The following is a 144,179-nucleotide window of genomic DNA, read 5'->3' on the forward strand; positions in this document are numbered from 1 at the left end:
TTATTCTAGCATTTTGCTCAGCCTGGTTGACACTAACAAGTTTTCTTTGGAAGTTAAATTAGGTCAAATATGAAAATAAACCAAATTTCTTTACATTTACATTTTAATTTATTCATAATATCACTGATGATTTCAGAAAAATAAACCTTTTCCTATATTGGTATGATTTGAGCATAGGCTAATAATGAATATGGCTATTAAGATTGGAGGCCAAAACATTTTCTAAAAGTAAATAATACTAATATTATAAAAAACAGCCAACAGGAAAAGAGAATTTTGAAAAAAGAGATTCACATATTTACAGGTAATATTTTAGTTAATCTCTGATTCAATCTTGGGCACTAACATTGGGATTTTCCTCAGATCAATAGTTCAAAATTTTTTTATTGATGTTCAATTACAGTTGTCGCCCATTTTCCCCCATTAGTATCCCCTGCCCTGCCTACCCCCTCCCACATTCAATCCTCCCCACCGTTGTTTGTATTTTTTTAAATGGTATCATCATTCTCCTATTGTTTAGGCTTAAAATATTATAGATATATTTGTCTCCTTCCTTCTGCTTGCTACTGTCATTTAAGATAACAAATCCTGTGCATTCTATAAGCATTATTTCTTTCTTATTTTTCTTTTCTCAGCATTTCCATTTGCATGACCTGAATTTGTATCCTCATTTTCTCTGGTTAAAATGATAGTAATAGCCCCTTAATGATACCATTGCTTTTATTTTTATCTTTTAAGATTTATTTTAAACATATTTTTAAAAATATAGATTCAGGTTGAAACTCTCTAATATGTACTCATTCTAAAAATATTCATTGAGCTCCACTATGTGACAGGCACTTTTCCAGGTTCTTGGATTATAGCTGTAAATTTTCAGCAAGGTCTTTGCTCCCATAGAGTTTACATTCTAATAGGGAAAGGGAGACCATATCTTTAAAAAAAATAGTCAAATTAATGGAGAGTTAATTCTGAAAACTAACAAGTGCCATGAAGAGAATGAAACACGGATGTGAAAATTGACAAGGTGGGACAAGAGGAAAGTTTACTGTGAAGCTAAGAACGCTAAAACTAAAGGATCCTCAATGGCAAAGACCCTTTCCCAAGCCTTGGCGAGCACTACAATGGGTTCACAGGGCCATATTTACCAAAGTAAGATATTTTACCCAAGTTGATTAATGCTACTGTATCATTCCACTCAGATTCAAAAGAGGACCCCTAAAACTATTTATGTTTTAGAGTCAACCTTAGGTAGGGAACTAATTAGTCATATTGATCATAAATAGCCTTACTGAATGAGAACACAAGGACAAGAGAGAGTAACCATTTGAAGAAATTTTCCAGACAGAGAAAATAAGGAGGCAAAGGCCTTGGGCAGAATTGAGCTTGAACCAGCAGTGTGTGTGAAGCTGAGTCAGTGAGGTGGCGAACAGTGAGAAATGAGATAGGGAGGTGGCCAGTCACCCAGCCATGTAGGCTTTGCAGACATTAGAAGGAAGTGGGATTTTATTTCAACTGAATGTGAAGCTGATGAAAAGTTTTAATGGTGTTACACAATATAATTTAACGTTAAAGAAGCTTATTCGGCTTTTATGTGGGAGGAGATTGGCAAGGGGAAGAATGGGAGCAGGGAGATCAGTTAGCTTGCCAAGGCATGAGATTTGAGCTCCTTGGACTAGGTCAATAGCATTGAAGACAGAAGATAGTCAGGATACATTTTCAAGGAAAAGTAAGCAGGAATTTTCAATGTATTTGAAATGGAGATGAGGGAAAGAAAGGATTCAAAGAGAAGTCCTAGGTTTTTTGACCTAACAAGTAGGTAAACAATGGTACATACGATTAGTAAAAAGGAGCTTTTGGGAGTAGGTGGAATCAAAATCTCTTTTTCATGGTGCTGAGGTTGTGATTATTATTAGCTATTTGAGTAAGCATCAAGGAGGCAGTTAGATATCAAATTTGGAGGTCAATGGAGAGGCCAACCAAAAATATAGTTTGGAATCATTGGCATAAATGCGTTATTTAATGCCACAAAATTGGATAACATCACCCAGACAGAGTCTACTTAGATGGAATCCTTAAATCTCTCCAAAATCTGCATTATCTCCCAAAATGCATACTGTAATCTTTAGAATGAAACTTTCTTACTCTAAGTATTCTTGCATGTAAACAAAAACACCCTTCTGTTTGGTTCCTTTCCTTCTATAAACACCCAAATTCTATATATTTTTCAAGCTCTACATCAAGATTAAAAATTCCATTCTATATTAGTTTAGCTTGAGCTCCCATCCCAAAGCAAGTGCTACTGCTTGTGAATGTACCTAGGACTTTATAGGTATGCAAAAGTTCTATTTGTCGTTTTAATGACTTACAGTACTGTCATTTATTTCCTGATATTCTTTGCGTCTGGAGTACAGAGTCTATACCTTTTCATGGCTTAAAAGATCTGGTGTCCTTGCAATTAATAAGCAATCAGGGAAAATATCACCTTAACACTATTAGTCAATGAAATTAGTGAAAGTTCTTATTTAGCCTCAGATTTCTAGGTATTTGCTATTTTATAACTAGAGCCAATATAGAATTTTATCTATGCTCCTAATATTCCTTTAAGGTGATTATTTACTAAATACTCAGTTTATGTCTGGAAGAGATTTCTAGTCTTAAATATTTTATCTGCAGCCAGATATACTATATCATATAGTACAATAAACGATTCTTCCTTTTCTTAGTTTAAATATTTAGAAAGATCTGTGCATATACTAAGTTCTTGAAGTTTTTAAAAATCATGAATAGTGAGGTTTAATTTGTGGGTACAATTTGATGAGCTTTGATCTGCTTTCTGTACTATAGATTAGTTTTCTTCGAATAATGTCATATAAAAGGGAACTTGTAGTGTGCGTTCTTTAGTTTCTTGCTGCTTTTGCTCTACATAATATATTTAATATTCATCCATGTTCTGTATAGTAGTCAATTTTTCCTTTAGATAGTATGGCTGTATCACATATCTGTATATTTGTTACATATTTAGATTGTTTCTAAGTTTTGGCTTGTATTAATTTTTCATTGCTGTGTGGCACACTGCCCCAAATTTAGCAGCTTAAAACAATAGACATTTGAAGATGGTGGAGTAGGTAAATGTGGTACTCACATCCTCCCACAACCAGATCAAAGTTACAACTAAACTACAAAGCAACCATCATTCAGAAACATCAGAAACCTAGCTGGATGGAAGTCCTACAACTAGGGATTTAAAGAAAAAAAAAAAAAACACATCAAGATGGGTAAGAGGGGTGGAAATGCAGAATGAGCTGATCCCACACCCACTTGTGATGGATAAAAATCACAAGGAATATCTCAGCTGCAGAGGTTCCCCCCTGAGGAGCAAGGGGTTCCAGACCCATAACAGGCCTTTCAGTCCAAGATTCCAGTGTCAAGAAAAGAAGTCCCCATAACTTCTCACTGTGAAAGCCAGTGGAGATTGTGGTAAGACAGAGGGTTTCTGAAGTCCCAGGCAGTTCCTCTTAAATGGCTCCAGCACAAACTCATTCTGACTCACTTCCTCTGGGCTCTAACGCTGAGAGAGCAGCTCAAAAGGTGCCTGGGACATATGGGGAAGAACTGAATTTTTTGGCATTAGGGTGAGAGCTGGGGGACAGCTTTCTGCCAGACAAAAGTGCTGGCAGAGGCTCTTGTTCCTTTTCTGAGCCCTCTCCACAGAGCTGGCAGGCAGACGCCATATCTGAGTCTCCATCAGTCTAGTTCACAGTGCTCACCCTGCACTGCTGATTCTCTGAGACCCTGCCCCACCCAACTTTCAGGCCCACCCAAGCTATATCCAGCGGCTTTTCCATACTAACTACCTGTTTTGACTCACACTTCAGACTTTCCTAAAATCTCATGCAAGCAGAATCTGGCCTCAGTGTGCCCTGTACTTCTCACTAAGTACCCTGGCATTAGCAGCAGCTGGCCTTGGTTGACACCTTGGCTTCACCTGGGTACCTCAAAGCCCAGTACAAGTAGCAGTCATCTGCCCTTTTGTAGTTCATGTCGGGTGGCCCTGGGCAGAGCATAGGCAGTGACTGACTGACCTTGGCCTTCCCCTCCTGGGACATCCCAGAGCCAACACACACAGCAGACAGTTTCAGACTCATTGAAGCACCACCCAGTCACCTTCACAAACAACACACTTAAGGGCCTGACTCAGCTGGAACCAAGCCCTGCTGAAGTAAGTCCTGCTCTGTGGCATGGTGCCCTACATAGATTATCCTCCATGGTGGTTGGTGATTGCAGCTAGTCCTTGCAGCCAATCAGCCTGGGGTTAAATCTCTCCCACTGATGTCCCTACAGCAATCAAGGCTCAACTACAACAGGAGGGTGTACACAGCCCAAAGGGTGGGGGATGGGAAACCTGGAGTGCCCAGCTTGGGTGATCAGGAAAGCTGTGCCACTGGACCATACAGAACATGTACTGCATTAGGCCACTCTATGAAGTGTGGGAGATGTAGCAGCTCTACCTAATTCATAGAAGCAAACACAGGGAGGCTGCCAAAATGAGGAGACAGAGCAACATGTTCCAAATGAAGGAAAAAAATAAAAACAGAACACAACTCCTGAACAAGAATACAAAAAATGGAGACAAGTAATCTACTGGATGCAAAGTTCAAAGCACTGATTATAAGGATGCTCAATGAACTTAGTAAGAATTTCAACAGCCTAACAGAGGGCATTGAAACCATAACAAAGAATCAGTCACAAATGAAGGATACACTAACTAAAATGAAGAATAATTTACAGGGAATCAATAGTAGAGAAGATGGAGCTAGAACGAAATCAGTGATCTGTATTATAAGGAAACAAAAAACACCCAATCAGAACTGCAAAAAAGAAAAAAGAATCCAAAGAAATGAAAATAATATACAGAACTTCTGGCACAACTTCAGGAGTACCAACATTTGCATCATGGAGGTGCCAGAAGGAGAAGAGAGAGATAGCAAAAAATAAAATCTATTTGTGAAAATAATGACAGAAAACTTCCTTAACTTGGTGAAGGAAATAGACGTACAAATCCAGGAAGTTCAGAGAGTCCCAAACAAGATGAACCCAAAGAGGTCCACATCAAGATACATTATAGTTAGAATGTAAAAGGTTAAAGAAAAAGAAAAAAATTTAAAAACAGCAGGAGAAAAGCAGTTACTTACCTTCAAGAAAGCTCCCATAAGACTGTCAGCTGATTTCTCAACAGAAACTTTGTAGGCTAGAGGGACTGGCAAGAAATGTTCAAAGTGATGAAAAGCAAGGACCTAAAACCGAGATTACACTACTCAGCAAAGTGATCATTTAGAATCAAAGGACAGATTAAGAGCTTCCCAGACAAGAAAAAGCTAAACAAGTTCATCACCACCAAATCAATATTACATAAAATGTTAAAGGGTCTTTTAATAATAAGAAAAAAAAGATAAAAAATCTGAATAATATGGCAATAAGTACATGTTTATCAATGATCGAATCTAAAACACAAAATAAACAAACAGAAAAGAAAGAGGATAGACACTATTTTAAATGGAAACCTAGGGAGCATGGGCCTCAACGTCATCATTCTTGAAATTACATGTCAGCAAGTTCTTTTCACTATAATTGCTGTGTTGGAGGGTAACTGTGCTTTGTGATTTTCATCTATGGGAATTCAGCTAAAGTTGGTGTCTGTTTTCTATACTAAGAAAGAACAAAAAAGTAAATTTGATCATTGCAAACTTCCCCCCTTCCTCAAAAAAATAAACATTTTTTGTCTCACAGAATCTTTGGCTTAGGAGATTGGGTCTTCTGAAAGGTTGTTCAAGGTGTCAGCCAGGACTGGGTTCTTATATGGAGGCTAGACTGGGAAAGGAGTCTTATCTAAATTCAGTCAGGCTTTCAGCAGAATTCACTTCCTAGAGGCTGTAGAAGACATGTTGGTTTGCTTCTTAGAAGCCAGTAATGGAGAACTACACTTTCTGTAGAGAGTCTGTATCAAAAAGAAGTCTTTTTTTTTCCCCCCCTGCAAAAACCTTTATTGTTTCCATTTGGTCCAATACATGGGAGAAAGCTCCAGGTTGGTTAAAAGGATGCTTAGTGGTGTCAGGGTGGGGCTCAGGCTGAAGTCAGACACCAGGGGCATGCAGAGGGGCCCTTGAAGGCCTCTGGGCTCCACAGGCTTCTAGTCATGCTTGAAGGTGAGGTTTTTGAAGAGATACTCACCTTGCCCAGCCTTGGGCCCAGCCAGCCTGAGGAAGTTAGTCAGGTGGTCACTCATCTTCTTGATGAGTTTCACCTCCTCATTTAGAAAGTGGTTCACCAGGAAGTCATAGAGATGAGGTTCTATGTGGGTAGGACCCAGAGCATTCAGATCGAAAAGGGCCTGGTTCAGGTTTTTCTCCATGACCACAGTGACTTCCATGGTGTCCTGAGTTTTACTTCACTCATTTGAGGAAGGCTTCAGCATGTCATGGAAGCCACTGTGCTGGTTTTGCATTTGTTGCGAGATGCCTGGTACCCTTGAGCCTCTCCTCAGCCAACTCTCAAAAATAGGAACCCACAGAGAGGTAGGTATAGGAGGACACAGCTGCAGGCTGACCAGGCAGTTGATGGGGCCTCCACCAAGGTGGAATAATTCTGACGAATTTGGAAGCTCACAGTTGTCCGGCAATAAGGAATTAAAGGCAAACAACAGTTTTGGCTGGTCTCGGATGCTGAGGATTACTGAGGTGGAAAAGATGTTGGGGGGTGGTTGGAGGCTGGAAAAAGGGGCATCCCTGGATCTGTTTCATCCAAACAATGTTGAAGCAAGAAACAGATCTGCGGGACTGCTGAGCGCGCTGCTCAAAAAGGAGTCTTATATAGCAAAGTGGAATCACAAGCGTGATATGGCATCACTTTGCCATGTTCCTTTGGTTAGAAGAGAGTTTCAGGTCCCACCTATCCTCAAGAAAAAGGAATTACTCCAGGGTAGTGATTTTTAACTCTGGTGTGTGACAAGAATTTTTAAAACATGAAATACCTGACTATTTAATCAGGGGCACTGACTTCTTTTCCGGTAGATTGTCAAACAAAAAGATGACAACAGCCAATACAATGATACCCATCCAGTAGGAATGAATCAAAATTGTAACAATTTTTTGACAAATATATTTGTCATGGCAAGTATATAATATTTATTTTGGTGTGCCACAGAATTTTAGTAATTAGTTCATGTGTGCCATGAAAAAGGTTGGAAAATTTTTGCTCCATGCCATGAACACCAGAAAATGGGGATCACAAGGACCACCATAATCCTCCTCATGAGTGTTGTGAATAAATTTGCTATGAATGCATGTATATAAGATTTTGGGTGGACATACAAGGTCTGTCTGATAAAAGTCCAGCCATTGTTAACATAATGAAAATGGTTTGTGCAACATTGATGTAACCTGGCAGACAAAGAGAGTGGGCAGGAATGTGTATGTGTGAACAATGACAACTTCACTGTACTAGTCAGTAGGGGTGGTAGATGCTGTTGAGCATGTGTACTGCATGACTGTCACATTGGAAATAACTGAGCAAGTTGAGCAACGAACCTGCATCAAATTTTGCATTAAGCTTGAACTATCTTCTGTGGAAACTATTTGGATGATTCAGAAGGCTGAAGCTATGGGCAACTGGTGATTGGCAGCTACAACACACTTGCTCATGCATCATGTCTTATGCAGAGTTTTTTTGCAAAACATCAAGTCACGCAAGTAATTCAGCATGCTCACAGTCCAGATTTGGCGCCCTGCAACTTCTGGCTTTTCCCAAAATTAAAATCACCTTTGTAAGGGAAAAGAGATTTCAGACCATCAGTGAAATTCAGGAAAATACGATGGGGCAGGTGATGGTGTCTGGGAGAACTGTGTGATGTCCCAAAGTGCCTACTTTGAAGGGGACTGAGGTGTCATTTTATGTACAATGTATCTTGTATCTTCTTCAATAAATGTCTCTATTTTTCATATTACATGGCTGGATACCTTCTGGACAGACCTTGTATGTTTTTTGTTTCTTTGGATAAACACCTAAGAGTGGAAATGCTGGGATATGTGGTTAGAGTATATTTAACTTTTTAATAAACTGCCAAACTATTTTTGAGAGTAGTTTTGCTTTTCAAAATTCCTACCTACACATATAAGATTTCCAGTTGTTCCACATTTTTACCAACATCTTGCAATGTTGGTCCCTTTATTGTTAGCCTTCCTGTGGGCATTTAGTAGTCTCTCTCTCTCTCTCTCTCTCTCTTGCATTTTCTCAATAATTAATGATGTTGACCATTTTCTAATGTGATTATTGGCCATTCAGATATTCATTTTCTGAGTGTCTGTTCAAATTTTTGAGCCTTCTTTTTATTACGTTGTTTGCATTTACACATACTTGCTGCAAACCATATGTCAGAAAAATATACTGCGAATGTTTTCTTCCAGTCTGTTGTTTTCAAAGAGCAGAAGGTTTTAGTTTTGAAATATATTTTATCATTTTTTTCTTTTATATTCTTGGCTTTTTCTATTCTATTCAAGTTATCTTTGCCTATCCCAAGCTTACAAAAATTTTCTACTAAGTTTTCTTTTACAGGATTTATAGTTTTATCTATAGTCAATTTCAAAATAATTTATATGTAAGGTGTAAACTAAGAGTAAGTTTTATTTTTTCTATATAAATATCTAGTTGTTTCAACATATTGTTGAATAAGACTATTCTTTTCTTATTTAATTAGATTGGCTTCCTTGGCAAAAACTAATTGACCATATATACATGGGTCTCTTTATTTTGCTCCATTCATCTACCTATTTTTATGACAGCACAGCACCGCCTTGGTTACTGAAACTCTATAGTAAGTCTTAAAATCAAGTGTTCTAAGTTCTCTAACCTTGTTTTTCTTTTTCAAGCTACATTTTCTATTCTTGAAAATCCTTTTAATGGAAATAGACATTTTAGAATAATATTGTCAATTTTGCAAAAAAGCTGGCTTGGATTGTGATTGAGATTGTGATGAATATAGATCAATTTGAGAAGAATTGACATGCTAGCAATATTCAGTGTTCAGATCCATGAGCATGGTATATCTCTATTTATTTAGGTTTTCTTTAATTTCTCTTAGCACAGCTCTTTTTTTTCTTTGAACTTTTTTTTTTTTTGCTTTCGGATGCTCTTGTAAATGGTATTTTTGTTGAAATATTTGATTGTTCCTTGTTTGTATACACAATGAAATTGACTTTTATAAACTGTGTATTCTATTAACTTAATAACTCATATAAATTCTTGTAGCATTTTTATATTTCCCTTGAAAACTTGTTGTAATTTACCAGTGAAGCCATCTAGGTGTTGAATTTTATTTTTGAAGGGGAAGTTTTTAATACAAATGAATTTCTTAAATAGATATAGAAATTCTCAGATTTTATATTTCTTTTTAAATATATTTTGGTATGTATATCTTTTAAGATACTTGTTTATTTATGTAGTTTGCCATATTTATTGGTATAATATGGTTCAAAATATTCTCATATTATACTTTAATGTCTTTAGATTCTGGTGATGTCTTCTCATTATTCCTCATCTTGATAATTTTAGATTATTCTTATTTCAAAGAATTAGGTTTTAGAGTTATTTGTTTTCTATATTATCTGTCCATTTTCTTTTTTTGTTTCTCCTTCTTTATTATTGTATTCATTCTACTTAAGTTATAGATTCCTAAAGTTGAAGTATATATCATTGTTAGTGAACCTTTTTATTTTATTTATTTTTAAATATTTTATTGTTTATGCTATTATAGTCCCAATTTTTCCTTCTTCACCCCTGCCCCCAGAAAGGGGGACTCAGCCTGTCCCCCTTTCCATAGTCAACCCCCACACCATTGCCCATGTTCATGGGTAATTCATATATGTTCTTTGACTAATCCCTTCATCTTCTTTCAATCAGTCTCCACCTCCACTCTTGCCTCTTACAGCTGTCAGTCTCCTATGCCTTTGGTTTTATTTTAATCATTAGTTTATTTTGTTCATTAGATTTCACTTATAAGTGAAATCATATGGTATTTGTTTTTCACCAACTGGCTTATTTTACTTAGCGTAGTCTCCAGTTCCATTCATGTTGCCACAAAAGGTAGGAATTCCTTCTTTCTTTCTGCTGCATAGTATTCCACTGTGTAAATGTACCACAGTTTTTTTTATCCCCTCTTCTACTGATGGGCACTTAGGCTGTTTCCAACTCTTGGCTACTGTAAATACCACTGCTATGAACATAGGCATACATATATTTTTTTTAATTGGTGTTTTGGGATTCATAGGGTATATTCGCAGCAGTGGAGTCACTTGTCAAAAGGCAGTTCCTTTTTAATTTTTTTTTTGAGGAAATTCCATACTGTTTTCCACAGTGGCTGCACCAGTCTGCATTCCCACCAACAAGGGTTACCCTAGGGATACCTAGGGTTACCTTTTCTCCATATCCTTGCCAACTTGTTTTTTTGTTGTTGTTGTTTTATTAATGTTAGCCATTTTGGCAGGTGTGACTTATATATCATTGTGGTTTTAATTTGTATCTTTATGATGGCTAGTATGTTGAGCATTTTTAATATGTCTATGAGCTATCTGTATGTCCTCCTTGGAGAAGTGTCTATTCAGGTCTTTTGCCCATTTTTAAATTGGATTGTTTGTCTTCCTGGTGTTGATTCATATGAGTTCTTTATGTATTTTGAAAACTAAACCCTTGTCTGATGTATCATTGACAAATATGTTTTCTCATACAGTTGGTACCTTTTTCATTTTGATGATGGTTTCTGTAGCTGTGCAGAAGCTTTTTAATTTGATGTCATCCAATTTCTTTATTGTTTTCCTTTATTTCCCTTGCACTAGGACATATATGGGCAAAGAGATATTGCTACATGAGATATCTGAAATTTTACTGCCTATGTTTTCTCTTAGGATTTTTATCATAACTTATATTTAAGTCTTTTGTCCATTTGAGTTTATTCTGGTGTATGGTGTAAGTTGGTGGTCTAATTTCCCTTTTTTTTTTTGTATGTACCAGTCCTGTTCTCCCAACACCATTTATTGAAGAGACTGCTTTACTCCATTATATGCTCTTGCCTCCATTATCAAATATTAATTGGCCTATAGGTACTGGTTGATTTCTGGGCTCTCTATTGTGTTCCATTGATCTTTGTATCTGCTCTTATGTCAGTACCAGACTGTTTTGATTACAGTGACCTCGTGGTATAGTTTGATATGAGGTATTGTGATCCTGCTAACTTTGTTCTTCTTTCTCAAGATTGCTGAGGCTCTTTTTGATCTTTTTTAGTTTCATATAAATTTTTGGAATATTTGTTCTAGTTCTGTGAAATATGCCATTGGTTTACGGCATACAATTCCTTTGTAGGAATTGTGTTGATCTATAGATTGCTTTGGGTAGTATGGACATTTAATGATCTTGATTCTTCCAATCCATGAACATGGTATATGCTTCCACTTATTTGTATCTTCCTTAATTTCTTTCTTTAGTGTCCTATAGTTTTCTGAGCACAAGTATTTTACTTCCTTCATTAGACTTATTCCTAGGTACTTTATTTATATATTTTTTTGTTGCAATAGTAAATGGGATTGTTTTCCTAGTTTCTTTTTCTGATAGTTCATTACTGGTATATAAAAATTCCACTGATTTCTGAATATTGACTTTTTGTCCTGCTACTTTGCTGGATTCATTTATTAGGCTGAGGTTGGTTTTTTTTGGGGGGGGGGTGAAGCCTATAGGGTATTCTATGTATAGTATTGTGTTGTCTGCAAATAGTGACAGTTTTACTTCTTCCTTTTCAATTTGGATGCCTTTTATTCCTTCTTGACTGATTGTGTGGCTAGGACTTCAAATACTATTTTGAATAAGTGGGGTGAAAACAGACACCCCTATATTTGAAACTTTAAAAAATATAATATTATGGCCTAGCATATGATCGATCATAGTAAATGTTCTATGTAGATTTTGTATAATTCAGTTTTGGGTTAAAGTGTTCTTTTAAATGTCATTTAGGTCAAGTTAATTAGGTCTTCTAGAGCCATTATAATTTTCTATTTTCTTTCCTTCAATTACTGAGAAAAGAATGGTTAAATATCGAACTGTATTTGTGTCAGTTTTTTCTGTAACAATTTTGAAGCTCCATTATGAAGTATATACACATTCGAGATAGCTTTGTATCCTTGATGAATTATCCCTTTATCTTTATGAAATGTTCATCTTCATCCTTGGTAACTTTCCTTGTTCTGAAGTTTGTCAGATATTAATATAGCCACTCTAACTTTCTAATCATTTGTGTTTGCTGTATAACATGTTTTTCCATCTTTTAATTGTAACCTAATTGTCTTTACATGTAAAATGAGCTTCTTTCAGGTTGTATGTTGGATTTTACTTTGTTATCCCATTTGACATTTTTTCTTTTAATTTTTCCATTTGCAGTTAAAATTATTATCAATATGGTTTGATTTTAAATACTGTTTTTTTTCTATTTTTACTATTTGTTCTTTTTTCTCTTATTTCTTCTTCTTTCAAATGAGTATATTTTAAACATACTCATACTTTATATTCTCACTGTTAGTTTATTAGCTATCACTCCATTTTATTTCTTTAATCGCCATTTTTTCCATGTTTTATAATATGCCACTTTACTTTATTGCAATACTTTTAAAATATCATTACACCAATTTACATATAACAAAAACCTTACAGCAATATGCTTCCATTTCACCTCTACTGTCTTTTGTGCTTTACTTATTATATATTTTGCCTCTATATATGTTACAAACCCCACTACATATTAATTAAATTTTTAAGCAATTATCTTTTCAATAAGTTTAAAATTAGAACAAAATTAAAAAATAAATAAAAAAAGAAAATTAGAACAATTATTTTATATTTACCTACATATTTACCATTTCTGTCACTCTATACCTTTTTTGTAGATCTAAGTATCCCATGGTATCATTTTCTTTGTGTCTAAACAACTTCCTTTCACACTTTTTGTAATAAGGATCTGCTAGTGATAAATCTGTGCTTTTTTTGCTTTATATTTAAAAGATTTCTAGGTTAACAATTTGTTTCTTTCCACTCGGTATATCTTCTGAATTTCATATTTCTAGTGGAAAAATCTGCTGTATTGCTTGTATCTTTGTGGAATGTGCCTTTCCCTCCCCCCAATGGTTGCTTTTGAGTTTCTCTTTTGCATGCTTTTAAGTAATTTGATTATAATATACTTTTTTGGTTTATTTAGATTAGGGCTTATTGAATTTATTTCAACTGTAGAATTATAAATAATAAAATTATGAATGTTTTCAAACATAACTTCATCATTTTTTTCCTGTCTGCCCACTTGCTTTTTCTATTAGGATTCCATTCCAATTGCACAAATATTAGATTACTTGATATTGTTTTTAGAAGTCAGTATGATTTTGTCTTTTTTTAATAATTTTTTCTCACTGTGCTTCATTTTTGATGGTATTACTGTTATAATTACAAGTTCAGTGATCTTTTCTTTTGAAGTGCCTGATTTGCTATGAATTCCATCTAATAAATTTTTATTACAGATACTTTTTTATTTCTAATGTTCCATTTACTCCACAAGGTTTTGTTCTCATTAAGATGATCTTTTTATTAACTCTTTGATCATATTTATAATAGCATGTATAATATTAGGGTCCTGCTAATTCCATGATCTCTAACATTTCTGTATCTGTTTCTATTTTTGAATTTTTCTCCAAGGTATGAGTCACATTTTCTTGCTTCTTCAGATTCCTATTAATTTTTGATTGGATGCTGAACATTATATTGTATTTTTTGACTACTAGATTTTGTTAAACACCTTGAAAAGCTTTTTAATGTGTTTGAGCAAGCAGTTTGCTTGTCAATTAGTTCGATCATTTTGAGGCTAGCGCAGATTTAGGGGTGATGTTACTCTAGGTCTAGTTCTGTCCCAATACTATGGTTTGACTTTGTGGGGAGTCTCTATAGAATGTCCTACATACTTGATGTGGTCTGTACACTCTGAATGATGAAAACTTGAATGATTCCTGGGCTTGTGTGAGCTCTGGGAATTGTTTGGTTTACAGATTTTCAGTAATATTCTTTCACCAGATGTTGTTCTTTGTCCAGCATGATAGAATTTTCCTCTAAGATGCTCAGATTGGCAATCAGCCAAGGAGTCAAGTGAACACCATGCATAATTCTGGAGGTCTTTCTTTAAATAACTCCTGCCTCCTGAGTAATATGACCCATGAATTCCAGCCATGTTGACACTTAACTCCAAGCTCTGTCTTCTCCACTCAGCATTCTTTGCCTAGCTTCCCTACTTGTGCTACGGTTTTGGAAAATATATCTAGGTATAAAGCTTGGAAAATCAGAGCATTCACCTCATTTGTTTCCCTTCTCTTAGAGATCACAGTCTTGTCCTGCCTATTGTCTAATGAGTGAAAATAAGTGTTTCATTTATTTTGTTCAGTTTTTAAGTTGGTGATAGTAGAAAGGTATGTCTGGACCATGTTTCTCACTCATGGATAAAAGAAGAAAGTTTTCGATGCCTAAACTAATGTTTTTGAACTGAAGATTCTAATGATAGAATTTCTCTAAACCAGCAGATCTTAGTAGAGTATTTATCTAGTATGTGCCAGGTAGTGTGCTTGGCTATTATGTTTGTTATGTCCTTGGTCTTCTCAAGAATCTTATCATATATGTAGTATTCTTGCTCTGCTTTTATAGACTGAAAAAATGAGAGAAGTTAAGTAATTTTCCCAAGACCTCACAGCTAGTAAATAGCATAAGTGGCTTTCAGACTCAGGGCTGTCTGACACTACTGTGTGTTCTTAACACTTTTGTCATGATATAGTATGTTTGCCTTACTACCTTGGGTATGTCTTACAAGAAACAAAGAAAAGTTTGTGAATGATTTAGAATAAAGACAGCAAGATCGTACTCAAGATTATCTCTCTCTTACTCTCATTAATTTCTAAGATGGTATTTTTGGGGGGTCATGTAGGAATGATGTAATATTTAGGAGTCAGTGGTGGTTAGAAGGGAATTTTTCCTGCACATAAACCTCATCTTTCATGAGGGACCTTTAGAAAATGGTTGTAAACAACTATTGTAAACTGTAAATGTTGTGAATGATTAATAAGAAATTTATAGCTGAAGGAAAAAAAAGATGACAACACAAGACCAACCTAACAACAAAAGTTTCATGGTAGGGTGAAAATAAATTTGGGCAAGTTCTTATCTATTCAAGGAGGTACAAATTCACATGAGCTATATTTTTTCTGTCAGCAGGGAGAGAAATTTTCCTTTTCCTCTCTTAAAATTTCCTTCCTTACTTTTGAACATCAAAATCCTCATAGACATGAGATAGTCATTTTATAAGTTCCTTCTTAGAGGTCAAAATAAAACTTTTCTGTCTGTGGTTTTTAACTAGTAGGGAAGTGGCAGTAACCAGAAGTAGGAGTTTAACTATGGTAGTTCCCTTTATGTAACCATATTTTTCTAGTTTAACTGTATTAATAAAACCTTGCTGCAATAGTGCTGTGATGCTCAACAAACTTTGTTAAGACTCCATGCAATTTTCTAGAAGGGAAAGGGAAGTGGTAATCTCCTGTAGTTTTCATATAGGTAACCCACCAGGCCCTGGGCTGAGTCTAGTGAGAACTTTCAGAGACAGGACCACAGTTGAGAGATGTAAATGGAACTCAAGTGTTTTCCCAGCTGGAAGCTGTCTGTGTGCAGTCTGTGTCATGTGGCCCAGTGCAAGGTTTAAGTAAATGCTTCTGTCCTTCCAAGGTTTATCTGTGGTCACAATACACTACAAGTAAAATATAAATGGTATTGAGGTGCTTTGAAACGCACTGCACCTGGCTGTAGTCCTAGGAGCTAAATGAAAGAAAATGCCTAGGAGAGTACAAATTCTTCATTTTTGTTATATTTAACAGATTTTCTTTAAGACACTTGCCCTAATGGTGTTAATGGGCTCTAATGTACCCTTATCTTTACAAAGTCCTTTCACGTTTTTTAAAAAAGTAGACCCATTAAGGAAATTAAATGTGAGGGGGAGCTGGGGCAAAGGATCTGACAGCTTTGCCTGTCTCTCGTTTTTCATTGCTCCCTCTGGGCTTTCCTAAGTATTTTGTTCAAAAAGTAACGAGTGCAACTATCAAAATCCACTTTAGGGAGAACAAATACTTTGATTTTCAATTTCTCATATGAGAACTGGTTTGTGTAAGTTTTGTTGTGCTTTCTTATATTTATTTTAACATGTCCTTAATTATATATAAAATATTTTATGCGATCAGTTATATTATATAATTAATAATGTATTTAGATTAACATTAAGTGTTAATTACATATCGTGACATATAGAAATATATATATTTCTACCTCCAACTTTCTGTCGTGTACATTCTACATTTGCACTTTTTTCCCGTTTTGTGTTTTACACACACACACACACACACAGACACTCTTCTCCCCTTTTCTATAGAGCACAATTTTATAAGCCACCGTGAACAATTTGGGGGAAAAGACAGTTAGTGAGTTAATTAATTAAGTAAACAAAAGAGCTATATTAAATTACAGCCTAAGTAGGTAACACCCTCTCTTTAATAGCCCTCCTCTTTAATAGATCCATTAAGTGAAGCTCAGTGAGGGAAAGCAAAGAAGAAGAAAGGCCATACACATCCAAAGCAGAGCGCACTGATGAAAAGGGTAAAGGGCAAGCAAATTTTTATTTTAATGTTACTTAACCCTGTTAGTGCTCTAGAAAGGCAGAATGAGTTCAACAGAAGGAGGCATTCTGAAACCCTGCAGAGCTGACCACAGAATAGCTCTGAGGGAAGCAGGAAGACTTGCAAAGCTGAGATGCAGGCTGGAGGGGCCCTTAGCTTGGGAGGGTTAAGCAACTTTATCTGATCTTCAGCTCTTTTACTGAACAATTAATGACCTACAGTCTGAAGAAGTTAAAAGGCAAAAGTGAAGCCAGAGTTCCTCAAGACTCCAATTGGCATTAAGTGGCCAGGAAGAATTTAGAGGCCAGACAAAGCTGTTATTATGAGTCATTGGGGGGGAAGAAATTTTTAAGAAGGAAAAAGAAAAGCAAGAGTGGAAAACAGAATTTAGGAGCAAATTTGTGCTCAATTTTTAAGTAAACTAAACATCAGTCATTAAAATCTTTTTGCCTTTATTATTAAACTTGTTTGATAAAATTTCAATTGCAGAGTATTTTTAATGCTGTTAATGAAAGTGCTGATAAGTAACAGTGTCATTGAACAGTTTATAATCCTGGCAAAATAAAATATGATTATCAATTATTTTTTATTTAACTTCTCTTTTCAACCAACAGACATGTGACATTTATGGATTAAATTCTTTGCAAATGACGCGGGCTATAATTTTAGCAGAAAAAAAGAATCTTGCTTTATTTCCTTGCTATCTTATCAGAAAAATATTCTAAATATATGGGCTTAGTTAATAGGCCCTGTGAATTACCAAATTGCAAAAGATAAAAACTAGCGACTCTAGACATTAATGTTAGATCAAGATTATTGAGAGAAATTAAAGGTCTGAAGAAAACTTAGGATCATAAAATGCTTATCAGAATTTTATCTACCCATATTTTCGGTGAAATATGTGTTGAACTCATCTGAAAATTAACAGAAAAATTAACAGAAAAAAGTACCGATTGCCATACTATGGGGACGTTCACTACAGACTGGATACAAATGAGCTGGTGTAGACAAAGAGCCTGTATTTCTCTAGGGTCTAGGACGTTTAGGAATCTCCAAGAAAGACGAGTAGTGGCTTTGAGAGCCCTGTGTTCATCTTCCATCAGAACCCTAACCCTAATTATTAAATTCCTAACTGCAATCATCAGTAAACTAGATACGGAACATGGAGACTCTGCTTTCTGAGGGGGTCTTGGCTGTAAAAGTATGTAAGAAGGTACAGAGACAACAGAATTTTTAAAGGATAAACCAAGACATAAAATATACATGAAAAAATGTGCGTTTTAAGATGAGGAGAAGCCCAGCTCTGTAATCACAATGAGAAGGACCTGTCATAGTGGTTGGTACCTGGGACTGACATGCTAGGTGAAAATCGAAGATCTATATGCAATAGCGTGAAGTAACAGGCTTTGCTGAGATGCGTGGCGCAGAGCTCAGAAACACAAACTTGGAGCAAAGTAAACACAACATGTCATCATTTACCCCTAACTGTCCTTGCTTACCCTCTCATCTAAGCCCAATACTTGTTTCCCGAACCTGCTGCTTGATCATGCTTATATCAAGGATCTCCCTCACAGGGACCACCGGCTCTTGGATCTTATGGGCTTCCAGGGGAAAACCTGAGACAATACCTCATTGTCCCCATTCAGGCCCGGCACTCTACCCTAATTTTGTACTTACTAGAAGGAAATCAACAATTATGGTTGTTTTCATAACTTAAAACTTACACCTGGGAGTACCTGGGACAACTTTCCCTTGATAAGCCTCAACCATCTAAGCGAGGACTCCTAACCATCACACAATGAATGATTTTAAATTTTTCCTGGGGGGAAGATAAGATTAACAATTTGAGACTATTGTTTTTTTTATGTCACAGTATATTCAGTGTCGATGTTTCCCAGAAGACAATTTACTCATATTGTTAAATAATAAAACATAAATGCTTGCAAATTCCTCAGAAAGATATTTCTCTCCCTCTCCCTCCCCCCTCCTCTCTCTGAATCTAAATTATAGCTCCTTACTCTCTGTAAGATCATCTAAATTACTGAGTGTGATGTGAGTTATCTGGTGTCCCAGCTTGGCCCAAGGAGAATTAGCCCGCCTCTCTCTACCTCTCCTTGATGTATTTATTTGCATCAACTGAATTATTACAATACATTTAGATTCTCTCCAGTGAAGAGAAAAAGGGCATTTGGTGCCTCAGAGAAAATCATGACTAAAGGAAGAAGAGTTAGCATGAATAGTTAGATTCAGCCACACAGTCAGTAGTGGTTTCAGGTACAGGGTGACGGCCTTCACTTGAACCCCACATCATCTTGCTATCCTAATTACAAGAGTAGGAGGGAAGAAAATCCACTTTAAAAAGTTAAGAGAGCCCTGGCTGATGTGGCTCAGTGGATTGAGTGCAGGCTGTGAACCAAAGGGTTGCTGGTTCGATTCTCTGTCAGGGCACATGCTTGGGTTGTGGGCCAGGTCCACAGTGGGGGCCATGTGAGAGGCAACCACACATTGATATTTCTTTCCCTCTCATTCTCCCTCTCTTCCCCTGTCTCTAAAAATAAATAAATAAAACTTTTTAAAAAAGAGAGAACTTGAACAACTTGGATTCTAAGTCATCTTGCTAGGCTTTTTCTAAAAACAGAGAAAGAGGAGAGGTTCTTTGACTATTTTCAGTTAGGGTTGTCCTCAGCAAAGTGACTGTGACAGTAGCAGAGTCATTGGTGACAGTGGCCCATATGGAAGGATGTGGCCTGGGGGCATGATGGCAGCTGTGGATTATGAAACCCTGGAAGAAATATCAGCCATGCAGGTGGAATGATAGGGGCTAAACCGGAGGGAATTATGAAATGAAGGAAAGAAGGAATTTTATCTGCTTTGTTGAATCCTGTTTCCTCAGAAACCAGCATTGGGTCTTATTTAATTTCCAGTTCACTAAAGATAGGGAGATAAATGTGTATACAAGAAGAGGTGATGGAGTTGTGGTAAGGGAGGAACCTTCACAGTTGGTGTGGAAGAATAGCAGGAACAACGGCACAGACAGAGGAAATCAGGAAGGATGTTTCTCTAAACACTGGGACAAGTTGGGAAGGAAACCTAGAATCAGGAGGCACACCCCCCCATGCAGGAGGGACCATACAAGGAAGCCCCAGGTCTATCAGGAGGCAGGGGAGAGGCAGGGAAATGTGGGCAAGAGCCTTTATTGTCATTTCTGCAGAAAGGACTGGGTGAGGTGGGATAAACAGGTTTAGGACTAGCTAGTTTGAAAAATTTCTTTAGGTTGTGAGGCAAAGGAGCTGTTAGCATTTCTTTGCTGGCAGTTAACAGGGGCTGGTCTCTGCTGTGAGGGCTGCCTGCATTCCTTCTCATGCTTCCCATGTGGCTCTCCCATAAACAAGTCCTGTCCCTTATATGCTATGAATCTCTTTGACTTCTTTCGCCGCATCTCTTGAAGGGAACCAAAGTTTGCCACCCTTAAGCTGCAGTTTTGAGGTATTGATTTTAAGCTGTTTATTGAAGAACAAAACTCAGAAAGAACCTTTGACCTTCTCCCTTTTCCTGCCCAGGAGATTCAGATAGAAAAACCTGCTTCACAGAGGAAATCTTTGGATGCTTTCCTTAGCCTCACTTGAATTAAGGATGGCAAACAAGAGGGCTAGAGGCAGGGGCCTGTCAGCTAGACCCCCCCCTGTATCTCCTTGTTTCGGAGTTGCCTCCCAAGAATTTCCCTACCATGTGTGTTCCCCTCTTCCTCAACTATCCGGAAATCTCCCATTCTCACCTGAAATCTAATACTCCATCCTCCCCTTTCTCCTTTGTCCAAAAGTGTCATCTATATAAAGGTTGCTTTACTGTCTTTGAAATTTTCAGGCTTGTATGAATTCCCCATGTGCCTGTATTAAAATTTTGAATTTTTTCCTGTTAATCTGTTCCTGTTAATTTGATTATTGGCCCAGCAAAAAGAACTTTGAAAGTGGGAGGAAAAGTATTAATTTCTTTTTAGCCCCCCCCACACCCTTACTCGAGCCACAGAGAGTTGTCTGTTTTCAAGGACTCATGTGATTTTACGCAACCACAGATCAGTCCCACACACATAATTGGGGATCTCCCCCTATTTTAAAGGTCATAATTTTAATTACATCTGCAAAGTCTATTTTGCCATGTGACATCATAGTCAAAGTTTCCAGGGATTAGATCATGGACATCTTAGGGAGTCGTTTTGTTTACTGCTCACTGACATTTACTCTCACTCCCAGAGACCTTCCTGGGGCATCTGTGCCTCCTGCCCTGCACCTCTGTGTGTCTGGAGGACCTGGCCCTCGGAGGTCACACGCTTCTGCCAGGGGCCACAGCAAGATCCCCAGTCTACCTGATTGGAGTAAACAATCAGGAATGCTGAGCACTACCTGAAAGAATAATTTCAAATCATACAAAATGCAAAGATTAAAGCTTCACAGTAAAAAGGGGTAAAATGTATCTTGCATACGCTCTTACACTTATAGGAAAAATTTCCCACCTTCTGAAGGCATAGTGGGAGGCAGAGATTACTTTAGTATTTTCAGTTTTGAGGGGAAGGTTGAGAAGACAGTGTGTTCTGATAAGCTCCATAAATGATAGAAGGGAGGGAACCGTCAAGGGCAGGGAGAAAGCATTCCAGACATAGCTCAGTCCTGGGAATGCACAGATGAAAGTGTGACCTGCTTCCCTATCTGGGTGGGGGGACCCGGCAGGTGGGGGAGTCAGGGACCGTGCCAGCAAGTCCTGAGAAACCTGAACAGGACTGTGAATTCCAAGTTGAAGCACTCGGTCGTGATGCATCTAGGAGAATAAAATGCTACTTTAAGGTTTTTCAGGTGGAGTGTAAAATGATCAAAGCGGTAGAAAGAAAAGATAATTTGGGGTGAAATAGTTATGACTGACCTTCAGGAGAAATAAAATGGCCATGTTTTTACTAGGTTATTATTTTTATAAGTTGAAGCTGCATTAGAATAGACAAAATTGGGGAATTGAGGAAAACTAAATGTTAAAATCTCGAAAAGTTTTATAAGGAAGCTTAGCAATTATATAAGAAAGCTGGAGCAGTGAAAATAATTTTCCTCCAAGTCTTATCTAAACTGTTTTTGGCTCAAAACAATCTCTCCTGCTTCACTGGAATAGGATGTTCTGTGTTGCGAAGAGGATACATTACTAAGAATGAGATTATTAAGTATTTTCAGTGACATGTTCCAGAGTTCCAGATTACAACAATGGTGATGAAAACTTTCTGCTATACAACTTACTATAACTTCAGTTCAGATGTCATATACTTTTTAAAAATAGGTAGTGTATACCAAACCTCAAACCCCAAGTGTCAAAGAAAATGAGCTGCAAAGAATAGTAATAACTCACCTACAATGCTTACTATAATTCAAACGCCTCCTTGAGCAACTGAAGCATATAGTCCATTCAATTCTCACGGCAGACCTAAAGGATGGGTACCTTATAGACTTAGGGGTCCTTCACGTGGGTACAGAACAGATAATTGGTGACATTGGAACTTGAACTCTTGCTCTCTGACTTTACTGTCTGTGCCTATCTAAATCACAACCCCGGGGTCAGAAACTACGTCCTGTTGGCAAAATGAGCCTGCCACCTATTTTTGCCAATCAAGTTTTATTAGAAAACAGCCAGGCCTGTTTTTATATGCAGTGCCAATGGATGCTTTCACACCACCCAGCCTTGCTGAGTAGTGGTGGCAGAAAGGGTAGGCGTGGTCTGCAAGGTCTAACGTATTTAATGACTTGTCCTTTATCAAAAAAGTTCACTGGTTCCTGCACAAGACTCACTGTACAGTTGCTTTCCAGTAACTGAACTAGCGTTCGGCCTCAGGGTATAGTCTTCATTTCCATTAAAATAATTTACTTATTTCACTGGCTTTATCCTCTGAGAAAAATAATGACATGAGAATTCCACATATTAGTGAGTTTACGAAAAGATATTCAGCCTTCTTTTCTCCTTTTAGCCATCGCATCATTTGGGGGGATCAAAACTCTACCTGCCTGATTCTAGTTAGAAACATTTACCTTCTGCAGAGGAAGTATTAGTCGGGGATCTCCAGTGAAACAGAATGAATGGGATATATATTTGTAATGATGAGAAGTCCGTGATCTGCGGTCTGCATGCTGGAGACGAGGAGATATAGTTCCAGTCTGAGTCTACAGTCCTGAGAACCAGGAAAGCCAGGGGTCTAAGCTCCAGTGCAAGTGCAGGAAAAGCCCACCCATGTCTTGAAAACTGCCAGGCAGAGAGAATGAGTTCTCCCTTACCTTGACTTCTGTCTTAGTCAGGCCTTCAACAGATAGGATAAGGCCCAGCCAATGGAGAGGGCAGCCTGCTCTGTTCAGTCTGCCAAATCAAATGCTAATCTCTTCCATCTTCACAGACAAATCCAGAAAAATACTTAACCAAATAGCTGATATCATGTCCCAGACCAATTGACGCATACAATTAACCATCACAGGAGGAATTCTCCAATTTTTTAAATCTGAATTTAGGTCAAACTAGTTCTCTGAGGTTATTGCTACACTAATTATTTTACCACAGGAAGCAGAGCTCACAAGCATTTGCAGGACCCAGTACCGTGCCTTGGGCATGAATGTGTGTTGAGAAATCACAGGGTGCAAATCACTGGTGGTAAGAAGGACAGCAAGATTCAGATTCTGATCTTGGAGTTTATGGCCCAATAGCAGAGTACAGGGGTTTCACAAGACTGCACGTAGCCCACAGCGGGAGAGAAGACTAAGCAATGGGTGAAAGATAAAATGACAGGTGAGCAAGAACTAGATCATGAAAGAATGTAGCCAGACACTTGAACTTTTTGAAGCAATGGAAAGCCATGGCCTGAGAGTGCAATGATCGGATTTGTGCTATAGTAATAATTACCTGAATGAATTTGATTTGTTCTTTAATAGTAGACTTAAGGTATAGATTTAAGGTGTCCGAGACCATGTGCAAGACATAAACACTGAGGAGACTGCTGAGATAATATGGGGATAGTTGATGGTGACTATAAATGAGGATAAAAGAAGTTGATATTTCCAGAACTATTAAGAAGGTCAAAAATATACACTTTCTTATTAATATGTTATTGAGGTTACAATTGTGAATGATGAATTAGTTATTTTTTTATTCCAGCCAATTTTAATTTCATATTTGTAAAATAGAAACTTGACTTTAGATCCTTAGAATTCTCCCTCTGTAGAGCCTATAGAAATACATTAGCATATCTAATATTACCGTTAAGTTTCTTTAACATCTGTTGATATGCATTTGTATATACTATTGCTCATTCTTTCTTGACATGAACAGTAAAGTAAATGTCTTCTACTATAACCACAAAAGACCTATTGCATCAATTTTTCCAAAACCAAGCTATTTTAAAGAATACCCTTGGTGTTCTAGAAACCACCTGCTGAGGGAGATTAATTACTAATCATCTGGAACTCCTGGGATTCCATAGTGGAGGGGGGCGGTAAATGAAAATTCCTCCGGAGTGTCTTGAAAAGCTCCCAAATCACTGAAGTCATTTTGAGAGTGTCTTGCCCAGCTCTCTGTGCCGAAAGAAAGACATTTGCTCATTCCTGATTCCATGTCTGTGGATGCAACAATTAACAGCATCTCTCAGACACACTAAACTAAAGATATTTAACTAAAAATAAAATAATAAAGAGAGAACAAAACATCTTTATGAGGTAGTAAATTTCCATAAAATACATGTAATTAAAAATAACAGCCCTGGCTGGTGTAGCTCAGTGGACTGGGCACAGGCCTGTGAAACAAAGGGTCTTTGGTTTGATTCCCAGCCAGGGCACATGCCTGGGTTGTGGACCAGGTCCCCGGTGGTTCTCTCTCTCTCTTTCTCCTTCCCTTTCCCTCTCTCTAAAAATAAATAAATAAAATCTTAAAAGAAAATAACAGATCATTTCCCCAGACCTCTGTGAAGTGTTTGCAATCCATCAGCCCAGTTGTTTACAGGTATGATCCTTCTGTATTTGGAAAGTATTTTTGCTCTTTGATTGATCCACTCTTTGGAATCTTTACCTCCATCCACAATAATTAGGAATAAAGTGAAAGGGTTTCAGAGGTACTTTTTAAAAAATAGCAGCAAAAATTAACTTTTAAAAATATGAATTTTTAGCAGTCAATCAAAAGTAGTTTAAAACTACATTTTTATAAGTACATAATTGTGTAATTCTGGGTTTTGCTACCAGAAATTAGTACCAGAAGTCAGATGCTGTCACTCACTAATCAATTTTAATCAAGCACAGGAGAGGATGCTATTTAACATCAAAACCTGTACTCTCCCTAGATTTATATGCTTATTAGATTTTCATGAACTCAAGAGCAATTCAGAAACATTAAAATAGAAATGAATTTTATCAGCAAAAAGAAAAGACTAGGAGATATGATCTAGGAGGTTGAAAAAGTTCTGACACTTTTTCTGTATTCTTTCTTGCTCTATATTACATTAGCATATACTGTGAATCATTAAGATGAGAGAAAAAAAGAAAAAGAAGAGATACGTATTGAACTCTTATTTTGTAGCAAAGGCTCTTTTGAAATGCTTTGTATGTGTTATCTCAACCTGAGACACCACTAGAATGTAAGGTGCCTCAGGGCAGAGATAATTTTGCTGTTCTGTTCACTCTGTATCCCTAGCACTTAAAGTAACCCCTGCATGTAGTAGGCATTTGCCAAATACTGTTAAAGACAATAATCCTATGGAAAGGTACTATCTCCCCCATTTTGCAAATGGAGAAATAAAACTAAACCATGTAGACAGGCTAAACAAATCGTTGAAGCTTACAGAGTAGTGACTGAGAGGATCAAGGGTACGAGTTCTTCACCGTTGTTCATAGTCTCTCATCGATAAGCAAAACAATAATAAAAGTAAATGACCATAGTCATGGTCATAGAACTGTCAGCTTCATTATTTTCAGTCATAAGAATTCTTCTTACCTATGAGGGATGTGTTAATTAAAGCCTATCTTTCATCTTGTATTTTCATGTATTTATCTGACGGCGTTTTTATTTGGGCGAGGCGCACAGTCTTGCCCGAATGATATCAATGATGTGTATACTTCTTTCAGTAAGGTTGATAATTTTCAGTTTACTTTATAAGTGATGACTTTTTTCCAACCTTCTTCATCTTGAGGTATTTATGTCAGTTTGATTATTTTCAGTCACCATTTCCCTTAAGAGTTAAAACAAAAAGTCACTGGACACAACCAGGTTCATAAAGCTCCATCTTGAATAGCACAGTGTCCATGGCAAAGGGGCAGGTGGATCTTATTAAGCAAAACATGCGGGCTTCAATGCGGGCTTGAATCACGTTGACCCCACCTGCATGGCCCTCAGGCAGTGCTTCAGCATTTCACTACCAATGTGATACACAAGTCTCTTTGAAGATAGAATTGTTTCATTCTCAAAATGCAAAGAGCAACCATGTAAAAACTGGGAGGCAATTGCATTCAGTTGGACACCTCTCATTTTTTATTTTTATTTATATTACTGATGGCAGGTCTCACCTTTGATTTTCAACAGTTTATAAAAGAGATTGCACTTTCACAATGTCAGATGGATCAAAACATTGCTAGATTTTTGTCTGCAGCCCAACTATTCAGAGTAGTTCTGTGACTCATACAATGATTTTGACCACTCCAGGGACCTTATGTCTTCCTGGTCTGCATGGTGAACATCTGCCTTATTTTTGGCAAAGGGAGGGCTACTCATTGTTGAAACTTTTCCCTGTGTCTAGGGGGTTCCTTTCCTCTTTTAAGAAGAGCCTTATACCTTCCATTGAAGCTGAAACTTGCTTTTTCCAGCCTTACCAAGGCCCAACAAGTAGATTCACTTCTCTTGACATTGATAGGTAGGTAGAAAGAGGTAGAGACTGAAGAATCAAGTCATTTAAAGGTGGTGGCAGCTGCATCCAGTTTTCAGAGATACGGTGGCAGCCGTTTAGCTTCTGGCTGCATCTCTCTGACCAACAGCAGTAATGGTGTCTTTATTGCACTAGTTCTGAAGCATAATCTGAAATTGTTGCTGTGTAGCCATGGTTTTCAAGCACTGAGGGAGATAGTTTTTTGCACCAGAGACTGGCTATCTGACCTCCAAATTCATTTTCTTTTTTGTGTGTGCACAAAACTAGATTACCTTTGTCAGTATTAATCAAAGAGGGTGTGGCATGTGATGTCACCCTCTGGGTCTAGCCAAGGCATGTACGGGTCATGATGAGTGGCATTTCAAGTCCTGACACATTAAAAGAAACCAAAAAACCCACGAGTGATTTCCCTTTTTTACAATCAGCCAGATGAATGCAGAAGACATCGAGGTCCCTGGAGAATGTCAGAGGCACAAGATGAAAGAACCATTTAAACTTGATGATAGTAAAAAATAAACTTCTATTGTATTACTCCACAGGGATGTGGGGATTTACTTATTAATGCAGCTAGCATTATTTTAACTATCACCAAAAGTGGTGCCAGAAGTGAGATGCTGTCATATAAACCAAACCAAACCAAACCAAGCCAAAACAGAAATATGTCTTTGTTTTAGCTGTCAGATATCAAGTGCAAGAAAACTGAAACCAAACTGGACAGCTTGAGACCCATGTTAGGCAGTAGCAAAGCTTTGGTAAGGCCGTCATGTGGGGTAACTTGGAAGGCATATCACATGCCTACTGAGTCTATAGTTCTAAGGTAAAGGGTTACGAAATGTCAGAATAGTGTGGTGTGTGTTGGCTTTACTATGTTCTTAAGGTGCTGTTTTAAAAAAGGGAATCCAGATCCTAAAATAGCTGTCTGGTTTGCATGTAAAAATATGAAAAACTAGGGAGTTAAAAAATTTGGGGCCTTGAAAGTTTAGAAAAAACAGTTGCTTATAGATTTGGAGCAAGAAGGGAAAATCCAGAGAGAGATTTCAACAACGCTTCATTAAGATCCGCCCCCTGCGGCAAAGATCAGTCTAAAGGTGTGGTCTTCCCACCCAAGTTGAGATTTCAGAGAACCCCAGAGAGTCAGGCTTTAAGTTGAAAGAAAAAAATATAGGTGCACAGAAGCAATAAACAAATGAAGCTTGAGAATTACTTCTAGGAAAGAATTAGCTGGATTGTTGACACATGGAACTTCCTTGAGGCAAATAGATCAGAAGTATTTAAAAGAATTGTTGTGCTAAAGAAACCAGTAGCCAAAGCTCATACTTTTACATTTTATAGATGTTTTGAAATGATGCCTATCCTTATTATGTCTGATTCATACTTTCACTGTTTCATCTGATTGAAGGCATTTCCTAAAATTATCAGAAAAACAAAGGACTATAAATAACATCAATGATAACACTGCCTCTTGGAAAATTCACACTTAGGTACTTTTTTTGTATTTTTCTTTTTCTGTTTTTAAAAGATTTTATTTATTTATTTTAGACAGAGCAGAAGGGTGGGCAAAAGAGAGGGAGAGAAACATCAATGTGTGGTTGCTTCTCCTGCACCCCCTGCTGGGGACCTGACCTGGCCCTCAACCCAGGCATATGCCTTGACTGGGAATTGAACCTGTGACCCTTTGGTTTGCAGGCCTGCGCTCAATCTACTGAGCCACACCAGCCAGGGCATTCTTCTATTTTTCTCAATTAGCTTTTTGTCACTGAAGGACCAATCTTTCCTGGATAGGGACAGAAGTGTTCAAGCAGATGCGTGAGGGGCCCTCATCTTCCTCATGGCGATTCTGGGCAAACAGACCATGACAACTCAAAGTTTCACTCAAAACTTCCTAGACCCATCCTGTTGAATGTTTAGACTCAGTGAAAAATTTAAGAACATTCAAGAACTGGACACGTTGCCATGCGCCTCTTGTGTATTTTAATATTTAAAATTATGTTTACCAATAAACTCAGCAGGAAAATTTTAATGTTAACCCAGGACAGAAAAAAGGCACAAGGACTTTAAAAGCCACTGGTCTATGTTTTTTTTCCAATGGTAAGAACGAGTGCCTCTTTGAGTTGAGTAGGAGAAACATCTGCTGACAATTTGTGCCGGTGATAATATGGCGGCCCTGAAGTATTTCACACTTACTCAAACAACACAGTGCTTTTATCTCTCTAAGTAACCAGTGTGTGTCCTGTTGAGCAGTTACTTTGAAAGTAGTCTCTGTTCTCCTGATAGCCTTGTGTTCTCCTCTACTTCAGTGTAATTAATATGCTCAATATAAATAGCTTAACCTTCAAAAAGATTTGCCTGCCTTGCAAGCGCTACATTTTCAATTACACACTAAATTAGGCACATGATTGAACATGAACACTAACATTTTCCAACAGGTGGTGAATAAGCGATTTCCATTCATCAGCTCAGCAACAACACTCTGGCCAAATTGTTGCTCTGTTTCAGAATTCTTCTAATACACCAAGAGTTTTCAACCAATTAAAAAAATCATTTCTTTCATGGAAAGATTTAGGAGAATGAAGTGTGTAATTCTAGTCCGAGATTACAGAGCAGAGCCAGGATTAGTGTTTCCATATGTGAAGCTAAGATATAAACGAAATTTTGTATGTGCCATGAAAATGTATCACACTAAATCCCTCTGAGTAAATTTACATTGGATTTCTGCTGGTTGGAGATAATTAAGGCTTAACGGTTTTTGAAAAGGTGCTATAATGCTTGATTTCTCTTTCAAACATCAGATTCTTGAGTATTACTTTGGTATATAAGTAAATGCAAAAATGATCTATTTTAAACATTAATTATATTTGCAGTCGCTCTTTGCATTGCTTATCACACTCTCCTATAAAGAAAGCAAAGTGAAACTACTAAATTCCAGAAGGTACCAGGATGGAGTTGATGGAGGCCGATGACGATAACTGAGACACAGTTTCTCAGGATTCTGGGATTTGTTAACCTGCTTTCATAAATAGCCTTCATGACAAGATCATATCTGGCCAAGCTGAAAAACTTAAATTCATCAGGTGCAAGTATCTTCCTAATAGTCATCAAATAATTTTGGAGGAGTGTCCTATAGAACAAAACATTTTCACCAATTATATGTGAAAGCACTATATAATCAAGCCGGTGTACTATGCTATTCAGGGCAGTATATTGCCAGTGGAGAGCAAAGTTTCTGGCAAATCTAGTTATATTTCACTAGGCGCTCTCCAAGAAAAGGAAAGTTATGAGCCAATGTTGAGTGACTGAAGTGTATGTATTTAAATAGTCCTAGAGCTTAACAAGCACTGCCTACTTACTCTGTTTGTGTTAACTTGTTAAAGAGGCAGTACAGGGAAGAGGAAGAGAGCCGAATACGCATGGCTGAATGATGGAGCAGATTGAGTAGCATAAAATGAGAAACCCAAATCTGCTAGATTTCTGAGCAATAACTGATTGTTGAGTGTGTCTATTTAATTTGCTTTCTCTTGGGCTGCTGGAAAAGGTAGACTGCAAATGTGACTTTTCTCCCCATAGCCTTTGGACATACCATGTTATAGTAAAATCACTTTCTCCACGAGAAAACTTTAGGATAGTTACACAGGATGCTTTCTGAGATCTGTTTTTCCTTCCTAAATTTCTTGCTTTTGGCAGACAATTGTCAAGTCACCAACTAATCAATCTGCATTTTTAGATTAATATAATGAAATAAAATCACTCATAATTATGTATTTGCTTAAGAAGTCATATGTGAAATTTTTATTATAACCAAAAAAAAATAGGCATTTAGAAGGGGGCTATATCCAAAAATCTTAAAGCTCTCTTACATCGATAACTAAATCTGCACCCATACCAGGCTCATTGAAGGATGAATCGATTATGGATATGCTAATATAGGAAGACTGGAGGGCAAAACAACTGCAACGGCAACAAGAAAAGCAAAAACAATTTCGAAAACTCGAAAAAATGACAATTTTTCACAATTGAAAGGGGGCAACTGGAGTGCATGATCGTTTCCCTAGGAAGCAAGAGACTTACGTTCAAGCCCAAGCTCCGCTGATCACGAGTGGAACGCTGGGAAATGGTCGCGCCTGGGAGGGCCCGGGTGCATCGTCTGACAAGAAAAAGGCCTGTACACGAGCAGGTTTGATGCTTTTAGCCCTGAACTCTATGTTGCTCTTTCAGTTAAGGGCCCTGCAAACAGGTGGAATATTCCCCAGTGAATGGTGCCTCGCACAGTCCAGGCATTTTGCCATCTAACTCTTATCATTAGAGCTACTAACTACTGAACATCAGGGACTACAGAACCTTAGCGGTTAGTAGTTTATAAGAATCAGAACAAAATTTGAGCAAAGAAGAAACTATTCACATGGCAAAATCCGGTCAGTCTTTAGAATTCTCAATCAAAAAGAACACAGAAAGTATCTATTTAATAAAATAATCGGGGGGAAGGAAATTTATATGTCCCCAAAATATTTAGCACATATCTTTTTATAGATAATATTTTCTCTTCAATCCACTTACTGGTAATTCATTGTCAACAAATTACATTTCATCAGTTGCATTTTTATCACATTCATGTGCCCTGATTATAAAGAGTTTCTCTTCTACTGTTTCACTGATGAATCTATTCTTGATTTAGCCCAAACATTCCCAGATTTAGAACCCTGCCATCAGACGAATATGGGACTCAACATCATTGAGAACTGTGATGGATCTGAATTGTTACTGTTACAACAATCCTACCATTGCGCAGACAGGCAATGGAAAGGCAGGTTAGAGGCCCCGAAGAGACAGCAGGCTTTCATTCAGTTAATAAAAAGCATACATATGCACATATATGTTTATTTGTTTGTGTGTGCGTTTTATAGAGTAACATTTAAGAATTAGGTGTTACTTCTTTCCTGATTTCTTTACCGTCCCAGCTCCAGAGAAAAGAGTACAATAGTTGGAGCAGCTCTGGCACTCCCCGATGCTGACGTTGTGTAAAGTACTTAGCAATTCTCACTTGCTGTGGGCTATTTCTCACTAAGGTTCTCATTGATAAATCCTAATGGGGGCCTCTTAAGGATTTCAGTGCTTTCAAAGCTCTCAGAAATAAAACTGAAATGCAGAAATTGAAAACATTGTCTCTAAAAACCACATGTCTTACATTTTCTCGCTCAGTGCAAATATTATGAGGATTTTATCATTTTCAATAAAGAGAACTCACTGAAAGTTCTTCCACATGTAATTTAACTTTATTACTTTTGCAAGTCTTGTCATATATAAATAAGTAAATCAAAAAATTCTTTGTCAGACTGTCCTTATGTACTGGCTTAGCAATAAGGTCCATCCAGGTAATTGAAACAGTTACATTTACAGATATTTTTGGTAGGGGGGTTCCTGGGCCTTCTCAAATCACACACATGGGGGACCGGGACAGGGTTAGTCTCTGGGCATTTCGCAGTCTAGTATTCAATTATTTTTTGATTGGCAAACTTTCCATTTAAAGTGGGAGATGCAATATTTTTTAAGTGTTTTTTGTTTTGTTTTGTTATACAGTGATGAGATGCCTGGAGTCAAAATTTGTGATAGAACTATTTCTATCCCTATAAGTTTAAAGACTGAATGAAAGAAGAATCGTGCAATGTTCAGCTGAAATCCACTTTCTAAATTACTCACTAGAGTACTTACCATGAGCGTGTAAGTTGTAGACACTACAGTCATCCTCACGAGGGTGGATTAGCTGTAAAGCTCTGGCTTGTTACATGGGCTAATTTGTACCAAGCGCTCCAGACTCTGGTTCCAGAGTCATTCCAGAATACGTAATTAATGTCAATGACTGAAAATGCAGTTGCTGACAGTTGTAGGATACAAACAATGGATAATTAAAATATAATTAACAAGCTAATTAAGGTGTCAGCAACAGAAATGTTTTGTTAATTCAGTGATAGTTAATGCAGCCAGAGTCCTAACATGTTTTAATTCGTAATGGAGAAACACTGATCGCTAATGGCTAATATCTCTGCTTTATGACATGCACAGAATCATTCTTAGAGGGAGATGGGTAAACCCAACACAAGCATAACAGCAGAAGAACGGTCCCAAAATTAACAGACATGCAGATCAGGGAGCAGCTCTCAATTTAAACACCTATCTTCCTGTCTTGCCTTTTTAATATGGTTGATTCTTCATTTGCTAAATTTATAATCCTTGAAATGTTACCATGCTATTTCTGTAGTGTTCATAGGCCTTTGGCAGACTGAATAAACTGGATAGGATATTTTGCAAATGTGACTTAAGTTTCTACTGTTTAAAGAGTAAGTTGGCAACAATTCTCTGAGAGTATGTGTGGGAGGGAAGAGGGGTAATGGGGAAAAACAGGGGAAGGTCCATCAAGGAACATGTATAAAGGACACATGGACAAAGCCAAAGGGGGTGGGTTCAAGGGTGGGAGGTGGGGATGGGTGGGGCTGGGGGGCATGATGGGGTAAAAATGGAGAAAACCGTACTTGAAAAACAATAAAAAAAGAATATGTGTGTATGTCTGACTGATGATCATAAGCTTACTCAGCATGACAGGCAAAATTTAAAGTAAAAAAGTTCGGCATTGGCAGCTTTATAATTACCATACATTGATTGAAAAAAGTGACTAACAACTAGAATAAAATCAATACTTCAAATACATTGTTTTTAAAAATTAGTCATGCCATCTATATATGTATAATAATCACATCATCCATATGTGTATAAAATATCAATATGCATATGTGTATAAAATATCAATATGCATATTTGTAAACCTTATAGAATCAATTTAGTATTTTTTAAATCTTGACTTTTTTAATGGATTCTTGGACTCCACAAAAATTTGGAATTTTTCCAATCCCATTCTCCCTCAATAACGCCTGTGACTAAAATCAAGAGGTTGAAAACACTGGCTTAGATGATCAGCCCCTTAGGATTTTACAGTATTTTTGTACAGTAAGATACAGATATAAGAAACCTATCACCACACATCATTAAAGTATAGTATAGTGATTTAGGCAGCAAATAAGTGGTATAAACAGGGCAGTACATTTAAAATAGACCATCATGGGTTAGCATGGGTGAGAGATTTTACAGAAAAGATTGGGACAGGAACTGAGGCTTAAAAGGTAAAAAAGCATTAGGTAAGCAGAAAGGAGGCATGAGGTCTTCTTTCCCTGTAGGAAGCAAACCCCTAGAGGTGATAGTGAGCACCGTACCAGTGGGGACAATGAGGAGACCAGTGTAGCTAGAGAATGTGCTGTTAGTTTTGCTTGGGATTACTGGTAGGCATGCTTACAAAGGTAAATTGAAATCAGAGTATTGTTAGTAGATGACCCAAAGTGACTTTTTAAAAAATTTGAAACAGCCAGGAGGAAAGAGGTGGTATTAGAAGTGAAGACTCTCATCTGGAATTTCCCTGAGATGTTACATTCAAAAGTATGGGAGCCCTAATGTCTCCGGGTCCTGACCACTTCCCAAGAGGGCCAGCTCTACAGTGTCTGCATCCTGATAGGCTGATAGCTGAAGAGAAATAGCAAGAACTCTCTGAAATCATGCTACAGATTCTTATAGCTAATTCTAATTTTATTACTCATATTTTTCCAGGAAGGCACTAAGTTCAACTTTGAAAAAACTGGTCTCTCTTCAACTGTGGGAGACAGCCAGCTTAAAGAGCTATAAAGAGACAGCAATTCATGTCTCAGTAACCCCTGGTGGATGCTGGGATCAGACACAGGAGCATGGATAAGCACAGAGGCTGTGACCTGCAGTGGGAAGCAGGTTGAGTTTGAGAGGAACATTGGGGGCTGGTCTAGGTCAGAGCAATGGGCCCCTTGTTTAATTGGCAGATTTCCTACATTCTGTAATAGTTGTGCCTGTAAATGAAGTTGAACTAGGCTTGGAGAGTAATGAACGCTTTTGAGCAAGCAGGGGTCATGATGAATGTAATAATTTAAGAGGATAATTCAGGTGGAGTGGTGCAGGCATAAGGAAGAAGTCAGAAGCAGGAAGAACACTTAAGCTCTTGTGGCTTGCAAGGTCTAGATGTCTGGAGATGAGCATGAATTTGGCAATGATGGAAATGAAGGAAAAGAAGGGATGGGCTTCACAGACGATGCAATGGAAGACTGGTAGGACTCAGTAGCTCTCTATCCCATACACAAAGGTGATGAAGGAATAAAGGTTTATGCAGAAGTTTGGAGCTCAGAGCACTGAGGTATGATACCATTACTAACATTTGAGGAGAAGACGAATAAATGGGGTATGGGGGAGATATAGCCTTTTGGTTTTGAATGTTTTGCATTTGAGGAAAATGGCAGAAATATAATAGGAAATTCCCAAAGGACTGTAGGGGATTAGACAGTAGAACACAAAGGGAAGTGTAGGTCGATTTTTAAGACTTTCCTTCTTACCCTGGAAATAATTTTTCTCTGAGATAGAATAGATGATAAAGAAGAAATTAAATAGGAAATGAGAACATTTAGGTGCTTCATTCAGAATCATAAACCATGCTTTTTCTATTTAAACTATTCTTTTTCATTTATTCATTCACCAGATGGCAAAATTTAATGACAGTCATTCTGTGAAATGTATCTATCCAAACTAAAGCAAGGTCAAAAGACCTGACGAACAACTTCTGGGGAGGAAATCAATGGCATCTATAGAAAGAACAAAGAAATAGAAAATATAAAAAGCGATAGGAAAGAGCAAGAAGGACATGAGATCATAAAAATTGAAGGGAAAAGCAAGGCATGGAAAACTAAAAGAATAGACACTGAATTTCTCCAATGGCTCAAACAGAAAAAAAATGCTATATTTGCATTTTGCTTTTAAATAAATAAAGTGTTTTCCCAATAATGCCAAGATGACTCACAATACACATTTTATTTATCTTGTAATTTTCCTACACACTGCAAAGAAAACACAGTTGAGCTAATAAGACTAGCCAAGACTTACATGTAATTATAGGATGCCTACAGTGTTTCTAGTAGAATATATTAATGAAAGCCAGTTATTTCATTATGGCATAATATAATGAAAAGCTTTTATAGTCACTTGTTAAAACAGACCCCAAAACATTTTCCCAAGTATAGCTGAGGAGTAGTAGAATCATTTCTTGATGTTAAGTGGATGCTTTTGCCAGGGTATAGAAACAGCTTTTCCTGTCACTAAAAGGACAAACTATAATCCATCTGCCATGTATAATTTGACAATCTGCAGTGTTTAAACAGTAGGAGGGAAAGACTTGTCTTCCAAAATTTCCCCTGAAAGAAGGAGGAGGCTTTCAGCAGTTCCCAATTACTATCCAGGCTGAATGTCTTACTTGAGAATTCTGCTCAGCAGTTAGCCGTGAAAACCTGGCACACAGGAGACCAGAGGTGTGCCTCCCAATTATTGTTGGCCTGAGAGAGGCCAGTGGTTTGAATAGGAGCCAATCACGAAGCTTCAGGTGTGCAGTTTGTGAGTCCTTGGTGTTGTGCCAAGATGTGTCCCCAGACCTAACTTTTGTGCACTTAAACTTCTGAGCTGATAATCTTGCTAAAGTTCAAGGTGAAAAAAAACTCCACTGTGAAGTGAGTCTGTGTTGAGTAATGAGCCAAAGATCTTAACACATTTCTACTGATAATAGAAGAATGAAAATCATATAATGCCATAGATCCATGTTTCCTGCAGATAAGGGTTGCTTTTTCAGGAGCCACTTCAGTTCATTACACTTAGTAAACCTACTAAAAACCTTTCCTGGCACTAGCTCAGAATCCTCAAAATTGTTCTCTACAAAGATCTCCTTCAGTTACCACATCGATGGTTTTTCAGGTAGGGATGATTTTAAGGGGCAAAGAAAAAAATGAAAAATTGCATTTTGCAGATTCAGGTTCACTTTCTGAAATCTTGAGAAAGTTGGATGAGATTCAAGATGAACCGTTTATGATAAGACAAACAGCTAAAAGGTAAAAACAATAGCATTGTTCCTGGGAAAAGAACCAGATGAGGACTTTCTGCACATGCAGCAATGGAATCCTTTCAAAACTAGCACAATCAATAAGTATCCCTTTCAAACAGCCAGAAGACCTAATTAGGGAGAAGACCAAGGAAAAATTACAACCAATCTAGGAATTCTAGACTGGATCCTGGGATAGAAAAAAAAACCCAAAAAAACAAAAAACTAGTGAAAAAACTGGTGAAAGCTGAAAAAATTTTATAGTTTAGCTAATAATATCAGGCCAATGATAATGTCTTGATTTTGACTATTTTACTGCGATCATGCATGGTGTTTCCATTAGGGGGAGCTGGATGAGCCATATGCGGGAACTTTCTGCATCATCTTTGTAACTCTTATAAGCCTAAAATTATTTCAAACTAAAAAGTAAAAGAAGAAAAACAATCAGTTTAGTAGAAAAAGTAGTGTGCTAAGCACTTTGTTTGCCAGCGTAAAGACAAATAAACGTGATAATAGTCCTCATTTTGAGCTATTGTGCATTTATAGAATTATTATGGAATTATAGAGTTTCAACTATTGTGAAGGAGATATTAATGTAGATTTATTTTATTTTATACATAAGGAAACCAAGACAAGAGCTGTGAAGTCACTTCTCCAAGAGCCAATATTTAATTAAATGCAGAGCTGGGCAAAGAGCCTGAGTCCTGTGACAGTGTCACAGGCACGACCCAAGTAGCACGCTGCTTCTGTGCGATCCTCAGCCAGTCCCTGGAGAGGAAACGAGTACCCGATGTGTCCAAAGCATTGTCTGAGATCTGGGAAGATGCCGCTCTCTCTCTTCAAAATGATCACAGTATAGTTGAGGGGACATATACATTGGTAAGTAGATTTTTAAAACCATTAGGCACTAAATATTGACATTGTAGAAGAATGTAGTTTTATAGAGAAACTATTATGTGACATGAATTCTAAATAATTAACCCTGCGGCATCCTGCATGCATCAGTTCTGGAAGTGTACAGGACTCTGGCAGGTCCAGAGGGCAGAGAAAATCATGTCGGTGTGTTACCATTAGGTCCTCCACTCTTGGTGCACTTAATGTAGGAGATTATGGTGGTAACAGGAATGGGGGCTTTCAGTCCTTCCATTGGACAAGATCCATACACCCTTTTCCACCCCCCACCCCCAGACAGTGGTATGTGAAGAGAAATTGAAGGAGGTTGTTCCTGATAGAGACAATGTTCTGAAAGTGCAATGTAAATAAGAGATATTGTCTGGAAATGGAGCTCAGAAGGTTAAAAAAAAAAAAAAGAGGGTGAACAGCTCACTCAAACAGTGAGATGGGCATGTTTCATATGCTTCCTTGTTTTTAATTGTGGGAAATTTGGAAAGCGTGAATTTAATGTGGTCTCATTGATGGCGTTGCTTTCAGCAATGTGTATTCCTAAAACAAGCCTTCCTGAATGAGCTCAACCTCACAGCAGATTGCAGAGCACATGTTGCCAAGCACATAAACATGTTTATTTTCCAATTTTTGTCAACATCAAACACTCATAGTTTCCACTTTTCTTTCGTGCAGCAAATCAAGTGTTATTACAAGACCTTAATAGACAAACCCCAGCTCACCATCAAGTCATTAGTGTCTTTGGGCTCTTCTTACATCCATCCCGGGGCAGTAATTTAATATGCGTTATGAGGTGCTTGAGAATCCTGGCTTTTTCATTTGGACACGTTTCCTTGAGAATTCTAGAATGATAGCTAGCCTGGTATTAGCTTCTGCAGTGAGTGCTACATCAATCTGTCCCCCAAACAAATGTCAGTCTCACTGTACTCCATGGAAAATCAGATGGTCTTTGAGGGTGGCGACTGCATCTCAAACAGTTTTCACCCACACAGTCCTTGACAGAGTGTTTTCTCCACAGTAGGTGTGTAATAAATCTTCACCGACTGACTCACCGACAAAATGATTAAATGAATAAATGAGCGACTTGTTGAATGAGTTCAGTATATAAATCCAGATAAATCCTTGTGGAAAATGACTGGCATTTCTTTCCCAAGAGACAAACATCATGAGTTAAAATTGTCCTATTCAATGAAAGGGACACATATTCATTCAAAGTCAGAAGGAGAAATGGAACAAGTTTCTGGCCAATTCAAGCCACGGGTAACTCTAGCAAAACGTACTTTTAGCTTGAAATATACAAGTAACACGCTCCCTGTTCCAGACATTTAGTCTGAACAAATAAACTAGACCAAATAACGACTTGGTGTCAGGCAGGGTTCATGCTGGCATTCTCGTCCCACTTCTTGCTCTTCTTTCCCTCTTTCCTTTGGGCCTTTGCTGCTTGGACTGCCCTTTCTCAAACGTGGTCAACCAGAAACCCCAGCTCAGTTTCAGTGTGGAGAGCACATCCACCCTGTGCTCTCCTCTTTGCCACATTGGACACACTGTTCTGCTTTTCGGTGAAATTCTTTCAAGAAAAGAGCTGAGGGTTCAGTGGTCAAATTCATGTGGAAAATTGAAATTCTTTTAGTAGATTAATGGTTCCTCTCCTTTGTTCTAGCCCAGAAACCCCTCACCATTCCCCAAACAAGCCTTGGCCTTTCCCTGTTTCCTTTGCCCTGGGAGCCCTTCCCCCACATAACCTCTGGCCTTGTGCTCTCACTTTGCTCAAGCCTCTGCTCAGACGGGACTTCGCTGGGGAGGGCTTACCTGCCGACTCTACATGAAAGCTCTGTATAAAAGACATCCCATATTGGGCATCGAATAAATAGTTTTTGACTAGATGGATCAATACAATCTTATGTTTTCTAAGATTCATAAGGCATATTAAAATATTAAATACTCAAAGTAAAGAAATTTTTGAACTTACTTGACCACGCTAGAATGCACTTTGAGCAAAAAAGAGCTCTGAGTTATATAAACTGTTCCTTCTGTTATATAGACCTTTCCCTCTACTGAATACTTACAGGGTTTATCAGAGGGTACAAATAGTTTACTGTAATGTTATTTACTTAATTTAATGGGTATTACTCTCCTCTCCCTCAATTAGCTTTGAACTTCACTGAATTCAGAGACCACACCAAATATTCTCCTGTGTCACTGTGATGTTTCACACAGAGCAAGGTACACAACAGGTACTCAGGGGCTTGCTGAGAGCTAGGTCTTTCTTAGGTGCGTGATAAGACAGGAGCTGAGAAGACAGATAGACAGTATATTCTCCTACTATAAATGAACATTGAACTTGAAAAATAAAATTGATGCTGAATTAAAATTAGAAAGAAATTTCTGAATGGAAATATTTTCTTTTGTTTGCAACCAAATACAAGCTGTGTTACATCTAATTTGACTAATGATATACTTGCCTTGAAATTTAATTTTGTTTGTTTAATGGTAAGAAGAGAGGTATGGCATTAAAATTAAAAAGGACAAATTCATTGGGTGACTCTTATAAATGCTTCTGTGGAAAATGGCCTTATTGATTGTTTGGGGTATGATAGGACAAAATATCTAGAACTGCACCTTGGAAAACATAGACAAAACCAAAGATTTATAATAAGACCTTATATTTCAGAATGGATATTCTATCAGCATGGTTTTAAAGAGGCATTCTTTTTTTCAGATTTGAAGGTACAGAAATGGTCTAATTTCTATCCATTAGAAATGGATAAGATGAATACAAGAATTTCTCTTTTTCTTAAGAAAAGTACACATGAGAATGGCCCGGCCATCCATGTTTAGTGAGCCAACCCTGGACTTTTAAGAGAATTCTGGTCTTCTCTTTTTTAAGGCAGTGACTCAACTAATTGCCCAAAGGACTCACAAAGTACAATATTTTTATGACAGGATTTTTTATTCTTTTGCACAGGTCACTAAAGAGAAAATTGTTTCTTGGAAATATAGACTCACAGAGCTATGTTTAAAGGACAAATGACTACTGATTTTTGTTTTTCCTCTCATTTTAAAGTTTAAATAAACTAAATTTGTTTTCTTCAAGTATGTGTAAAGATGTCTTTCCACATTGGAAAATCATCAATATACTTTTAAAATATTTTAAAATATAGAACTCATGTCATTCTTGAACTTGGCAATAATGTCACTGTCATACATGCATACCAAAAGCAAAGTTAAAAAAATACATTTTTAAGAAAATGAGCGCATGAACAAACGTGTATTAAGAATACTATAATAAAATTTTCTCTTTTTATTATTTTTAAATATGCTTGTGAAAATAACTTAGGTAAGAGACATTTTGGCTATTAATAGTTCAGGAAAAGTAAATTATAGAGCAAATGTATTTGTATAGCTACTTTTCTACCACATGTGCCCCAAAATAGTAATTACCAAAGTACTTCTATAAGACTTTTAATAACATCTGTGTCTGTATTTTAAGTAGTCGATCCAAACAAGGAGATGCAATGTAGAGAAAAAGCTTCATATTTTAAAGTAACAGGCAAATCAGAATTTTAATCTGTTTTGAGAGCTAGAGTGTTGTCTGATCCAATATTGCTGAAATTGTACTCTGGCTTGGTGGAGGTGGTGTGAATGATGGCCCGACCCAGAGCGGCACGCTGTGAGTCGGGATTGGCGCATCCTTGTTAGGAAGACAGGTGAGGGAGGCCTATCCACGTGGACATGGAGACTGAAGTTGATGGCACAAAGGTGAAAATCTGGAGATGATGTGAGAATGAGAGGCACAGGAGCAGCCAAACAAGGGCTGGGTGGTGCTCTCTGACTTTTATGAGCTTCTTCCAAAGTGGGTAATGAATGGGTGAATGCCAAAGATTGGAGGAGGTGCTGAAAGGTGTGATGGTGGGCAGTCACTGAACTCACTAGGCCCTGTCACAGGGAACTCAAGTTCTGTGGTGCTCAGGGAGTGGGGCCACAGGAGGTGTAGCAGAATCACCTAGAACCACGTCAGGCTCTCCCCCCATAGAACCCACTCACGTCCCACACATACTATGATCAGATTTCAGCTATTTCCTTCTCCTCTGTTGCACTGGGACTTTCTCTTTTGGCTAAGCCCTTTTCCACTTCCATTTGCTTTTCCCAGACCTCCTGGAATACTGGTGAAAAATTATTTTTCCTGTTAACACAATTTACCTCATTCAGTCTTCACAACAATTCTATAAAACATTTCCTGCCCTGTTTTGCAGATGGGAAAGTGGGTGGTGTATTACCCCCCAAAACTACAATCTACACTGTAATTGGTGCCAGTTACATTAAACTGCATTGTAAAATTTTAAAAAAAAATGAAAATTAAATATCTACCACAATCCTGCCAGTGTTGTTTTTAGGGATGGAAACATATATGTGTATCCCAAACTGGGATCATATCATTTTTGGGGGCTTCCCTCCCCCACAAAGAATAACATATTGTATGCATTTTTCTCATCTCAATTATTAGAGTTCTTTATTGTCATTTTTTTGTGCTCATAGTTTTTCTTTCTTCCCTCATCCCTATGCTCACTAACCCATCAAGGTCAGATGAACACCAACTGTTAGATTCTTCCCTCAACAATTTCAGCAAATCTCCACTGTTATCAAGTGTGCCTAAAAATGAAGTTCCCCAAGAACATATCTAAGCTAACAAATACTTTTACACGTTTAATTTTCTTTCTGTGTGTGGTCTCACAGAGATTCACAATTCTCAGTCTGAGGGGAAGGAGAATATTGGGAAATGTTATAGGTTATCAACACACAAAATACCTTTGGAGAAAAGCAAAAGGACTTCAAAAAGAAAGTCAAATTGCTGGCAAAAGTATGCTTTAGGCATTCCAATAAGAGGCCAGCTTCGATTGTTTTCATGTACCTCTGCCATCTGGTTTGTCCGTATCTCAGCCAGTCCTCCCCCTTGATATGGTAAATCTAATAGAGACTTATCAATCCAATTCTGTCATGAACAGTTGGCTCTGGCACACCAAATGACATTTAGAAAGAAAGTCTTATTTTAACAGCCTTGTTGACTTTCCAACTTCTCTGTTACCAGTCATCAGAGTCTAATTTACTCTTCAGGGGCCCTAATCATTCTATAGCCTGAGCTGGACAGAAAGAAAATAATTTGTTCACTTAACAGAAAGAAAGTCTATACTCCCCAAACAAAACGAGTCAGACAGAGAACTTAGCATTAACAGGCTCTGCTGACGGACCCTTTTCCCTACTTTTCATCAGTCTGGTGACAGTACCTCTGGACAGAGATAAATGAGAGGTCAAGCTACCCTTCATTTTTCCAGAGGATTATTTCGCCCACAGATAAGGCACAAAGAAAGGAAGTAATAGTCAAGACCAGCCTGTAAGAAAACACACACAAAAAGGCTAACTAACAAAAGCTCATTCTCCTAGCAGCTTCCCCTCCCCCGACGCCAGCTTAGTGAGCGTGCCCACCAGCATATATAGTTTGTTATTTTTCTTCAGTGAGGGGGGAAAAGCACAAAGCTAGTATGTGGCAAAGATAATTGTGCCTCACATAATAGATGCTTGTGTTGCTTCTCCTAGCTTTAGAGCCCATGTTAAAAAACCAAAAGAAAATAAAAACTGTCTGCACTTCCTCTGTTTCAGAATACAGAAAGCCCCAAACTATACCAAATATTGTATGTTAAAATATATTAATGGATTGATTTTTAATGAAGAGAATAGTGATAAGCCTGACAGGCTCTCATTGTGAGCTCTGAGTTTTCTGTCCCCAATTTGGGGAACAAAGAAAACTTTCTAATCACTATTATTATCCATATGGTATGTTAGGGAAGGAAGGGCTAGTCCTATAACAAGTAAAACACAAACACACAGATACATATAAGTTTGTTGCAGGTCTTTCCCTTTGTTGATGAAGTTTAATTTGTGCAACTACTTGCTTTCTGAGTCACTGTGCAACTTCTTCTTCTACGAAAGGTAGTTTTAGATTCTTTGCATTTTCTCAGGGCAAATCTAATCGTTAATAGATAAAAGTCTTTGAAAAGTCCTCATGCCTACTTTTTTAGTTATTTTAAATATATGATTGGAAATAACAAAGCAGAATGACTTTTCAGATACTTCGCGCTCCTGAAGGACACCCAGTGAAACCCACCAGTTAAGGTTATTACTGACAAAGTGACTTTTCAGATGCATTCATTAATGTGTTTTCTTTAAAATGCACTTCTGAAAACAGAATGCACAAATGGCTTAAATTAAACACAGAGGAGTAAAACAGGTACGCGAAAGTGGAGTGATTCAGAAGCAGACAATGACTTCTGTTTATGTGCATATTATAAACATCACATGTTTTCTAAGGTCAAAATTCGATATACAAATTTATGATATTTCAAAAATTTTCTGATTGGGTTTTATGCTTATCTCTTAGGGGTTCAAATAAAACCAAGTAAATGGGTTCCCTTTGAGACTCTGCATCACTATGTAAATGGCAGCAAAGCAGCTTCAGAGCCCATTCTAATGGGCGCATTAAGGCAGACGGATGAGCACCCACCTCTACTGGTCAAGGACACGGTGGTTCTGATCATGCAGTTATGGCTTCTCCCCTGCCCAGTTTGTCTCCCTCCCCCATTTTTCTACTGCATTCCCTGGAACGTTTCCCCCAAACTTAGTTAGCCACCCTCAAACTCCTCCCTTCATGTTTCTGCTTTCTGTTTTTCCTGAAACTGGGCCTGGGTGCACTCCTGAAGGAAGCACTTCAGCTCTCGCCATTGAAGGCTGCTCCTCCTACAGGTAGCAGGGTCGGGGGTGCCAGGTGCTCCTCATCGCCCTGCCCTTTGGCAGGTCATCCATCCTCAACACCCCCGTGAAACCGCTGCTCTCGCAGGGGTTTCCATTCATGCACAGAAAGAGCTTTTCTTTTTATCTCTGTCATTTGTGGTTGTTTAGGTCACTTCCTATGCACTGACTGCTTCTGCACTTGGCTCGCCATCTTCCTCCCTGTCCTAGGTTTTCCATGGTGTTGGGTCGCTGCAGCCTTCCATTCCCTAGCTTCTCAGATTCGTGGCCTGCTCATCTTTACTAACCTTAACTTCCACTGCATTTCCATACACTGGAATATGCCATTTCCTGGTGCTGCCTCATGAAAATCAAATTCAAACATCCTACTTTGAGACCATTCCAGCCATTCCATTCAGTGACACCCACTCAGTGTGCCTATTCTTGGGCTCAAAGACCTCCCGCACCTCACTGTTTCCAAGTCTACTACTCATGCCTTCATTTCCTCTCTAGGTTACATTTCATACTCTATTATTTCAACCATTTTTTAGTTGGTATCCTCAAATACCTTATTTCATTGTTTACCTTAGCATTTTGCTGGCAAAACCCTTAGCTAGGATAAGCCTATTTGTCAACTTCCTCATAATTTATTAGCAAAGATACCACCATTACTTAGGTTTTTACCACTGTAATTTTATGGTCTTTTACTTCTACTGGTGCCTCAGTACTGCCCTGAAAAAATTCTAGGCTTTCCTACTAATTTCTCTTAGGTGTTCTAATGTGGCTAGTATCAATTTTCTTTAATTTTTCTCAGGCCTCTGAAAGTATCAACATGCCATGTAACTAATGGATACCCCACAAATATTTTTTGAATGACTGAATAAAGACTGAATAAATCCAGGTTTTCTTGGTTTCAGCCACAGTAGTCTAAAATGTTTTCTATAATTGTAAAGATGTCTTCTCTCCCCAATTTATCAATGAATTCAATTCACTCCCAATCAATTTTTTGGTAGGTCGTGTGCACATGTTTGTGTGCGCACGTGTGCATGTGAATGGACAAATTGATTTTATTTTGTGTTGAGTCAGTTGGAGATTCATGTGTAAAAAAAACCTGGCCTGTAACTCATGGTGCACATACAAAATTAATTCCAAATGGATTAAAGATATAAATGTGGAATATAAACAACCAACCTTTCAGATAAAAACACCTTTATGTCTTTGGAATAAGGAAAGATTTCTTAAACATGAAAAACCCTAAGCCATCATTAAAAGAGTAAAAGGGAAACCACAGAGTGGAAGATGCCTTTACAATGCATAAGTCCAACAAAGGACTCATATCTAAGATGTAAAAAGAATGCCTCTAAATAAGTGAGAAAAAAGGCAGTCAGGCCAGAAAATGGTCAGAACTTGAATAGAAATTGCACAAAAGAGGATTTCCGAATGGTCAGTACACACAGAAAGAAGCTGAATTTCATTAACAACCAGTGAAATGCAAAGTAAAGCCACAGTGAGAGACCACTACACACCCACCAGGATGGACACAATGAAAAAGGTGGAAGATGCCAAGGACATTGGAACTTGTATATGGCTAGTGGGTCGGGAAATTGGTAAAACCAGTTTGGAAAACCATTTTAGCAGTATCTGTTAAAGCTGCACACAAGCACACCCTCTGACATAGTAATTGCTCTCCTCCATATACACCCACCCCAAACCATATGCTTGAATGTTCTTGGATGCAGTGTGCATAGTAGTTCAAAGCGGGAAATCCTGAAAAAGTGTGGCACATCCACACACTGGAATAGCATAGGCAGAAGCTGGTAGGCTTTTCCTGTGCAGAGACAGATGGCAAATATTTTAGGTTTAGGGGCCAGTCTCTCTTGCAACTGCTGAACTCCGCCACTGTTACATGAAAATAGCAATAGATAATATGTAGGTGAATGGATGTGGCTGTGTTCCAATGAAGCTTTATTTACAAAAAATAGGCAGCTGGCCAGTGGACCATAGTTTGGTGTCACCCTGCTATATATCAAGGCAAAAACACAATATTGATATATTTACACAATGAAGTATTATATAGCAATGAGAATAAATGACAACTATATGTAGCAAAATGTGTGAATCTCACAAACTGTAGAGTGAAGGAAACCATATTAAGGAGTACATTTTTTTCCCACTTATATAGAGAGCAAAGGTAGACAAAAGTAATTTATGGTGTTAGAAGCCAGCAAGGCAGCTTCTCCTGTGTGTGTGAGTGCGGGGAGCATAGGGACTACGTGAGAGCATGAGGAGGACTGGCTGTATGGTTATGCTCTGCGTCTTGAGCTGGGTACTGTTACACAGGGGTGTTTGGTTTAGATAAGTTCAGCTACCTGTGTGGATATGCTACATGCACCTTTATTTATGTATATTATACTTCAATAAAATAAATTCTCTGTTGTTTACTGTGGGGAGTAATTTTTTAAAAGTTGGTCTTTGCACTTGAATTGCTGCCCATTTGGGGTTACTTAAAGCACATGAACACCCAGCATGAGAATGCTCCTGCTTGCTGAACAAGGTGGCAATGGAAATCCAGTATTTGAATGGGGTTAAATTCTTCCTTTTTCAGTAAATAGTCTAGACATTAGGTCATTGCATTACGGACAAGGAGCACATTTCTACGAGGGCCACAATTTGAGACACCTGGCAGTTGCCGTAGCCTACCTTGAGGTTTTGACTTCAGACTCCCAACTGCTACCACTGCTAGATGAGGCCATTTGCGGAGAGATAGGCCCTAGTTTTCAAAATCAATAGAATAATTTTATATCCTGGTTGCTAATTTTGCTCAATAAACCATAGAGATATGAGACCAAACTTTTGAAATTTACTGGGAAAAGATGAATTTTGCTACTTTTTGGAGAGTGGATTGGAGGGAGCTAAAGAAGACACAGTTCAGGAGGCCACTGCAGTATATGAGAGGCAGTGGTTATTGAATTCAGGTGGGACTGAAGGCGGGTTAGTCAGGAAATGTTTGGGGGTGGAGTTGACAGCATCGCTGAAAGACTGGATGTGGGGGTAATGATTACAGGGGCATCTGTCGTGGCCACCAGGTTTCTGACCTGAGGATCTGGGTGGATGACAACTTCATTTTCTGTTATGCCAAAGCGTCAGATGCATTTTGGAGAAAAATTTAAAACTCCATTTGGATACATTAACTTTGAGATTTTTCTGAGTCAACTGTCAATGTAAAATGGGTGACTGGAGATGTCTGTTCAGAACTCAGATAACAGATGTAAATGCTGGAGATGTAAATCTGGGAATCCCGAGCCTTATAATGGCATGTGAATCTACGCTTACTGCTGTTGTCTGGGGGGATGAGCAGGAGGGGGTGCAAGGCTGATCCCTGAGATTCTGTGGGACTTGGAGTCCTGGAAGATGAGAAAAAAGCTTCATAAATTATGGACAAATAGCTACAGAGTGGTCAGGGCACAGTGGGAACATGTTGACTTGCTGCCATTCTTACCCTGGTGTCTATGATCTATGATCTTCCCTCTCTTCCCTTCTCTGGCTCGGGAGAGTATAACTTCTCCTGGGCGTCTGTGCTTGTGTTTGTCAAGGACCAAATGGAAAATGGGAAGCTTCTCAGCAGCTCAAGTAGTTCAGCTTTACAGTCTAATTCTCTCCTGTCCAAAGTTCGTATCTCTGGTAAGGGGAAATATAGGCAGTGGTTGGGCACACTGTCTCCCAAAGGGCCATTGGTCATAATCATCAGAATTATTGTAATCGTTTATAAAGTGCTTAAAGTGTGTCAGGCACTAGTCTAAGTGCTTTCAAATAGTACCTCATTTTCTTTTTATATTTTTGTTTTATAAGAGTTTTATTTATTTATTTTAGGGGGGAAGGGAGGGAGAAAGAGAGGGAGAGAAACATCAATGTGTGTTGCCTCTCACATGCCCCCTTCTGGGGGCCTGGCCCGCAACCCAAGCATGTGTCACAACTGGGAATCGAATTGTAACCCTTTGGTTCGCAGGCCAGGGCTCAATCCACTGAGCCACACCAGCCAGGGCTCAATGCAATACCTCATTTGATGCCTACATCATTTGTGAGTGTGATACTATTATCCCCATTTGCAAGCAGAGACACTAAGTCGGGTACCCAATGTCAGAAGAATCCCTAAAAGGCAGTAGTCCCCATACTTTTGGGTACCTGGGGCCAGTTTTGTGGAAGACATTTTTTCCACCAACAGGGGCAGGGGGTAGTTGTGGGCACAGGAGGTAGAGCTCAGGTGGTAATAGGAGCCAAATTTCACTCACTTGCTCTCCACTCACCTCCTGCTGTGTGGCCCAGTTCCTAACAGGCTACCCACGGGTACCAGTCCATGTACAGGGTGTTGGGACCCCTGCTAAAATGGACCCCTGACAAATGTTAGTAAATTGTGTGTATGTGCCATTAGTCTACTGAATTGCTCATTTTGTTTAAAAAAGTGAAGAACTTCACAGGGCGTTTTTACATTCAGCAAATATTTACTAATCACATTCTGTATCTGGGAGACAGGTTTCAGGGGATGCGTACTCTGTGCTCACGGTGTACAGAAATTAGCTTAGTGCATTTCCTTCCTTCCACCTGAGTGAAAGCAGCCAAACTGAAGTAAAGAAGGTTCCTTGAGTGGGAGGTCAGAGAATGATACTGGGAGCAAGCCTGGACTGAGCATCATGGTCGGGGTTTCATGTAACTCAGATTTCTGACTTTTGTAATTACTGATATAAGGTACAAATGCATGCCAATTTCTCACTTAGTTTTAATTAATATAACTGTACAAATGGCATGTCCATAAAAGAGCTTCAACACAAACAGAATAAGAGGGAAGAGGTAAAAGAACATTGGTCCAAATGACTTTAACTGAAACTTGTTAGACTTCTTGTCTCAGGGGGAGTAAAATCCCCAGAAATATAGCAGTTATATTGAGGAAATGAAGTAATTGCTGTAGACCAATTATTTAGGACTATTTTAGTGTGTTGTATTTGTACTTCACCTTGGGAAGTAGTTTTGGTCATAAAGAGACCCCATTCAGTACTAAGTATACTCATTAGAGTGATAGAGATGGAATTCTGCAGAATTGCAAAGCAAAGTGGAAATTAATTTGGAAACCTATATGATGGAATCAAGTAATAAGAATTTACTTATTTATGGTTAGAGAATATTTGATTAACCTTTCAAGTTTATTTATGGTAGGTGGCAGAATAAAAACTTCACAGACAAGGAATTCATCTGCTCAAAATATATATTATTTATAAATTCTTATGAATACCACATTTTGCCTTTTGATGTAAAGAGCCAGATGTTACCCTTATGGAGTTATCAAAAAGTATTAAAATACGCTTATGGCTCATTTCATCAAATAAATACATTTCTGATTTAAAAAAAGACATGGATTTAGACAAGAGAAAAGGGCAAGACATGAAGTTCAAACAAGTTTTTGAAAAAATACTGTGCATCCCAAATGTTTCAAATGTTCAACTACATCAGCAATTCTTTACAAATACCTGAGGAATGCGCCTAGAAACAATGTACAGCCAATAGTAGAGTATCGTCAGGATAATGACAGTTTTATTTAATCCAGACTTCCAGAAGCAAAGGGGATTTAACTGTTTTGTGGAAATGATGGTCCAATTACTGATAATGATAATGTGTGATGCTTTCTATGTACTGAAAATGCACATAATGAAAAGGCCTCTGCCTTCTAGAAAAGAAAGCTCTCATAAAGGAATGCTTAGAGCTATATTCTCTCTTCACATGCACCCTGAAGTACCATTAGCATAATGGGAATCTTGCAGCATTAAAGAAAACATATCCCATTTGGGAGTGATTTCCAGTTTGGATCCACGGCAATACTGCACCTGATATCTTTAAATAATGTAGGGAATTTATGTGTGTAGGGTGGTGATGAATGATGTGTTAAACAGCCATCCTTATGAGATGAGAACTGAATCCTTAGAGTTTCAGTGAGGTTAACATCGAAAGCAAGCAAAGATAAAAATCCATAAACAGATAGCTAAGGCTAAGATATTTAATGTATTCCGATCTCAAATTTTCAATTTTCCATGACAATGTAATGTAGAAAATGATGATATAGACAAAGAAAATTGTTTTGAATTCTCTTTTACTAATAACAAAGTATATATTTTTAAGAATCACATGATTCCTAATAATTTTTTTGCCAACCAATGTTAAAGTTGTGTAATCAAGATGCTAACTTATTTCTTGTGCGGCTGAAGTCAGCTAATAAACTGAAGGAAATAGGGAAAAACATCTGAGTCTGGTTTTCTGGATTTAGCAGCTTCTAAACTTTTGTGTGTGTGCGTGTATGTGTGTGTGTGTGATATCTATGGCTGTTCATCAGGATGATGGTCATGATGAATTTATAAATTATAGTGATTTTTCCTCTTGGCATGGGCTATTTCCGTGAGTACTGTCCTTGGTTGCCCGTTTCTATAGCCATTCATTTGCATTAAGAAGCACATAGTGTTCGAATCAGATCATTGATGTCTACACGCTCTTAGTCTGTCTCTTTTATCTTGATATATTTTATACATTATTGCTTTGCCATTCACCTCCAGGTTTCAGTTCCTCTGCTATTAGTTTCTCCGTGGATATGTGGCCACAATCTCTTGTGTCATGATCAGTAGTGATTTGACAAAGGTCAGGTTATTTTATGATAACCTGGTTGTGAGGTTCACAATGGTGTATTTTTTAACAAATTAAACACTATCCTTACAATATCATCTACTGTAAGGTGCCTTCTTGGAGAGGACAGGAAATGTGAAGTTACATAAATGTCCCTGTGGAATTAAGCATTATTCTCATATGCTTATATGCACGAGGGCATGGTGGACCTCATTGTGCTTTTGAAAAATATGACTGAGAAATCTGGCTTCAGAAGTGCCCAGATAACCAGATGAAGTGGCTTGACATTTAACCAGGCTCTCTATTACATTCTGTATCATCAGCAGCAATAAAATGGTGACGGATCCTTTGAAAATAATGGCTCAGGTGTTCCATGAATACCTCCACAAGCATCAAGTGCCTAATTCATCTGTCCGCTCCGATTGTCTCAGAAACAGCCCAGAACCATTACAGACAGAAGTCCAGATACAACCATGACATGCGCTTGCCTTCAATTGTGCAGTAGAAAATGATTTTAAAAAAGTAACAACTTTCCTTTACTGAGTACATGTCATTCTGGATGGAGATCTATATATGGCCTTTCAAATATTTCTAATATATCTTTATGTCAGGATTATCATCTCTGTTTTCCAGATGAAATAACTGAGCTTTAGTGGTAAATGGCTGAGCAGAGATTCTGGCTGGCTCTAAAGTCAAAGTACTTTTTATTAAATGATGCTGGTTTTCAAATCTCACTGAAGACCAAACTCCAGATGATGGACTAGATTCAATTATAGTGAATTGGGCTGGAGAAGAGGCATTTGCTAGGGATGTCTTCCAACACAGTGATGAGGTCCCACAGGCCTAATAAAGGCTAATGGTGACTTTGACATTAGTGAGAAGCCACGGATAATTTGAAAGCTGAATATTATACAATTCATAAAAGTAAAAACTTTCACTGACTCCAATTCTTATACAATACTAAACATGGAATCTAGGACAAAAAGAAGTTGCTATCTGCTAAATCCCTGCCAAGGAGTTGAGTTGGTTGTCTTTTACTACACCTGGAGATTTTATAAGAATAAAAACTTCAATTAAATAGAATGAAACTATGTGCCTGGTCCTAAAAAAACATCTGCACAACCATTTGATAAATCTGCTCAAACCATTTAACCCTATTAAGCATTAGACTTAACAGTTACGAGTCTTATAAATATATCAAAATTCATTTAATCTTTCAACATATAAAGGCTGCAGGGTTTTATGATTATATATTCATACTTTTCCCACAACAGACAAAAACCCCCTGAAGTGTATATAGATGGTGTTTACACAATCTTTCCTGGGTCCTTTGTGAAATGATTAAAACTCCGGTGCTACCATTACTAGAATCAAACTACAAATGTTATCTCAGTTAATGTACGGTAAACACAAAGCAAAGGACATCTATTTTCTTCTAGCATTTCTCATTTTTCTTATTTTTTAACAACCATAAGATATTAATATGGAATGTTAATGTTTTACTCTAAATAACAATTTTACCACATATGGCCTTTGCTGATTTGGCATCATGCAAAACTATACACTTCTCCCTGAATATTGAAAAACTTAAAAAAAATCTCTCTCATAATTATACACAGGAAAAAGAAAGCCCCTGCTTATTATACAGTTTCATAAGGCTTCATTAATTATTTTAATCACAACTAATGAGATACATTATATTTTTTTCTACCAGGCGGACCATCCCATTGCGTCATAATAGGTATCCAGAAGAGGAAAAGTCACTCAGACACTTATTTGTGAACACACATGTACTGCCCATCCACTCTGCGCCCAGCACAGCTTTACTTATTTGGGATAAGAGAGCGTGAGGACAACGTCCCTGCTCTGGTGGGACTTGTGTCCTCGTGGAGAGATTGATCACAAACAAACGAGGCAACAAGTATGTAATGCCAGCTGGTGACAAGTCCCGGAAAAAGAAACAAAGCAGCGTTAGAGACAGGGAGTCACAATGAATAGGGGCTTTCAGATCCGAAGATCAGACATGCTTTATTTGAGGAGGTGGCACAAGAGTAGAAACCTGAATAAGTGAGGTAGAAACCAGGTGAATCTCTAAACAAGGCATTTTCCAGGCTCAGGGACTGACAAGTTCTGAAGTCCTAGAGCAAGAATGAATTTGGTGTCTTGAAGGGCAGCTGGAGTTGAGTAAGTAAAGAGGAGAATGGTAGGAGATGTTATCAGAGAGGCAAGCACTGGTTAGTCTTGTTGGGTTTTGTTGGCCAAGGAAAGAAGTTTGGGTTTTCTTTGCAGTATGATACAAAGCCATTGAGAAGCAGGAGAAAGATGAGAGGTAAGAAGAGTACTTCTTCATAGGAATGATGCTGCAGGAGAAGTAGGGAAGGCATAGAAAAGGCTGTGGCAACAATCTAGGCAAAAGGCTATGGTGTAAGCAGTGGAGGTGGTAAGCGCGGGCATCATCTACATTTTGATGGTTGAGCCAACAGGACTTTTCAGATTGAATGTGTGATGTGAGAGGAAGAAGGAAGGATAATTTCAGAATTTGAGCAACTGGATTAATCATGTGCCATTTACAAGATGGGAAGTGCTGGCGGAGGAAGAGCTCAGGAGTCACAGGAATGCAGGTTTCCGCGTGCTGTACTTGAGATCCCTGTTAGCTATGCAAGTGGGAATGTGAAGTAGGTGGCTGAGTCTGTAAATCTGTAGCTAAGGAGAGAGGTTTGCTGGGAGGTACGAATTTTAGTTATTAGCTTATCGATGGCATTACAGTTATGAGATTGAATAAAATCTCATAAGGTATGAGGCCTGAGGACTAAAAAGCTTTGAAATCTGGGGGAGGAGGAGCCAACAATGGACACTAAGAAATGGTCCATGAGGGCGGAGAGACAGCGAGAGAACATGATGTCTCTAGAAGCCAAGTGACACCAATATTTAAAAAAGAGTGATCAACTATAGCAAGAACAGCGGAGAGGTCAAGTAGAATAAGGAGTGAGGGCCCGAAGTGAATGTCTTTTTTAACACTGTAAAGAATTATTTTAGTGGATAATGAGTGCTGAGGAAGTGGAATCTGTGAGGATACACAACCATTCTGAGGTGTTTCTCCAATGAAGGGCCCAAGACATGGGGCTGTTGTTGGAAGGGAATGTGGAATCCAGAAAGGGATCTTCCTCCCTTCCTTACTTCCTGACGTTACTGTAGGTAGCAGCTAGAAATGAGCGGCTGGAGGGAAAATAAAGCAGGGCCCTGGCATCACAATCTAAATAAGAAGTTAAAACAAGAGGCTGGAAACAAAAGGAAGTCATGTTTCCAATTAACTCAGCAGTCCTGAGCCTGGCCCGATAAGATTGCCAGGTGTTCCAAATATCACAAGCAGGGATAGCTCAGGAGGAAGGGAGTCCTTCAGACTCTGTGCTGGGAAAGGGAGCCTGTAGCAGTTTCACTAAGACAAAGAGCCTTTACTAACTGAGAAAGAAAGCCTTTGTAGCTGTACATTATTCCCAAGATTAGAGGGGGAAAGATGAGGGGCAACCTAAACGATGACTAAGGTATATAACCCCTGAACCCCAGTAGTCGGCATACTTAGATTAGCTAAGTACTCATGTGTAGCCTTGTCTCAAGTGCATAAAACAAACTTACTAACAACTTTATTTCCTCCATTCATGGGGCATTCAGATTAGCTGGGTGCCTGCTTGCAGCTTTGTGCTCATATGTGTTTCATAAATAAACGTGCTATCTCATTTCCTCTATGCTTGTTGTCTCTCACTTGAATCCTTCTCTTGTGGGCAAGGCAAGAACAGAGGAACAAACTCAGGGGAGGGGGACCCCCTGACTCAGTTCTCTTTCTGGTAACGCTTCCTTCCTTCCCTCCCTCCTTCCTTCCTTCTTTCCACATGAGAGTGTCTTAAAGCATGTCTGTTTACTGATAGAAGTATGGAGTTGGGAGGAAAACTTAGATAATGTAGGAGCAGGTGGATATAATTCCAAGAGCGACGTGCTGGAGTAGGTGAGAGAGACTCAATGCACAGGTGGGGGCAGGGTGGGGTAGGCTAGCCTTAGATGAAGCCGGGGCAGTGCATTGCTTGGAAGAGGAGGGAAGGCACCAATGTAATTTGGTTGGAGGAGGGGTCATGTGGATAAGTTTTATGATTACTTTTACTTTCTCACTGAAGCGCATCAGCTGACTGTAATGGCTAGTGAAAAGCTGAAGGAATGATGTATGTTTGAAGAGTGAGGGGAAGTGTATTAGATTCCTAAGGTTGCTGTAACCAAGTACCACAAACTGGATGGCTTAAAATAACAGAAATTTATTGCCTCACATTCTGGAGGCTAGAAGTCTGAAATAAGTGTCAGCAGGGCTGTGCTTTCTCTGAAAACTGTAGGCAAACCCTTCCTTGCCTCTTCCAGCTTTGGGTGGTTTGCAATCTTTGGTGTTTCTTGGCTCATACCCTTTCTGTCCTCTGTCGTCACATGGCGTCTTTCCTCTGTGTGCCTCTCTCCCCTTTATATAAGGACAACAGTCACATCATGTGAGTTGCGGGCCACCCTGCCTCAGTATGAGCTCTTCTTAACTACATTTGCAACAACCCTGTTTCTAAACAAGGTCACAATCAGATGCTCTAGAGGTCAGGACATCGACATATCATTTTTTACAGGGATACTATTCAACCTCTAACAGGAAACATGAAATATTTCATATTATTTAGCTGGCTTGGAGAGGGGAGTGACTCATAAGGTAAGTTTTCCTGGCAGCCCTGGGGGTCCACTCGAGGTCTGTACTAATAAAGTCTGAGCCCTTTGTCAGCTTAGTCCTCAGACCGTGAGATACAGGTATGTTTCTTTTCTGCTTTTGTGTTGGTTTTGTTTCTTACTGGTTGCTTTAGTTTTTTAAAAATAATTTTGGTAACTTTGCTTCTCTGCCACAGGACAAAAATATCACTCCTCCAAGTGGAAGCATGGTCTACCCAAATAGCATATATTTCTTTCTAAATACTTTCTGCTAATAATGCAAAAGACTAAAATACAATGAAACTATTTATTTTAAAATTTCATGAAGAGAAGTTTGTACTGCATAATGCAAGTATACATTTCTGCTATTAAATCTGCTATAGAGTAAACCATTTAAAACCAGATAGATGGTTTCTTTTTCAGAACTATTTCAGCTTATAAACAAAGAAATCCCCATGGAAACCACCAAAATAGCTTTCCTTTATGGTGAGATATTTAAAGGCAGCACCTGTAAAAACATCCTTCTCTGTGCTTTTTTTTTTTTTTTTTCTTTTGAGAACCCGCCTGCTCATTCCTAATTTAGGAGAGCTGAGGATGACTAGAGAGTCGGGAAAGAGAAGAAAACTCATCCTGTAGTAAACTTTATCTTTCCTTAAACTTTATCTTTACAGATGAAGAGACATTAAGAAAAACTTGTCCTCAGCTACTGCGTTACCCAGGCTTGGAGGTAGGATTTGAACCCAGTTCTGCATAATCTGACTTTGTGTCCTTCCTGCCTTTGCCCACTGCCAGCATACATGCTTTTCTGGGCCACATTGTTCTGGGCTTTGGTGCAGAATAATAATCTGTGTTTATTTATGTCTATCACCTCTACCAACTAGAATTGCAGGCAAGGCCTTTAAACTGCTTATTTTGGAAATGCACATGTATGTCAGGGTGAAGCTAAGCCTAAGAGGTGACAGAATATGGCCACCCTCTTCCCCTCTCCCAGTTGACTGACACCAGGCCTAAGGAACATCATCTATTCCTTCAATCTACAAATATTTATTGAGGGCCTATTATGTCATATGTTGCATACCATATGTACTGAATGCTTCACAATGATTTCTTCATCTTGCCATAACTGCCAAGACCCTTACATCCATAAAAAGAATTGAGGCAATGTCAATAATTGAAATTCAGATATATGCAAACATAGGAGATGTGATGATTAATTTCATGTGTCAACTTGAAGGGGCCAGGGGACATGGAGGTATCTGGTTAAACATTATTTCCTGAATGTGTCTGTGAGGGTGTTTCTGGAAGAGATTAGCAATGGAAACAATGGACTGAGTAAAGTAGATGGCCCTCCCAGTATGGATGGCTGTCATCTACTCTGCTGAGAGCTTGAAGAGAATAAAAAGGAGGAGGAAGGGAAAATTCTCTTTCTCTGCCTGACTCTAGAGCTGGAAAATCAGTCTTCTCCTGCCCCAGACTGGAACTTATACCACTGACTTTCCTGGGTTTTTAGCTTTCAGACAGCAGATCATGAGATCTCTTACCCTCTGTAATTGTGTGAACCAATTTCTTATAATCTCAGTCTCTCCCCATCCTACTCTCTTTCCTCTCTTGAAATATATATGTATGGATACACACACACACACATATATCTCATATATATATATGTATATATTCAATTGGTTCCGTTTTTTTCTGGAGAACCTTAAACAATATGAGGTTCTCAACAATATTTACTAAAAAACATTGTACTAAGGGAAGATTGTGGGCCTTTAAGGAGAGAATCCATGCAGAGGGAGAGAATGTGACCTGAAGGGTTGTCTTGGCAAAGTCCCTGAGCAGTAGCTGGAAGAAATGACTTCTATGGCTGCCATGCACACCTGTCATGACCTAGCTGCCCTATACACAAGTGTACACCTGTGTATGTATGAATTTTAAAGAAGAGCTTGGGACAAACAAAAATGCAATGGATCCCTCCAAAGCAGCCCAACACAGTGAGGAGGGAGTCATTATCCTTTTTTACATCTTCAGCTGAACAATGAGTGGTCATAGGACCAGGGTTATGAGTCACTAAGTCTGAACAGCAACCTAAGTGAATGACAGGGAGTGGCCAGAGCACTAAACTTTGGATGACAGGTAAGGACAATCGTGATAGCATCTGGGGATGAACACTCAGGGCTACAAGGCAAATGCAGAGAGGCAAGGATGAGGCAGGATGGGAGCCTAGAGTGCTACGGGGGCATGATGCAGAGCAAATCTTAAACAGACAGCCTGGACTAGGTGGAATTTATGTGGCAAACAAGTTGCACTTCCAAGGCCAGGCTCTATTCTAAGTACGTTAGAAGTATTAACTCATTTAATCCATACAACATCTCCATGCACTGGTGCTGTTATTCCCTTCGTGAGCAAATGAGGAGTCTGAGGCACAGGGAAGCTGAATTGCACAAGGACCCAAAGCTAGTAGGTAGCAAGGTCAAAATCAAAGCCAGGCATCTGGCCCCAGAGTCTGTGCTCTTAGCTATGGTGTTGTGTTGTCTGAGAAATATGAATCTATGGGTATGTAAGTTCCTGTAGTCATTTGATAAATATCTATTAAACTCTGGGCCAACCACTATTCTTGATGATGGGAATAAAATAATGAACAAATAAGTGAGATTCCTTCTTTACATAAGTGTGAGGACAAAAATTACTAAAAAATAAGTAATAAAATATTTAGAGCTGTGTCATCTACTATAATAGCCACTACCAACATGTGGCCAGTGTAACAGATTTTTTAAATAAATTAAGTTAAAATATATTTATATTTAAATTTTGAAGGTGATACTCAGTTCAGTTATTGGGGACAACTTAAGTATCTTGAAATAACTTGAGTCTATAAATCTATTTTTTTACCTGTAAATTTTATGAAATCCAAATACAGATCGATCATTTCACGTGAAAAATCCATGTTCACATTGCGATGTGCTGTCAATGTGAAATACACTCCTGATTTCAAAGACTTAGTAGGAAATAAAAAATTTAAAATATCTCATTAATAATTTTTATATTGATCATTTAGAATGATAATATTTTGGATATATTGGGTTAAAATAGATTATTAAAATTAATTTCATCTCTTTGTTGGGAGTTTTTTCATTACGTTTTAATTTCACTAGTTGTAATTGGTCTATTCAGGTTTTCTGATTCATCCTGATTAAGTTTTGAAAGATTGTATATTTCTAGAAATTTGCCCATTTCAACCAAATTGTCTAATTTGTTGGCATATAGTTGTTCATAATATTTTCTTAGAGTCCATTGTATTTCTGTGTAGTCAATTGTTACTTCTTCATTTTCAATTCTGATTTTATATATTTGGGTCTTGTTTCTTTTTTTCTTGATGAATCTGGTTCTTAATAAATTTTGTTTATAAATTTTAAAAGAACTAGCTCTTGGTTTCATTGATCTTTTTTGTTGTTTGTGTTTTAGACTCTATTTTGTTCATTTTTGCTGTGATCTTTGTTATTTCCTTTCTTTTACTCACTTTGGGCTTTGTTCTTTGTTATTTTTCTACTTTTAGTTTCTAGATTTTTTTCTGATATTTTTCTTGTTTCAAAATGCTATGAATTTCCCTCTTAGGACTGTTTTTGCTGTGTCCCATAGAGTTTGGATAGTTGTGTTCTCATTTTCATTTGTTTCAAGGTATTTTTTGATTTCTTGCTTGATCTCATTGTTAACCAATTCATTGTTTAGTAACATGTTATTTAGTTTTCATGTCTTTGTGTGTTTTTCTTGTGATTGATTTCTAGTTTCATACCTTTATGGTCAGAGAAGATGCCTGATATGGTTTCAATCTTCTTATATTATTGAGACTTGTTTTATGTCCTAATACATGGTCTATCCTAGAAAATATTCCATGTGTATGTGAAAAGAATGTATATTCTGCTGCTTTGGTATAAAATGCTCTGAAGATATCAGTTAAATCCATCTGATCTAGTGTGTCATTTAAGGCTGCTCTTTTCTTGTTGATTTTCTGTCTGGAAGATCTATCCATTGATGTCAATGGAATGTCAAAATCCTTTACCATGACTAAGTTACTGTCAATCTCTCCTTTTATGTACATCAAGACTTGCTTTATATATTTTTGTGCTCTTATGTTGAGTGCATAAATGTTTACAAGGGTTAATTCCTCTTGTTGGATTGCTCCATTTATCACTATGTACTGTCTTTCTTTGTTTCTTACTATAGCCTTTGTTTTAAAGTCTATTGCTATACTTACCTGGTAGGGGAGATACCATGATCATAAAGTCTATTGCTATCCAAGTTTTTTTTTTTAATTTCCATTTCCATGAAATATCATTTTCTATCTCTTCATTTCTCATCTGTGTGAATCTTTCATTCTCAGGTGGGTCTCTTATAGACAGCATATATATGGGTCTTATTTTCTTATCCATTCAGTTACCCTATGTCTTTTGATTGGAGTCTTTAAGCCATTAGCAATAAAGTGATTATTGATAGGTATGTATTTATTACCATTGCATTCTTTTAACTATGTTGTCTTGTTGTTGTTGTTGTTCTTTTTGTTCTTCTTTCTCAAGAAGACCCTTTAACATTTCTTGTAGTATGAGTTTGGTGGTAACAAACTCCTTTGGCTTTTTCTTGTCTGGGAAGCTCTTTGTTTCTCTTTCAATTTTAAATGATAGCCATGCTTGTCTTGGTTGTGGGCCCTTGCTTTTCATGCTGGACTGAATGGTTTCACAGGTGGATTTTTACCAAACATCCAAAGAAGAACTAACACCTATTCTTCTCAAACTATTCCAAAAAAAAATGAAGAGGAGAAAAGACCCCCAAGTTCATTTTATGAGGCCAGCATTACCTTAATTCCAAACCAGATAAGGACACTATATGAAAAGAATACTATAGGCCAAGATCTCTAATGAACATAGATGCTAAAATCCTCAAAAATATCTTAGCAAACCGAACCCAGTAATATGTTATATGATCATGTGTGCTTTATTATGGGGATACAAGGTTGGTACATATCCACAAATCAATAAAAGTGATGCACCACATAAAATGAAGAATGGAAATCACATGGTCATATCAATAGATGCAAAAAAATTATTTGTATAAACCCAGCACCCATTTATGATAATCTGTCAGCAAAGTGGGAAGAGAGGGAACCTAACCCAATGTAATAAAGGCCACATATGACAAACCCACGGCCAACACTATACTCAATAGGCAAAAACTACAAGCGTTTTCCTTTAGATCAGGAACAAGACATGGATGTCTGCTTTCCTGCTTTTCCCACTATTTTTCACCATAGTATTGGAAGTCCTCACCACATAAATCAGACAAGAAGGAGAAATAAAAACCATCCAAATTGGAAAGAAAGAAGTAAAGCTGTCATTATTTGCTGAGGACATGACACTGTCTACATAGAACCCTAAAGATTCTATCAAAAAACTATTAGAACTGATGAATAAATTCAGTAAAGTAATAGGATACAAAATAAATATCCAGAAATCAGTTGCATTTTTATATACCAATAATGAACTATCAGAAAGGGAAACTAAGAAAACAATATGATTTACAACTTTATCAAAAATACCTTGGAATAAATTTAACCAAGGGTGAAAAAGACCAGTATTCAGAAAACTATAAGACATTAAAGAAAGAAATTGAAGAAAATACAAATATGTGGAAGCATATACTGTGTTCATGCATAGGAAGAATTAAAATCATGAAAATGTCCATATCACTAAAAGCAATCTGTAGATTCAACACAATTCCAATCAAGATATCAATGGTGTATTTTACAGAACTAGAAGAAATATTCCAAAAATTTATATAAAACCACAAAAGACCTTGAATAACCATAGCAATTTGGAGAGTGAAGAACGAAGTTGGTGGAATCACACTACCTGGTATCAAACTATACTACAAGGCCATATTGATCAAAACACTATGGAACTGGCATAAAAACAGACATAGATCAATGAAACAGAATAGAGAGCACAGAAATAAACCCACACCTTTATAGTCAATTAATATTTGATATAGGAGGCAAGAACATACAATGGAGTACATATTGTCCATTCAATAAATGGTGTTGGGAAAGTTGGACAGATATATGCAAAAAAATGAAGCTAGACCACCTTTTTACAGCATACACAAGAATAAACTCAAAATTGATTAAAGACTTAAATGTTAGTCTTGAAACCATAAAAAACCTTAGAAGCAAACATAGCAGTAAAATCTCAGACATTTCTTGTAGCAATATTTTTTTCTGCTCTATCTCCTCAGGTGAGGGAAACAAAAGAAAAAATAAACAAATGGGACTACATCAAACTAAAGTGCTTTGTGCAGTAAAGGAAACCATCAACAAAGTGAAAACACAACCCACTGAATGGGGGAAGATATTTACCAACATATATCTGATAAGGAGTTAATATCCAAAATTTATAAAGAAGTTACACTGGGAGAAGTGGTGGTGGTGGTGGGGGGGGGTGGGGATGGAGACAACTGTACTTTAACAACAATAAAAAAAAAGTGAAAAAAAGAGAAAATATTCAGATTTAGAACTCCAAATATCCTTCTAGCTGGTTCAAAATTATTTGCCTTTGCAATGGGGTTGGTTCTGTGATTCTAATTAAACTTTTATAGTTTTCTTAAAGGTTGGTTAATCTCAGGATTTAGAAAATAAATGACTGTAATTTAGCAGGCCATTAAAAAAAAAAGAAGTTCTGCCCTGACTGGCATGGCTCAGTTAGTTGCTTGTCATCCTGCACAGTGAAAGGTGCCAGTTCTATTCCTGGTCAGGGCACATGCCTGGGTTGTGGCCCCAGTCCCCGGTTAGGGTGCATGCTGGAGACAACCAATCAATGTTTCTCTTATACATCAGTGTTTCTCTCCCTCTCTTTCTCCCTCCCTTCCATCTCTCTAAAAATAACTAATATAAAATCTTTAAAAATCCCCCAAATTTATAATGAACTTGTAAAACTCAACATCATAAAAAAAAAACAATGAAAAATTAGGCAAAAGACCTGAATAGACACTTCTCCAAAGAGGACATACAGATGGCGAATAGACATATAAAAAGCAGCTCAATGTCACTAGCCAGCAGAGAGATGCAAATTAAAACCACAATGAGATATCATGTCACACCTGTCAGAATGGCTACCATCAATAAATCAACAAACAAAAAGTGCTGGTAAGGATGGGGACAAAAGGGAACTGTCCCTAGTGTACTGTTGGTGGGAATGCAGATTGTTGCAGCCACTGTGGAAAACTAAGAATTTCCTTAAACAATTATGAACAGAACTTCCTCGTGACCCAGCAGCTTCACTTCTAAGAATATACCTGAATTAACCCAAAACACTGATTTGAAAGAATATGTGTACTCCTATGTTCATTGCAGTGTTATTTACAGTAGCCAAGAATTAGAAGCAACCCAAGTGTCCATCAGTAGATGAATGGGAAAAAAAGCAAGCAATGGTACTTTTACACAATGGAATACTACTTGGCTGTAAAAAAGAAGGAAATTTTACCCTTTGCAATGGCATAAATAGACCTGGAGAGTATTATGCCAAGTGAAATAAGCCAAACAGAGAAAGACAAATACCATATAATTTCACTTATATGTGAAATCTAATGAACAAACTTTAAAAAAAGCCATAATAGAAACAAATTCATAGATACAGAAAACAGGCTGACAGCTATTAGAGCGAAGGGGGTTTGCAGGGCTTAGTTAAAAAGTTGAAGTTTAAGCCCCCCTCCAAAAAAACCCTCCTAGACACAGATGACAGTACAGTGATTATCAGAGGGCAAGGTGGGTTGGGGGAGGTAGCAGAGGGTGAAGGGGGATAAATGGTGACTGAAGGAGAGTTGACTTTGAGTAGTGAACACACAATACAATATACAGATGATGTGTTGTAGAACCTTACACCTGAAACCTATATACTTTTATTAACCAATATCACCCCAATAAATTCAATAAAAATAAAAAAATTAATTTCAGCTGTTTCTTTTTTAAAGTCGACTACTAGAAACTTTAAAATTACCTTTGTGGTTTGCATTATATTTTTCTTAGAGAGTGGTAGGTGTGGTGAAGAAAATAGAGTGATGGGTGATATATTGAAGGGTGTTTGATAGCTAATTTATTTTTTAATTTTAATTTAATTTTATGATGGCAAAATACTTTGCAGGAGATCTGCCCTCCTATGAGGTTTTTATGTGCACAATACATTATTGTTGTTTATGTTGTACAGCTGATCTCTAGGACTTCATTCATCTTGCATAACACGGAAACTTTATACTCATTGATTAGCAAAACAAAGGCATTGCCTGACCAGGAATTAAATCTAAGCTGCACCAGTGAGAGTGCTGGAACCTAACTGCTAGACAACCAAGGTGCTAATTTAGATTGTGATACTGGGCTGAGATTAAAAGAACTCATTCAGATGAAGGAATTCCTGGGGAAAAATGTACTAGGCAGAGGGAACCATGAATGCAGGAAGCCTAAGGCAGTAATCAGTACCACCTGTGCATAAAAGCTGGCAGGCCAGCCTTGGAGTGGAGCAGGCCGAGGGGCTTTGAGGGGAGGCTTCAGGAGGGAAGGCAGGGGATGGGGTACATAGGGGCTGTCGGCCAGAACAAAGACTTGAGAATACTCTTTTAAAAGATGGGAAGTCACTGATGGGATTTTGGGGAAGGGGCATGTCAGTACAATAGGATTTGTGGCAGTGCCAAAGCAAAGTGGACAGGGATGAGGTGCAGGTTGGTTCCCTTGAAGGTTCCCATGCAGAGCAAAGGCCTGGGAAACCAGCGATAGGGGACTGAGGTCCTGAAGTCACCCAGGAGGGCGCTGTTTGAGCCACCACAGGAGCACGTACTCAGTTTTGGCCACAGGCTAGTGGAGCCGTGGGATATTTGGGCTTTACAAGGGTAAGACAGCATATATTATATATTCAATGGTTGTTTATTGAATTATAAATATGGATGGTAATATGTATCTTCTGAAAAGACCCAGCAAATTCTCATGCCAACATTATCCCACTTCTCTTTCATTCTTGTTGGGAATGTTTTAGCTGTGGTTTCCTGAATGTAATCATCATTAAACCTTATGTGGGGACCCTGCTAATAGTCCCAGGGGACTAAGGAGCCTGACAGCCGGTGACTGAATTCTCCTGGCCCTGGGCTTGTGCTGATTTTAATCAGAGCATGTCTGGTGATAATAGGCATGAGAGTGGGTCAGAGGGGAGGAGATGATGGGGGCGAGCGCTGATTTGGAACCGTGGGCTTTCCGTAGCATGGAAATGAGCACATTTGCTTTCTCTCAGTAGGAGGCAGCATGGGGCACAATTTAAAGAAAGCTACCATAGAGACCAGACATGCTGCTCTTCACTGGCTTGGTTAGACTCTACAGTGTGACCTTGGGCAAACCACTTGCTTTTCTGGGTCTTGGGTGCTACTGGGGTTGACTACTCTTCCATCTCTTTAAAATCAGTTGATGCATTTTTCTGGCATTGGCTAAGTGTGTGAATCAAGGACTTAGTGATGATTTATTTCATCACTTTTTCCTTTGGATTATTGCATTGTCACATAAACCATGTTTGTCTGAGACTATTAGTTCTGGACACTCTGTATCTTGTTTGAACAAAATTTTTCCAATCCAACAGCAGAAATTAATGAGTAAAATTTCATAATTGCTATAAAGTGGGTTTAACTTTATGTCCTCACAGTAGGTACCAGGCTAAAAGCACTGTAAATAGTCTCTGGTAGGCAACCAAAATATTTACTTAGGATCCAGAAGCGTAAATGGATATCCCAGAGTCTAATTACCAGTAAGATGGAAAGGGGTCACCCAATCAAACCACAACTTTATAAATCACATAAAGTGAGTTAGCTGTTACAACTAGAGGTAAAAGAATAACGAACTTCTTAGTGTTTTTGGTGTAAATTTATCTTTTTTTCACTGAAACTGTCTTCAAGTCAGAGGAAGTTCTGAGAAATCAAATGGTTATTAAAGTCTTAGAATCTAGAGGAGAGAGACTACCCCAAGGCTGTGTCAACTCTGATTTGGTATTGTACCCTTTTTAGGCTTTCATAGGGGTTGTAAAAAATGTTATGTGTAAAAATGGAATGTTGTGTGTTTAATAGCAAAGGCTGGTGAGCTACATCCTACAAAGAAATGGCTCTAGATACCGACACAGAAAACAAAAGAGAATATATAAAGTGAAACCCCACCTAGTATCATTATACATTTCAGTCCAGAATGACATTTAGTGCAAGTACCAAAAGAATCATGTCCAAATCTCACCACAAAATTAAATCAGAATTGAGAGTCCCTCACCTAAAAATCTGGCTCTAAGAGGTAAGCTGTTGAATGAACTCTCTTTTAGAGAGATCTTTATGATCTGTCTGAAAAGGTTAAGGTGACCAGAAGAAGAAAAAGAAAGTTTCCCATGTTAAAAATGCATCTTTTAAAAAATATTTGAAATACTATGTATTATTCCTTCTTTCCAGCACAAATATATCTAGTACTTATGTGCCAGGAATTGCTCAAGGTGTTGGCCCATTTCTAGGTGTTAGATAGGCTGAGAGACACAGAGCAGACAATATAAAAGAACCCCCCAAAATCTATGAGATTATATTAATCTATTGAGTGTCTATAATAGTGCCTATGGGATGCCCAGAATTAAAAAATAAATCTGTCGTCGCTCAAGGATACATAAAATATAGAGTGCTCCCTTTCGAGTGACTTACTGTCTAGCTGGGGATACAGGTTACATTTCTATGAAAAATGATAGACTAACCCAAGACAACACACCAGCAAACATGATAATCCGGTCCAAGTCATAGTTCTCATATTTTGATGACCCTCGGACTCATTTTATGATGGCACTTGCTAGGAAAAGCTTCAGGAAATAAATAGTGAGCTATTGTTTCAAAGAAGTGGAGAATGTAGATAATAGGTAGACTGAGGAAGAACATTCATGGATTTGCTTTTTTGTCGGTGGCAAAGAGATGGCATTGAAGGACCACGATTCAGGGAGTGGTTGGAGAGGAGGATGAATTCCTAGAAGTCGGCCGTTCTATGGAAATTAACTAACAAACCAAACTTCAGCAGAGGAAGCAAGACAAATGTCTTTCTGTGTTTAAATGAGGAAGTAGTGATGTGAGAATGTCAAACACATTTGCCAAGACTGCAAGCCTGATGGAGTCTTGGCAAAGGCCAGGTCACTGTCCCCTACCATGGTGGGCCAAGGTCTCTCTTTGTATGTGGCAGATTCTTAAAACAGACTAAAACAATTTTAAAGCCAATTACACATTCAGTATTTCCTTTTAAATAAGTAATTGCTATATTTACTTTTTAAAATCTGAAAAGATTTACTCCAGTTATTTCTTTGTCCCTATTTGTTAGCTATATTTAAATTTATTATAGGAGCACTGACTTGAAGATCCTTAAAGCCATATTGAAAATGACTGTAAGTTTTATCCTTCTTGAAGGAAACATTCTGGTGGATCTTCCTGCTATCATAATAAAGGCAGAATTTTAAATATTAGGTATGGTTATTATTTAAATCATCAGCAAAGGACCTAAGCCACATACTTTGCAATGCTAAGTATCCCAGAGTGAATTAAACAAATTCTGCCTGTCAGGAGTGTACAAATTAAAGCCATCACTGAAATCATTTAGATGACCACTAGCTCATCTCCATATTATTGTGTAATTTTAACTATTGCACATTAGCAGAAAAAGCAATATTTTGCAATATGGTGTCCAGAACTGTGCCCTGGATCCTGGTTTCAACATACCTCATTGAAAGCTGACATCACAACCATTCAACACCTTTCATCAAATGATTACATTTAAAGTCCATCTTGAGTATTTTGCCAAGTTTCTCTGTTTCATGAAATATCTATATCTACAACTTTTCTTTGCCAGATGTGCTGGCTTTCATTTTTCTGTCCTGATCTCATTTTGTCATACATCTGTAATCCTATCTTTCTTAATTTTTTTTTATGATGTCTCTATCTTGTTGAAATGTAACAATCTTTAATTAACAATTATAAAAGAGCTTTATTGCTAGATTACCCCCAAAATGTGTGCATTACATGGTAAACAGGCTTTTTTCCTTTGGAAGAAATAATGTAGCTCGCACTTTAAGGATCTGCTCTACTACTTTTTGAACCGACATGCTAGCTAGCACTCTCAAACATTTACTGAAGTTAAAAAATTGCAAATAATTTTGAAAACTTCAGTCCGGTGTCTTTAACTATAAGGAAACCTGCTCTGATTATTCAGCAAAATTAATACAAAACGGAAATTAAAAGATTGGAAATGATATGCAGAGATGTGTATTGTATTTGCTGTATAAAAGAGCACATGGGAATATGGATATATGTGTGTATATGTATACATATATGTACTCACATGTGTGCATATCTACATGTAGATCTATATGCACATACATGCATATACATCATCAGCCTTCTTACAAAAAGACTGAGAAAAGCAAGAGGAGAGTCAGGAGGGAGAAGAGAAAAGAAAAAAGAATAAAAAAAATAGAAGGTTTAAGGTTCAGTAGCGACAACTTTTAGAAATGGCAATGGAGAATGAGAAGCCATAGTATTCACAGAGAAGGTGGCCAGTGATAAGAGAGAAGATGGAAATGCTCTCTGCATGTGGAAATAAAGATGGCTATGAAAGAACTGTCTGCACTTCCCTTGTCCTTGAAGGCACCATCGTGGGCATGAAAAGGAGGAGGCAACAAGATGGACAAGAAGACAAACAATCAAAGAAACAAAAACAGCCCACTAGGACCTCAGTTGTTCCTGCGGGCCAGCTCTCAGCCATACTAGACCCTCAGGGAAATGTCATCCATGACCCATTTCTTATCAATGTACTTGCAGTAAAAAAGGATTTCTAAAAAGTCAAAAGCAAAGAGAAATTGAAAAAAATGTAAAAGAAACTGTAAGTAATAGAGGGCCAGATTGTCCAAGTTCAATGTGGGCTACAACAGAGCACGATGACACTGATAATACGGGCGTTATGGAAGCACACGGGCAATTACCAGAATACCTACATATCAATACCTATTACCCAGCCATGTTGAGATGAAAAGTAAAGTCAAATTTAGATTTACCGACTCTGGATATTGCATATTACTTGTCCATTAGTAAAATACGAACATTTTATTTATTTGTAATACTTTAGTCTCTCTTTCTCCACTATTGTCTTGGTCCTTCCTTGCCATCCTTAAACCTCTGATTAACTTAAACCTCTACTTTGAGTTCCACCAGTTTCTTTCGGTATTCTTTCACTTTTACGTGGTAAATATGATTTACTATTTCATGACCTCTACCTTTATCTCTTCTCTCACGCTCACTCCCATGTCTCAGATTCTGCCAGTTGTGCTCTTATTGCATAGTTTTCAGGACTGTTATATTTGGTTTTGTAACCATAAGCAAGTCTTCTACATGTTTTGTGTATGGGTTGATTCTGAGAGCTAAAAATCAATATTACATTATTGTGAATATGTATATATTTTTATTGTTTAGCGAAGTACTGTTGTAAACCTTAAAAGAGAAAAATAAAAGGATTTATAAAGTGGTAAGAAAAGAAAGATCTTGATCAATCTGTGTGACATTAGTTCAATTACCTTGTTTAATAATAAGACTCAGAAAGTCAGTCATTAAGACTCTTTCCAGAGTCCTGTCATTTATCTAAAGCTTTTTAAGAAGAGCCATTTCCATCATGTGCCCACATTGGAACACCAGTTTTACAGTGATGATTTTCAGAAACCTCAGAAAGAAAGGTATTTTGAAATGGCCATTATGTTTATTTTAAAAAGTACAATATTTTATTTTAATACCTAATTACCTTCATTTTCCAGAGAACAGATTAGTGCTTCTAATTGAGACAATACAGGGAAACTTGGAGGTTATGAAAACTGTGAAGAGTAAACCGAAATACAGTCGCGTCGCTTTTCGAGACAATGGATTTCTGAACACCGTTTCAGGGTGGAAGCTCCCCAGCTAGACTCACAGTTCTCATTTTCAGACAGTCCCCAGTGAGGGAGACACTGAGTGTAAGCAGAGGAGGGGCTGGCTTTCCTTTCCTGTCCTGGCCGTGAGACCCCACTAGGAGAAAATCTTCAATAGCTGAATAAACTGCTTATCTTTCCAAAGTTATTCACCTTTGCTCTTTGTTTACAGGAAGTAAACTATTGCAAGCAAAAAGACTTTTCTTCCTTATTCTTATATCTTCCAATGGTTTTGAATTAATGTACCCCCAACATCCTCAGGTTTCCTGTATCGCTCTCCAACCATTTCTGAGAAATGCCAATCACTTGGTCCTGCCAACTGGGCCACAACTAATTGGATCATGGGTGGGTGCCAACATCTACCACAATAGGGATACTGGGTACAAACACGATAAATCACTAACTTATCAGAAGAAAATGTTTTGATAGGTGGAATAGGTATTGGGAAGCTCATAGAATTTCTGGGAAGTTTAAAAAAATCCTTCCTTGAAAACAGAAGTAAAGGAGCAGCTGGAGACTTTGCTGAGGGGACATCTCAGGTACAGTTTACTTAAGTTACTCCTGCTCGGGCTACCGGATTCTAGGCCGTAACTGCCACCATTGCAAATAGCGCGCTAACTGGCCCTGGGAGTTTATGTCATTTCCTCTGGTTTCCTGAGCCTAGGTCATGTGTGTTTGCTTCTAAAAACACACACAATAGAAACTCTAAAAATATAGGAAGACTGTTGGATGCAGGGCAGCCAAATTTGGCAAAAATTCCCTACAATGCTTGACCCAAGGGCCTCCCATAGGCAGTCTGGAATGAGAGCTCTGCCCAACAGGGCTAACAATTACAATGGAAACTAGTGAGACCTTTTCTCTTAAAAGTTGAAATGTGACTCATAGAGAAAGAGTCAGTAGTTTATTTGGGGTTGTTTCAATGGTAAAGCACACAAAGAGTAGGCAATCAGCAAAAACCACAAGATAGGAGGTATTCCTAAGCAGAAGTCATGAACTGGGACTATACAGAGAAATTAATCAGTGCCAGCAAAGATAAGGATGTATTTTATCACTATGAGAACAAAACTAGAGGAGCGAGTATTGGGGATTTTACACCACCACCACCAACAGCAAGATAATGTGGTTTCTAGAGATGTTTGCATCATGAATGATCTCCCCATTGTTGATCATTTATGAAACATGGATATCCCTATATTCCTTATTTGTTGTATCTTCTTAAAATTCTCTTTGTTTTAATTAGGTAAAAAGCTAAATTCTTCTAGCAAATGGACTTAAAAGTAGAGTAGTTTATAAGAGATAGACATTTGTATCTTGCATATGTACCAGTCCATGGCAGATAGGTTGGCTGTACTCCACAGAGTGGGCACACCTTCGCTAACTTCAACACAACACTTACAGGGTTGTCATAGGTATTTCCAGTCAGAGGAAAGGAAAGGGGAGAAGAGTTACATAAAAGCATTTTTTTAAAAGGATCTGGAAGTTTCCTAATCAATTCTACTCACAACTCAATGTTGAGAACTTAGTTATATAACCACTGCTATTCACAAGGGATGCTGGGAATTTTTTTTCTCTAACTTGGCAGCCATGTGCCTAGGAAGAAGAGAAGAATAGATTTGAGGTAGAAGAAGGATGACAAGTTACCCTATTTTCCAAGGTAATTTGACCAAGTCTATCTTTATTTTTAATTCTCACCCAAGGGTATGTTTATTGATTTTAGAGAGAGGATATGGGAAGAGAGAGAGACAGAGAGATAAACATCTATGCGAGAGAGAAATATCTAGGTATGTGCTCTCACCAGGAATGCAATCTGCAGCTCTTTGGTATATGGGACAATGCCACCTGGCACCCAGCCAGGCATATCTATCTTTAAAGATTTTATTTATTTTTTAGAGAGAGGGGGAGGGAGGCAGAAAAAGAGGGAGAGAAACATCGATTGGTTGCTTCTCACATGCTCCCAACTGGGGACCTGGCCCACAACCCAGGCATGTGCCCTAACTGGGAACCGAACTGGTGACCTTTTGGTTTGCAGTCCAGCACTCAATCCACTGAGCCACACCAGCCAGGGCTCAACATATCTATCTTTATTGGAAAGCTATATTTGATGCATCAACACACTTAAGGAGAAAACAAATAGGGTTATTTTAAAGATAGAAAAATGTAGATATCATCCTTATGTAAAAAAATTAATATATAGTAATATTCTTATTATCATGCTACCCTACTTCCCAAGTTTAACCTCAATGACTCAGTCTATATAATGTATTTTAACCCAAACTTATTTGGTGCCTGGCGCTGATCTCCTTTTCAGGGCCTGTGTGCCCATCTTCCAGCTTCCAGGAGTATCAGTTGCTAAAGGCTCATAGCTCGGCTCTCACTGGGAATCACTCTGATCTGCAAGGAACCCTAACCATCTTACCCAAGTTCATATTCAGTCCTCTCATTCCCACCATGGATCCGCCCACAGCCAATGATATGAAACAACTCAGTAGGTCGTTTTTACGTCCAAAACTCCCTGTAGAATTGATAAACGAAGGCTTGCTTGCAGCCACATTGTGAGTCAGCTTTTCCCCTTTGCCAGTCTTATATTCCTCACTACGAGAGATCTTCTGAGAACACTCTCTCAGTAAACCTTTCGCCTGATAATCCCTGTCCTAGTCCACTTTCAAGGAACATTGAGACATGATATAATTTGGAAGAGATTTTATGAATGTTTGCTCAATAATGAGTGAACAATAAGAAAATTTCAATATGATAAAGCAATTCGGTTACAATTTTTAGATATATTTAAACTTTGCTTTAGGCTAGAATTCCATTCAAAGTCAAATGTTGAGAAGAAACTGTGAGTTATCTGATTTCATTGTCACAAAATTCAAAAACTTTGTCATCGCAAGTTTAAGAGTGCTGCCCTCAGATATACTAGCAGGAATTCTTGAAATAGTGTAGAATTCTTCATCCTACACTATGAAAAAAGGTATTGCAAATGGGAGATGCATTAGGTATAGATCAACAACGAGGAAGTACCTGTGTCTTGCTAAGTATGCAGGAAGAAAACCCAGAAAATGTTCTGAATACTGCTGAACTGTCAAATGACATTTTAAAAAATCAAAAAATGGAGGGTAAAATAAATCAATTGGGAAACACATTTTTTGGCCATTTACCCCATGTTTTTATCAAAATGAGTGTTGTATTACAGTAACCAAGTGGCCTTCTGAAATCTTTTGTTGACACTACCTTTAGGAAAAAGAATAATTAATGAGGGCTTTATGGAAAACCACATATATTTAAAATAAAGATCTCTTATGTTTGAAATATACATGAATTTATTTTTAAATGTATATGAAATGGTCATTTTCATCTGAATGATATTCTATATTACAGTGCTAAATATCTCTATATCATATCTGTTATAATAAATGAAATTCATATCTTACCTTCCCTAGAGCTACCATGAGAAAATGTCCATCTTGCAGCACTTAAAATCAAGTAACCATCTGTTAATAACGTGGTCAGTATTATTTACTCAACCCAGAAAACACATGTTTACTATATTTAGCCACCAAAACGTGCCATTCCAGTAAGAAAATATTACAAAAAGTTAATACAAGATGTAATTATTTCATAGCTAGTAATTAATGCTAAATCCTGAGAGTCTGCGAATGATGGGAAATTGAAGGACATTACAAATCACTCCTATTCTCTAATGACTTTAATTTCCAACCAACACATCTGCCCAACTTCTTTCAAGCACTTCAGGTAGGTTTTTGTTTTTGTTTCTTGTTTTGGAATATAAGGAATAGCCCCTCAAAGCAGAAACAATAAAAATAAATATCAATTCAAGTGGTTTCTAAAATACAGTCATCCGGTTCTCAGTTCTCAAATACTTCACTTTTAAAAATCACACTTCCTTGTGACCGAGGGGTTTGTGTGATTGCCTTTGTTTTGTTACGTAGATGGTTCCCACTTTAACGACCTGTGGTTACACAGTTGGTGCTCTCCCGCACCTGTACATGCTTGTTTTCCTTTTCTTTGTGAGCAACTTTTAAATATTGCTTCCAGCCACTGCAATTTTCATCCTTTTACTCTTTTGGATCTGAAGTATTCTTTCCCCAAACTAGAGAATTCCCAAGACAGGCCACAATGGCCCCACGCATCTTTGCATCTGACTCTGATAAGCAAGCATTAGCAACATGTGGGTGTAATAATATCGTTGATGTTATTTTGCATGTATAAACATATTGGTCTTGAGAAACAGAATATTATGATAGACAGTGAGCCTATAATGTTAGCACAAAGTAGAGGTGTACAACAATCAAGGCAACTGATTTGTTACCAACCTGCTCCAGGCTATTCTCTGGCCCCTGCCTGAGGCTGCCAATTGTCACGGAAAAGAGATTCTGTAGCTGGGTATAGTGCCTGTCTTTCTTCATCTTAAGCTACCCCTTAACGGACACAGGCTTTGATCTTAAAATGAGGAGTCCTGTGTTTTAGCTTTTTGGTCTTACTTGCCATCATGTCTTAACAGCTCACTGCTTTCAACTCAGGCTTAATTTGGGGGCACTGTTCTGCCCTCAGGACAGCTGTGATGAGTTTAGCCTGGGATGCTGAAGCCCCATCACACCCTTTGGCACTGTTCAGTCTGGTCAAGTATCAATAGTATCAAAAGAGTCTACAATCTCAGGGTCAGTGATTGGGTAAATCATGATGATGATGTCTCAGGGATGCCAACATTCCTTCCCTTTGTCAACTTGGCATCTTAGAAAAGCACCTGATCTAAAATTGACGATGCCTTGTTTCTAGATGGAAAATTAGCTGAGGATGAATACATCAGCGGCTACCTTCAGTATACCTATCTACACCCAGAGAGTTCTGGGTTCTTCATAGACTATGGTTTTCAGACCTAGACTTTTGTAGACTCGGACCTGTTAGCAAACATATCTGCAAAGCACAGCTCTAAAATTTCTCCTGGTTCATTAGATATTTACTCTCGATAGCTGCCCTCTGATGAATGAAGACTTCCATTGTGTCTCAGTCTCTGACTCTAGAAATCAGGTAGGAGAGCATGCGTCCAACATGCATGCCCTGTGCGGGCGTTTGATCTGGCACAATAGTTACCTACCTAATCATGATGGCTCTTCTTTCCTCTGTGTTCAGTGGATGTCATAATAGTCTAAAATAAAGTTCTAACGTTTCTTGTGGCATAACTCAAAAGGGACAAGAAAAACAGATAGCTTTTGAGTAGATAATTCTAAAACTAAATAGGAAATATTGTTTTTATAAAGCATTAGAGATTGAGTAAATTCATCTAAGCCACATTAGTGAGTTACTGAAAGGGTTGAGAACAGATTATATGTTTCATGACATCTGGTCTGATTCTTAGACTCCTTGTCTACTGTCTCACTGTGTGTTCTTGGAAAAATCACTTCCCGTATATTCATTTTATAGGAAAATTACATTGAATCCGTCATATAAATGCACTAAGGAAAATCTAAAATCCCCTGAGGGCTGGGCTGTGTCTGTTTTCACTTGCTTACACATGCATTGCTGCCGGTCATAATTGAGGAGGACATGCCCAATGACTTATTATCTGTGCACATTTCAAAAGACTGACCCAAGGCAAATCCTTTTCCTCCTGAAACCACAGAACTTTTTACAGATCCTCATTTATGGGGATCCTGGTGAAGGGATCCTGACCATTATTTCCAAAATAACCTCTTCAGACTTTTGTCCTTTGCCTCTTTGAAAGTTTCCATTTCCCCTTCAATTCCAACTATTTATGTAGGAAAGACTCCATTACTTGTTAATTGTCTTTATCACTTGCCAATCTGTTAACACAACTGGTTAGATTCTGCAGGTCCCTGCAGGCAGCACCTGAGATTTGGAGAGGAGAGCCCCAGGGGAAGGGGACAGATGTAACTTTTCTGCAGTCACAGCATCAAGGAGTTTTATTTCCTGTCCTGGATTCTCGGCTTTGAAACTATTGCTTCTGAGTACTAATGTCAAGTCCAGTCCAGGTAGAGAAATGGAAATTTCCATTTTGATGTGTTTCTGTAAATGTTTCAGAATGATATGGGCCAGAAAGTTCTTGGGGTCACTAACCCGGACTCATGTAGATTGCTTAAGAGGAGTAGAGAAGACACTTCTGGGTGATTCAGGTTGAGTGATACAGCTGGTGATTCAAATCAACTTATCTTTTAGATCTACCTATGTTTTCAGATGGACCTCCTCACAGAAATACTGCTGAATTAATATTTTCTCCATTTCACTGAATTTTAGAGTTGAGGTAAAGGAGTGAGAGAGACACACTGAGGAAGTTGGATTCCAGAGTTCCCAATACCACTCAAACCATAAAAATTCTGATTTCATCAGGAATTACCTCTATGATTTCATTGGAAAAATAAGCATCACACTTAAGTTCCTCATTTAGATTCTTATACATAAGACAGAACCGTTTTATTTTTAAGTGGAATTTTCAACAGAGCTAAAATAACTGAGAAATGCACATATAATTTTCTGTTTTCCTGTCAGTCACAGTAGAACCATTGATTAGCATATGGTGCCAAGAGCAGAGCTCTATCTCCCATGATGCTGTCATCATGGCCAGAGAGAGATGTTTCGGTCAAGTATCACCAAAAACATGGACCACATTAAAAATGTGAGTCACAGAGTCCCTATACCTAATCACCCTGCTGAAACTAATGGTACCGATTACAGCATGCCTATAGTTTCTTTCAAATTCTTCCAAAAATGATATACTGAGGGAAATATATAAGCTATAAAAAATGAAGAGCAAGCAGGCAACTTGGAAACTAAAATGCTAACATGCCACGTTAAGTGGGAACACATGGCCAACTGGAATGGGGCCATGGAAAATAAATGGTAAGACAAGGGGCTGTGAGTATAAATGGCATTACAAATGGGTGTCTTTAGAGCCCTGAGGAGAACTGTTTTGCTCCTTGTCTGCTCTGTCCCATCACTCCATCGGTCTTGGGCTATTTCCAGGTTCATTTGGATTTAGCAGAAGCAATATCACTGGTAAAAACTCACCGATATTGAAATATTTCTCAAATGAAACCTACAGATCGATACACGGAGCTATGTTAAAAGCCAAAACTAGTTTGTGTGATATTTCATAGATGGAGCACAAACTATACTGATCTATGCCTTTGTTTTGGACATGTACTTTTTCATGATCAACTAATTTGATTTCCTGTATCCTGCAGGAAAATGTGTAATTCATTTTATTTTAAAATGATGTACCTTGAGAAATCTAGACTTTCTTCTTTAATAACATTACTAAAAATATATACTGTTCCAATGGACATTAAGAAAAAAGATGGTGCGAAGGATTTAATAAATAAATGCATTGATATCTAAGGTTATTTTTACTGAAATAAAAAGTGATTAACTTTATTTACTCAGAATATTTTTCATAAACAAGTAACAAGAATATTTTTCGATTTCTTCACAATCAAAGTCTGAGGGAGTGTGAACATTCTCTCTCATCACTTGTCCATATAATTACCTACTTTTCCTTAGTCACCACAAGGCAAACTAGTCGCAAAGAAAACAGTCCGTGTTTAAGCTATAGGGCAGGAGGTGTTCTGGTGGCAACCAAGTAAAAGAAAAGAATTGGAAAAAAGTAAAGGGTAATTTAGCTCATTAGTCATTCTCTTTGTATGCATTCAGATTGTATATGTTTGTTTGGTTGAAAAGATTTTGCTGACACCTGTGAACAAGCTAATACTTCTTGCTGAAACCTAACAAGGCAAACAAGACCATCAGGTAGCATCCCCACTATTTAGTGCACGTTTGGAATGGATGATGTGGATTAGACAGTGGAGATTTACTCTGGCAGCTGTACAGAACTCACTATAGCCTGTGCAGAGGCTTATGGAGTTGGGCCTGCTGGAGGCATTTACTCACCAGCTAAATATAAATTGGTCTTCTTGCTTGAATGTAAGGTAAAAGGACCATAGAAACACATTTTTTGTCCAGTGCAACATTAGAGAGGATAAAGAACTAATGCATGTGGTCAGGGAGAAAACATTTTTCCAAGGAGACAAAGAGGAATTCAAATCTTATGATACTTGTCATATGATGGGTTTGCTCCAGTTATTGTGAACATAACAGTTCGAGTGATCCTCCATAGGGGATAGTGGCTGAGGACACAGACAGTGGGGGCAAGCAGGCATATGATCAAATGTTAACTTTGCCACATGTGATTTGCTGAATCTTTGGTGAATTGTTGAACTCTTGGAATTTCCAGTTCTTTATCCATCAAATTAAATGATAATTGCCATGGTTGAGAATTAAATGAGAGAATGCAGGTAAAATGCTCAGGAGACTATCTAGCACTTATCAGAAGAATAATAAATGCTTGGAACTGAGACTGATCCTCTACAAACATCCCCCCTTATCATAGCTTCAATCAGTTCCATTCTGCTTCTTTCTCTCCTTCAACTTCCCAGGCTCATTCTCATCTCCTACTCTGCCAGTTTTATCTCTTACCACTTTTACCCTTCATGAGTACATACCAATGTTCCTATCCTTTCTGGTCTTTAGAAAGGATGGCTTATTTGTATCTTAGAACATTATCTTTTGCTTTTTCTGCTGCCTGGGAGACATGTTCCTTGGTCTTCATGTGGGTGTTTTCTTTTCTGGTTTTGTCTCATTTTTCATGTCATATCCTTTGGCTTTTCCTGAATATTTCAGCAACAGTAGCCTCCCTGGCTCTCCAACCTCTGGCATTGTTCTATTTTATTTTCTTCATAACCCTTATCACTACCCTGTGTTGATTCTTGGATTTATTTTCTGCCACTGGAATGAAGCTCCATGACACCATTTCTGTATGTCCAGAAAGGCAAGAAGAGAGATTTATTAACAATAATCAGAGTTGAAAATCTTCCTAGATCCTGCAAATAAGACTGACAAGTGGAACAGAGATAAACAGGAGTAAGTAAAAGTGTATAAAATCCTCAGGTCACATATGGAACAGTCTAAAGGTATTGTATGTGTATAAAACTTTGATAAAGAACTATACCTTAAGAATGTCATTGAAAGGTAATAATAACCACTAGTATTTTAAAAATAGATTGAGTGCTTTGTAAAACACCAGAGAAGACAAAAGCTAAGAAGACATTCGCAATGCCTCACATAGCAGACAATAGAAAACAAAGACAGAAGTATAAAATAAGTTGATAGAGGGAGGCTGCAATTATCCGTTATGGAGGCAAACATAAATTACTTTAAAATTCAATTAAGAAAAAAAGACTCTCAGATTGAATTACTAAATAAAATGCAGCTAAAATTATGCATAATATTATAAATGCTATGCTAAATATTAAAGACAGAGTGATGTTACATATTAAAAACAAATGGGCAGATGTATCAAGGAAAAATACAAAGAAACAAGGAAAATGAGGGAAATATGGCAGCAATACTAGCTGTAGACAAGGTAGAAAAGGTATTAAATGAGAGGAGGGTCATCTGTAATTTTTAAAACGCTTAGAAAAGAATATCTCTACAATTTAACTTCCAGAGATAGCATATGCTGACCAAGCTAATGTCAAACTATGTAAAACAAAAATTATATAAGTCCAAAGAAATCCATAGAAATAGAATCATGAGAAATTTTACTGGCTTACCCAGCCTTCAGATGAAATAATTAAAGCAAATCAAGAAAATAAGGTCAAACATTATAATAGTGTATTTCTTTGAAATTGAAGAATAGATATAACAGTTTACATTGATGTTGTTCTTCTTGTCTACTAGCTTTGTGACTTTGTGTCTCACTCTGTAAATTGCAGATAATAATATCTACTCACAGTATCATTATAAAGATTAAAGGAGATAATATCAATGATTACACAGCACAGTGCCAGGGAAGCCCTTAAAAATGCTATTATCACTATTGTTAGTAGTAAGAAAAATCCTGTCTAATACAAATAGAAACTACTCATTCATTCCACATTTGAGTGGAATATTTGTAAATGTAGCTTCCACATTATGCAATAAAGAAAATCTATAAACAAAAATTGAACCAACCAATTTCCAAAAAAATGAATGAATAATAAAATTTATTTAAAGATAATGCAAACCCGTGAATCTATGACATCTAACATTTAGAAGCTATCTAGTCATGATTATTAAAACCTCATGATACAACCAAAGCTGCACATACAATCTTTTGTTAGAAAGTGAAAAGAAAATAAGCTAAATATTAACTAAAACTTTTAATGTGGCAATAAAATTACATCAAGGAAGCAGGAGAAAACAATAAAAATAAAATCTGAAAAATAATTGTAAAACATTAAAAGTTTAAATGATATTTTGGTAGGTAGAATAAAGTGTTTCCACACCTCTCCCAGATGTCCATGTCTTTTTAAAAAAATTGTTATTGAGTTTATTGGGGTGACTTTGGTTAATAAAATTATATAGGTTTCAGGTGCACATTCTATAACACATCATCTGTATAGTGTGCTCATACCCAGACTCAAGTCTCCTTCTGTCACCATTTGTCCCCCAATTACCCTCTTCTACCTTCCTACGCCCTCTCTCCCTCTGGTCATCACCATACTGTTGTCTGTGTCTCTGAGTTTTTTCCCTTTTTTGCTTTAGTCCTTTGACTTTTCTTGCCCAGGCCCCCAAATCCCCTACCCTTTAACAGCTGTCAGTCTGTTCTCTGTATCTATGAGTCTGTTCCTATTTTGTTAGCTTGTTTTGTTCATTAGATTCCACATATAAGTGAAATCATATGGTATTTCCAGATGTCCCTGTCTTAATCCCCTGTGAATATGTTAGGTTACCAGGCAAAGGGGAATTAAAGTAGCAGATGGAATTAAGATTGCTAATTAGCTGACTTTAAAATAGGAAGATTATCCTGGATGCTCTGATGGGCTCAATGTAATCACAAGGGACTTTAAAGTGGAAGAGGCAGTAGGAGATGTGACTACAGGTCAGAATGAGCAGTGTGAGGAGAACTGGGCCCGACCTTGCTGGCTTTGGAGGTGGAGACATGGGACGACAAATCCAGGAATGGAGTGGCCTCTACGAGGTGGGAAAGGTAAGAAAACAGACTCACCGAGAACCTTCGGAAAGGAGCACAGTCCCACTGACACCTCGGCTTTGTGTCAGTTCTGACCAACAGAAGCGTGAAGTGATAAATTTGTACTGTTTTAAGCCACCAAGTTTATGGAGATTTTTTTTACAGCAGCAACAGAAAACTGCAGATATATTCAGGAACTTATTTATTGAAACAATCAGATAAGGGAAACTTCTGGAGATATTCTTAAAGAGGACAAAAACTCAATAAAAATTGAGAAGCATTTTAATGAGACTTATGAAAGAGAAAAAATGTGATTTTGGTGCATATAATTATATGATAGTATATTTGAAAATCTTGAAGAAATAAAACATTTTATAAGGAAATATGAATTAGTAAGGCTGACTCATGAAGAGTTAGAGGCCTGAATTAACTGATAATCACAGAAGAAATAGAATGTGCAGAAGTAACATCATTCACGGAAGCCTCTTGTTAGACTGTGGGTGATTTGAGTTTTTAAATGCCAAGGAAAAAAAAATTCTCTACAGTGTAAACTGTTCGAAGATTTAGAAGAATAAAGAAATCTCTTCTATTCTTGTGAAGTTGGTAGAACAGCAACACCAAAACTAGGAAAGATAATTCAGAATGGTAGAAAACTTTATTTGTAAGTATAAAAATAATAATTCCTGAAATAATACTTAGAATACTACTCATAAGAGGTTGAGATATGAGAACGGCAGTATCACCAAACAGTAAGAGAGAAGAGCATAACAGGAAGGGGCTAACTGTCCACTATCCCACACCAAAATATAACCAGATAATTAAAGAGTTAAATATCAGTGCCATTGAAAAAATCTAGGGTATGTAAAATGTGAAGGAAGCACCAAAAGCCAATAATAAGGAAGGGATACATTATTTTTAAATGGCACAGAAAAAAAAACCCTGGTTATTAGCATTTAAATGATAACCTTCGATAGTTATCACACTTACACATTGAATTAAAGGCTAAGCAGAATTAAGTGACAGCTGTTTGAAAATGGAAAGGGTTGCTTCATGACTGTTGGCTCAGGATCAGGACTTGTTGTTGCAGATGTTGAAGCAATTGACTCTTTGAGATGCTGCGCAAATACCCCTGGAGAGCTCTTCGCAGATCATTCAGGCGAAAATACCCTCCTCTCTTCACTCCAGATCTACACCTACTTAGTTCATTCATTGCAGTCATTGTAATCTGTGAGCATCTTATTTATTTATTGCTTTGTTTTTGATTGGATAATCCTCTAGAATGTATCCTGTATGAAGCCAAGGATTTTATCTCATCTGTGCTGAATCTCTACCCTCTACACTTTGTACATAGTGGTCTCTCAAATAATATATATATTTAGGTAAATGAATGGATAAATGAATGAATGGGTGAATCATTTTCTTTATAAGTTTAATGCTATTTACATGACATTTGGGTATATTCCATTGTTATTGTTTATTCATAAGTCATGCAATCCATTTATACTTGGAATGGGAAGTAAAATTGTCCAGAATCAAGTAAAGCAGAATAAACATCAGTAGCTTACCCTGCATGCTAAGAATGTAAGGGACCACTCCAGCATCTTATAATACATCAATCCACAAAGTTAAACCTGAGCTCGAGCATACAGACAACATTGGGAAAAGCATTTACTGCTGCACAAAGCTAAGAGACAGCCTTGCATAATAGTACATCTTGATCAGATAGAGTTAAATTAATTATAATATATTTAGTAACCAACCAACCAGTTGGTAGAGTTGAATACCAGTTATAATTTAACATAGTCCCTGTATATCTTTTAAGGGAAAATTTTTATATATTTTCAGAAGTTCATTTGTAGGCACAGTTAAATTTTATGACACCAAGAAGCCAGTGGTAGCTTGGTAACCTGAAGTTTACCTCACTAGGGAAACAGAATTTAGATGATGTAAGTCATCCGACAGAGTCAGCACAGCCATTATGAAGAGGGTCCTGTTTTATTTTTGTCTCTTTTCCAAATTTACTTCTACATACACAGTATTTTCTCCACTGTTTAATTCTCATTATTTCCAAACCTATCATTCCTAATATTTGGCTTATTTAAGAATTTTATTTTTGTTCTTTAATAAAATGAATGATACTGTAACTGATGTCTTCTAAGATATGAAGAAGCAACAATGTACTCCATTTGATGTTTTTCCAGTTGATTTAATGTTGTATATAAGAAGTGTAGGCTGTTAATGTTTCTGGGAAATGGGGCATCTATTTTCATCATATACCCTAGGTTGGAAATGATTTTTTGTCTCCTCCTGAAAATGCCTTCCACCAATAGAGCATGTGAAAAATACTACACTGTCAGGGAGTGTTAACCCCATAGAGTGTGCACAGTTGTTGGGCAGAACAGTGCAGAGCACTCAACTTAGAGAGAGAGAAGCGTGCAGAATATTGCCTGGCACATAACAGATTTTCAGTAATATTTGTCTGGTAAGTGCATAAATGCATTCCTTGTGAAGAGATCAAACAGGCGGCCAGAAATGAACTACATGTACTGAAAAGAAGGAAAATTTGGGGAGGAGAGCAAATTGATCTGTCAAGAATCTTTGTGATTAGACTAAGTGTTCTAAAAAGAAACATGAATTTACAACATTACCTAATGGGAGAACAATAACGATTGGAACATAGTAAAGGATCCAGAATAGTGTGGTAAACCAAACTCTCAGCAGGAAGGTCACATTTTTTTCACTAGTTCTTTGGTGAGAGAGTGTATGATATTTTTCCTTTTGAATATGTCATTCATGTATGCATTTACTTATTTATTCTTTTTTAGTCCTTCATCAACTGCTCATTAAATAAATATTTTTTGCAGACACCAGGAATAGCAAATGAACAAAATAGGCAAAGATTCTGGTTTCATAGTGCTTTTTTGTTCTAATAGGATTTAGGGAAATATAATATAAAATTATACACAGACACACACACATGAGGTCTGTCTGGAAAAAGTTCAACCATTGTTAATATAACGAGAACAGTTTGCGTGAGATTGATGTAGCATAAAAGCCAAGGAGAGTGGACTGGAATGCTCATGTGTGAACAATGACAACCTCACTGTACTGGTCAGTGGGGGAGGCAGATGCCATTGAGTGAGCATGTGTATTGTGTGGCTGCCACATTCAAAATGACTGACTGAGTAGAGCAACAAATCTGCGTCAAATTTTGTGTTAAGCTTGAACATTCCTCCCGGAAACTATTTGGATGATTCAGAAGGCCATAGCTATGGGCAACTGGTGATTGACAGCGTCATCACCACAACATGCCCACTCATATAGCACATCTCGTGCAGAGTTTTTTTGTAAAACATCAGATCACCCAGGTGATTCAGCCCCTCTTCAGCCCAGATTTGGTGCCCTATGACTTCTGAATTTTCCCAAAACTAAATTCACCTTTGAAAGGGAAGAGATTTCAGATTGTCAGTGAGACTGAAGAAAATGTGACAGGGCAGCTGATGGCAATTGGGGGAACTCTGTGAGGTCCCAAGGTGCCTACTTTGAAGGGGACTGAGGTGTCATTGTCCTATATACAATGTTTCCTGTACCTTGTATCTTCTTCAGTAAAAGTCTCTGTTTTTCATAATACATGGCTGGATATTTTATGGACATATCTCATATGAGATATATATATATAAAAGTCAGTATTATATGCTATGGATAAAATTCCAGCAAGGCAGGGGGATAGATAGTGCTCTATGTGAGTCTGCAACTATTTGCTATAGGGTAACCAGGAGGTATTTCATGATATACAAGGTATGTCCAGGTTACATTGATGTCAGGCAAACTGTTCTTGTTTTATTAACAATGGCTGGACTTTTCCCAGACAGACCTCATATGACATTAGAATTGATGCCTGCAGATGATGAGGGAGTGGACCATACAAACCCTTGGGGGAAGAGGTCCCAAGCAGAAGTGGCAGCAAATGAATAGGTGTGGAGGCAGGGGCAAATGGCTCATGCTCGAGAAGTATGGCTGGAGCCAAGTGAGTGGGGGATTGTCGGTGGGGGAAAAAAAAGTCAGGGGTTGTATCATTACATTGCCATTAAGGAATAGTAACAACACTGACTTTTTTCTCTGAGTGAGAAGAAAAATCATTGAACATTAGAGGGTTCTGAGCCGAGGAAACACATGATCTATTGTAGATGATATGGCTGTAGGAGAACAATGGTTAAAAACAGGGAGAACAGTATGGAGGATATTGCAACAGTTAAGGCAACAGCTTCTAGTGGCTCGGACCAAGATATTTGTAGTGGAGGTGGTGATATGACCAAAGTCTGGATATACTTTGAGGGTACAGCCAAGAACTTTGATGATGCGTTGGATGCACAATGTAAATAAAGTAGTATAGGAAATATTACTCTGAAGTTTTACTTAAGTAACTAGAGCAATGAAACCACTCGATAGCCCAATGAGATGTTGAATAGGCCATTGAAAATGTGAGCCTGGGGTTCATAGGAGAAGTTAGGGCTAAAGATATAAATATGAGCATATGGATATTATTTAAAGGTATTAACCTTTGCTAAATCATTTATAATGTGAAGGGATACATTTTGACCCCTGACCCTCAGTGCTATTTAATACTTGTTATTGAGGAGAAACAATAGCAAACAAGACTGAAAAGAACAAGTAGTGAGAAAAACCAGAAGAGTTATTCCAGAAGATGAGTTAGTGCAGGGTTTTAAAAAAGGATGGCATAATCAACTATGGTGTTTCTGGGAAGGCTGTGTAAGATAAAGACTGAGAATTGACTTTTTTCATGCGCCTGAGAATCCTCTCCCACACACCTGTGTTCTGTCCCGTTGAAACTGCCTGCACCCTCTCATGCAGCAGCGTCAGCACCGATGGGAGCCACAGCAACACCAGATGAACCAAGCAGATGACATGAACAGAGCAAAGGGTCTGGAACTGAATTGCCCTGGAAACTGCAAAACGAATCCAGGACCTTGTGCTAAACACAAACAGGGTAACTGTTTGTTAAAATAAAAAATCTACATAAGATCAAGGTTTGCTAACAGAGTAGACAAAATGCAATCATATGACCTGTCATACCAGGAACCAAAAGAATCAACCTGACTGAGAAAAGACAACCAAAAACCAAAGGTAAGGCCACTACTGAGATGAATCATATACTGGGATTACCTGGCAAAGAATAGCATTACTGACCAAGTAGAATGGCTAAAATGAAAAACTGTGACAACACTAAATGCTGGCAATTATGAGCAGCCACTAGGTTACTCACACATTGCTGGTGGGAATATAAAGTGGTAGATTACTGTAAAAAGAGTTTGGAAGTTTCTTATAAAATTATATGTCATTTTCTATTATTCAGCAACTCCGTTCCTGGGCATTTGTCCCAGAGAAACAAAGCTGTCTTCACATAAAAAACTGTGCACAGTTGTTCATAGCAGCTTTACTCATAATAGCCCCAAACTGGAAATAGGCCAGTTGACCTTCAATGGCTGAATGGTCAAAGAAACTATGGCGCCCCCACAGCTCCAAGAAGAGGAAGAAACTGTTGATATATACAACACTTGGTTGCATCTCCAGGGTGAAAAAAGCTACTCTAAAGTTTAGATACTGTATGATTCTATTATGTAATATTTTGAAACGACAAAACTGTTGAAATGCAGAACATGTGGAGACTTTGTGAGAACAAAATGGAGATTTGTGGTTGTTGGGGATTAGGGACAGGGGGCCAGGAGTAGCTGGAGTTGGGTCAGGAGAGAGGTGGGTTTGGTTACAAAAGAGCAACTTGAAGGATCCTTCTGGTGATATAATTGTTTAGCATCTTGTCTGTGATGGTAGATATATGAACCTACACATGTGACACATTGTATAGAACTATTTACACACACAAACACACATACATACACACAAACAACTTTTAGTTAAACTGGAGAAATGCGAATAAGACCAAAGGATTGTGTTGATGTTGACATACTGGTTGTGATATATAGTAGCATTGTACAGTGTTACTGTTGCTAAAAACCGAGTGGAGTATATAGGTGACCTGTCGGTATTACTTTCTTACAACTTCATGTAAATCTACAGTTACCTTAACCAAAACACTACGAATGCACCACCTAGATTTTGTGAGGGGCTTAGTAAAGAAAGCTTTTCAATTCAGTCAGGGAATCATGTAACACATCAGTTTCAAGCCAGTGTCTCTGATGAGCTGACAGTTCTTCATTTTTAAATAAGCATTAAGACTGCATCTTTCTACAGGGTCAAAAATTTCTCTCTGTGTGTTTTTTAATGCTAGCAGACATGAATAGGAAAGAGGAAAAAAATTAATTTCCTATGGTTACTTTGACTGGTGAGAACTAGCATCCTATTCATTCATGACTGGACTACAAAAACAACTTCGGGCAGACCAGGGCTGTTACTTAACAAGCACCAGCCTGAGAGGTTTGAGCAAACACCTTTCATTTATTTAAAATGATCATTCAAACCAAGAATGGAATAATGAGAGGATAAGCATAAGGTATTAATTGAGTCACTGTCTCCCTTTCTTCCTGGGAAAATGCAAAAATATAAAATTCACATACTCAAGAAGATACACTAAAATCTTTTAGAGATATCTTTCATTTCATTGGGAGACAGGAAATGACTTAAATAGAATTTATGGCATTCTTAAGAAATAAATTACCTGGAGTGATGAAATGATGTAAATCTTTAAATAGTGTGTTCTGTGAAAATGTCACGGAGAAGAGTTCCATAGCTGCAGATCCTTCATCTAAAAATAAGCAAAAGAATAGCAATTACTCATTGCCCTGTATGCGGCACTGAGCAATTACAGTTGCACAGTGTTTAAAATTTTGAAATATTCGGTACTTTGTTTGCAGCACTTTCCCCAACAAGATCATACTCCTTCTTTCGACATGAATAAAACCATCCATGTTTTCTTTAAGCCAGATTGTTTAATAAACTCTCAAATTAAAGTCTTAATTGCAGAGTCATATGTCTATGAAGCATTTTTTTTCCTTTTTATCCACTTAGTATCTTTGTCATGTGAGAAATGAATTATTCACATTTATGCCTATTTTACTTTTATGTAGAGACCTGGCCTATATCAATTATCTCTTTTTTAAATCTTTCCTATTCAAACACTTTGGTCAGATTTGCATAATTTATCTTATTCCTTTAAAAGATATTCTTCACTGTTCTAATCTCTGTTTTCTATGAATGCACATAAGCCCATATTCCTGAATCTCAACTACTTTTCCAAGAGACATTTCCTCCGTCATCGTGAACTATTGCTTTGTTGTGGTCGTTCCTGGGGCTGCTACAGCAAAAACAAGGACTGGGTAGTTTCAAACAATAGGCTTTTTTTCCCTCTCACAGTTCTGTGGGCTAGAAGTTCAAAAGCAAGGTGTTGGCGGGGTCCCTGCTTCCTCTGGAGACTGCCTTGCCTCTTCTGCCTTCTGGTGATTGCTGGCATACCCTGGCGTTCCTTGGCCTACAGACACATCACGCCAATCTGGTTCCCATTGTCAAATGGTATTCTCTCTGTGCATCTCTCTTTCCAAATTTCTCTAGTCTTATAAGGACACTAGTCATTAGATTTGGGCTAACCCTAATCCAGTGTGACCTCATCTTAACTGGATCACAGCTGCCCAGAAGTTACTTACAAGTGAGGTCATGTTTATACATAACAGGACTTAGGGGTTAACATATGTTTTGGGGGACACAATTCAACACACGAAAATTGTAAAAATATATTTTGATTCATGTTAATAGATTATAATAAAAGGCTACTTATTAGTTAATAAAGTCCACACAAATTCTAAGATTAATGAAATCATTTTCTGATTGTAGTTTTCTTTACATAATTAAACTAATTTTAAGGATATGACAACATAAATGGAGAACAATTAATTCACTTTCAGATTGGGTGCAATTTATATGGTATTTAAATAATGCATTAAAACTACTAGAACTAGTAAGTGAATTCAATAAAGTAGAAGGGTACAAAATTAATATCCAGAATTCAGTTGCATTTTTATACACCAATAATGAACTATCAAAAGGGAAATTAAGAAAACAATCCCATTCACAATTGCCTCAAAAAAAAAATAAAATACCTAGGAATAAATTTAACCAAGAATGAAAAAGACCTAGACCCAGAAATTGTAAGATACTGAAGGAAGAAGTTGAAGAAGATACAAATAAGTGGAAACATATACCATGTTTATGGACAGGAAGAATTAACATTATTAAGATGTCCACACTACCCAAAGCAATCTACAGATTCAAAATAACTCCTATCAAGATACCAATGATGTATTTTGCAGAACTAGAATAAATATTCCAAAAATCTATATGAAACCACAAAAGACTGAATAGCAACAATGATCTTGAGAAAGAAAAAAATGGGAAAAATTAGGCTACCTAATGTCAAACTATACTACAAGGCCATAGTAATCAAAACAGCATGGCAATAGCATAAAAACAGATATGTAGATCGATGGAACAGAATAGAGAGCCCAGGAATAAACCCACACCTTTATAGTCAATTAATATTTGACAAAGGAGACAAAAACATGCAAAGGGCTAAGATAGTTTATTCAGTAAATGGTGTTGGGAAAACTGGACAGATACGTGCAGAAAAATGAAATAAGACCACTTTCTTACACCACGCACAAGAATAAATTTAAAATGGATTAAAGATTTAAATGTTAGATTTGAAAGCATAAAAATCCTAGAAAGAAACATAGGCAGTAAATCTCAGACATTTCTTATAGCAATATTTTTTCCTGATATATCTCTTCAGATGAGGGAAACAAAATAAAAAATAAAAAATGGGACTATATCAAACTAAAAAGTTTTTGCACAGCAAATAAAACCATCAACAAAATGAAAAGAGAAACCACTGAATGGGAGAACATACTTGTTGATACATCTGATAAGGGGTTAATATCAGAAATTTATAAAGAACTTATAAAACTCAATACCAAAAAAACTCCCCAAAAAACAAAAAATGAAGAATTCAATTAAAAAAATGGGCAAAGGACCTGAATAGACACTTCTCCAAAAAGGCCATAGAATGGCCAAATGACATATGAAAACATGTTCAACATCACTAATCATCAGAAAAAACACGAATAAAAGCCACAATGGGATATCACCTCATACCTGTCAGAATGGCCATCATCAATAAATCAACAAGTAACAAGTACTGGTGAGGATGCGCAGAAAGGGGAACCCTTCTACATTGTGAGAATGCAGATTGATGCAGCCAGTGTCCAAAGCAGTATGGAGATACCTCAAAAAATTAAAAATGGATCTGTCTTTTGACCCAGTGATCCCACTTCTGGGAAATATCTGAAGAACCACAAAACACTAATTCAAAAGAACATAAGTGCCCCTATGTTCATTGAAGTGTTGCTAACAACAGCCAGGATATGGAAGCAGCCCAAGTGCCATTCAGGAGATGAGTGGATAAAACAACTATGGGACATTTACACAATGGAATACCACTCAGCCATAAAAAAGAAGAAAAATTTTGCCCTTTGTGACAGCATGGATGGACCTGGAGAACATTATGCTAAGTGAAATAAGCCCATCAGAGAAAGACAAATACCATATGATTTCACTCATATGTGGAATCTAATGAACTAAACTAACAAGCAAGATAGAGACAGATTCATAGATGGAGAGCAGGCTGACAGCTTTGGGGGGTGGGGGTGGAGGGATCAAGTAAAAAAGAAAAAACTCGTGGACATGGACCATAGTGTGGTGATTATGGGAGCAAGGGGGGCAGGTGGAGGTAGAAGAAGGTATAAGGGAGATAAATGGCAATGGAAAATGCAATAAAAATAAACTATTAAAAATAAATAATGAATTGTTTCTTTCTCCATGGGTCATTGAAGTATACAATAAAAGCTGAGAAACAAAAATGGAAATCAACTTCCAGCCATCTAATTTTCTTCCCTATAAACATTGTAATTAGTATTTTGTGAATCTTTTCAGAAATATTCTTTGCATATTTTATATATAAGCATCTATCTAATGTACAGCAAAAATCAAAATACACAAATAATACTTCATTTAACACTAAAAAAAATGAAAATTTCTTTTTACTCCTTAGTTCCCTCTCAGTACTGCTCATTCTGTGGTCTCTTTTATAATAAAACATCTCAAACAAATCATTTATCCTTATTTTTTTTTTTTTATTTGCCTCCTCCTTCTTCTTAACAGCCCTCCCCACTATGGCACTGGAAAGGCCCACACCATCTAAAACAGCTGTCCCCGCTCCACCATCACTATCATTTTGTCCCGTCTTCCTCCAGTTCGCTCATGCCTGTTGTCTTAGAAACTGTCGTTCTCCTAGCAATTCGATGGTGAGAAATGTGACCTCACTGTAGCTTTCATGTGCACTTCTCTTAACGTGAAAGAAGTTGATCATGTTTTCAGATGTTTCGGAGATATTTACATTTCGGTTTCAATGTGCTACCTTCCATATCCTTTGCCTATTTTAAAATTAGGTTTGGGGTTCATTCTCACTGGTTTATAGGAACTTTTGTATATTAAAGAAATTAGGTCTTTTTTTCCTCTCATGCGCTCTTAACCACCATACAATAGACTTTCCCTTCATTACGCAGCCAGTCCCATTCAGATTTAAGTATTCCTTGCCTCCTATCAAGCTCCCTCTATTTGCCCTGCTACGGAAATATCCTGCACTTCTATTACAGAGTTCATGAGTGAGATGCAGGCATCCTCGTCCTCATTTCTTTTTCCCGTGCCCTCCTTCATGCCCAGGTAGACTTGTCATTTACTCACTTATGAGTAAGGATATTGATTTCCATGAGAAAATGTTACTCTTACTTTCTTGACTATTATCAAGACATGCAAATTTGCCATCAGTTAGCAACTTGGGATATTTATAAAGCAGGTTCCATGCTAGAGAATATATATAACCACTGCTCTGCCATTCCTGTAACCCCTCACGTTTCCTTTTCACTGTCTTCACTAGAAAGCTTTGAACCTCAGGAGCTAATCAATCCCTTTCATCAACTGTTGAAGACATTCTGCCTCATAATAATGCAACTGTAACTCTATTAATAAGCAAAACCCCTTTTAACTCTGTATTTATAAGCTACTTTAAAGTCTTTTAGAAAGAAGTGGCATGTAAAATGCATTTTTTTCATATAGCCCCAACAGAATACTTGGCACATATAAGCAAAAACCGAGACGCTGATGATAAAAGAATAAGCTCCCTATAACACTTTTCTCAAAAGGAAACTGTCCCTAAATGTAGAAGATTGTTGGAATGGTAAAATATAGTGTAATTTCCCCCCAAAAAACATACTCATTAAATAGCTACAGTATGTACATACTTCCCAGTTATAACGTAAGTGAATAACACATTTGTTTCTAGTTAGGTGTGTTATGCAGTATCTGCAGCTCAGAGTAGGTTTAGTGATTTGCTATGCAAAATATAACAGTTACAGATTTGCTTTGATTATTTCTTCTTTACAATAAGTATAGATAATTTATTTACCCTGTAGAGTTGTAAAAAATATAGAGCCCCTCTACACAGATTATACTTGGTGAGAATGAGAAGCATAGATGAATGCAGTCCTATACGAGTTCAGATATAGGGTGTAATTTTCAATTTCCTGAAAAATAGAAGGGAGAGCTCACAAACCATATATCTGATGCAAAAATTTCTGGTAGAGTGAGATTGAAGGCAAAGTTTTATGGGATACTTTGTATAAATTAGAAAACTTTAAAATTAAACTTCCTATTGAATACATTAGGCAAAGAAAAATGTACTTTAAACCCAGTATGTTGGTATAAACATTAATATACATAATTTTATATAGAAAAATTATGTAATACATATATAATCCTAAACATACATAATTACACAGGATTAATATATAAAATTATATTAATGTAATAAACATAAAGATTGGGTTTTGCTGAAATTTGATGAAGCTTGGAGTGATTTCATTAAAGGTATAGAAAAAAATTTAAGTGAGTTAAAAATGAAACAAAATAGTTCAATCTAGCCCAGTGCCATTTTAATTTTTTGAAACAATTCTATTAATTCATTACTGAGGGGCTATGATATATGCCAACATTGAGCACTAGAAGAAATAATAAATCATGTTAACTTTCCAATATTCTAACTAGTTCTTTGGACTAAATTTTTCAGGTTTTTATAAACCACTTATGTTGCCATAGAAATGATCTGCCCACTCAGCTAAAAGGTTCCTGTATCGCCATTCTGCCCAGTATCCCCCCACCCCCCAACTAAGATTCAGGTAGATTCATGCCCTCTCTTTAGAGTCTTTGCTAATGTCCTTGGCACACAAGACATTGTGCCAAAGTATTTATTGTCTGATCAGTGAGTTCTTGTTAACTTAGTATTTGTGATGCAGCCGGCATCCATTATAAGACTAAAAATGTGAATCTAGTACTTTTTGTAAATGGAAGCCAGGTAGAATGGGGAATACAGATTCCTTAATTAAAGATTTTCTATAATTCAATAAGCACAGATAACTAAGACATTAAGGATAAATATATTTCAATTTAAAAAGATTACATGGTTACAAGAGTCAAATCTATCAAGTAGAGTTGACAGATTTGCCAAATAAAAACACAAGCCACTCAGTTAAATTTAAATTTAAGATAAACACTGAATAATTTTTTAGTATAAGTATGTTGTTGTTTTTCTAAAATTCAAATGTAACCAAGCTTCCCGTGTTTTATCTGGCAACCCTAATCTTGAGGTGTAATTCTGCCCTAGTTTATTCTGAAGGCCAAGGTTGGGTTTACCTAATGGAGAAGTCAGTGGGCACACTGCCACTTTGTGGCAGCCAAGAGCAACGACATTACTGCTTTTAGAGAGAAGAGGTGCTAGTCCAGAGATCAGACATTCATTTTCATTGTGCTGGGCCTACCAGACACCACGCTAAGCGAGTGCCCTTTAAAGAAAGGAGTATGAAAAGCGCCATGCTTATCTCACATAATATCAGTTTTGGTGGCATGATGGCACATTCATCTACTTTCTGAAGAACAGATAGTCCAACTTTTCTGCATAAGATTTTGAAAAATGGGAAGATGACTTTACCAGTGAATTCTGCCAGGAACAATTTGTAAACTGTTTTCATGTGACCTACACAGATGATAAAGAACTGCTTATAAGAACATGATTTTTAATTGATATTTTAGATAAAGAGCGGAATAGGAGAGAGAGACAGAGACAGAGACAGAAGAGGTATGGGTTGGTTGTCCCACTTACCTATGCATTCATTGGTTGGTTCTTGTATGCGCCCTCCCCCGGGGATCCAACCTGCAACCTTGGTGTATCAGGACAACACTAACCAACTGAGCTACCTGGCCAGGGCAAGGGCATGGCGTCTTGAACTGCCAACTTGATTTTGCTTTTATTTAGCAATATCAACTTAATACTTAGTTTTTACAATACCTTTAAAGCAGTAAAGGTTTCTAGTGGTAAAGACAGAAAAGGATAATTTCCTAAAGTTTGCTTATTATAATAGAGCTGCAGAGAAGAGTAATAATGTCCTAACTTCTGACCCTGAAGCCTTTAATTAATCCACAATCACTAACTCACTATTGTTTTCTGAAATGAATCTCTTAAAATATTATTCCAGGAATATCACCCATACATGTGGAAGCGATAATCTTGTGATAATTTAAGGCATCCTTGTGGAAACTAAAAAAATCCCGTTAAATTTCTCGGCTATCCCCAGAATCTCCAATGCAAACAGAACTTTCAAAAATTTATTTGCTTTTGTCTTTTTCTCTTTTGCCTAATCTACTTTCATAACTGTATTTTCATGTTCTTTGGAAAAAATGAATCTTCTGGAGACAGAATGATTTTTTTAATCTACACACAAAAAAAGCAAAAGTTAATTGATAGTAAATTACTCAACACTTGTTTCCTAACACTATGAAAAGTTTTAATGAAGACTGAATGTTGTGTGGCTACCTTAAATATTCAAACCTTGACAATAAACGAAGGCTGAAAGTAGGGGTCAAATGCATACCAGATCCTTGTTTCTATTCCTATTAGAAACTATATCTTGGTATAGTCTATGTTAAAATATTTCAAGCTGTTTTTATTTTGAAAAATATGAACAGATTAGGTCCTGAGGTTATTAAACTTAAAAAAAATAATCTTAAAGAAAAACAGTCATGGTTTTACTAATTGTCAGGCAGACACAAAAACTGGTAGGTTTTCTAGAACCACTGTTGGCTGTAATACTTGATTAAGAGTGTTTCAGCTTAATCTTGATGGAAGATTACCCAATAAATCATATTTTCAGTAATTTGTCTCCAGACAGCTTGCGATTAGAAAAATATGCCTGTGTGACATTATTTAGTTTAGCAATCTGCCAAATATGCCATATAATCCTATGATTAAAGAAAAGGGCAAGGTCACTCGGGTTTTAACCACTTATTGGCAGAGCTGTTGACCTTACGCAACCCTTAATGAACGGGGTGTTCCAGAAAATAAGTGGTTAGCACGTAGTAGAGAGATAACATGGGACTGGGTGGGGAGGATTGTGAAAAGAATCTATTCCACCAGCACAAGTTCATTTGGTGTATCTGTGTGATTTATAATATATAAAAAGATGCCTTGTGAATTCAGACACAATCAGCACTACGTCAGAATGCCTTACGAAAATATTGGTTGTGTCACAAAAATCAATTGATAAATCAGTGTTGGCATTAGCAAGTGTTTGGTATTGGAAAGTGTTTCTATTTTAGAAATAGCTGATCATAACCTCTGGACTTCTTTTGTTATCTTTTGCCATAAACACATATGGACTCCTAGGGCTCAGGCTTCAGTCTAACCACTTTCTTCCCATTCTTAATGTGAGTCACGTCATAAAAAAATTTGTACGGGAAGAGTTTCTCTTGGACCTCATGCAAAAAGCCATAGTAATCCTCTTATCTTTGACAATGAAGAAAATCTTGAAGTGTACGGACAACTTTAATAATTAGCAGACACCCAAGTTTCTTTAACCACTAGACTTTGTTTTATAAACATGCAGGTCTAAGAAACAGCCCGTGTACTCAAAATTGTTTAAATTCAGTTCCAGATAAAATGAAATCCAATAAAAGAGATTGAAGGCAAGGCCATCTACATAAAATGTATATACAGCTTTCTGGGTTTAAAAGAAACAATCAAAATACAAATTCAGAAACTCCCAACAATTAGAGTATTATTTTGATAGCATATGAATAATTATTTCCTTGGGAGGAGGTAGCACTTGAAAAAAATACAATCATCGGAAAACCTGCCTTTCCTGATCAACTAATATGAATTACTAGTTACTAACATGAACAGTCTGTGGAAAGTTAATTTCAGAACCAAAATGATTAAATCACAGCAGTGAAGAGATTCATAGTTTCATGCTCCGAAATGCTGGCAACACTCCTGTACCCATGCAAGGCCTTCAGAATTATTAATGTTTAAAAAGTGGTCTTGGGACAAAAAATTCAAATTCACACATAAACACAAATTTTTTTTTCCTACTCATCTTGCTTTTCATATTGTTTCATCTGATTCCAATTTTTATAGCATATTATCTGTTTTTGAGCTTCACAGTGCTTCTCACCTGTTTGTGTACACTTTCCAAGTCCAAAACGTAGGTCCAATTACTGGCACCGAGACCACCTCTCACAGTTCTAAGTGTCTCCACTGCCAAATGCAGATGCGAGAAAGGTGAGAAATTGACCACTAGGAAAGGCAATGCAGGAAGTTTTCCACCCAGTTACCTCGTAGGCAAAGCCTTTCTGGACTTCCCCACCCTTCTGAAGTACTGGCTGGTTCTACTGTGAGTTTTCATAACCCTCTGTGGGTGTTATTCCTTTGCTACACTCTGAGCTCCTAGACTGGGCTCTTTTTCTGCTTCTTATTTGCAATGACAGTGCCTAGAACATTGGTCATGGTCCATGTTTGCAGAGTGAGTGAAAGGATGAAAGAATTAAAAAATCTGCAAAGTAGCTGGAACCTCTCTGTACACGTACTGGAAGTGGTGCACTAACTTAGTTTTAGACCCAATACCGAGTGGTCTGATTAAATAACCTGGTCTGAGTGAATTAGAGATTTTTTTTTTAAAAACCCAACAACTTGTGAACCCGGCAACTATAGTCTTCAAGTTAATACACTGGCATAGTTTTGTTATTCTCACATAAAAAAATTATGCTCTGTAGTCTTTTCTGTTTAGTGGTTTTCTGTTACTCTGGGAGTGAGTGCATGCGTATTTGTCAAAATTCTTGGTTGCAAATGACAGAAATCATCTCAGACACATTTAAGTTAAAACTTGAATATGTTGGCTCACAGAAAGGTGACAGAAGAGCTGGCCTCAGGCCTGAAACAAATCAGAATTCTCTTTGCATTTTCTACTTGGCTTTCTACTCTCTTCCCGTAGAGCGATTTTCTTCCCTTTTCCGCCTTACGGAGTGGAGAGCATGACTTACGACAGCACCAGTTTCACGCCCCAGTGTTTCTATTCCCAGAGATGAGAATGTTTTTTTTTTTTTCTCTCACAAACTCTAGATGTAAAATCCCAGGAAGCATTTGTGGGATGTAGCTTGGATTCTGTGTCTCTTCCTGAAATAACTGCTGAGGCCTCTGAGTTGGTTTATCCATTCTGGGTTGCATGTCCACCTTTGAAATTAAGTGCAGGATATAATGAGAGAAAAGGAGCGAGCACATGTTGGGCAAAGAAAGTGCTAATACAAGAAGAGGTGTCACATTTTCCTTTCTTTGTTTGTAAAGAATTCGTAGTCATTCCAACCAAGCAGGGAAAAGTTGGTTCGATTTCCAACCAAATGGATGGCTAGTCAAATTAACATAACTTTAGAGGCCTTCTGTGATGGTCGAGATCATTTGAAATGGAGGTTGGTAGAAAAAGCCCATAGAACAAGGGGGCTAATACTACCCAAAGCAATCTATAGATTCAATGCAATCCCTATTAGAGTACCCATGACATATTTCACAGATATAGAACAAACATTGCAGAAATTTCTATGGAACCATAAACGACCCAGAATAGCTGCAGCAATTTTGAGAAAGAAGAACAAAGCAGGAGGGATCACAATACCTGATATCAAACTGTATTACAAGGCCACTGTAATCAAAACAGCCTGGTACTGGCATAAAAACAGGCACATAGACCAATGGAACAGAACAGAGAGCCCAGAAATAAACTCAAGCCTTTACGGTCAATTAATATTTGACAAAGGAGGCAGGAGCATAAAATGGAGCAAAAACAGCCTCTTCAACAGATGGTGTTGGGAGATCTGGACAGCTACATGCAAAAAAATGAAACTCGATCACCAACTTACGCCACACACAAAAATAAACTCAAGATGGATAAAAGACTTAAATATAAGTCGTAACACCATAAAAATCCTAGAGGAAAACATTGGCAGGAAAATCTCAGACATTCCACGCAGCAACATCCTCACAGACATGTCCCCTAAAGCAAAGGACATAAAGGAAAGAATAAACAAATGGGACCTCATCAAAATACAAAGCTTCTGCAAGGCTAAAGAAAACAGCACCAAATTACAAAGAGAACCAACAGTATGGGAAAAGATATTTGCCAATGATACCTCAGACAAGGGCCTGATCTCCAAAATATATAAAGAACTCACTCGACTCCACTCCAGGAAGACAAACAACCCAATTAAAAAATGGGCAAAGGACTTGAACAGACACTTCTCCAAGGAAGACATACAGAGGGCCCAGAGACATATGAAAAGATGTTCAGCATCACTAGCCATCAGAGAGATGCAAATTAAAACCACAATGAGGTACCATCTCACACAGGTCAGAGTGGCCAACATAAACAAATCCACAAACAAATGTTGGAGAGGATGCAGAGAAAAGGGAACCCTAGTGCACTGTTGGTGGGAATGCAGACTGGTGAGGCCACTGTGGAAAACAGTATGGAATTTCTTCAGAAAACTAAAAATGGAACTGCTCTTTGACCCAGCAATTCCGCTGCTGGGATTATACCCTAAGAACCCTGAAACACCAATCCAAAAGAACCTATGCATCCCAATATGTTCATAGCAGCACAATTTACAATAGCCAAGTACTGGAAGCAACCTAAGTGCCCATCAGCAAACGAGTGGATCCAAAAACTATGGTATATTTACACAATGGAATTCTACACAGCAGAGAGAAAGAAGGAGCTTATACCCTTTGCAACAGCATGGATGGAACTGGAGAGCATTATGTTAAGTGAAATAAGCCAGACGGTGCGGGACAAATACCATATGATCTCACCTTTAACTGGAACATAATAAATAGAAAAAAAAAAGGAAACAAAATATAACCAGAGACATTGAAGTTAAGAACAATCTAACAATGGATAGGGGGGAGTGGGGAGGGGACAGTGAGGAAAGGGGATTACAGGAACTACTATAAAGGACACATGGACAAAATCAAGGGGAGGGTGGAGGTGGGGGAGGGAGGGGGTGTGGATGGGGTGGGGTGGAGGGATGGGGAGGAAAGGCACACAACTGTAATTGAATAACAATAAAAAATTTAAAAAAAAAAGAACAAGGGGGCTAGAAAATCTGGCAAGAGTTATTGTTCATGGATCGTGACGACAGTCACCGGGGTACTTCTTACCATAACCTCTGATTCTGAGGTTGTATATAAGGAATATAGGCTACTCCAAATACTGCTGGTTGAAGAGCATCGAATAAGTGATTTATGCACCTTGTATTCGGAACTTAACCTAGTTGCAGACATAATGAAACTTTGTAATCTACACAGAGGAAAAGTAGGTCAGCAGCAAAAATATCCTCAAGACTTTTCCAAAGAGATTACCGTCCCGGGTGCTATAATCTTTAACACTAAATTTTGAGGCTAGATATAGCTGTAATATGTATGTAAATAGTTTGAGCTTAAGTTTACTAAATTTCTACCTTGAGAAACTTTTTCCAAGTTTATATTCTTTAAGAATGACCCAGGTTTTTTGTTTTTTCGTTTAGACTACAAGACAGAATGGTGTGCTATTTTGCACAGCTGGCAGAATGGAGTATACTAAGACTTTTGTGCTTATTTTTAATCATCTACTGGAAGAGTTTATTCACATTTAAAAGCCAACTTTAACTATTGTGTGGCAAAATCTTTCACTAAATCTTCCTACTTCACAGATCTCCTGACTATTCTGTCCAGCAGAGTGAAAAGACCAGGGACAATTACTGTCATTCTGAATTCTTTGTACATGAGTCTTGACTTGTATATAAATAAGCATTGAAAACTATTCATTTTTTATTTTAAAAAGGTTGTTGGAAGAGAAACAAGCATCCAATGTAGTTATTTCTGCATGAGGTTTCGTAATCCACCTGGACATACACTCTGTCCAGGTTATCGAAGTCCAGGCATCGGAATGATCCCTTACAGTATTTCACTTAGCTTTCCCTGTCGGCGGCATTAAAAACAGTAAGCATATATAAGGAATAAACTAAGTCTATTAACTCAAATATCTATTTTCATAGGATCTTAAGCAGATAATGCTTTAACTTATATGAAGTTCTCTAATAATGGAAATTCAAGGCTCTTTTTAATGATATTTTATGTAAAAAAGGCAATGACCTTTCAGTGAGTAGCTTTCCTGCAACTCTGGGGGTTTGGATTTATTTCTGTGGACAAGACTTGTTCATTTATTACTTCATTCACCAAATATTTCTAATATAATTATTAGTTCCACGGAGCACATTATTTAAATCTCAAGGGCAAGCCAATCTATAGTCTGTAATTTTCCTCTAAGAACTCAAAGCCATTGATTCAGTCATGATATTGATATAGTAACAATGAGTTTTTCATTTATAAGTGTTAAAAATGTGCAGATATCACTGCTTGGCCATGTTTAACCAATTTGGATAACTAGGATGGTTTTAATTTAGTTCACTTTTATGTTATGGAAAGAAAACAGAATATAATTTCCTTGTATAATGATTTACTTTATACAAAGCAGATTGATACTATTAATTCATCATGGTCTCATGGCAAACATGTGAAGTAAACAGAAAAAGTGTTATAAGCCTCCTTTTGTTGATGAGCTCGGAGAGGTGAAAGGGCAAGTAAGGTCATGAAGCAGATACATGGGAACACTGGACCTGAAGTTGGGCTGTCTAAACCCAAGGCCACTCTCCCCAAAAACCTCTTGTGTCACATCAGTCAGAGAAAAGAGAAAACTTTCAGGTCCAGTATCACCTCATCTGGTGTCCCCCTACTTCATAAACTACAAAGGACTCAGCTGAATGAGAACACTTAAGGTAACTATTTTCTCATTAAGTCAAGTTCCAAGGTGATACCGCTAGTCCCAAGACAACACTATCTGAAGGAAAGATTTTCATGAATTCTAATCAAACTCTTGAAAACTACTGTCTTTGGGTCATTCGCTTTTCTTGTTTATTTGAATTCAAACACCTACAGGCAATCCTGGCAAAACAGGCTATTTTCTTCTGAATTCTTAACTATGTCACTGATTAACTATAAAGATAGAATTACCTCTGAGGTTAAAACAAATCTGGAGATTTGGTGGTTCACTGCATTCACTTCCTTTAAAATTCTAGTAGTTCATGTTCTTGAAATTTTCTTCAGTTGACCCAAGTTACTTGATATGGAAAATAAACTACACTAATGAAAATCAGTAAGCATTTCACTATTTTCCTACTTAGGCAACCTGGAAACCATGTCACTTAGCTTCAGTGTTATGACTGGCAGAGGGCCTAAAGAATTAAAACAATGCAAAATAAAATGAAAAAGCTGTATCAAGTTCATAAACAAAAACATAATAGCACTGGTCATCCTGAAAACTCCCTCGGCTAAATGCATTTTACATCCAGGCTTGTATTTGACTTTTTCTACATTAATAAATATTGAGTTTGAATGTGTTTCTTCTTCTTAATGTGTTATTGCAAAGCAATGCCATGCGGTACTAGTGAGCAGCATAATTTAGGACTGGTATCATCTAGTCCACTTCTAGAGGCACTTGTTTCTTTGCAGGGGTGGGGAGGTGCATAGTAATATTAGCAATTCATTTACTAAAGCACATGTAATTGCTATGCTTAATAAGAGCTCATTGATTGTGAGAAACTAGAGCAGCAGCCTATCTAGTGGTAATTAAATAATCTTTAACTTATAAAATTTTGGGTGATTTTCTTTATACTACAATTGAAATGTAATCTGACTCCAAATAGTTCCATGTGCTTTATAAGATTTTCCTTCAACAAATCTTATCCTTACTGTACTTGAAATGAATTGAAATCATTTAAAATATTTATTAGATATCAAATAAGCCCCTTGCCATGCCATCTAGATCTAAAAGACTATGGTTTGATCACTTCTTTGTTTCTGAACTTTTCACAAAACGTATTATATATCTGAACCATCATAAAATACCATTCTTGCAACTTTGCCAATTTCAAAATTTTCCTTTGAATAGTTTATCATTGGTATTCTCCATTTCCTTTCCTGATCCTCTTTGTGAATTGGCCAAGCAAATACTAGCTAAATTTATTTGCATTTACTAAATGTCTTGGCCTGAACATTTCTTACTGAAGGGAAATCACAGGGCCAGAAAGAATAAAATTCAATTCTTGGCCAAGGATCCAGTGGCATGGGGTGATATTATATGAAATATCGAGACCGAGGGAATGTAAATTCTAGTTTATTCAGTTCAACTGATTTTCTTCCTATTAAGGTACATTCTGTTAGACAGTTTCCTCCCACTAACTAAATAACTAAGCTCTGACATCATGAAGAAAACTGCAATTCACATCACGAAGGCTAATGTCACCCAAAGATAGCTTGCTATTTTAAACAATATGGAAACTACTTTGGGATGACAGATAAGGAAAACAATCCTCTTTATTTTTAACTGCTTTTGATGTGTTCCAGACTTTGAATATTCAGACAGAGGAATAATGGAAAAGCTATTTTTCCCCTTAAACCACACCTCCACACCCCAAATTATTATTTCTCCACCCTCACCCTTGACCTTTTGAACAAAATCAAAGATTCCAACTCTTCTTCCCCTCATACTCCTCCACCCACGAGAATAGTCATGGGCTCAGTTTCAGAAGGTCTCAGGTCACTGGCATTCTTTCTAGAAGCGTTATATACTCCCAGATGTATTTCTGAGCATTGGCCTTTCTCTTGTTGGGGGAAGTTGGAGTTATGTTTTTCCCACCATGCAGAAGCTCAAGGCTAGACTCAAATATTGAGATGCTCTGTCGTTTGTTGTTGGTTTTCCGTCTACGAGCAGTTGTGCTGAGTCGGCACAGTAGGACCACATTTCTGTCACGAACCAGCAGCTGAAAACCAGAATCACACCTGAGCTCATCCTGTCAAGCTTGTATTAGATAACACTGTTCCTAAACGAAGATCTTAGGCAGGATTTTCAGACAACACTATTGTTCAATACCAAAAGAAATCTATTTCACGTTTCCAACGAATCTGTGCCCCACAACAGTCATTATTATTACCTGTCAGTTTAAAGAACTTTCATTAGCCATTTTTAAATGTCAGGCATGCTAGAAATTACTTCTCTCAGTTTTCCTTCTTCTGAGAATGTCTTGACTTCCTCCTTAATCTCGAAGGATATATTCTCCTGATACAGAATTCTTAGTTGGCAGTGCTTTTCTTTTCATACTTGAAAATGTTGGGCCTCTTCCTTAGAGCCTCCATGGTTTCTGGTTAGCAATCTTTCATGTTCAAATTGTTCGCCTACAGGATATGGGTGTTTCTCTCTGGCTGCTTTCAAGAATTTTTCTTTGTCTTCAGTTTGCACAAGATTGATTTCAATATGTCTTGGCATGGATTTCTTTAAGTTTATCCTGTTTGAGTTTTGTTTAGTTTCTTGAATGTGAATGGTTATGTCTCCCATCAAATTTGGGGAATTTTCAGTTGTTATTTTCTTGGCCACTTTCCCAGCCCTATTCTTTCTTTCCTTCAGGGACTCTGATGGTATGAATGTTAGATCTTATGCTATCATCTTGCAGGTTCGTGATACTGTGTTCATTTCTTCTTCAGTTTACATTCTGGGTAAATTCTATAGATTTGTCTTCAAGTTCACTGATTCTATCCTCTTTCATCTTCATTCTATAAATGATGATTTCAAATAGGTACCTTGTGAAAGGATTCCCCTTATCAAATTAATGAAAACATCCTTCAACTCACCTATTACCTTTTTTTCTTGTGAGAACATTAAATTTTGCTCTCTTAGAAAATTTCAATTATACAATACAGCACCATCAACTTAGTCATCCATTTGGTTTTTTTAAATATAACTATGCCTCTACTAAAATTTTCTTTCTTTTTTAATTATGTTAAGATAATATATAATTGCTTAGTGAAGTATTTTTACGATGAATGCTTTAAAATCCTTGTCATTTAATTTCTAACATCTGATTCATCTGGGTGTTAATATTTGTTGATTGTCTTTTCATTCAAATTGAGATTTCCTTGTCATTGTAAAAGTTGTCTGCTGGAAATTTCAGAGATTATGAGTCTCTGGATTCTGTTGGGCACTTTTCCCCTGTTAATGTGCAGTGTGAGAGTCAATTAGGCATTGATGTTCATTTTTACCATGTAGTTGCTGCAGTGCTGGGTCAGAAGTTTAGCTTTCCACTGAACCCCGATGACACCAGGGTTGGGGAGAAGTCGAGTTTTATGCCAGCTAAACCTGCCTCTCACCATCTTTTTCTGCCTCACTGATACCCTATGGGGATGGAGACTCAGTTCCCCACTGTGGCCTGCTGACACCGGCAGTGTTGACTAGCTCTGCCTCAGCCCCCTCCCACACCCTTTTCTAGTTTTGTTGACACAGGGTGGATGCGGAGACTCAGCTCCCTGCTCGGAAACACTGACACCACCCAGTGAGGAAGCCCAGGGTGGAGTGGTAGAGTGGAAGAACATTTCCTTGCTTGGCCCTGCTGAAACCACAGGGAGATGGTCTGGTTTTTCCATTAACGTTTGGCTGCAGTAGGACGACTGTTTTCTGTTGACAGGTTACCCTTTCCCCGTACTTTGGCTAAGGTGAATAGGATATTCCTGAAGTTTACATTGTTTCTCTGTGACTATTGGCAGTTGAGGGTTGAAGGCTCTGACACGCTCTGTTTGAGATACATAGAAGACATTCAGGGGAGCCCAGATGACTCACCTCTGTATTGTTCCTCAAGTCCTGAGGTCCTCAGGCAGTTTGCCTTTCTTCCACCTTTTGGAGCCTTCCTAGGCTTGTTATTTGTATGTCCAGCCTTTTTATAATTTTTAGACAGAGGCGACTCCATCTTGTCTGGAGTCAGAATTCTCATTGGATATAGTTTTTTCTTTGCTGTATATACATTTACATATACCAAAAAAAATCAATGAAATTAACTCAGTGCTGATAAAAAATCTTCATGTATATGCTACATTTATAGGCAGACCTTCTCATATATAATTCTGGAACAAAATGATAAAAAATTGCACCAAGAAACCAAAAGGCTTCCACCTTTTTTAGCTCTGACTGTGGGTAGTCCATAAATATTTTTTCTCTGAATAAAATGAGACTATATGAAAAGGGCATGTTTTCTCTCTCTCTCTCATCCTCTCTCTCATCCTCTCATCCTTTCCCTCTTTCTCTGTCTTTCCTTTTCCCTCTCCTCTCTCTGTATATATACATACATATACACACACACATACATATTTTAAGTTTTAGACATGTTGCCTCATTACCGCTAAGTATCTTAGTGGGCATTTCACAACAAAAAGTATGTTTTTCTATACAGACATGCCCTGAATAACAATTGTTTAACTTATGATTTTTTTTTACTTTACAATGATGTGAAAGCACTATGCATTCAGTAGAAACCGTATTTCAAATATAGAATTTTGATCTTTTCCCGGACTACTGATAGGTAGTACAATACTCCCTCAGAGCAGCAACAAGTCCAGCTCCAAGTCAGCCCCAGGATTGGGAGGTAAAAAACTGACACATTACAATATAGTATTAAATGCATTTCAACTTAGATATTTTTTAACTTACTATGGGGTTTATCAGGACGTAACCCCATTGTAAGTCAAGGGCCATTTGTAGTTATAGTACAAGCATAAAAATAAAATTAACATCAATAAAATAATACCATATAATCCACAGCCCACATTCAGATTTTATTGGTTGTCCTAATATTATTTATAAGTTCTTTACCTCTGGCTCAGCATCTAATCATTTGGTTTTCAGGTCACTTTAATCTCTTAAATTAGAAGTTTCTCCATTGTTTTCTTGTATTCCATAATCTGAATATTTGTTGAGGCATACAGCCCAATTATTTTGTAGACTATCCTCATTGTGGGTTTGCTTGATATTTCCTAGATTTTGGCCATGCGACTTTTGGCAGGAGCACCAGATGAGATGTTATATTCTTCTCAGTGTCAAATCCACAGGCACATGGCGGTGATTTACCACCTGCTTAATCAAAATGTCTGTCCGATTTCTTCATTATTAAAATATTTCATCAGGTTTTTCTATTTTAAGTATTTTAAGTGCTTAATGGGAAGATATTTCATAGTGATTTAACTATCATGCCCTTTATCATTCACCCTCTCCTTTTAGTATCTACTGGTAATTCTTGTCTGAACCCACTGAGGTTGCCAAATGGAAATGTGTTTAATTTTTATTTTTCAATTACTGTTGACATTGAATATTACATTAATTGAATGTGTACAGCATAGTGTTTAGACATTTATATAATTTAAGAAGTGATCACCCCATCAGTCTGGTACCCATATGACACCATATGTAGTTATTATAATATTATTAACTATATTCCCCATGCTGTACTTTACATCCCCATGACTATTTTGCGACTAGTAATTGGTATTTTTTAACCCCTTCATCTTTTTCTTTTTTTAAAAGAAAGGGTTTCTTTTAATATTTTTAAAATTTTATTTTTAGACAGAGGGGCAGGGAGGGGGAAAGAAAGGGAGACAAACATCAATGTGTGGTTACCTCTCATGTGCCCCCTACTGGTGACCTGGCTCACAACCCAGGCATGTGCCCTGGATAGGAATCAGCCAGTGACACTTTGATTCGCAGGCCAGCGCTCAGTCTACTGAGCCACAACAGCCAGAGCAAATCCCTTCGTCTTTTTCATGCAGTCCTTTAATCCTCCCAAGTGGATATTTTTAAAGTCCATCATTTCTTATTAGTTGACCTGTTACTCTAAGATATTTTTCTTTTCTCTTATTTATTTATTTCTCCATTTCTTCATTCATTCATCATTCATTTCCTTAGATCAGCATGTACTCATAAATTCCTCTCTTATCCAATAGGTCATAATCTCATTATTATTACACTTTTTTCAATGCTCACATTTTCCTAGAGTTGACTGTTAGAAGCACTGTTAATCTGGCTTCTATATTATGTTGATATTTATCCCACTATTCTTGGAGAAATTCCTATTTTCTCACACAAAAAACATGTTCAAGCATTATCCATTTGTTTTCTGCAGTAGTCTTGGAATCAATTATTTCCCTGGGGACTCGGGTTCCTTTGAATGGGTAAGGATATCTAGAAAACAGTATCTGAATCTCAGTGTCCTCGGTGCTTCTGTCTTTGTTTTCTCGGTCCTCTCAGAGGCTATAGTGAGGAAATACACGTATACACACTCAACTTCACTTATATGTAAATCTTTTCTAAATCCATTTATCTACATATTAAAAATAATGAGTTCACATCAACACCTCCAATCCCAACTCAACTTTACAAGGTTTATGCTTCATTTTTGCCTCAATTCTTCCAATATGTTGAACTGACCACTCTTATTTCAGGTGTTTTATGTGCTGGAAGACCCTATTTTCAAAAATCAAAACACAATTCAAAAATTGTAGTAAGAAATGAATGGAAAACATGCCCTTTTTCATATAGTCTCATTTTATTCAGAGAAAAAAAATTTATGGACTGGGCCCAGAGACTATCACAAATATTCAAATATTGGCTAAGGTGAATAGGATATTCTTGAAGTTTACATTTCTTTTCTGTGACTATTGGCAGTTGAGGGTTGAAGGCTTCTGACATGCTCTGTTTGAGATATATAGACTCACAGTCAGGGCTAAAAAAGGTGGAAGCCTTTTGGTTTCTTGGTGCAATTTTTTATCATTTTGTTCTAGAAGGTCTACCTATAAATGTAGCATATACATGAAGATTTTTGATCAGCATTGAGTTAATTTCATTGATTTTTTTGGTATATGTAAATGTATATACAGCAAAGAAAAAACTATATCCAATGAGAATTCTGACTCCAGACAAGATGGAGTCGCCTCTGTCTAAAAATTATAAAAAGGCTGGACATACAAATAACAAGCCTAGGAAGGCTCCAAAAGGTGGAAGAAAGGCAAACTGCCTGAGGACCTCAGGACTTGAGGAACAATACAGAGGTGAGTCATCTGGGCTCCCCTGAATGTCTTCTATGTATCTCAGACAGAGCGTGTCAGAGCCTTCAACCCTCAACTGCCAATAGTCACAGAAAAACAATGCAAACTTCAAGAATATCCTATTCACCTTAGCCAATATCTGAATCTTTGTGATAGCGTCTGGGCCCAGGTAGGTTTGTACATCCAACCCTCGTGAATTTGGCATAGTCACGCAACTTTCTTTGACTCATGACATGTAAGTAGAAGTACCATGTTTCGCTTTCAGATGGAAGCTTGAAGAACCAATAGCATGAGTCACTTGCTCTGCTTCTCTCACTGAAGTGAACAAGGGAGAACGTGCCACTGTGAAATGAAGCTTCCTGCATCCTGGGGTCTTGAGTGAGCTCAGTCTAGAGCTCAGCTGACCAATGATTGCATTTAAGTGAATGGCAACATTATCCTAAGTGAAATAAGCCAGCCAGAGAAAGACAATTACCTATGTTTTCTCTCATATTTGGAATCTACTGAACAAACTGAATTAATGAGCAAAATAGAGACAGACTCATGGATAGAGAGCAGCCTGAGAGCTCGGCAGATGAGGAGGAGTAGAAGGGTGGAGGGATTGAGCAAAAAAGAAAAAAAGAAAAGAAAAAACTTGTGGACGTGGACCACAGGGTGGTGATTGCGGGGGGGTGGGGTGGGAGTGGGGGTGGAAGAGAGTATGGGGGGATAAATGTAGTGAAGAAAATACAGTAAAAAATAATGGAAAAAGAAACGATATTTTGGTGGTTGTTGGTTAGGGCAGGATAATCTGCCTGGTGTCATCTCTAACCCTAACTGAGCATCATTATAAACCAAGCACTGTGCTAAGTGTCTACCTGGATTACCTCATTTAATATAATAACCTATGAAATAGGTTTGATTGTTCCTACTTTACATGTGAAGAGGTGAGTTTCTGAGAGGTTAAGCAACTTGCCGAAGGTCACAGAGCAAAGCTGTGGCAGAACTGAGAAAGATGCCTTCATCCCAGATACAAATTGTGAAACATACTATATTTTAAGTGCTTTAAAGTCATTCACTTGATCCTCTGGTTTCTCTTCAGATCATATACATCTTTCACCCTTTCAAATCTTTCACTTGAATACAAACCATTAGAATGACGGTGAAAAACAAATACCATCTGGTCATTAAGACATTTCTCAAGGAATTTTTCTTACCAACTGTTGAGATACAGAGAGTGTAGTGGGGGCACCAGCACGGCAGGGCTTAGGGGCCAGAGTTTTCTAGTAAAAGAAAAAAATTGCCTTTGAGTTTTCCTACTATATGACCTTTGACAACTTATTTGACTCTCTCAGTCTCTTATTGCTCAAGTACAAAATGGTGTTCAAAGTACCTCCTACAATGGACTATTCTGAGAAGTAAATTAATTCCATGTGCAAAGAACTGGTAAGTTAGTTCTCTTACCTTCCCTCAAATGAAGGATATTTCTCCCTCTCTCCCTACCTTCTCTCTCTCTCTCGCAACCCCCCATGTCAATATAATGGCTTTAGAAACATTCTATAATTCACAATTTTCCTAATTCAAATTAATAAGAAAGGATTTCAAAAGTTGGGAAAGAACAATTTTCATTAAACTTTTTCTTGTGAAATTTCATGCTTAAAACATTAAGGTATAAGAAACACAGTGCTTTGTGAAATGTGAAGTAGAAATGCAGGTTTTACAATTCTAGTCATATAATTTCCTAAATTGTCTGGTTTGAAAATTTGGGCCCTGCAGGCTGCCTGTGCCACGCACACAGGAGTAGTACTTCAAGCTCTGGGAGGGTGGTCTTTTCCAGGAACCCCGCTGCAAACTGCAGGAAAACCCATTTTATGGCCAGTCTTCTGGCTCCCTATTTCCATTTGAGCATGTTTGTCAGTCAATAAATTGCTGCCTCTTGCTTGTCTCTCAAGATATCTGGTGTTCTCCATTAAACAATGAAATACCCAGGCATTTTCCATTTTCCTGACTTCAGCTGAAACTTATTTGGCAAGGATTGAATGTAATTCAGCCTGCCCTTTCTGGCCTAATGGGGAAAAGCCAGTTCATGCCAATGTGGATTTCCTCACTCTTGTGTTATGCTCACTGACACCATTGGGTGCTTTCTTCTGAAATAAGATGGAAACTTTCTGATATTGCCAGACAATTACCTGATAATGTTTGGCTTTTTGTTTATGTACTTACGAAGGGTCCCACCAGAGGCTCCCCAATATGAGTGTTGGCCAAACTAAAAGAGCTCTTGGAATTCCAACAACAAATGCTGCTTACTTTGCCTCTTGAGTGTTTATTTTCAGGCTATAGAACTGATTGGATTAAATTTCCTTTATTTAGACTTCAGCAGGAATAACTGACATAGAGCAAGGTAGGAGAGCTAAAACTTAATTTGAAGAGACAGTCGAGTAAATCACTGACAAAAATATCAGATCACATACACAGGCTTATTCACCTTCACAGACCAGTAACCTTGGTGAGACTCTTTAATTTCAAAACTAGGACAATACGCACCCACAGATCAACTGGTCCGTTGCAATTCAGAGGAGACGCAGCGCTCTGATTTTCTATTTGGCATGCTGCAGTTTCATTAAAAAGTTAAGGTTCGGCCGTGTGTTTGTCATCAGATGGAAATACTTGGTTTCAGTCAAATTGACACATGCACGGTACTGTTAAAATACTCTGAGTACATGATATTAAACTTTTTATACAAAAATAGGAAGAGACCCAAACTGATGTGGCGTGCTAACTCTAGCTCTTTCCAAGATTCGCTTGGATCGTTATTTGAGTTTGGGCAGTGTTGTGCAATAGTCTTCCAAAGCAAGGGTCATTTTTATTTTTCCAGGGGCACTGAGTGAAGGGGATGGAGTTTGTCATGTTGTCTGATGCAAGATGAATTGTATCACAAGGATAACGTCTTGCAATCATCCTCTTCTTTCTTCCTGTACTATTATTACTTTCATTCAGTTTCTCTATATGTAATCATCAATCTTTGCCTGGACCATTATGGTAACATTTTAATAATTTTCCTCACTCCACTGTCTGCAAAACACTGCAGTTAGTTTAGTCAACCTAAAGAACAACTTGAATATCTGAATACCCAGTTCTTGTATATTCAAGCATTTTGATGACTTCCCGCTGTCATCCTAGGAATAGTCATTCCACTCAACCCAGAAGTCAACCTTCCTGCACCGTTGTCCCGACCAACCCACTGAACCCCCCACAGCTCCCCCTCAGGTGCTAACAAGCCTCCCTAGCATTCTCATATGCACCCCCACATCCAACTCTTGTGTCTTTGTTCTCTGTGCTGTCTCCCCAAGACTACTTTTCTTCTCTTTTTATGCTTTGAGTCTACACATTTTTACCACCTGCTCCAGTTATGCCTCTCATGCAAAATCTTTCCTTATATCCTGAGTTTTGTAAAGAATCCTCCCATGTTGTAATACTTGTTTATAAAAATAAGAATTTTCTTACAGATATATAAAGGTATATTTTACTGGAATTCTTTTTGTGAAATTTTATTTATGAATTGGAGAATGATTTATGAAATATAGACATGGATTTAAAAAAACCTTTAGATGGATACATGTAATTGAGGTTCTTTATATGGTTTTAAAATTTTAGTCTTTCAAGTTACCGCCCTAAAGAGAAAGCTCCCCTTTCCTCACTATATAATTCTATGTCAGAGTGGCCTTTTCCAATAACCCACAAGTATAAATTAGCCAAAACCCTTTCATAAATACAATGGTATGTGTATTCATTTTTCTTTTCATTTATTCCTTCCTATGGACCATAGTTATTCACACAAATGTCTTCTCCTATACAGCCTCTTAGCTTCTTGAAGTAAAAATGTGTGCCTAATTTATCCATGGTTTCTTGTAATTATGGATATATAATATTACATAAATTACAAAGAAATTAATCACTCAATCAATTATACAAATCATTGGTGTCACCTCTCATGTTACTAAATCCACAGATGAAAGTCTATGTAAAGGTTGGATACATTTACAAAGTAAGTCAAACAAAGTGTAAAACAAAAACATTTAGGGAGATAAAACAATGGATAAGAGATTGGTAAATAATTAAGGAAATTTTTAGCTGCCATAATTTTATAGATACGTAGGGGGTAGGCGGGGCGGGGGAAAGTGGTAGTGGGAAAGTGGAGACAACTGTACTTGTACAACAACAACAAAATTATAGATAAGTAGGTGACCCGCTTTAACCTTCCCCATAAAAGCTGATGTCCAGAAAAATCAAACTAAATAAAAATAATAATATTTGATTTTTGTAAGCCTAGTTTTCAATAAGTTCAGACATAAATTTTTAAGTCACTTTTGAGTCACTTCATGGTGATTTGCTGAGTATATGGAATGGTATTAATACTTAGGTATCTCTGAGAGTAGGATGTCTGAGTTAATTTCTGTTTTGAAATCTAAGAAAGTGTTTTAAATCTGTTCTGAACCACTGTAAAGTTACTATTGGAATTAATGAGAAATACTGGGATCCAATCTTGATCATCAAAGGATGTAAGGGACAGAAGTTCATCAATAACCCCTTTTAATATATTTCAGCCTTACTTTCCATTCTTTTCCCCACTCTCACTGCCTTGCCCTTGTCAGGAAACCATTGACCAAACGGTTTTCTGCACAGTAAAAAGGGAGGAGTTGCAGGATGTGCTGTCCATGTCTCCAAGATCTTGAATGTCTTCTACTGGAGGTGCCGTAGGGTACTGTAGAGGCCAGAAGGAGCTACCCGTACATGGGGAAACACAATTCAGTTTGCTGCACTCTCCCTACCTATGTTTCCAGGGCCTTGGAAGAATTTACTGCCTCCCGAAGACTGCTCAGATGTTTCCCTCCATTCCCTTGGTCACTGGATTCTGGTTTACTGGTGGACTTAAAAGTCTAAAATATTTATTAAAATTCGAGTTGTAAAACTTTGGTTTCTTTACTTTGTGATCATGGGCCAAGATCTGAACTTTGAAAGAAGTCTGAGGTGGAGAAAGAACTGGGAAAACATGGACCAGGATGTTGATGATAAAACACTCTCTCTCTTCCTAAATGGTTTACCACAAAAGACCTAGAAAAGCAGCTATGGTGCCTTGTTAAGTACACAGCTGGGACGAACCCAAGAGCCTTTATTTTCCTGCCAATAAGATACTCCATGCTGCAATGCTTAACAAAGCATATTTCTGATATTAAAGATAATGTATCCTCCTAGTTGCACTGTTTCATGTGGATAATTTATAGTGAATTTCCCATCATACGGTTGTCACATCACATTATTTGCTTTAGTTTGTGGCTACAGATTTGTCTCTAAGAGCCTTTATTTTTAGAAAATCTTTTAATAAGACCTCAAATTCTTAACATTGACTGACATCATTACAAAGTGGAAAGCATTTCTCTAAGGGTCAATAAAGGGTTATATATAGAAGACTTCCTATAGCCTATTTGCTGTCACTTATTTCTTTGTAACATACTATTTGGAAAACACAGTGATATGAATATAACTATAACCAAAACTACTCAAAGTTCTCAAATCATCCTTCCTTAGTTAATGCTAAAGAGTTTTAATTTTTAAAGTGAGAAGTAACACATTGAAAGCAAGATGACAGTAGAATCTCTCACTGCTATTTCATTATTCATAAGCAGAAGGAAGCTGTGCAGGCATGAGAAGTCCAGGGTCCCTCTGCTGCCACCATTCTTGGAGTACTTGCTTGCTAGATGTTGTAGCCTAGCTCCCTCCCCCAACTCTTACTACTCACACATACCACAAATAGTATGTCTAGGATAAAAGCACCATTGTAGGTCACTTACTTTAAAGCAGAAATCATTATTGTACATTAAGGTAGGCAAAAAAAAAAAAATCCAACTCATAGAAACAGAGAGACGAATGGTGGTTGCCAGGGGCTGAGGAGTGGGGGAAATGAGAAGAGGTTGGTAAAATGGTACAAATTTTATTTATAAGATGAATAAGGTCTGAGGATCTGAGAGAGTAGAATTTAAGTGTTATCACCCAAAATAAAATAAAACAAAATAAAGGTAAGTATGTGAAGGGATGCAAGTGTTTAACTTGATGAGGGAATTTTTTTTCACAATGTATATGTATATCAAATCAACATGTTGTACACTTTACATACCTTATAATTTATTTGTAAGTTATACCTCAAAAAATGAACAAAATTACCTTCTTAAAAAACAAATGAAAAGAACTACATGTACAATGGTTCATTGTTTTATTTATTTTTTCCATTATATCTCTTGGCTTAGACTCTAGAACAGCTCAAATCTCTGAACTGTGCAGCAGTCACAGGAAGAAAAAAATCAAAATAAATTATGCTCCCACCTTTTTTCAACCTCTGTAAGACAGAGGTTGGGAAGGAAGTCCTTTTTTTTTTCAGTCTCTTATGTTCTGGCCCCAGGCAAACCTCACTCATGAAGCTGCATGTTTGCATCATTGTTTGCCAAGCAGGCACCTAAAACTCTGACAGAAAAATCCCTCTCCCTCACCCCTATGAGGTGCAGAGGGCCCCTGTGCACCAAAGAGTGAAGAGAGAATCCTCATTTTTCCCCCTATCCCTATTTACTCCCAAGGCAGATCCAGTTTGCTAGGCCCCAATAATATGTGGAATCCAAACTCTAGCTTTTTAGTAGAAAGCCAGGAAAAGGGTCCCATGGAGGTCCCTTGGCACAAAATAGACGTGGGGAGGTTAAGAATAGTATGGAAATGTGGAAGCCAAATAACTTATATGTAGGACCCATGGACATGAACTAAGAGGGAGGGTAGTGCAGGAGGGCTGGGGGTACAGGGTGGCAGGGGATAAAGGGAAGAAAAAATTGGGACAACTGTAATAGCATAATCAATAAAATATACCTAAAAATAAATAATTAATTAATTAAAAAAAGAAAATTTAATAATATTGACAAAATATTTGTCAGCACAATCAAAAACAAAGGAACAAGAAGAAATATCACACTAAAAAGTGAGTGAGGACAAAAAATTACAAATGTACAGTAGTTTAAACTATTAGCATGTATTTTACACAAAATCACACAAATAAATTTGAAAACCTGGGCTAATTGGACTAATAATATGTACTAAAATTGAGCACAGAACAGAAAAAAACAAAACAGATCAATATTCATGTAAGAAATTGAGAAAAGTGTTAGGAAGCTGTCTACACTTTGCTTTTACCTTTTGTTCATCAAAAGTGCAACACCTAGACAATTTCATAAGTATGACTATTTCAATTTAAATTGTTCTACACTTTATTTTTTTAATCTTTATTGTAATTTACATTACCATTTATTTTACTTGTGTCCCCCTTGTGTGCCCGCAGGAATCCCCACACTGTTGTCCATGTCCATAAGTCATTTTTCCTTTTGCTCAATCCCTCCACTTTTTAAGCTCCCCCCACTAGCTGTCATCCTGCTCTCCATCTATGATGTCCCCATCTTCCTTGTTAGTTCAGTGAAATCATATGGTATTTGTCTTTCTCTGATTGGCTTATTTCACTTGGCATAATGTTCTCCAGGTCCATCCATTCTGGTACAAAGGGTAAAGCTTTCTTCTTTTTCATGGCTGAGTAGTATGCCATTGTGTAAATGTCCCATAGTTGTTTTATCCACGAATCTACTGATCGATACTTGGGCTGCTTCCATATCTTGGCATTTGAAATTGTTCTACACTTTAAATGTCTGTTTAAAACTCTCTATTTGCTTTCTACGGCATTTATAACGCCATTCAAATTCCTTACCGGGGCTTACATGGCTCTCCATGTGCTAACGTGACCAATGTTCATGTCTTGCCCGGGACCAAGGGGTTTCCTGGGACAGAAGACTCAGTACTAAAACTAGGAATATCATAGCAAACTGGGTCACTTGATTACCCTGTGCCTTAGATTGTCCCCCTGAATTTAGGTCTTATCTGTCATCCCTTTGCCTAACTTGTGACCTGACTTCATGACTCAAGGATACCAAGAACATTCTCACTTCACAGAATTTACATTTGTTGGCCCCCCAGTACGAAACGCTCTTTACCCAGACATATAAATGATTTGCTCCTCATGCCAAAAGCAGAAATAAGAATAGGATAGTATGAGAAACACCTACTAATGTCAGAGGAAAGACAAAGCTAAGGCATATACACCAATGAATAAATCTGTTGACCAATGAAAACAGAAGAAAGAAGACACAGATATTGGAAAGTAATAATCAAAACAACATATTTCCAAGTGGTTTGGCTCTGTAATTAAAAGAACCAACTGAAAACAGGTACAAAAATTCAGTTGAGTGAGTGGTTGTTTATAAAATTAAAATACTCAATTCAGGTAGTTTTATTTTATGCCAAATTTGAATCAGACTAAGGGAAGAAAATATATCATACAGCATATCATCATCAATAATAAAAGATATAGTATTAAATTAATTTAAATATTTAAATTTAACTATTTTGTAGTAATCTTAATTTCAATCCACTGAGAGATGTAAATGAAGACACGCATAAATAAAATGAACATAAAAGAAGTTTTCATGTGGTCTCTTCGCTTAATTCAGTGCAAACTTAATAAAAATACTATATTCTTGCTGTTAGCAAAATATTACTTAAAATATTTAAAAATATTTGGAGTAAAATATTTGAAATAGTTAATATATCTGGAAAAATAGTAAGGAAAAAAAGTAACAGTCGTTTAAATGTATTTTTAAATGGTGGTAATTCAAACATGGTACAGGGATATCATGCTGACACATTAAGTTAATACATAAGTATGGTAGTTTACCAAATGACAAAGACGTAATGTAAAAACCATGTGAAAAAGTGGATTATTTAATAAGTAATGTAAGAGAGACTGGCTCAACATAAGGGAATAATGGCCAGCTCTTTATATTACCTTTTCCTTCAAAGTAAATTTCAAATGGGTATAATGCTTAAATGTAAAAAATAAAACACTTAAAGCATTAAAAAACAACTTAGATTTTGTTTTAGGAAAGCTCTATATAAGATATAATTCACATATCATACAATTCACCCATATAAAGTGTACAGTTTAATAATTTTTCATTTACTTTCAGAATGTGCAATCATTACCACAATAAATTTTAGAACATTTTCAGCACCTCAAAAGAAACCCCATAAGCATTAGCAGTCATTGCTCAATAACCCCTCTACCAAGCCTTAGGCAAACTATAAACTATTTTCTATCTATATAGATTTGCCTATTTTGAATATTTTATGTTAGTGGAATCACACAATATGTGTTTCTTAGCAACTGGCTTTTTTCACAGCATAATTTGTTAAGGTTCATTCCTGTTGTAGCACGCCCAGTACTTCGTTCTCTTTTATGGCAGAATAATATTCTATTGTATAGCTATGCCACATTTTATTTATCCACCCATCAGTTGATGGGTATTTGCATTATTTTCCACATTGGCTATTATGAATAATGCTGCTTGAGTATTCATGCATAAATTTTGTGTGGACATGTTTTTATTTTTCTTGGGCATATACCTGTGAGTGCAATTTCTGGGTCCTTTTGAGAGATGCCCGAGTGTTTTACAAAGTGACTGTATTGTGTTAAATTCCTATCATCAGTGAGCAAGTGTTGCAATTTCTCTACATGCTGTTAATGTTTATTATTATTATTCCTGTCTTGATTATAGCCATCCTGGTTGATTCACTATCTCTCTTTCATTTTTTTCTTTTATTTTGTTTAAATGAACAGTTTTAGAAAACTATAAAAAGTCAGCTTAATGCAGTGGTTAAGAATGCAAGGTCTTCCTGGTTTACACTGGGAGTCTATCACTTGCCAGGATAACCTATGTTATCTCTATATTTCATTGTCTTTAACGGCTCAGGTTGTTATAGCAAAATACCATAGATTGGGTGGCTTAAACAACAGATATTTATTTATTTACCAGTTCTAGAGGCAGGGAAATTCAAGATCAAGGTGCCAGTAGATTTGTTTCTTGATGAGGGCCCTCTTCCTGGCTTGCAGGCAGCCACCATCGATCTCACTGTGTCCTTACATAGCATCTTCTTTATGCTTGCATAGAGGGAGAGAGAGAGCTCTGGCCCCTTTTCCACTTCTTACAAGGATACTAATCCCATTATGGGGGCTCCACCCTCATGACCTCATCTAAACCTAACTGTCGAGGACTCAACTCTGGACTGCAGCTAACCAGCTATATAGTGTGCAGCTATACTCTGAAGGGGGTGGGAGTGGGGGGGAAAGTTCATACTTCATATGTGGGAGATGATGAGAAACTTTCACAACAGCCTTCCAGGGGAGAGAGGGGAAGGATTGGGAGAGGACCTTCCTGTAGCTCCTCACAAGCCTCCTATCTTGCGCTTCAGGAGCATCACAGGGGATCCTGCCGAGGCTAAGGTAAGGTGTGCTTCACCCCTTGGCCTGCGTGTCTGTGTGGATGTGAGTCAAGGTACCCCTCCAAGTACAGGTAAAGCAATATTTACCGAAGCATCTTCTTTGAGAAGCATTATATAACTGAATTTTCCCTTCAGAGGTTTCCTCTGGAGAATATATTATGAACAGAAACATAAAGGATTTTATTTTCTTTACACACTGAAGTATTATTGTGTGTGTGTATATCTATGCATGTGAGATTGTTTTACAACATACACAGGTTTTGCTATAATTCATAAAAGCCTTTACAAATTTTTAGATTATGCGTTAAATTTATGTCTTCATAGCAAGCACAGTACTGTGAGGTAAGAAGTCAAATCGATTGAGATGTTTCTCAAAATAATGATTGCTACTGACCTCATAATGGGGCACATAAACTTAAGTGCCTTTTAGGGAAGCAAAGTCAAGAAAGGGTGAATTGCTAATTAAACTCACTTTTTCCCACTCTGTCAAATAATACACAATTAAAATAAAGGCTTCTGAGCAGGGCTGTTTCTAAATTGTGAAGCACTGAGCCACACAGCTTTACAACGATCAAGATGTCACATATCTAGCCTAATATCTATGTGACAAATTTAGGTAGCAATGTTTTGGGACAAAAATCACATAATGTTGCTTCAGAGAAATCCATGAGATTTACTAGCTAAACTGCATTTTCAAACATGCTTTGGATTTGATTTATATGCAAAGGTAACATTCAAAACATTTCATACTGGCTAAACACCAACCAATCAAAACAGATGCCCAGCATTCCCAGCTGTTCCGGTAAGATGTCGGTGCCTTTGGCTTGACATCAACTCTGTTTTCACATCTCAGTGTCTTCGAACGAATTCAGTGACAGCAGTCTATGTCTAAGCACAACAACAAAAACCGTAGAATCCCCTCCTCTTGTAATTCTATTAAATAACTGATCTTTTGGCAAACTTTACCACGTCAAGTAAATCATCTTTAGTTTTGGGAGTTAGGGTTGAACTCAAGGTCCTTTTCTCCATTCACGACCCAAAGTCACTCTTCTCATCAGACTGATAAGACTTGGCAGGGGAGGAGGAATGCACGTACCTCAGGAAACATCATCTGTTCTCAAGTCAATAAAACCACCCACATTAGAAATCCTTAAACGGGGACTCTGAAAACGTGTGTCTCCAAAGCCTTAATGCGTGACCTGTTTGCATAGCACCGTGGGCTCCACCGACAGGTTCTTTGTGATTGCAGAGTGCCTCTAGGACAGAAGGTCACAGCAGAAAAGCGTTCATGCCCGTATGCATCGTCATGATGACTTTCGGGGAAAACAGACAGACAGACAAATGACAGCTACAGTTCCTTCTGCTGTTGAGTCACGTGGACTGCCAGGAAGCAGAAGTTTTCTTTCCTTTATTTTGACATAGAAAATATACAAAAGTTAACTTTGAGGTAAACAGATTATATCATGATTTGGAAAAGTAAAAATTGTGAGCTGAGAGGGAGAATAGCTAAAATAAAAATGAAGGATGGTGTGACGGTTAATTTTACAAGTCAACTTGATTGGGCTGAGGGATGACCAGATAGCTAGCAAAACATTTTTGTCTGTGTCTTTGAAGATGTTCCTGGAAGAGATCAGTGTGTGAATCAGGGGACAGAGTAAAGAAGATTCATCCTCACCAATGCCAGTGGGCACCATTCAGTCTCTTAAGGCTTGAATAGAATGAAAAGGCAAAAGAAGGGGGAATTTGCTCTCTCTGCTTGAGCTGGAATGTCCCTCTTCTCCTGCCCTTGGACATCAGAACTCTTGGTTCTTGTGTCTTTGGACTCCGGAACTTACATCAGCTGCCCCCAGTCCCTAGACTTTTGGCCCAGAATGTGGGACTTACACCATCGGTTCCCTGGGTTCACCAACTTGCTAAACATAGATTGTGGGACTTGCTGGCCTCCCTAACCACATAAGCCAATTTCTTTCTTTCTATCTATCTATCTACCTATCAACTATCTACCTATTTTTCAGTCTCTCTATATGTATCCTGTTGGTTTTGTTTCTCTGGAGGCCCCTAACACAGAAGGTTAGCAAAATAATAGTTGGTTTTTTCTTCTTTCTGAATTGGAGAGAACATTACTACTACTTACATTTATACAATTAAGGAAAGTTTTCTTTTGTATGTTGGAGGAAGGTATCAGAAATGTTTTCTTTTCCTGAGAAAGGAGGAGAAATGATCTCTTGTGGCTTCATGTGGATTCTTCTCAGTAATCCTTATTTCCTTGTATTGTGTTTTCCCCTCAAAAATAGGATTTTTAAAATTTTTCCTTTTTAGTGGAAGAAGTAGTCATATTTTCAAATGCCTTGCTACTCTAGGGCTGTTCTCCTGACTCAGGTGGACTTCACGTAGGTAGAGGTTTGTCCCTGAAGTCCACTTGCCTTCCTTCCCCCACATGGCTCCCTTGAGTCTTGTAGCCCAGGATCTGCTATAATGTGTCCCGACAGGCATCAGCCTCTGACATTTACCGAGTTCTCTGCCATCTCTTAGAGTTCATGCTATTTCTACTAATCATGTTTAAACACTATTTCATTGTGTGCGCAGGGCAAGACTTCTTTAAGATGAAATACTTAAATTATTCAAATCTTTATTAATCAAATTCTAGGTACCTTTCAGGGATCATGCTTCATATCATACTTTCATAGCCTGATGATTTCAGTTAAATTTATATAATTTTAATGTCATAACATGTTCAAAACATAATTTCTTAATGGCTACATTATATTTTATCCTATGGGATTACTCCAAATTATGTAACTATTTCTCTTTTGCTGAATATTTGGACTACTAAAAGTTTTCTTTATAATTAACTATGTTATGAGAAACATAACTTGAAAAATCCTTATTTATACTTTTTTTCTTAAGATAAATTATTAGCTATGGAATTATTGTGTAAAGTAAGAATGCTAAAGAATACATTGTTACTTTTACTGCCTCCATGTAAGTGAGCAAAATTGAGAAAAGATTAGATCTACACCATATTATGATCCAATACTAAATCAAACTTCACCTAAGTTCTCACTGTAACAATCTTTGTCCTAAAGAGCTTTTCCAAGGGATGAAAAATTAACTAAATTTCTAAAATGTTGCCTGGCAATATACTAGGATCCAAACATACTTTTGTACACAGTTGGCATGAAGTGTCTCGCCAGGATCAGAAGTTAAAATGTCCAAAAAGTAAGCCAGCAGTCATAAAATAAATTTCACAACTTTGAAGGCCCAGTGTTGTGAACTGTATGCATAGAAACACTCAACAAATTTTAAAAAACAAGTCAAAATGGTAACTGTTTATGGGGTTAAACCTCCCTTGTCTTTTATTTTTCTGCTTGTACTGTTCGAAAAACAGCTGAAGAGAAACACCCAGTATTTTGGCTCCAGCTGTCACAAAATAGGAAGTAAGTAAATTAACCCTATATTTTCAGATCTTTCTGAGAAACCAACTGGAATACTCAAGATCCTATTAATGATTAAGAATAAATAGTTGTAGTTAGTTTCTCCAGCCCCTCACAATTCTTACAGAGCAGATGCTGAAACTGATGTCTGGCTGGGATGTAAGGACTATATTTAGAAAGGTGAAAGAGAAACTATACAAGTTTAAATGCAAAAACTGAAACTTTTTCTCCAATTTTCTTTAATACATGTTGTGCTGACAGCTGGCTTTGAGGTTATACAGAAAAACAGAGAGCTATTTTCATAGTACTTTTCAGTTTGAAATAAACGTTCACAGAAGAGGTGTAAGATTCTGAAACACTGATGATGTATCAAAGGCTTTAGGGTCCATTTTAATCTAGAATATACAATACCTCCTGGATCGATGTCAAAGTGAGTTTCTGACTATACATTCCAGAAGAATGGTATATTGAAAAGTTGAAAAGAAAATTGTTAAAATGTCTATGAATATATAAAAATTATTTATGTTATACATTGGGTACCTTTCCTTGGTGGTTAAAACCTGGATTTGGTCCAGCTGAAATGCTGCACTGAAAGAAATTAAAAGGCTCTAGTTCTTTCCAAAAAAATACAAATCTTCTATTCCTGTAGTCTAAACTATTTTTACTGTCAGAGGTCATATTTACCTTTGTAAAAAATAAGTTTAGGTTTTGTTTAACTTTATTCAAGGAGATTTTAGAATTATATCCTTAAACAGATTATTCTTCGGATTAAAAAAGAGGCCTATTTTTTATCTATCACACATAGGTCTATTTTGTGTGTGTGCATGTGTATGTGAGTGTGTGCGTGTATTTTGTCATACTGACTTATTATAAGAACCAGCAAAATTGGTCAGGGAATAAAATAGAATGAGACTTATGGGTGAAATAACTGAGATTAGTAAGTAGAAATCAATAATTCAGGTCATCGTCAACCTAGTTCTTTCATTCAAAATATCCAATGAACATCTTATCTGTTAAAGACAGAATTCTTACACAGAGGATATTAAACTAGATCGACATTTCCTTCAGTTCTAAAATTTCATGACATTAGTCTCTTTTATAAAACTGTCTCTGTATGTTTGTTCTAATTTGTCCTCAAACTTTGCCTCCATTCTCAAAACACCACATTTTTATCTGATGTTAAGAAATTTCAGTGTGTATTAATATTTTTAAAGTTTTCAACAGTTACTTTATAAAATTTTCAAGAAGACTATAGGAAACAGTCACATTACAAGACGATTATTAGAAAAGTTTGTCTGAGTTTTCTAGATATTGAAACATTTTCCAAAGATTTTCATTATATGATTATGTTTCCTGGCTAAATTACATTTGCCACAAAAAGTACTGAAAAATGATATTTATTACAACAACATAATATAACAGTAATAAAGTAAATCCAATCAGTAAAACTCAGTATATAGTAATAGGGAAATTTATTTGTTTTTTTTATTCTGGAATGGTTGGCATTTGAAGAGAAACAAGTTAAATGGAGAAAGAGGGCAAAATAGAATTATTTTATTGAAAGTCTGGAATAAAAGTACAAAACAGAATTTTTGGAATTTAGTGGTTACATATAAAAGAGTAATTTTTATTGTATTATTAGAGTCTGATTAGAGGAACTAAGGTTTATAGGACTAACAGAAATACATGCACATTAAATGGAGTTGGATGGTAAGTGGTATGGGATCTGGATTAATCTGCTACCTACTTGCCTTAGGAACCAAGCACTCAGAAAAACTCACTGGATGGATGTAAGGAATTGGGGGGAAATTGTAGTCTTTTGGTATTGGAACTAAGACTCAATCAAAGGGACAGGTGGCTACTTTAGAGCTGGAGGGAGAGGGGTGGAGGTAGGGTGTTAGATGGGAAGACAAGGCCTTAACAAAGAATGATATTCTCCCTTCTGCACGACAAACCAGAAACATATGTGACTACATCACTAGGGATTATCAGTGAGAAATGTCTTTCCTCAAATTGTGTCCCATGCAGAATATATTCCAAGTTCTTTAGGTTCCATGCTGGCTATTAATAAAGAAGTGTGACTGATGGGAACACTCCCCAACAGCAGCAAACTCAAAGAAGGGGCATGCAAGGCGGAAAAAGTAGATGGGCAGGAAGAGGGGCTGGGAAGAACAGGGCTGGGACAGATGACAAGAACAAGGAAAGAGGAAAGAGTGCCTGTGGCTGAGTGAGGCAAAACCCAGTTGCTGAGCAAGGCCAGCAAGTGTGATGGCACAGGGGGACCCCCATGGCATGAGGGGAGGAAACCTTTGTCATCAATCACAACAGTACTACAGAAATCGTCAGTCAGTTCCCACACTGGCATAAGGTTAAGCCGCTGTAATAAATTTCTATCTATCTATCTATCTATCTATCATCATCCATCTCTCAATGGTTCTGCTTCTGAATGATACACCTTCCCAGCATAATTTCCTTTTGCCATATCAAACTACTCCCGGGTCTCCTTAAACACTAGGTGCTCTGTCTATCCATGGTTCAAATAAACTTGGCACCCACATGTTTTCCTGTTCTTCATCCCATTGCTTAAGGGTCAGCTCACTTGTCACTTCCAAAGAGCCTGTCTTAAACTCCTTCATTTGTTTGCTTTATTTTAGATCAATTCCTGCAGCCTTTGAGGACACAGCCTATATGCTACTGTTAAAGTCCATTGTAACATCTCTTCATTTAAGAACAGGAACTTGCTCTTTCAATTAAATTCTAACACAATTTCTGGCATAATATAAACATCCAATAAATGCTTACATAAATTTAAATGAATTGTATTTTTTATTTTCTTAGTTAGTCCTAAATTTAAAATATTTAATTATCTCAGATAGGCAAACAAAATCAACCTTTTTGTATTTTTCTCTGTTCTTTTAAAATATATATTTAATTAGTATTTATGAAGCTGAAAAGATTATAATAGATCTTTTATTCATTTATACAATTACTATTTATTAATAGCCAACTATCTTTGCAAGTTCGGAGAATACAGCACTGAATTCTTTATGCTCATGAAATAGATTCTAGGAGAATAGCAGGAGAGCTAGTGATATCTTTAAATATAAGTTTGTTAAAAAGTGTGGAGTTTTCTAAAAATGAACCTTCTTCCTTGTTGCAGACTGAATATATGTTCCACTACTTGGGGTGAAAATACTAGTTTTCAATGTAATTGCTTGATTCAACACCTACCTTGACAGCAAGAATTCTAGTGTCTCCTCCCTACCCTGAATTTTCCCATGAACTCAAAGGTTTAATATACTCCACAATGAAAAGTGGGGTAATAGTGGGCTTCCATGTCAGGTTCAGGCTAGTGCTGTCTATCAGTCTACTCGTCTATTAACCTTGCTGCCACATTGTGTCACTTTCAGAAACTGGCCCTGCACAGTGTGACAGTGGTGGCATTCTCGGGTTTGACACTCCCAGGGCAAGATCTCTTCTTTTATTCCTTCTTTCCTTCTCTCATCCCTTCCTCCCTCCCTCCTCCTTCCCCCCTCCCTCCTTCCCCCTTCTCCCCCCCTCCTCCCCCCTCCCTCCTTCCCTCGCTCCCTTCTCTCTCTCTCTCAACTAAATTCAAACAAAGGAGTTCCATGCTTGGATTCCTTAAATCTCAACTCTAAATGTTTAACTACTTTAGATTACATATGTCTCCATATTCACCCTCCCCTACACCACCAACTGAGTTTCCAAGGCAGCAGCTGGCTCCAGAGCAATGAGTAAGCATCTGGTCTCTCAGAGACTGAGATTTTCCATCTTATTTCCCAGCCCCCAAAATTCAGATTCTGAAGCCTGGGAACTTAAGTCCTCAAGAACACATAATCTTATATACACCCATTTCCTGGTCCAGGAGACTTGGAATGGCTGCCCTCCACACCTGGAGGAGGTCCCTCAGTGACCTCTTAAGTCCTTATGCCAACATTTCTGGAAGAACCAATCTTTTCTTAATGAATAGTGACTAACATTCTAAAGGGATCCCACGCGTGCATCTTGGGATTCTCCATTGACTTGTTCGCATCTAAATTTGGAAGATGTCATGCGTTACTAGCAATTCACATGATATTTTTTTCTTTTTGTCTACTTTTCGCCTTCATTTTATTTGTTTCAGTTCTTTCCATGAGATTTTGTTATTGTGCAGTGTACTCTATCTGATCTTTCCAAAGTTTGATTTAAAAAAATATTTGTCCACATCCTCCCTTAGAAGAGGTTTCAGGCCACTTCATACTCTGAAGGTCCACGTTGGCCTGAGAGTCACATCCTTGTCTTCCTTTGATTATACCACATTGACCCTCCCGGCACCACCAGTCAGTCTGGCTTCAGGGTCATACTAACCACAAACTAAAGCTCACATTTCGCTCCAGTTTGGATTTTCTGACTGAGGAACAGTTCGTATCGACCCTACACATGCTCTGTGTGCGAGGGGCGGGAAAGGACAGACAGTGGGAAGAACCAGTTCCTGGCACAATGCCACTGGGAAGTTATGCCTTTGAGAAACAAAAAGACAATTTCTCTCTGGTGTTCTCCTGTTTCTCCCCTGGGGATTGTTTCTTTCTAGCACACTTACATTAAGAGACAAAAGGCCATGCTTCAAAAAATCTTCCTTCAAATCACTGCTTTTCCTGAAGAGAAGCTATTCAGTCATTATCAGCCTTCGGCACTACCTTGCCCATGGTCTGTGGGTAATTCTAGTGTCAGCTTTGGTTGGCACTATAGAGTAAGCCTTCTCTGCCCAAAGTGGTGGGATCAGAAGTAGGTGATAGGCTTTTTCTTGAAAGACTGATGTAAATGGGAAAGCACACAGAAATGTTAAAAAGAAGTATATCAGTTAGGACTAAAGAATTGACTGGGCCTGGCTGCGGTGGCTCAGTGGGTTGAGCACCAGCCTGTGAACCAAAAGATCTCCTGATGGATTCCCAGTCAGGGCATGTGCCTGGGTTGCGGGCCAGGCCCCTGGTTGGAGGGTGAGAGAGGCAACTGATTGACATTTCTCTTACACATCAATGTTTCTCTCCTTTCTTTCTCCCTCCCTTCCCCCCACTCTCTCCAAAAAGTAAATAAAATCTTAAAGATAACAAAGAATTGACTGAGTTGGGGTCAGAAATGATTTAGCCTAAATTTGAGTTTTGCATCCAGATCATTGCAAGACCGTGAAGGAGAAGGACTTAAACAACAAGCAACCTGAGCACTATGAGGTCTGAAGCCAAAAAAACAACTTAAAATGGAAAACTAAACTCCCATGGAAGACCTCGCCATGGATTCATAATTTCAGAGGGTACATTTATATGGAAAGAAAAGCTAGTACTTATTGATCATTTACTACAGGACAGTTAACCATCTCTAATCATCTTGACAATCTTTAAAAAGTTATTACTATTTATAATTATTTTTTAAGGTGAGGACTATTTTACAGAGGAATGTTCAGTAATTTGCCCAAAGCTACATTGCTAGTAAACAGCTGAACCAGAATTCAGATTTGGATATAAGGTAACCAATTTGTTAGAAAGCCAATCTGTAGTGCAGCCATACCAAACAAAAAAAGAACATCACAATTTAATGTGTCTAAGTTAAGAACTTAGGGACATACGTATTATTAAAATGGACATTTATTTGAAATTATATCCAATTTGTTATTATTTACTTTATTACTCAAATTAAATTATTTAAACAAAGCAATAACAAGACTAGATAACAATGACAAGTGGTAGTAATTAGTCAGGGCTTATTAAACATCATACGTGTGAGAAAAATATAATGATATTTTAATAATATATCATACCCATGACACAGTAGGATATTTCTATTATTTCTATTTCCTCCAGCAAAAATATTTCTCTGAACTCCCTGCAACCTTTCGAACATTCTTCTCCTCTTTTATGTAGTGGTAAATTAAATACAGTCAAAAAGTAAAATGCATGTTGATTTTCAGCTCTGTTCTTATCAAGCCCAGATCACACTGATTCCTGGTGTCCTTCCAAAGCGATAGCATCAAGCTAGATATCCTCTCAACAAAAGCACCGGAGCGTGGAATACTCAGGATTTGACTTCATAGCAGCAATAGGTAAGTTTAGACTTGTAGAAAATTAGTTTCAGACCTTGAAAAATGTCTATTCACTTTGTATCTGCACTCTGTTTGGTAGACCAGCTGTTTGTCAAGCAGGTCCTTTGCATCTACAGATATGTCACAGAGGTCTCCATGTCTAAAATGTCCGTAATTTTTAAGTCCTGGGAGGCACATTGAATGTCATCCTAAATTATAACTTAATTTCAGGTATTTAAAAAAATCTAATTATTTCAGGTATTTAAAATATATATAAAGATAATTTAAACTTGTGAAGTTGAAGCTGGAGGTCTAGTGAAGAATTTGAGAGAGTCCTATTTTTTTTTTTACTGTCCTTTGCTGTTGATCTTTCTTTGAGTTCTAAAAACAATCTTTTTTTCCTCAAAACAAAAAATTTCTTCAGGTTTTTTTGGGGGATTTAGTTGTTACTAAATATTTTTTACCATTCTCTGAATCTACACATTATATGACATTAAATTTCATGTATTAACACACTTCAGGTTCTATGAATGTGTTTTTCACACTTAAATTTTTCAAAAACCTTCACACAGATCAAAATACTCAAAATTGTGCCTTAAGATGAAAAATACATCTTGGTTGACTTAATTAGTTACAGGCATAAATTGCATTTTTCACTTCTTTAAGGAATTTGCCTTTTCCACCTCAGGTTCTAAAAAAGGACTTAAAGCAATTATTTACCAAGGGAAATCCAAAATCATTAATTCAGCATCTGTGGCTCTTCCAGATCAATTCCAACATATTCTTCCAACTTTGACTTCTTTTACTCATCATGTATTTTATGTTCTTAAGAATTTTCACTCAAAATAATTTTTGTTTCTGGAGTTTCTGCCTTTCCTGATTTTTTCTTCCTAGTTCTCTGATCATCTACATCCTTTAAATCTTGGCATTCTTTCAATTACAGCTCAACTATAAGCCCTTTAGTGTTTTCTTCCTGTCATCTCGGCAGGTAACTCTGAGCCTCTATTGTGCTTTCTACCTGTGTGTGGCACTTTCCAGTGTGCCCACATCTGTCTCACTGAGTGAGCAGCTCTTGAAGACAGAGGTCATAATGCATGCATTTCAGCAGAGCCCCCAGGGCCTGAAATGTGCTCAAGTGACATTGGAACAACAAATTCCAATCTACTTCCTTAATTATTTTGGTTCTTATAAGTAAAACATTGGCAAAAACAGCATAGAAATGATTCTGTTCTAAGATCTGCTCTTCAGGCTTTATAGGAATGACTAAATGACAATCACTTACTCATTTTTTTTCTAGCACTTCTCTGAGTCCCCCTATTATTGGTGCATGGTTTCCATTTTAAGTGGTTCTCTTTTCAGTAACTGCTCCAGGCCCTCAATTCCATTTCTGATTGAATTCTTTCAGTCTGATTTGTTTCCTTTTAGTCTCTTCTTCCTTATCTGCTGTCCTGTCCATGGAGCCACTTACATCTCATGCCATATTCAGAGTGGTTTCTAGCAGTCAGTAGACAGCTTCCTCTCCAGAGCCATCAGCATATTATCCCCTGTAGCCTGGTGTTTGCAGGTCAGACAGTGACCCCAGTAGACTCTTGCTGACGTCTTTTGTGGTGACTTACAGTAAACAGTAGTTAATAGGCACACAGTTATTTGTGGTTGGAAAGATAATGCATAGATGATTGGTGGTCAGTTATTCACAGTCCTATGCATTAAGTTAATCATTTTCCACCTTTGAGATCAGAAATTTTTCTTTTCCTGTTTCTTCTCTATGTTACTACATATTATCTTCACTGTAGTCAAATTGGAATCATCTTCATCTCCTCAGATATAACCTGCACATATACCACTTTTTTGCTTGCCCCAAGCAACCAAATACTATAGCAGTATATAGACAATGTGTTGTAGTTCAACCCTGTGGACCCTCAAATCAGCTGTGCCTGGGTTTGAATCCTAATTTTATCTCCTACTTCATCACCTTGTGTCATTTTCTTGAATAATTTACTTAGAGTTTCTATTGCTGTTTCCTTATTATCAACTGAGGATAAAAATAATATCCACTGCCCTGCCTGGTGTAGCTCAGTGGATTGAGCGTGGGCCTGTGGACCAAAAAGAGCTGCTGGTTCGATTCCCAGTCAGGGCACATGCCTGGATTGTGGGCCAGGTCCCCAGTAGGGGGTGCATGAGAGGCAACCACACATTGATGTTTCTCTCTCTCTCTTTCTCCCTCCCTTCTGCTCTCTCTAAAAATAAATAAATAAAATATTTTAAAAGATAAGATTTGCTTGTTAGCATTGTGAGAAATGAGTGTAACAATATATGTAAACTGCTCATACTTTGCCTTGAACATATTAAGGACCAAATAAATCAGTGATTTTCAATCTTTCCTATCTCATGGCACACATAAACTAATTACTAAAATTCTGCAGCACACCAAAAAATATATTTTTTGCCGATCTGACAAAATATAGATAAAATTTTGATTAATTCACACTGGATGCCTATTGTTGTGTTGGCTGTTGTCATTTGTTTTTATTTGACAATCTAAGGGAAAAGAGGTCAGTGCTGCTGGCTAAATAGTCAGGCATTGCATGTTTTAAAAAATCTTGTGGCACACCCATGTGCTTCTTGAAACACACTGCAATATGTAAGCAGCCTCTGGGACAACTTCAAGCATTCCAACGTTTGCGTCATAGGGGTGCCAGAAGGAGAAGAGAAAGAGTGAGAAATTAGAAATCTATTTCAAAAAATAATAAAAGAAAACTTCCCTAATTTGGTGAAGAAAATAGACAGGCAAGTCCAAGAAGCACAGAGTCCCAAACAGGATGGATGCAAAGAGGCCTACTCCAAGTCACATCATAAGCAAAATGCCAAAGGTTAAAGATAAGGAGAGAATCTTAAAAGCAGCGAGTTAAAGAGCAGTTAGTTATCTATGGGGGAGTTCCCATAAGACTGTCAGCTGATTTCTCAAAAGAAACTTCACAGGCTAGGAGGTATTGGCAAGAAATATTCAGTCATGAAAAGCAGGGACCTACAGACAAGATTGCTCTACCCAGCAAAGATAGCATTTAGAATTGAAGAGCAGATAAAGAGCTTTGCAGATAAGAAAAGACTAAAGGAGTTCATCATCATCAAGCCATTATATAAAATGATAAAGGGACTTAAGAAGAAGAAGAAGAAGAAGATCAAAACTATGAACAATAAAATGGCAAAAATACATATCTATCAACAATTGAATCTAAAAAACAAACTAATCAAGCAAGAATAACAGAGACAGAATCATGGATATGGAGAGTGTTTTGATGGTTGCTGGATGGGAGGGGTTGTGGGGGAATGGGTGAAGAGGTGAGGGGATTAAGAAGTACAAATAGGTAGTCACAGAATAGCCATGGAGATGTAAAGTACAGTATAGGAAATGGAGTAGCCAAAGAACTTATACACAAGACCCATGCACATGAACAATGGTGTGGGGATTGCCTGAGGAAGTGGAGGTACTTGGTGGAGGGGGGGCAAAGGAAGAAACATTGGGACAACTATAATAGCATAATCAACAAAATATAATTTTAAAAAATCACTGCAAAAATTGATAGTCATTATTAGTGATGATTGTTCCAGAAGAATTTCAATCCTATTAAGTGACATGGTTTCTAAGGGTCCCTGAGACAAACTAACCCACAAATATCCCTTTTGGAATAATAAAAATGCCCACAAGGACAAGGTAAGATCTAGAGAAATGGTTAATGTTGCTTCTTTTGGCATCTTGACTACTTCTGCATGTCCTTCACGGCACCTGGGATGATGAGAACTTGGTAGATTATCAATCCAGCAAAGTCCAGAAAAGACAAGCACTGGAAACCAATAATAAGTTAGTGATTACCTGTATACATTTACTTTTTAGATTTATGATCCTTATAGGAGTGTTGTGTGCTGTGTGTCTAAAGCTCAAGTCATCACTTCAGGCTACATTTCAAATAAAGGTCAAGGGTGTGTAAACCATCTACTTTAGTATTAAAAATTTTTTTGTATACATTTTTGAAATTTGATTTACTTGTAAGAGATCATTATTGGACTTTCTTAGCCCTTTAAAATCAGATGGATGAAATTGATTGCATTTGTTTTGAAAGCCAATTACTGTTCTTTGTTGAAACCCTTCACAGGTGGTTTCAGAATAGTGGCTTGTTGTATAGAGGATGTCATTTTTCATTCCAAAAGCTATTGATTATTATCTCTTGTACTGTCAGTGCCAACATATGATCTCCTAATTGGAACTAGCCAAATACTTGCAAAATCAAATAGGGACATAACAATGACACTGATTTAGAAATAGAAAGAAATAGACACTGGCTTTGATTCAGTGTCTAACTAATCTTCAGGGGCAGCGTGCTTTCACCTTGGATTTTTGGCTGCCTTTGATTCAAATGTTGACAGTAAATAACTTGGTCTGATTCAGTCAGATTCTCTTCACGCTGGTTTCTGTGACTCGTTTGCCTGTCTCATGGTGAGCATTATTCACAAATGTGGTATGATTCATTACTTAGGTTATAGAAAAGGCATCCACATTCCACTCTAGGGCTGTCACCATTGAGCCCGCAGAGGGAAAAAAAATAAAAGACTTCCAGTAATTGGGTGGAGAAAGGTGTGGGTCTGAGACCTTCCTTAACCATTCTAAAAGAAGTCATTTTAGTGGAATGAACTCATGTTGAGGGGTAGAGGGTTGGGCCTTATTTTTAATTTTAAGGGGATTTACACTACATTCTTCCTTCTTAACAAAACAGTGGCAGCAATGAGGGTATTACCTGCCAACATTAGCTGATGCAAAACAGACTTGAACTCCCTCCATTGTCTGCCCTAAAACACGCATTCATTACACACACTCCGGTTTTGATGAAGGATCTGATTTTCCTGTAAATGTCAGCCAAAGCCTGGTTTGTTATTTTCCCATCAAAATTTCAAAGGTTACTCAAAACAATTTTTCACAGAAAGTATAAAGAGACGGAGGTTTCCTAACGAGAATCTGATCTCTGTGACTTGCCTTTTATTATAGCGTTCTTACATGCAGACTCCTACTGACTCACTCTAATAGTTAACCTCTGCAGTCAGCGTCGTAAACTAACACCAGTTTGTGGCTGGCAAAATATGATCTCAAAGGCCACTTACTTTAAGAAACACAAGCTATTTCTTAAGCTGAAAAAGCACCACAAACCATAATCGGATGTGCAGCACTATTCCTGCATTTAAAATATCAATGTACCATTTTACAGCTAATGAATCCTTGAAATAACAAGGAATCACAGCAGATGATGTCTACAGTGATTGGGTCATATTTAGGGAGGGGAATTTGAAGCTTTGGGGACAAAGACTTTCTTTTGTAAACAGAGTAAAATGTATTGACCCATTCAACAATCACTTGCTGTTTTTGCTTTGTGTGTGCCTGACTGTGCAATAAAAATGACAAGATGGACTGGTTCAGAAATCTTTTTAACAAATTCTACTGGAGATCAATTAGCTTTCATGAACAATGGTGGTTCTGTCTTTTACAAATGGGGGCCGGGGAGGGGAGGCTAACGGGTGATATGGAGAGAGATATTAAGCCACATGCATTGCTTTGGGAAAGTGCCCAAAGGTGGATACTTCAGAATGATATGAATTGCATTGCTCTGTTGTTAGAATGAGATGGCTACAAGAAAACATAACTCACGTATACTCTCTTCCCAATATACCCCAGTAGGTTTTCTGGAACGCAAAGCTCATTCCTTCCCCTATTTCGGTTCTTTGTGTTGCTCTGCCTGAAATACAGTTTCTTCAATTCAACCGAGCCAATGTATATCATTTTTGTTGCACTAGCTAAAGTTTCAGATTCTACTTACAGTCTAAGTAGATTATTTCACTTCTTATTAGTTTTGTCCACCTCTGGATTCCTGGAACACTGGTCAGGACCAACGATATTAGCATAGAGCCTCTTCTTATATTTGCCTTGTTTACCAGGCAAGGGTAAATTCCTTGGGGTCATGAAGTGAGACTGTTAGATGGGTATTTCCTGTCCTTGTGTTCTCTGCCTCCCCCTGCAGGCATGGTGGAAGTGTAATAGAAATACTGGTTAGAAGATATCTGATGATCTGGTTTGACTACTTGTCTTCCCGTAAGGAGTTGTTGAACACCCTGGAGACAGAGTCTGTAAATTATGGAGGTGGCCCATCTCATTATTATATAGCACTAATTGTTACAAAGTTCTTCCTATTCAGAGTCACACTCTCCTGCTTCCTGTACTGAATGAAGAAGCATCATTGGGAACAATGAAAAAAATCGCATTTCTAGGGCAGGGACACTGAAAGCAGACAACCCATGTTTATCTCTGTTGAATCAGATATCCATTTAACTAGTGGCACAGTAGAATCAGATGTGCTCTCTGGGCTTAGTAAGTATGAAATGAGATGCATTTTAGCACACACGTTGTTGTTTTGTTGGTGATGCTTATTTTTGCTGTTACTGTCCTCAGGAGTCCTTTTTAGCAAATGTAAATAAAAAGCACAATCAACATGTGGGGAGAGGAGTTTCCCCACAAGTTAATAAGAAGATACATGGACAAAGCCAAAGAGGGCAGGATCAAGGGTGGGAGGTGGGGATGGCTGGGGTAGGGGGGAGTGGAGGAGCAAAAATGGAGCCAACTGTACTTGAACAACAATAAAAAAAGAGAGAGGGAAAAAAAAAGGAAATACAACCTACAAAACCCTATCAGGTATTGCACAGAAGAAAAGCATTAAACACAGGATAGAAATCCTGAGAACAGTATTTGGTTGAAATGATGAGGTTTTGCAAACTTCTTAAAAATAAAAAATGAAGGCTGTGAATCTATCAGTCTCGTTCCCCCTGTTTTCAATCATTGCAACACTGACACTAAATAATAAAGTCATTGGCCTTTCAAGGCGCTGACGATTTTTCACTCTGTCTAAATTTGTCCTTATAAAATAGTTCATATTTTGGCCAGCATAAAAAGGCCAGTGGTTAGTATGGCAAACGTTTTTGCTTTGTGTTAAATTTCAAAGCAATGGTAAAAGCAAATAAAGCAGTGACTTTTTTGTTTTCTATTCTTTTTTAAACAGCGAAGTAGTGAACTAGAATGAAACACTGACATAATGATGTGAAATATTCGACAGTTGCCGGTTGATTGTAAATTTCCAGATATAATTTCCAAATATTAATTCTTAAATCATGTTCTCTCTTCATGAAGATTTAAAAAACCCTCTGTAAATATGAATTTATTTATTCAGCACACATGTACTAACCATGGGTACTTTGCAAAGCTGGAGCACATATTGTCTATTGTGAGAAATTTCCTTACACAAAGACTAGGGGAAACACAAGAAAACTAAAAGCATAACTGGAAAAGCATAACAAATGCTCGTGGAAGTTCACAGAAAATGTCGTGAGAGATCCCAGGAAACAGCTAATTCTCGGTTGGAAATAGTCCACGTAGTTAGATGACAACAGGGGCATACCGACTACTGCATTTTGTTTTAAAAATATTGGTTCATAAATAATAATCATATCACTTTTAATCACAGATGCAGCATTATATATTTTTAAGAAAAATTATGATATTGTATCTTTTAGGTGAGAATGTTGACAAGGAGGAAACAATGAGAAACGAAACGCTGCAGACTTGAACAGGGAGGAATTGAAGGGCAGTTGGAAATTTGTTTCAATATGCTGGCAGCCGAAACCCTATCATTGTTGCTTAACGCTAACCATGTTGCTTGCCTGAGCAGGCTGGGCTGTGGCGGCGTCATTCCCATCACTTCATTCTTTTCACAGAGGTAATGGCTAATGGTGACTTAACAAGGGGGCGTGTGATGTGGTCACGCGACGGATGTTGGTGGCAGTGATTCCTTGCTGATAGTTTCTATTAAATGTAGACCTCCTGACACTCATTGATCAACTGTGCAAAGCCTTAAAGGATAAGTAATTTGTCCCGGCTTCCAAATCGGCGTATCTGTATTGATGAATCCTGAGGTGCTCCTCCCTGTGCTGGGTTCCCATGGGAATGAACGTGAAGTCTGCAGGACTGAGACTGAGACCTCTACCAGCAGCGCATGATACCATTAGTTTGATTGGGCATCTCTAGAAAGCTTTGACCTTTTTTTAAACAAAGTTTATTGCACCAAAAATACTGGAAAATAGAGTGAAACCAAACAACAAGAAATTAAAAACCCGAAGACTAACCCACTTTGATTTATTTCTAGTAGGAATTATTTCTAGTAAGAACATTTTTCTTCAAATTCTAGATTATGTTTAAAAAATAAATTCATCGATTGTCAAGGTAAATTTTTCCCCAAAGAGTACATCAATTTACACTCCACGAAGTGCTGGTCACATAAAGGAAAACAAACAAATAAATGTGACTTTTGCTTCCCAAAAGCTCACAGGTAGAACGTTTTTAATCTCACAATGTTTTCTGGTAAAAGTTGCCACCGCTCTGAAGATAAATTTGAGTGTGTATATCGTATCGCTCCAGCTTCGCTTCTTAAGATTTCAAGACTGAACAGTAAAGCAACGCTTTCTTTCCCAGGGAACACTGACTATACTTTAGTTTTTCATGTGACTCTGAAAGTGATTATGTAGAAAAAAGAATTCAAGTCTTCTGCTTCAGTTTGGTCAATTAAACTCATGTGTTTTTTTTACCTCTTATGTGTCATTGTCAAAATCCCATCCAAAAGGCAAGATATGTATTTATTTAAGGACATGATCCACAATATGGCCTACTGGGAAAAGGTAAGATTTTCATGACTGAATCTGAAATGTTGAGATATTCCTGGAAGATCAAAGACAAATGAACATATAAACTATGAGAGACAGAGAGAGACGGGGGGAGGGGCATTATAGTAATAAGAGCAGTGCCTTCTATCAAAACAGAAAAATGGTGAGCTTAGAGACAATTCCTAAAAGGTCTTTATCAGAGTCATCAAATAGGAAGCTATTGGCAGAAGGTCGAAGAGAAGAAGGCCCAGGAAGCCTTCTACTAGAGAAGTAAAACAGCGAGAAGAATCTCCGCAAAGTCAACAATATCAAAATGAAAAACGAAGAAGAAATCCAAACAGTGACCCCAGCAGAAATAGAGGCAGTAGTAAAACATAAAACAGAAACAGAAGCAAAACAGAATAAAAAATAAAATTTATATTTTCAGGGAAAGCCAAAGGATTGTACCTATGTAAAATATGAAAAGACTGATACTAAAAAAGAGTAATTGGCAATGACAAAATACTGCTTAGAAATTAAAATATGATGGCAAAAATTAAAACTTTAACGGAAGGGCTAAATAATAACTGACTATGGTTAAAGATTATTACAGACTTAATGTTTGTGGCCCCTCACCTCAAAATTTATAACTTAAGACCCTACCCCACAGTGGGATGGCATTGGAAGACGGGGCCTTTTTGAGACAGACGGGAATTAGATGTCACGAGGGTGGAGCCCTCATGAGTGGGATCAAGTGCCCTTACAGGAAGAGTCACTGGAGAGTGGCTTTCCTTCTCACCTCGCTGTCCTGTGAGGACACAGCACACCCACTGCCTGCAACCTGGGAAGGCACTTTCCAGAACAGACTGGCATTCTAATCTCAGATATCCAGCTTCCAGATTGGTGACAATACATTCCTATTGTTTATAAGCCACCCAGTTCATAATATTTTGTTACAGCAACTTGACTAACACAGAGACTGAATTAGAAGTTGATGGAAATGGTTATCTTTCAGAAAGTGGGGCAAAAATAACAATCATCGATGAAGTACGATAGAAAAGATGAGATCACTGAACACTTACATGGGAAAGCATACCTAGGATCAACCTAATAGGCATTTTAAAAATAAGGTAAACAGAGATTGGGGGAAAGATAATCAAAGGCGAGATGTAAAAAATTACACTGAGATAAAGAAAGACTCATATCTTCACACAGCACGCTGAGCAGACCTCCCCCAAACCTCTGAGCTATGAGAATAAAGGGATAATAGAATAACAAGCTCCCTACCATGGAATGCAAATCTCATCAGACTTCTTATATGAAAACCCCAGTGCAGGAATATAAAGAAAACGTGTTTGAAGTGCCAAGAGGAAGCAATGCATATTCATAAGAACGATTTCAGACATACTGATCCTTAGAAAATACATATTCACTGTCTCTGATCAAAATGAATCAATAACAGAATCTGGTGAAAGAACAAAATTAAAAAGAGGGGACATACAAGATAAGAAAACATGATGAGCTAAGATAAAAAAAGATTTGTAGGGACATGTAAACAACTTTTTGCCAATGTAACTCTGAAATTTAACACAGTGTAAGAAGAGATTTTCTAAATAATGCAAACAAACAAAACTAATCTAGAACTAAATTTCAACATGATTCCAATAAGATATGGTAAGGAGAGTAGGTAATAAGATAATGAATGTCTTGTTTCAATAAAAAACAGTGTAGTTATAGTTTAATCCTTGATGTTGAAAGACAAATTAAAATGCATTTGTAAAAAATTATAGGTAGCATCTGGAAAAAATAGTAGCTATATAATTTCTAACCCATGAGATGACAAAAGAAATAAAACAAATTAACCAATCAAACTATCACTAGAAAAATGAAACTTCTATATAATTAATAGAAAATGTGCAGAGAAATGGCAGGCAAGAGTCAAACATTATTAGTAAACGTAATAAATTAAATTAGTTAAACCCTCACATAAAAAGGTAAAATTTTAAAAATAGGATTTAAAAACCAGATGCATATTTTTTTATTACTAGAGGCACATCACAGACAAATTACTCAGAAAAGAATAGACAAAAATAAACCATATTAATACCAGGAGTGGTGATAGTGATAATTGACTAAATATGATTCTGAATGAAAAAGCATTCAATTGGACTAAGCGTGATAATTCACAGTGTTAAAATGTGAAATTTATCAAGAAGAAATAGCAGCCATGTGTCTTTATGGCCTGCATGATATGGCATTAAAATTTATAAAGCAAGAACTGTCAGAGGTAAGAAGAAATCCACAAAGGCGCTGTGTGGTGGTTTAAAATATAACTCTAATGACGCCTGCATTACAGATAAATCCAGATGAAATCATTTACCTTTTCAATAATGAATCCCCTTCAATATTTCCTTTAAGTGAGTTTGCAGTAATGAACTTGGTTTTGGTTGGTCTAAAAATATTTTTCTATCACCTTCATTTTTGAAATACAGTTTCACTGGCTACAAAATTCTCAGTTGCAAACTATTTTCTTTCAGTGAAGATACTGCTGTCTTATTCTGCAGTTTCTGTTTTGTTCTATCTTCAGCTGTTTGAATTAGTGTCTCTCCTTTGAAGGCACGTGGTATTTTTCTCAGGCTACTTTCAGGATTTTTCTCCATTTTCACTTTTGTTTACTCCATTGTAGTTTGTTGTGCTCTTTTTCCTTTAAAAAAATCCTTATCGGTATATGCTTTAGATTGAATATCCAACTCGATTTCTCCATTGGTAGTGGAAATGCTCATCCTCATCACTAAATATTTCTTGTACTCCATTCTTGCCGTTCTGCTAGGATGCAACTGTTAGACCCTTTATAATACATCCTGTTTGTCCCTTTGGTACTTTCTTCTTGTATCCTTTCTTTAGTCTGGATGATTTATCCTAGTCTATTTTTTTTCAGTTTAGTCACTTAAAATGATTACTTCAATTTAAAATGATCGCTACCTCAAGTCTTATTTTTCCATTTAAGTTTAGTCTCAAAATGGATTAAAGAAAGAGAGGTACTCATATGGAAAAGTGTACTCATATGGAGGCAATAGACTAGTCACGATTTAAAAAAAAATACTCAAAGTGTGTGTGTGCAAGTGTTACCAAACTCAAGGGGTTCACCATTTGGGGTGTTCTATTCAAGAATGAGATATGGTTGTTGTCAGGTAGTTCTATTTAATTGCAGCAAGTCAAGGAGGCAGAGAATTCACATGCAAAGCTTCTGACATCATCGGAGGGGTGGCCTCATTATTGTTAAGTGGTGTTGAAGGTCCTCTCTCTTCACTAAGCCTCCTCTGACACTATCCCATTGGGTAAAGGGAAGGCAGGGAAGTCCAGGCTTCCCATATGTTCTCATTTACATTGCAAAGGATTCTTGTTACCGGCTGGAGGGGCGACTTGGCACCCTGAGACACCACCTCTCAGGGCTGTTGAGTCACCTCTTTATAGCCCTGTGAAGGAGAGTAGGCTCCTCACTCGTCATTGCTGGCATAGGTGCAAAAGGGGTCACAGTTTTTTCTCTGGCTTTTGGCTGGAGGAGAGTGGTTACTGTCTAAAAGTTTTGTCTTTTGAGAGGGTGCCCCTTTCCTGGCCCTTTGCTAGAGACAGCAATCTTTTCTTGGGGCTTTGCCTGCAGCCAATACAGTTTCTGGGTTGCTGGCTTTTTAGTTACAAGCCTGGGCTCTAAGAGAAAAAAGAAACCCCAGGAAACTCATCACATGTCATTCTTTGAGACCATGGTCCCTAGCTGGTCTGTCTTGGCTCTATATTTCAATTTTCTTCTTTATTTTTAAATATTATATAGTCCAGGATTTTTAGCTGACTCGGGTGGTAGAATAGAAAAAAGTGTTTCCACTTTATCTTTCAATGAAGCAGAAGTCATCGTCATCCCAGGCTTGGTATGACTTTATTTTTAGTATATAATGATTTGGAATATTTTTTTCTTCTGAGATGACTCTTAGTTAAATTTGTCTTGAGAAAAATTTTAGATATTAAGATTATTAGCTCTTTTGTCCTATATGAACAAATATTTTCTGAAAATTTTATATTTGACTATCAATTTTATTTATGGTGGTTCTTTTCCAGCCACATAAAACTTGAAACTCTCCATGGGAAAATGTCTGTAATAGTTATCCTTTATGAATTTTTTATTGTTTTGAACTAATGTATTTTATGACCATCTGCAGTTCAATAAATTTTTTCAATAAATTTTCATGAATATTTTTCTAGCTTTTTTTTTCTTTCTTGATTTGTTGGCTTTGGTTTAACTTTTACATTTAATTCTTTAATCCATGTGGAATTTGTGTGTATAATAGAGATAAAGCTATAACTTAATAGTTTGTTTTATGAAAATAGCTAACAAAATATGCTATTATCTTTATTAAATAATCTTGTCTTTCTTTAGAGCCTAGGATTCGATCCCTGTGCTTTGGTTTCCTTGAAGTGAGGCTGTTTTTTTTGTCAGCCTTTTCTGCTTTGAAATTTCTGATAAGGCCACTGCTCCGTTTAATCAGAGTCCTTGATCTCTTCTCTCTGAGACTTGCTTTGTCAACAAAGAAGGTCCCACCTCCAGGGTTCATTTGTTTCTAATGCCCACCGATTTTGCCTCTTCCGTGGGGTAGCTGACTGCCTAGGATGAAAAAGACAGACTACATTTATCTTTCTTTCATTAAAAGAATGACGTTGCTCATTATCTTGTAAGTAAAACAGTGTCTGGTGCTCAGGCTAGAGGGTGCTGAAGAAAACATGGCGGGGGACATGAGTATTGAAGACTGGGGTTAAGAAAGGTCTGTTGTAATTCATCAAGATATGAATTCTGGAACCTTATTACATTTTATTTGGCTTTTAACTAAAGATGGCATAAATACAATGACTATAAACTTTCAGTTACTTCACTGAGGGATAATTGACTTTGGAATAAAACAGACCTGTGTTTGAAGCCACCTGGCTTCTGCCATGTGGAAGTCAGCTGTCCAAAAGAGAGCAAATGTGCGTCTTTGAAACCTGTTCCCTTTGTCAGTAATATTGGGAGAGAGCCTAAACACGTTTTCAATTCAGTTTTGTCTATTCGTTTAGCATCTCCTTCTCATGAAAACTGGCTCAAGATAGAATTGATGAATTTATTTGTATATCATAAGATTAGATCTAAAATATCATTTGTGATAAAGCAGTTCCAAGTTTCAAGTTCCGTCTTGACATTATTTTGCTTTTGGTTGAACTAACAGAGGTTGAACTAACAAAATATTTTGTGGTTGTTATCTAGTTTGTCTTCTTAATGGAGTTTTCCTCCATTTTGATTCTTTATCCTTTCCAAAAAAATGCTCTGCATTCATGTCTAATGCATCTTCGTTGGAAATATTTTGCTCGTTATCTGAATGTTCTGAATGAACATCCATGTAATCTTCATCTTCTACATCACTTCATTTTCACATTTGACTCTATCATTCTCATCACTGGACTCAATAGCATTCACTGAAGCTCTTCAACATCTCTTGGATTATCAAATTGATATATTTTTGCAGCCATTTTCAACAGTAAATGAAAAAAAACCCCACAACACTGACTTCAAAGTTCACGAAAAGAAAAAAAAAAGCACTACACAGATACTGACTTCAGAGTTTGCGGTATCTCTCAGACACTGTCAAATATCACAGTTCCTTACAAAACACATGCTATAACCAAACTGTTGGCTTAAATGTTATGGCTCAACATTAGTCATGTACAAATGTGCAACTAGTCATGACCTTGAACCTATGCACCCGATATATGTAACAATATTTAAGAAAAGAGTTTGTATCTCTCAGATCAGCTGTGACCTCCACAGGGTTAATAATTATCAGGTCTTACTTTCATGTCTTTTATGAAAAAGTGAAGTCTCTACAACATAATGATGAAAAGAAAAACTGTCTCACTTACTGAGTAATTAATGTATGTCAGATAGATTGCAAATATTTTTTCAGTTTTTTTTAATAACATCCCTATGGACTACGTATTATTTTAAATCCTGTTTGTGTGGAAGGAAACAAGGGTGCAGAGAGGTGCAGCATTTACAGTTGCATAGGAGGGCTGGCGTGCAGGTCTCAGGTCTGCCCAACTGCACATCCCATCCCTCGTTCCTAAACCGTGTGCGACTCTCTACAATCAGAAAGGCTGCAACTTAAAGTCAGCATTGACAGACTAAGTCTCTGCTTCATCTTCTGATTCAATTGAACTTTTCCAAACGCACATAAGGCATCAGTTGTCTCCACTGCTGTGATTTACCTCTCTGTGGGTCTGGTGTACTGAGGTGCCCATAAGACATCTGTTTGACTAAAGAACTGAGGAATATTCTTGGAAAAGCGTCAAGAGGCTGAGAAAAAAAAGCAGTCAAGGGAATTGAGACTTACAGTCAGAAGAGAAGGATGTTTTGAAAAAGACGCCGGGCTGTTTCTCAAGGCATCCTGGTCCAGCCTTCCACAGGCTTATACCTGAAAAGGAGGGAAGGAGATTTTTACCCCCAAATGATAAGAAGTGGAGTAGCCATGCTGCAATAAAATATGGGAGGGAGGCACGTCCTTCTCCCTAGCACTGAAGGTCATGTGCTCCATACCCTGTACAGCAAAGGTGACTTCCTGGCAGAGGGAGTGGTGACAACAGAATGTGACAGGAATGTTTGTTAAGTAGTATGAACACAGGGAGCAAAGTAGGAGAATGGGAAAAACCTGGGGGATGTCATAGATACCTGCTAGGAATTTTTGTGAGCACACAGTAAACATCTTATGAAATGGGCTGGGTTCTCTATTTGGAGCTGGCAAAGGCAGGGAAATCTAATATATACATTAATTTGGTCAAATTTGAGAGTTTTCCTTTAACCAAATAATAGGTGATAATTTTGCTTTTCAGAACTAGAGTTCAGAATAACAGCTTTCTTTTATTAGGATGAAGTTAGGGCCAGCCAATGTTTCCATTTCAACTAGTGTTTTTAATTGAATGTATGATTTGGGGTACTTCGAAAGTCCTGGAGTCATCTGAATTACTATTTACCTATGTCCCATGACTTTATTTCATAAAATTAATTACATCTATCTCTACATTCAGGTAGAATTGCTTTGATTACGTACAACTTTGTAAGGGACCAGAACATTTGCCTTTATATCTCTCAATGTTGGACTAGGCAATATGAAAGAAAGGGATTTATTATCTAGTAAGACTGCTATTTGGATGGGGAAATAGGCCATCTTTTCTTCCATGATTTTCCAGAAATCATTTTAT

At 37.4% G+C, this 144,179-nt stretch overlaps 1 pseudogene; it reads right to left on the reverse strand.

The window, feature by feature from the left end:
- Window positions 1-6,187: 6,187 nt before the first annotated feature.
- On the reverse strand, window positions 6,188-10,526 carry LOC139441093 (ferritin light chain pseudogene; annotated as a pseudogene).
- Between the last annotated feature and the right edge of the window lie 133,653 nt (window positions 10,527-144,179).

Source organism: Desmodus rotundus, chromosome 8 (genome assembly GCF_022682495.2).
Source record: "Desmodus rotundus isolate HL8 chromosome 8, HLdesRot8A.1, whole genome shotgun sequence".
NCBI classification, from domain to species: domain Eukaryota; kingdom Metazoa; phylum Chordata; class Mammalia; order Chiroptera; family Phyllostomidae; genus Desmodus; species Desmodus rotundus.